The sequence below is a fragment of the Dreissena polymorpha genome, chromosome 9 (assembly GCF_020536995.1).
Source record: "Dreissena polymorpha isolate Duluth1 chromosome 9, UMN_Dpol_1.0, whole genome shotgun sequence".
In the NCBI taxonomy this organism is placed as follows: domain Eukaryota; kingdom Metazoa; phylum Mollusca; class Bivalvia; order Myida; family Dreissenidae; genus Dreissena; species Dreissena polymorpha.
Genome location: NC_068363.1, coordinates 9,055,171 through 9,199,349, shown reverse-complemented (window position 1 = coordinate 9,199,349; position 144,179 = coordinate 9,055,171). Strand labels below are relative to the sequence as shown.

The 144,179-nt window shown below is 35.0% G+C and overlaps 6 protein-coding genes and 1 long non-coding RNA gene across 12 annotated transcripts in view; 2 read left to right on the top strand and 5 right to left on the bottom strand.

The window, feature by feature from the left end:
* The window catches only part of LOC127846554 (putative ATP-dependent RNA helicase TDRD12), a 165,669-nt gene extending 152,454 nt beyond the window's left edge, over positions 1-13,215 (top strand). For 3 of the 4 annotated variants that reach the window (XM_052377915.1, XM_052377914.1, XM_052377912.1), the window contains 5 exons: positions 4-129; positions 5,145-5,304; positions 5,997-6,084; positions 6,594-10,647; positions 11,779-13,215. In XM_052377915.1, coding sequence (XP_052233875.1) covers positions 4-129; positions 5,145-5,304; positions 5,997-6,084; positions 6,594-6,757 — 538 coding nt within the window. In that variant the 3' untranslated portion in view covers positions 6,758-10,647; positions 11,779-13,215. The remainder of the gene's footprint in view (positions 1-3; positions 130-5,144; positions 5,305-5,996; positions 6,085-6,593; positions 10,648-11,778) is intronic. The other variant, XM_052377913.1, reaches the window with a different exon arrangement.
* Positions 13,216-20,958: 7,743 nt separating this feature from the next.
* LOC127846583 (glutathione S-transferase theta-3-like) lies at positions 20,959-41,962 on the bottom strand. 3 transcript variants are annotated; one of them, XM_052378013.1, is made up of 4 exons: positions 40,894-41,962; positions 35,609-35,739; positions 22,411-22,530; positions 20,959-21,714 (listed from the first exon to the last, which is right to left on the bottom strand). In XM_052378013.1, the coding sequence occupies exons 1-4, from the start codon at positions 41,131-41,133 to the stop codon at positions 21,357-21,359; spliced, it is 849 nt and encodes a 282-aa protein (XP_052233973.1). In that variant the 5' UTR covers positions 41,134-41,962; the 3' UTR covers positions 20,959-21,356. The 3 variants fall into 3 exon arrangements, with proteins under 3 accessions (XP_052233973.1, XP_052233972.1, XP_052233971.1); XM_052378012.1 differs by lacking the exon at positions 22,411-22,530 and adding an exon at positions 33,210-33,329 and having other exon boundaries at positions 40,894-41,945; XM_052378011.1 differs by lacking the exons at positions 20,959-21,714; positions 22,411-22,530 and adding exons at positions 31,751-32,506; positions 33,210-33,329 and having other exon boundaries at positions 40,894-41,953.
* Positions 41,963-88,931: 46,969 nt separating this feature from the next.
* Positions 88,932-90,917, bottom strand: LOC127844752 (ladderlectin-like). Its single transcript, XM_052375211.1, has 3 exons — positions 90,764-90,917; positions 90,023-90,194; positions 88,932-89,206 (listed from the first exon to the last, which is right to left on the bottom strand). The coding sequence occupies exons 1-3, from the start codon at positions 90,827-90,829 to the stop codon at positions 88,932-88,934; spliced, it is 513 nt and encodes a 170-aa protein (XP_052231171.1). The 5' UTR covers positions 90,830-90,917.
* A 5,687-nt stretch (positions 90,918-96,604) lies between these two features.
* On the bottom strand, positions 96,605-104,538 carry LOC127846596 (uncharacterized). The gene is made up of 4 exons (XR_008033551.1): positions 104,468-104,538; positions 101,182-101,300; positions 98,551-98,650; positions 96,605-96,846 (listed from the first exon to the last, which is right to left on the bottom strand). It is a non-coding gene; the product is annotated as an uncharacterized LOC127846596 (long non-coding RNA).
* A 13,121-nt stretch (positions 104,539-117,659) lies between these two features.
* Positions 117,660-122,547, bottom strand: LOC127846585 (uncharacterized). The gene is made up of 4 exons (XM_052378020.1): positions 122,250-122,547; positions 120,150-120,328; positions 119,058-119,193; positions 117,660-117,973 (listed from the first exon to the last, which is right to left on the bottom strand). The coding sequence occupies exons 1-4, from the start codon at positions 122,390-122,392 to the stop codon at positions 117,733-117,735; spliced, it is 699 nt and encodes a 232-aa protein (XP_052233980.1). The 5' UTR covers positions 122,393-122,547; the 3' UTR covers positions 117,660-117,732.
* Positions 122,548-127,145: 4,598 nt separating this feature from the next.
* Positions 127,146-130,134, bottom strand: LOC127846586 (uncharacterized). Its single transcript, XM_052378021.1, has 4 exons — positions 129,908-130,134; positions 128,701-128,879; positions 128,302-128,437; positions 127,146-127,602 (listed from the first exon to the last, which is right to left on the bottom strand). Exons 1-4 carry the CDS (start codon positions 130,033-130,035, stop codon positions 127,365-127,367), a joined length of 681 nt encoding a protein of 226 aa, XP_052233981.1. The 5' UTR covers positions 130,036-130,134; the 3' UTR covers positions 127,146-127,364.
* Positions 130,135-131,317: 1,183 nt separating this feature from the next.
* Positions 131,318-143,510, top strand: LOC127846571 (protein dcd1A-like). Its single transcript, XM_052377982.1, has 13 exons — positions 131,318-131,485; positions 131,669-131,801; positions 132,237-132,334; positions 133,249-133,313; positions 135,289-135,397; positions 135,901-135,935; positions 136,617-136,711; positions 137,612-137,716; positions 138,050-138,144; positions 141,197-141,307; positions 141,691-141,805; positions 142,199-142,415; positions 143,355-143,510. Exons 1-13 carry the CDS (start codon positions 131,399-131,401, stop codon positions 143,416-143,418), a joined length of 1,329 nt encoding a protein of 442 aa, XP_052233942.1. The 5' UTR covers positions 131,318-131,398; the 3' UTR covers positions 143,419-143,510.
* The last annotated feature ends 669 nt before the right edge of the window (positions 143,511-144,179 follow it).

Sequence of the window (144,179 nt, the reverse complement as noted above, 5' to 3'; positions counted from 1 at the left end):
CAGTGTGATTACACCAGAAGTCAGATGGTCCCAGAATTCCTTTGTAGTTAGACTGGTTATCAAAGTGAGTGATGCTGATGATGGATCCAGCGATGTTGTTCAGTTCTCAGATGACACAGTCACGCTCAGGTGATTTCACTTTCTATAACTTTTTGAACAATATTTGTCTAAGGATGTAAATGTATTTTGAAATCTACTTTACTGCCATTAGAAGTATGAGCATCTAATACATGGTTTCCATATATTTCGTCTGCTATTTAAACTGTTTATATTGGACAATCAAATAATATAATATTAGATCTGTGACATTATCTATGTGCTTTTAATAGTATATTTGCCATAAAACATTGACTAACATAATTTGTATGCCCCCGGATCGAAAGATCGGGGGTATATTGTTTTTGGCCTGTCTGTCTGTCTGTCTGTCTGTCTGTCTGTCTGTCTGTCTGTCTGTCTGTCTGTCTGTCTGTCTGTCTGTCTGTCTGTCTGTCTGTCTGTCTGTTATTCATTCATTCATTCATTCATTGTGTGTGCCCCAAAACTTAAACCTTGGTTAAAGTTTGATTACTTTTGCAATATTGAAGATAGCAACTTCATATTTGGCATGCATGTGTATCTCTGACATGGAGCTGCACATTTTGAGTGGTGAAAAGTCAAAGTCATCCTTCAAGGTCAATGGTCAAATATCATTGTATTTTTAGCTTGACTATTATGTATTAAATATATATAGTGGAGCAATCCTACTCACGTCGGCGTCTGCGTTAGCATGCAAATGTTAAAGTTTTCGTACTACCCCAAATATTTTCTTTGTCCCTTGACATATTGCTTTCATATTTTGCATACTTGTTAACCAACATGACCCCAACCTATAAACAAGAGCAGACAACTGTATCATGCATTTTGTCGTAATTATGGCCCCTTTTCTACTTAGAATATTCAGCAAATGTTAAAGTTTGCGTACTACCCCAACTATGTTCAATGTCCCTTGACATATTGCTTTCATATTTTGCATACTTGTTAACCATCATGACCCCAACCTACAAACAAGAGCAGACAACTGTATCAAGCATTTTGACAGAATTATTTACCCTTTTATACTTAGAATATGCATATTATTGATAAATCTATGTTAAAGTTTGCGTACTACCCCAAATTATATTTCCTATATCCTTTGACATATTGCTTTTATATTTTGCATACTTGTTTACCAACATGACCCCAACTTATAAACATTAGCATACCACTGTATCAAGCATTTTGACATACTTATGGCCCCTTTTACACTCATATAATTGAACATTTTGCTTAAATTGCCATAATTTCTTTATTTGTGATCACATTTTATTATGACTTTCACAAAACAACACTTACCTGAATACCACAATGGATTCTAACCAAACAATACCCCACGCCCCTACCCAGAATCCCTCCCCCCCCCCCCCCCCCCCTTCTTTATTTGTGATCACATTTTATTATGACTTTCACAAAACAACACCTGAATACCACAATGGATTCTAACCGAACAATACCCCACGCCCCTACCCAGAATCCCTAACCCCCCCCCACCCGAATATTTTTTTTTTAAACATCTAATAAATTACCACACCCCACATTATACCCCCCTCTCACCCCCCCCCCCCCCCCACCCGAACACCCCCCCCCCCCCATTTTTTTTATTTTTTTTTATACATCATCTTATAAATTACCACACCCCACATTATACCCCCCTCTCCCTCATGTAATAAATTACCCCACCTCACATTATACCCCCCCTCTCAACCTCCCCTCCTACCCCCCTCCCAACATTTTTTTTATTATTTTTTAGCTCATCTATTTTTTGAAAAAAAAATATGAGCTATTGTCATCACCTTGGCGTCGGCTTTGGCGTCCGGTTAAGTTTTGCGTTTAGGTCCACTTTTCTCAGAAAGTATCAATGCTATTGCATTCAAACTTGGTACACTTACTTACTATCATGAGGGGACTGGGCAGGCAAAGTTAGATAACTCTGGCATGCATTTTGACAGAATTATGTGCCCTTTTTATACTTAGAAAATTGAAAATTTTGGTTAAGTTTTGCGTTTAGGTCCACTTTTCTCAGAAAGTATCAATGCTATTGCATTCAAACTTGGTACACTTACTTACTATCATGAGGGGACTGGGCAGGCAAAGTTAGATAACTCTGGCGTGCATTTTGACAGAATTATGCGCCCTTTTTATACTTAGAAAATTGAAAATTTTGGTTAGGTTTTGTGTTTACGTCCATTTATTCCTTAAGTATCAAAGCTATTGCTTTCATACTTGCAACACTTACTAACTATCATAAGGGGACTGTGCAGGCAAAGTAATGTAACTCTGACTGGCATTTTGACAGAATTATGTGCCCTTTTTATACTTAGAAAATTGAAAATTTGGTTAAGTTTTGTGGTTAGGTCCACTTTATTCCAACAGTATCAAAGCTATTGCTTTCATACTTGCAACACTTATTTACTATCATAAGGGAACTGTGCAGGCAAAGTTATGTAACTCTGACTGGCATTTGGATGGAATTATGGACCCTTTATACTTAGAAAATTGAAAATTTGGTTAAGTTTTGTGTTTTGGTTCACTTTACCCCTAAAGTATCATAGATATTGCTTTCATACTTTGAACACTCGCAAACTCTCATAAGGGAACAGTAAAAGGACAAGTTGCATAACTCTGGTTGTCATTTTTACGGAATTATGGCCCTTTTTTGACTTAGTAACTTTGAATATATGGTTAAATTTTGTGTTTCGATCCACTTTACTTCTTAAGTATCAAGGCTATTGCTTCCAAACTTCAAATACTTTCATGCTATCATGAGGTTACTGAACCTGGCAAGTTGAATTTTACCTTGACCTTTGAATGACCTTGACTCTCGAGGTCAAATTATTAAATTTTGCTAAAATTGCCATAACTTCTTTATTTATGATTAGATTTGATTGATACTTTGACAAAACTACTCTTACCTGACATACCACAATAGACTCCACCCAAACCATCCTCCGTGCCCTCCGCCCCTCTCCACCCCCCCCCCCCTATTTTTTTTTTTTTTTTTTAAGATAATCTCACAAATGACCACCACACCCTCACACTATACCCCCATCCCACCCCACCCCCCCCCCAATTATTTTTTTTGAAACGGTTAAAAAACACAAATATTTATTTTTATTATTAACCAGGTTTTCCGAAGGAAAAAACTGGTTATTAGATTGGCGAATGCGGGCGGGCTTGCTGGCTGGCTGGCTGGCTGGCGGGCTGGCTGGCGGAACAAGCTTGTCCGAGCCATAACTATGTCGTTCATTGTCAGATTTTAAAATCATTTGGCACATTTGTTCACCATCATTGGACGGTGTGTCGTGCGAAATAATTACGTCGATATCTCCAAGGTCAAGGTCACACTTTGAGTTCAAAGGTCAAAAATGGCCATAAATGAGCTTGTCCTGGCCATAACTATGTCATTCATTTTGAGATTTTAAAATCATTTGGCACATTTGTTCACCATCATGGGACGTTGTGTCGCACGAAAGAATCACGTCAATATCTCCAGTGTTAAGGTCGCCACGACTAAAAATAGATTTTTTTTTTAAACAAACTTACAAAGGGGGTTAATTTTGTTTGTTCATTTCAAAAGTTCAGTTTGAGTTTTCTCCCTTTATCAGATTTTTTTTTCACAATGAAAACCTGGTTTTGTGACAATTTTGTCCCTTGTTTTATGTTTGAAATACCGTCCAACCATCGCACCCAAGAATCCCCCCCCCTTCCCCCACCCGAATCTCCCCCCCCCCCCCCCCCCCAATTTTGTTTTTTTCCTTAAGATCATCTCACAAATTACCACCACACCCTCATACTATATCCCCCACCCCACCCCACCCCACCCCTCCCAATTATTATTATTTTTTTTTAAACGGTTAAAAAACACAAATATTTCTTTTTAATATTTTATGTTTGAAATACCGTCCAACCATCGCACCCAAGAATCCCCCCCCCACCCCAACCCCCCCCCCCCCCCCCCCCCCCGAATTTTTTTGTTTTTTTTCGCATTTTTGGAAGATAATGTAATAAATGTCCACACCCGCACACTATACTATACACCCCTCTTCACTCCAACCCTCCCTCCTTTGTGATTGAAAATGAGAGTCCCTTCACCTTTAAAAAGAAAATAGATGAGTGGTCTGCACCCGCAAGGCGGTGCTCTTGTTTCCTTTTCTTATGATGGCTTACCTTATACTGTCAAGCAATCGAATAGTCGAGCATGCTGTTCTCTGACAGCTCTTGTTATGCCCCAGGTAGGGTGGCATATATCAGTTGAACTGTCCTTCAGTCAGTATGTCAGTCTGTCCGTTTGTCCGGAAAAAATTAACATTAGCCATAACTTGATCACTATTGAAGATAGCATCTTGATATTTGGCATGCATCTGTATCTCGTAGAGCTAAACATTTTGAGTGGTGAAAGATGAAGGTCAAGGTCATCCTTCAAGATCAAATGTCAAATATATGGCGTCTGTCCGTCTTAAAACTTTAACATTGGCCATAACTTTTTCAATATTGAAGATAGCAACTTGATATTAGCATGCATGTGTATCTCATGAAGCTGCACATTTTGAGTGGTGGAAGTTCAAGGTCAAGGTCATCCTTCAAGGTCAAAGGTCAAAAAAAATATTTCAAAGCGGCGCAATAGGGGGCATTGTGTTTCTGACGAACACATCTCTTGTTCTTTCCTAAAACTTTAACTTTATTAAAGTTTGGTCATAACTTTTTAATATTGAAGATAGCAACTTGATATTTGGCATGCATGTGTATCTCATGGAGCTGCACATTTTGCGTGGTGAAAGGTCAAGGTCATCTTTCAAGGTCAAAGTTCAAATGTATGGCCTAAAAGTGGTGCAATAGGGGGCATTAACACATCTCTTGTTCATTGAAGTTTCCATTGACAAAAAGTTGTTGCATGGATCTAATTCTCCATAATTTTGTAATGGTCCATTGCAGGCATGCACATATGACAAACACAGCTATATGTGAACAAACTAATTGATATGTGTAAAGATTGAATAAAGAAAATATCATTGATGCAAAAAAAAAATGCATTTCATCCAAAAGATTCATTTGTTGTTACTCTATTACAGGGTAGCAACCAACACTGGAAACTTTGGGTTTTCATACAAGCTGTATGACAAGATTTGCATTTCGAAGTGCAAGGTGGCCGTGCGCTCACAGGATCTACTGGTTTCCATGACAAAAGAGAAAAAGGGCATGTGGAGTCGACTAATACATGATAAGGTTAAGGTAAGTGTTTTAAGGTCTGGGCGATGAAAGAATAACAAGCGTCTGCTTATATTCTCTCTAATAAAGTAAGATTTGCTTTCTCTACCCAGCAGAGAACAGTTGGATTGATTTATTTAAATATTGGAACATAATTCTTTTAAAAGACGTAGAGGTGTATCACAACAAATGAACAAATAAATGTTATTAACTCCTTTGTTAAGGTATGTGTATGTGGTAAAACTTCTGGTTCAACAAAACATGGATAGGTGTGTAAATTAAACAACAAGTTTTGATGGTTTGTATTCACTGAATCAAATGATAGAAAGGAGCTTATTTCTTTATGATTATTTATCTTCTTGTTGAAGACATCTTCAAGAGAAATGTTGCTGATGAAAGATTTCAGTCAACAAATTGTTGACATAGTTTTAAGCCCCGCCTGTGGGGAAAGGGGCTTTATGAATGATCATGAAGTGTCGTCCCAGATTAGCCTGTGCAGTCTGAACAGGCTAATCAGGGAAACACATTCTCTGGACAAAGAAGAGACTTTCTTTCAACAAAAATACCATAAAAATGGAGAGTGTTGTCCCTGATTAGCCTGTGTGGACACCAGAGACTTATATAGGACAACACATTACGCTCATACATAAAGACCCATTTTCCCTGAGCTAGACTCAAAATAGTCCAGTTATGAGATTGTTAAATTGTGTTTGTAGATGCCCAACGTGCTCCTGGACTGCGACAATATCGTTGACAGTTCTGACTCAGAGGAATGCAATGAGGATGAACCTTTCAAGCTAACAAGTAAAAAGAGGATATGTGTGTTTTTGTTACATGTGTGGTACATGTGTATCATGATTTATATCTTTTAGAACAAGGAACAATTTGAAATTAATTATTTCTGAAAATATGACATTTTTCCCCATTTCAGTTAGAGATTCTTCACCACATTTTAGTTTGTGAATTTATTGATATATTTTAAAATTAAAAAGCATCCAGCGCATTGATTGATATAATATTTATTTCACTGACAGTTGTGTTTATTTGATATTTTGTCTTTATTTTAATTAATACAAACTTGCACTTTGAAATTGTCAGAGAGAAAACATAAAGTCTTAAATACATGTATTTAGAGGTTACTGTTGAAAATTTAAAATGACATAGATTGAAAATGGAAGTGACAACATAAAAATATTATTTTTTGCCATATCCTTTTCTCATTTACTTTTGATGAAATGTAAATTAAAAGAATGAGTCGTGTGTATATTTTACTTTAAAAAAATATTGCACCTGTGTTTTTTGTCCGTTTGCAGAGGGCAAGAAACAGAAGAGTTTTTCATGTGGTCTGGCAAGGAAGACATTGTCTATACCAGACCCCCAGGACTCTGAGACGGACACAACTGACAGCCTAGAGATACTGGAAGATCACGACAGGACGGAATATGACTTTGATGACATCGCATATCAAAACTTGTAGATTATATATGTAGGGCTCAAAACATATCAATAGGGCCTTATTTAGTTTTTTTCCAGAAAGTAAATACTAACTAAAACATGTATATAACTGTTCAAGTGTTTCCTTTTTTCACTCAGGGATAGTTTATAAACTCACTAGTTAATTATGAGACCTAGAGTGCTACATGTAATAAGTCCAATATTGCTTAGCACTGCTTGATAAATGATGCAGGATTTGGACATAAAGGTTTTTATGTCCCCCACTATAGTAGTGGGGGACATATTGTTTTTGCCCTGTCTGTCTGTCTGTTGGTCTGTCTGTTGGTCTGTTGGTCTGTTTGCGCCAGGACATATTGTTTTTGCCCCCTCTGTTGGTTTGTTTGTTGGTTTGCGTCAAACTTTAACATTTTGATATAACTTTTGCAATATTGAAGATAGCAACTTCATATTTGGCATGCATATGTGTATCTCATGGAGCTGCACATGTTGAGTGGTGAAAGGTCAAGGCCATCCTTCAAGGTCAAATATATGGGTCAAAACCGCTCATTTAATGTACACTTTTGCAGTATTGAAAATAGCAACATGATATTTGGCATGAATGTTTATCTCATTGAGCTGCACATTTTGAGTGGTGAAAGGTCAAGGTCTTCCTTCAAGGTCAAAGGTCAAATATATAAGGGGACATAGTGTTTCACAAACACATCTTGTTTTAAATATAAATGTTAGCAGCCAATTATTTTAACGCAGTTATCTATAATTATTAACCATGTGTTCCTCCAAGCATGGCCAGTTTGGATCCGTAGGAAATAAATTTAACAAATTTTGTAGATAACCACTATTTCATGTTACATATTAATATCATAGCTACAGACTTAGAGGTTCAAGTGATGATTTTGAAAATAAGGAAGTTTTGACCAATTGGCAAAATTTGAACTAACTTTTTTGAGGACCACTAGATGATATTATATACCAAATAAGAAAAATATTTTTTGAAATTTAGCTTTTGGCTGGTTTTTCTAAGCCTTTGGGTTTTCCCTTTGGTTTAAGACAATAAGATTTTTTCATGGAATGTTGAACCTCAGGGCAATGACTGTTTTAATCACATGGGCACAAGGCAAACATACTTTATTTAGGATCTATGTGGACGATTCTTTATTTCAAATATTAAAGTATTGGGCTCTGCATTTAACGAGAAAAAGGTTTTGAAAGGCCTTCCATATATCATTCTATGCAAATCTTGCGAGCAACATTCTTGGAAGGCTAAGCCAGTTTTTATGTCCCCCACTATAGTAGTGGGGGACATATTGTTTTTGCCCTGTCTGTTGGTTGGTTGGTTGGTTTGCGCCAACTTTAACATTTTGCAATAACTTTTGCTATATTGAAGAAAGCAACTTTATATTTGGCATGCATGTGTATCTCATGAAGCTGCACATTTTGAGTGGTGAAAGGTCAAGGTCATCCTTCAAGGTCAGAGGTCAAATATATGTGGCCAAAATCGCTCATTTTATGAATACTTTTGCAATATTGAAGATAGCAACTTGATATTTGGCATGCATGTGTATCTCATGGAGCTGCACATTTTGAGTGGTGAAAGGTCAAGGTCATCCTTCAAGGTCAGAGGTCAAATATATGTGGCCCAAATCGCTTATTTTATGAATACTTTTGCAATATTGAAGATAGCAACTTGATATTTGGCATGCATGTGTATCTCATGGAGCTGCACATTTTTAGTGGTGAAAGGTCAAGGTCATCCTTCAAGGTCAGAGGTCAAATATATGTGGCCCAAATCGCTTATTTTATGAATACTTTTGCAATATTGAAGATAGCAACTTGATATTTGGCATGCATGTGTATCTCATGGAGCTGCACATTTTGAGTGGTGAAAGGTCAAGGTCATCCTTCAAGGTCAAATATATGGGTCAAAATTGCGCATGTAATCTCAGTTCTGCAATATTAAAGCTAGCAATTTTATATTTGAAATGTGTGTGTATCTCAAGGAGCTGCACATTTTGAGTGGTGAAGGGTCAAGGTCAAGGTCATCCTACAAGGTCAAACATCATATAAGGGGACATTGTGTTTCACAAACACATCTTGTTCTCTAGGGGCATAGTTTGATAGTTTTGTTGCAATCTTAAGCGGATACAACAGTACCACACTTTACTCTCTAATCAGTAGTGTGTATATTATGAGGTCCCTCCGTGCCATAAAGCAGCATAATGTGTTGACCCGGAATGTGTGCCAGCACTTCTTCTTAATGAACTTACTTGACTCGCCCAAGAAGGGACAAATTTTGAATTATACCATAATTACTCTTAGTTTTCGACCACCCTGTTTTTCAGCAAAAATAATTTTTATGCCCCCCGTAGGGTGGCATATAGATTTGAACTGTCAGTCTGTGCGTCTGTATGAAAAATTTAACAGTGGCCAAAACTTTTGCAAGATAGCAACTTAATATTTGGCATGCATGTGTATCTCATGGAGCTGCACATTTTGAGTAGTGAGAGGTCAAGGTCATCCTTCAAGGTCAAAAAACATAATACAAGGGAAGTAACAAGCTTTAAGGGGAGAAAATTTCTATTTTATATCATTTGGCAGGTACAGATCATTTTCACAAAGGAAGTAACTTTTTTTTATGGGATATAATCCACACACAAAAATAATTCAAAGCGGCGCAGTAGGGGGCATTGTGTTTCTGAAAAACACATCTCTTGTGATATATGTTTTTTTTATTTTGTGCATATTGTCCATGTGTTTATTCTAAAATAACTTGAGAGAAATAAACAGACAGACAATTAATTGGAAAATACAACCAGAACATAGCTATAAACATTTGACCATCTTTTATTTAGAATTGTCTCCATCAGAACTTCGTGATCTTGTAAATAAACTTTCTGCATGGACTTGATCAGTTGAGTGTGTATTGGAATTCTATTGTGTAAATACATGTATCATTATTAAGTCTTTTTTCTGGATCAAGAAGATTCAACCAAATTAGAATATTCCCATCCAGCAGGAACTGGATGCAGTGAAGCATGTTGAAGTGAAAAGATATTGAATATATGATTTTGCAAACAGGACTTTTACCTGGTAGGATTTTTTCAATCAGCACTTCCACTTGGTTTTTATGTGACAGTGTTGTCGTTGATGCTGATCATGCTGATGAGAGCATTGATCAAGGGTGGTTGTCAGACTATCATGGTAGATATATGCATTGCTATCCCTGGAAAATATGCGGCATCAATAGCCTTAATTCCATATTAATACCACTACAGATTAACTGTGCTCTAGGTCGAAAAGAAAGTTCATGGGGACAAAGGTCAAGACAGATAGATGACCCTTAGTGATTTTAAGGACTCTGGGAAAAGAGTCGAGACGTCCTTAACAGTTGTGGATTTTTTATTTGTGAAATGTGGAATATGCCTATGAAAGATTTTATTTCCTCAAGATTCGGAGTTGTATAAGTTGAAAACAGAGACATGGATAAATTGCATGTGTGTCGGTGTTTATTTGGTATGCCAGACCACAACAAACTGAAGGCTGAGCTACAGGCCCAGTTGAAACAGACAAACACCGTCTTATAAAATAAATGGAATTATGGCGACGATTTACATCAAGTCATGGAAGGTCGTTATCAGTTGAGTGAAGTACCGGCGACCAAATATGTGCTGGAATTTTACCGAAAAGGATATCGCAAGACGAAGTTCAGGTCTCAGCTGGATATTGAGCCGAAATCAAGAATTGCTTTGAACTTTGACAATGACTTTATGTGCCGATTAAAGTTACTAATTAATTGCAGAATACAAGTGATTACATCACCGTCTGCATCAGAAGAAAAAGCCGAGTCTATGGACCTTCAACATGAAAATGAAACGACACCAGAAGCCCTTGTCGTTCTTCAAACAAAAATTGACGGTAAGCCGATGCAAGTTTTCAAACGTTATTTGCGATCGCAAATTCTTCTTGATGAAATATTAACATAGCAATAGGTAATTCCTGGATAACAAAGTCTTACATAATAAACCATGTGAGTACACATAGTATGATCTGATGTATTATTATTTATAACAATATACAAAAGTTTGAATAAACATGTACTTATATTAATTGATAATTGCTCAATGTCTCATTTTATGCAATTAACAGCATATACAAAAGTACAAATGTGCATTGTAAATGTAATGGCAAACTTCAATATACGCCATAATCTATGAAAATGCCCCTTTTAAACAACAGCAACAACAATTTAACAATTTATTTCAATTTAATTATTTGAAAAATATCATTTTTCTACCTTTTATGATTTACATCATGATTGGTGTTGAATATTCTTTTTAAGTCTACGGTAGGGTGGCATATAGCAGTTGAACTGTCCGTCTGTCCGTCCGAAAACTTTAACATTGGCCATAACTTTTGCAATATTGAAGATAGCAACTTGATATTTGGCATGCAAATGTATCTCATGGAGCTGCACATTTTTAGTGGTGAAAGGTCACGGTCATCCTTCAGGGTCAAAGGTCAAATTTATGGCTTCAAAGCGGCACAGTAGGGGGCATTGTGTTTCTGACAAACACATCTCTTGTTTCATTTCTTTTTATATTGATCTTTCTTCGAAATGATTTAGTTTTGTATTTAATTGAAATGCGTGCTGTTATTGCATATGTATGTTTATGACGATGAGCTGTATATATGCTCGAGTCAAAATGATCTGGTCTGTTTTGATAAAAAAAATCGACTTTCCACAGGGATGACATTGTAAATTATAGACTTTAAAAGCAAATTAACAATTTAAATCTTTTCTTCGTAAAATGGATTTTATATTTGATATATTACAACATCTAAATGTCCTCAGCAAAAACTATACATTATGTCTTTGGCTTGATAACTATCCTATTTTAGGTCGAAAAGTCGAATTATGATTGAAGATCTCAGATAACCATCGTTATTTATGATGTCAGGTCCTCTTGTTTAACATTATACAGTATTTCAGATATTATTAAAGTTTAACACATTTGTAATTCATTCTTGTGCATGGTTTTCTTGCAGAGGTACTCTGTTCCACAAACATGTCCTGGTAACAATTGGACATGTGACTGGCAATGTGAAGCTGACAGAATGCATTGTAGTAGGAGAGAAGAATATCACTGAGCTCAAGTGACAGGCACTGATGCTTTTGGCAGGATTTGTGGAAAGCCGATTTTTTTAAATGTTAATTAGTTTCATATAAATTGCTTTCTTATGCCCCATGATCAAATGATCGGGGGTATATGGTGTTTGGCCTGTCTGTCTGTCTGTGTGTCATTGTATGTGTGTGTCTGTCCCAAAACTTTAACCTTGCTCATAAAATGACAACTCTTTGGTCTATATTCTTTAAACTTCACATGTGCATGCATCTAATTGAGATCTGCAATCAAACATGGTTTGAGGTCACTAGGTCAAAGGTCAAGGTCACTGTGAACTTTATTTCTCTAAAATAGTTGCTGTGGGATTTCAAAGCACAGTAGGGGGCATTGTGTTTCACAAACACAGCTCTTGTAAAAACATGTTTCTTGTTTTTAAATATATCTAATATGGATTTGAGGTCATAAGAAGCATTTCATTAAAAAAATAATGTTATTCATTGAATTTATCTCATGAGCCATGATTTAATCCTAGCATGCTACTAATCAATACAGATAAACATTTAGGTTTATACACCTCATTTGTATATATGTTGTGGATTCAGTTATATTTGTTTTATGTTCCTCTTTGCCTTTTTGGTTTAAATTTGTCCTCTGAACAATATTCAGATGAGAGCACAATGGGGTTGCTTTGGTTGCTATGAGAATGGTCAAACAAGTTGTCTTATCATTACTAGCTCAGTAATGACCTCAAAACGACAAAACAAAATTCCATGTCCATCAGTTACTTTTCTTTGTTAAGGAAAGGTTGTAGTGTGAGTTTTGGCTAGTGGCAAAAACTGGTTTTAACCAAATGCTTTGCATTGACTGTTTCAATGTGGGTATCCCATTTTTGTTTATTTTATGTTCATAGTTACTGTTCTGTATACAAGAAGTTAGTAAGAGTGCAACATTTTCTTTATACAGTTTCCGGAGTTTCATTGTTTGCCCTTTTGAATTTTTTTAAATACAAAGTGGCATATAACGGTTAGACTGTCCGTCAGTCTGTCCGTCCATCCGAAAACTTTAACCTTGCCCATAACTTTTGCAATATTGAAGATAGCAACTTGATATTTGGCATGCATGTTTATCTCATGGAGCTGCATATTTTGAGTGGAGAAAGGTCAAGGTCGTCCTACAAGGTCAAAAGTCAAATATAGGCTTCGAAGCGGCCCAGTAGGGGGGGGGGCATTGTGTTTCTGACAAACGAATCTCTTGTTGTATAATTGTATTAACCACTGTATACAGTACCTGTTGCGTTTATTAATTGACATAAAGATATATGTGTATCTATAATTATGGTTTAATAAAATGTTCCTGCACACATCTTTGTATGCGTAAGACTAGATGAAGAAACGCTGGTGTTGTGTACACTAAACAGTAACAGACAATTTCAGGGGATTTGTTCAGATTTCTTCTTAGACAAACGAAATATTTACAAAGTCTAACCTAAGAGCACTTTGTTTTTAGCACTTGATATATTTTGCTCAGATGGTTTTAAAGACAAAGACAATTTAACAATTTTTTTCAATTTAAATATTAAGTGATGTAAATGTTCAACCTTTTGTTTCACATCCGGATATACGTTGAATATCTTTTTTAGCTCATGGTGACCTTTTGTGATCACCTTTTGTGCGTCGTACGGCGTCAACATTTGCAATGTTAACTCTCCAGAGGCCACATTTATTGTCCTTCGTGAAATTTGGTCAGAAGATTGGTCTCAATCATAGGGATCCGGCACACCAAAAAATCGTATATGATATATAATAGTTAGACAAGGGATTGAACATGCCAAATAGGCAGAAAAAAAAGTTCAAATTACAAAGTCATTATCGTTTAAAATTTATAAACCTATATGTAAAACTGAAGCTAAATATCATCTGCAAACGTTGGCCATAAAAAGTTTTGCCTCATTTCAACCGTTTAAGGATAACAAAGTGAAAAATCGGACAAAATCGACAGTTTTCGCTAGGTAAGACAAAAACCTACACTCCGAATTCCGATTTAACCATAACCCTTCGTGCAAATGCGTGCGTACGAACAATATCTCAATTTATTAGTTTACATTGATGAAAAAGAGTTTAATAAACAACTTGTTCCTAAAAACTAATTCCAATACAATCGGAATGAGTATTTTTCATTTAGTTACATCCATTCTGTGAAAGTAATCAGCGGTCACCATTTGCCAAAGCGTCGTTGTTGTTGTTGATTGTGCCTGGCTCTGTCAGTGTAATTCACTGCAAAGCCGGGTTCAAGAGCATGATTGGCGATATTCGTTTTCAAGTAAATAAAATAGGGTTAAACAGTTTTTGCAAAGAAAATATAAACTTTTGGAATAAGTTTTTAGGGGTAAGTTGTTTATTTAACTCTTTTTCATCAATGTTAAGCGATAAATTGTGATAGTATTGTTTGTAAGCACGCATTTACACAGATGGTTATGGTTAGATTGGTGTGCGGGTTTTTGTCCTACCTAGCAAAAACTGTCGATTTTGTCCGAATTGTCAGTTTGTTATTATTAAACGTTTGAAATGAGGCCAATTTTTGTATGGCCAACGTTTGCAGATAATATTAAGCTACAATTGTACATATAGGTTAATAAATTTTAAACGATAATGACTTTGTAATTTGAACTTTTGTTGAATGTATGACATTCTGCCTATTTGGCATGTTCAACGCCTGGCCTATGGTCTCAATGATATCTTGGATGAGTTCAAAAATGGTTGCGTTTGCTTGAAAAACATGGCTGCCAAGGGACGGGGCATTTTTTCCTTATATGACTATAGTAAAATCTTGTTAACACTATAGGGGCCACATTTATTGTCCGATCTTCATTTAACTTGGTCAGATGATTCATCCCAAAAATATCTTGGACGAGTTCAAAAATGATACCGGTTGGTTGAAAAATATGGCCACGAGGGGGGCGGGGCATTTTTCCTTATATGGCTATAGTAAAACCTTGTTAAAACTCTAGAGGCCACATTTATTTTCCGATCTTTGTGAAACTACGTTAGAAGATTTGTCCCAATGATATCTTGGATGAGTTCCAAAATGGTTATGGTTGCTTTAAAAAACATGGCCACCAGGGGGCGGGGAATCAGGGCCGGATTAAGCACTAGGCTTACATAGCTGCAGCCTTAGGCCCCCGATTGTCAAGGGGCCCCCAACGGAAGGCCAGTTTCCCCAATGTATGATCTTTCTTTACTACGCAATTGACTATCTGGAAAGCACTAGTAATTGTCTATGATTTTACCAGTTTCCCGATGTGTGTCGAATTGTAACCGTTTAGTTCGCTTTGATTTACTACGCTATCAATTGTCTTTCTGTGTTGTACATGTATATCCATTAAGAACCATTAGTTTCTCGTATATTAAACGACTTTCCTGTATGGTCATGACAACATCTGGTCATGTTTGACGACATTGGAGAGAAGGCCAAAGCGTCTCTTGCAATCAACGAATATAATTATGCGATTACGCGTAAGAAACGGCGGAAACTATTTCGTGACGAGAGTACGACACCAGATGCGAATTTGAAGCGAAGTGCACGCGACAATTTTCGAGTTAACACATTCTACAGCATAGTGGATTGTCTCACTGTTGAACTTTGAGCGCATATTCTGGTATTCACAAACTATTTGGTTTCATGCCAGAGTTTGAGTCTCTCACCTTGGATGATCTACGGAAAAGTGCAACGCATCTAATAGAGTCTTATCCAGATGACATTGGTGCGTCTTCTGTTAATGAACTATTTTAGTTCAAAGCCATTTTAGAATCAGACCAAGATAGAACCATCACCCACATAAGTGAACTGCTGAAGTTTGATGGAGGTCAACTACAGACAACTTTTCCAAACGTTTCCATCGCTTTACGAATACATGTAACTTCAGTTAATAATTGTACAGGTAGGATGTCATTTCTAATATAATCACGCATGAAAAACTATCAATGGAACACTGTGATTCAGGAAAGGTTGACAGAATTGGGCTACTGTCTACTGAATGTCAAGTCCTCCGAGAATTAGACATCACACATGATCGATCACTTTTGCCACCTGAAGTGTCGTAAAACAGAGTTAGGCTGGAATCTGTTACATGTAAAATGTATGTTAAGTTCAGTTCAATCAAATAGTTATACATTGTGTAACTTGTTTTGCATAAATATATATATATATCTGATCTTTTAGTTGTAGTATTAAGTATGATTTTCAATATACAGAAGGGGGCCAGAGGGAAGGGGCTCCCGTAACATATGTAGCCTTGGGCTCCAAAACAGCTTAATCAGGCCCTGCGGGGAATTTTTCCTAATATGGCTATATATTGCTTGAGTAAAACCTACCAACACTCTAGAGGCAACATTCATTGTCCGATCATCATGAAACTGTCAGACGATTTGTCCCAATGATATCTTGGATGAGTTCGAAAATGGTTCCGGTTGGTGGAAAAACATGGCCGCAAAGGGGGCGTGGCATTTTTCCATATATTGCTATAGTAAAACACTCTAGAAGCCATAATTATTGTCCGATCACCATGAAACATTGTCAGAAGGTTTGTCCCAATGATATCTTGGACAAGTTCGAAAATGGTTCCAGTTGCTCGAAAAATTTGGCCACCAGGGGGGGTGGGGGCTGGGCATTTTTCCTTATGTTGCTGCATGAATCTTCATGAAACTTTGTCAGAGTATTTGTTTAAATGATATCTTGGATGTGTATGAAAATTGTTTGGGTGTGAACATATCAGTCCTTAGAATTTCAAGTGAGCGAATTTGGGCCTTTCAGGTCCTCTCGTTATAAGGTATTTCTTTTAGCTCACCTGATTGCTCAGGTGAGCTTTTGTGGCCGGTCTTTGTCCATCGTCTGTCCGTCCGTCCACATTTGTTCGTAAACACTATAGAAGCCACATTTCATGCCCAATCTTCATGTAACTTTGTCAAAATGTTTGTCTTAATGATACGTTGGTTGAGCTCAAAAGTGGTTCCGGCCCGTCGAAAAACATTGCCGCCAGTGGGCGGGGCAGTTTTCCTTTTTGGCTAAAGAGAAACCATGTAAACACTCTAGAAGTCACAATTTTTGCCCAATCATCATGAAAGTTGGTCAAAATATTGGTTTTAATTGATTTCTCGGACGAGTTCGAAAATGGTCCATATCGGTGAAAAAACATGGCCGCCAGTGGGCGGGGCGTTTTTCTCTTTATGTATATAGTGAAAACATGTGAACACTTTAGAAGTCACATTTTTGGCCCAATTTTTATAAAATTTAGTCAGAACATTTGTTTCCTTGATATGAGCGTTGAGTTCGAAAATGGTTCCGGTTCGTTGAAAAACATGATTGCCAGGGGGACGGGCAGTTTGCCATATATTTATATAGTAAAAAGGCATGTAAACAATCATGCATTAAGGTAATGTAACATGCGAGGCAACTCTTCTAAATATGGCATTTAAGTTTACAGTAGTTACTCCCCTTTGACTATTAATGTTGTCATAATAATACAGTGTATTTTCTAGAGGGCACATTTCTTTTCCGATCTTCGTGAAACTTGGTAAGAAGCTTTGTCCCAATTATATCTCGGTCGAGTTCGAAACTGGGCCATGCCGGGTCAAAAACTAGGTCAAAAAAAAGAAAACCGTGTAAACACTGTAGAAGTCACATTTCATGCCCAATTTTCATGTAACTTTGTCAAAACGTTTGCCTTAATGATATGTTGGTTGAGTTCAAAAGTGGTTATGGTCCGTTGAAAAACATGGCCGCCAGTGGGCGGGGCAGGTTTCCTTATTTGGCTATAGAGAAACCTTGGAAACTTACTAGAAATCACAATTTTTGCCCAATCATCATGAAAGTTGGACAAAACATTGGTTTTATTGATATCTCGGACGAGTTCGAAAATGGTCCAGATCGGTGAAAAACATAGCCGCCAGTTGGCGGGGGCATTTTTCTCAATATGTATATTGTGAAAACATGTGAACACTCTAGAAGTCAAATTTTTGGCCCAATTTTCATGAAATTTGGTAATAACATTTGTTTTCTTGATACGAGAGTTGAGTAATAAAATGGTTCCGGTCAGTTGAATAACATGGCTGCCGGGGGCAGTTTTCTTATATTTATATAGTAAAACAGCTTGTGAACACTATAGAAGTCACATTTTTTTGCCCAATCATCATGAAACTTGGTGAAATGATTGGTTTTATATATCTCTCAGATGAGTTCGCAAATGGTCACGATCGGTAAAAAAACATGGCCGCCAGGGGGGGGGGGGGAAGTTTTCCGTATGTGACTAGAGAGAAACCTTGTGATCGAAAACTATAGAAGTCTCATTTTTGCCTAATCATCGTGAAACTTAGTCAATACATTGGTTTTATTGATTTCTCGGACAAGTTGGAAAATGGCTCAGATCGGTGAAACACACTTTAGCTCACCTGATTACTCAGGTGAGGTTTTAGAATTGGTCTTTGTCCGCTGTCTGTTCTTCCACATTGGTTTGTAAACACTCTAGCATTCACACTTCTCAAGTATTCTTCATGAAAGTTGCTGAAAGATCTCAGTCAAGTTTGATAATGAGCAAAATCACATAATTAATTCCATAATTATTGCCCTTAGATTGTCCAAATTTTCATTATATTATACAAAATCCTTGTAAACACTCTAGAGGTCACAATTTTACTTCAGATTTTATGAATCTTGGTCAAAATATTTATTTTTGTAAGCAAAGTTTGACGTTTGGTAAGGGGGGTCAACTCAAAATATAGGTCACCAGTTAAAATCTAACAAAAACAAAAACACTCCATACGCCAGAGTTTTGGATCAATAATGATGAAACTTGTCCAGGATGTTTGTCTGGACAATATCTAGGTCAAGTTTGACGTTTGGAAAAGATTAATTGAACCAAATCCTCTCGGGTGAGCGAACTATATAGGGCCCTCTTGTTAGTATATATAACTAATCTGGACCTAAAGTCTTTATCAGCCTGCCATTTAAAAAATCGTTTTGTTTATTTGATTCATCTCATAAGCCTTGTGTTTCAATCACAATCATAATGCTAAGCAATGCAGATAAACATAAGAATTAAAATACGCATCTCCTTTGAATAAAATGTGTTTGGGGTGATATTTTTATCTTGTAGATATTTAGAGAGAGATAGAGAGAGAGAGAGAGAGAGAGAGAGGAGAGAGAGAGGAGAGAGGAGAAGAGAGAGAGAGAGAGAGAGAGAGAGAGAGAGAGAGAGAGAGAGAGAGAGAGAGAGAGGAGGGACGGACAGGGACGGGACGGAGGGAGGGAGGGAGGGATGGATGGGTGGGTGGGTGGGTGGGTGGGTGGTTGGGTGGGTGGGTGGTGGTTGGGTGGATGGATGGATGGATGGATGGATTTCCAACATAAAACGCATAGATTTACATGGCAGCATTTTATATACACAACAATAAAAAAAGGATAATAATAATATTGTAATATTCTATGTTCCACTTTGCCTTTATTGGTTTTAAGATTGGCCCTCTGAACAATATTTGCGTTGCTTTGGTTGCTATTCGGTCGGTCAATCAAGTTTTCTTGTATGTGTTTTTCTCAGAAATGACTAAAAACGACAAAACCATACTCAAATGCCATTTTTAATGACTGTCCTGGTAATGTAACTTGACGCTTGTGTTTCGGCTAGCCTTAAAATCGGTTTATACCCCAATTGACAATTCCAATGTGGTAATCCCATTTTTTATCATTTAATGTTTATAGTTACTTTTTTATTGTTAAAACAAATAAAACTGATAATAGTTTCTAAAGTTTCATTGTTAACCTTATTGATTTTTAGCGATGCTGTTTTCGGAGAAAATCCGAGCTATTGTCATAGCCAGCTCGTCGTCCGCCGTCGTTCTAAAACCTTAACTTTGGCCATAACTTTTTAAATATTGAAGAAAGCACCTTGATATTTTGGCATGCATGTGTATCTCATGGAGCTGCATATTTTGAGTGGTAAAATTTCAAGGTGAACATCATCCTTCAAGGTCTAGGGTCGAAAAAACAAAGTCAAGGGAAGTAATAAGCTTTAAATGGACATAGTTATCTGACCTGCCCACAGATATATTTTGTTAAATAAATCAAAGCGGCGCAGTAGGCGTCATTGTGTTTCTGACAAAGACATTGTGGTAAAAGGTCAAGGTCATCCTTTACGGTCTATGGTAAAAAATACAGATTTAAGGGAAGTAATAAGCTTTAAAAAGGGAGAAAATTATTCAATATTGAACATAGCCACTTTACATATTTGGCATGCATGTGTATCTCATGGAGCTGCACATTTTGAGTGGCGAATCTACAGTCACGGTAGTGGCTTTTAATTATTTGCTACCAAAAATAGAGATGTGTTACAGAAAATTATTTTCAATTATAAATCTCATTATATATTTCCTACTCAAGAATTGAAGTTCTTTTCACAGTTACTGTACAGATTTACTATTTTGATTATTCATAACCCAAATGATTGATTTGTCAAAGTTTTTTTTTAATGATACAACTATAATTTCTTTGATATTCATTACATACCTGTGGACTTATGTCCATAGATACATGATCAACTCTGGCTATGATCTCTTTTAAACCACAGGCCTTGGTTGTCATTGATGTCTGACATGGCCAAAATTGACTTTGAGACCCTCCCAATCCCCCCCCCCCCCCACCCCCGTTTGGATTGGACAAAATTCAAGGGGGAGTAATAACCTTGAAAGGGAGATGATTTCTATACCTGCCAAATGATAAATAGAAATGTTATTTCAATGCGGCGCAGTAGGGGGCATTTTGTTTCTGACAAACACATCTCTTGTTGGGTCACTAGGTCAAAGGTCAAGGTCACTGTGACCTCTAAAAAAATAATCTGACAAGCATTCGCAGCCGAGCGTGGCACCCGTTATGCGGTGCTCTTGTTTAAATTTTATTATGCCAACCCTTATTTTTGTACAATTTTTTATAAAGGCTGGATAACGTGCGTATGCGTATCTCTTAAAACTTTTTTAAGAGAATACATTCTCAACTCTATATACTTCAACAGATTTACACATGTATACAATATGGACAGAATTCACAAGCAAACCAAATGTATTCGTGAATAAAGTGTGTATACATGAATGCGGTAACGTGTAATATGCGAATAATACACAATAATTAATGGAGTAGAAATTACATGGAATAACATAAGTACATGCTTGATATGACATAAAAATTGTACTTGCAGTATGGATCCCATTTCACAGATAATGTAAAAATATGTATGAATTTGAACATAGATAATCCGCCAAGCGGAAGTTAGTATTCACGTTCACATTGTGGCATGCGAAATAGTCAAACACTTTTGCATGAATGCTCAAGCCGATCGAGAGCTTTCAGTCTGAAAGTAAAAAAATAATTTGCTCTAACCATGGATTCGCTGGTCATAAAGTCTATTGAAATCAAAGTTCTAAATTTTCTTATAAATATATCAACAAAACGTTAAATGTATTAATCGAACAATGCGCGACTCTCCAGCTCTCGTAGGAACACGGTATGGGACGAATGCACTACATCCCAAAACACTTGGTTTTTCACTCGTGACAGCCATTTTTCCACGTGGGGCCACATGCTAAGTTTTGTCCCCAGCCATTCAGTTTGTAACAGAATCGTCGCAACGTAAGTGTCTGCTATTGTGATTCTATTTCCCGTTAGAAAAGTCGATTTTTCCAAATATTTCTTTTCCAGCAGTTCTAAATGATGACTCAGCTGTTTCAGTCCATGTTCAATTAAAGCCTCATTTGCGCGCTCATCCGGAAGTGTGTATTTATCGAGGAACTGTGGGTAAATGTAGTTAAAGCCAACTGCCCTGAAAAGATTTGCTTAAATTATTACGAAACTTTTATATAAAGTACAACATCATTTAATAATATTTCTAGCACGCGACGATGTAACATAAGGCTAAGACAGTGGTGTGTTTCCACTAACAGACAGACCCTTAGTTTTGGTTCCGCCCTTAACTTTTTTTCGGGGGGGGGGTCCAGGTAAAGTTTCGATAATTTTTGATACAGTCGATCAATTTCGTAAAATAACTTTTATTTTAAATTAAATATATGTTACGAGTAGATATGAAAGATTTCTGCCATTTGAAATCCTTGGAAATGAGATTTGCATATTAAATATAAATTATAGAAACCCCCTTTTTCTCCGACTTGCCTACCATATTTAAGGTTATGTTTGTGGAAACCATGTCTTTGAAATTTTTAACAAAATGGATGTAATTACGATATTTTGAATGATCAGACAGTTGATTAACCCATTTATGCCTAACTTCTAGAAAAACGGCCTTGGCAAACAGCGTAGACCCAGATGAGACGCCGCATGATGCGGCGTCTCTTCATGGTCTGCGCTGTTTGCTTAAAGGAATTTCTGTAATAAATATTCTATATTCAGAAATAAATATACTAGACATCCCAAGTTTTGGAAATAAATTGATCCAATTTAGAAGGATTGGAGAGTCCACTAGTCCATAAATGGGTTAAGTAAGGTTCGGTGGTCTACTGACCTGTGCAGTTCGGAGTTGGCCCAGCTGACGATGGACTCGCTCAACATTCTCGTCTGCATGGTGATCCCATATCCGGCGTGGTGAGTGTACGTCGTGGCAAGGTACGTCAGAATGGCCGGTCTAACAAACAAAAACTACATTCCTTAAAGCTTTTTACTTCTGTGGTACTAGTAAATAAACGAAAATCGAAATATACTTGAATAAACTGTACTTGTGAAACGACAACAAAACACATGCAAAGCACGTGCATGCGTAAGTAAGGTGCGTATACGGTAACGTGATGCGAAATGTACATAATGAAATGAAATTACACTGATCTTCACGAACTATACAAATTAAGAATGGATGCTTGTATGTTTGAGATATGATCCTATAAAAAAAACGGATAGAAACCCGACTTGCGTCAGAGAGAGAGTACAAGTTATTCGGTATGTGATTTCTCTAAAATAGTTGCTGTGGGATTTCAAAGCACAGTAGGGGGCATTGTGTTTCACAAACACAGCTCTTGTAAAAACATGTTTCTTGTTTTAAATATATCTAATATGGATTTGAGGTCATAAGAAGCATTTCATTAAAAAAATAATGTTATTCATTGAATTTATCTCATGAGCCATGATTTAATCCTAGCATGCTACTAATCAATACAGATAAACATTTAGGTTTATACACCTCATTTGTATATATGTTGTGGATTCAGTTATATTTGTTTTATGTTCCTCTTTGCCTTTTTGGTTTAAATTTGTCCCTCTGAACAATATTCAGATGAGAGCACAATGGGGTTGCTTTGGTTGCTATGAGAATGGTCAAACAAGTTGTCTTATCATTACTAGCTCAGTAATGACCTCAAAACGACAAAACAAAATTCCATGTCCATCAGTTACTTTTCTTTGTTAAGGAAAGGTTGTAGTGTGAGTTTTGGCTAGTGGCAAAAACTGGTTTTAACCAAATGCTTTGCATTGACTGTTTCAATGTGGGTATCCCATTTTTGTTTATTTTATGTTCATAGTTACTGTTCTGTATACAAGAAGTTAGTAAGAGTGCAACATTTTCTTTATACAGTTTCCGGAGTTTCATTGTTTGCCCTTTTGAATTTTTTAAATACAAAGTGGCATATAACGGTTAGACTGTCCGTCAGTCTGTCCGTCCATCCGAAAACTTTAACCTTGCCCATAACTTTTGCAATATTGAAGATAGCAACTTGATATTTGGCATGCATGTTTATCTCATGGAGCTGCATATTTTGAGTGGAGAAAGGTCAAGGTCGTCCTACAAGGTCAAAAGTCAAATATAGGCTTCGAAGCGGCCCAGTAGGGGGGGGGGGGCATTGTGTTTCTGAAAAACGAATCTCTTGTTGTATAATTGTATTAACCACTGTATACAGTACCTGTTGCGTTTATTAATTGACATAAAGATATATGTGTATCTATAATTATGGTTTAATAAAATGTTCCTGCACACATCTTTGTATGCGTAAGACTAGATGAAGAAACGCTGGTGTTGTGTACACTAAACAGTAACAGACAATTTCAGGGGATTTGTTCAGATTTCTTCTTAGACAAACGAAATATTTACAAAGTCTAACCTAAGAGCACTTTGTTTTAGCACTTGATATATTTGCTCAGATGGTTTTAAAGACAAAGACAATTTAACAATTTTTTTCAATTTAAATATTAAGTGATGTAAATGTTCAACCTTTTGTTTCACATCCGGATATACGTTGAATATCTTTTTTAGCTCATGGTGACCTTTTGTGATCACCTTTTGTGCGTCGTACGGCGTCAACATTTGCAATGTTAACTCTCCAGAGGCCACATTTATTGTCCTTCGTGAAATTTGGTCAGAAGATTGGTCTCAATCATAGGGATCCGGCACACCAAAAAATCGTATATGATATATAATAGTTAGACAAGGGATTGAACATGCCAAATAGGCAGAAAAAAAAGTTCAAATTACAAAGTCATTATCGTTTAAAATTTATAAACCTATATGTAAAACTGAAGCTAAATATCATCTGCAAACGTTGGCCATAAAAAGTTTTGCCTCATTTCAACCGTTTAAGGATAACAAAGTGAAAAATCGGACAAAATCGACAGTTTTCGCTAGGTAAGACAAAAACCTACACTCCGAATTCCGATTTAACCATAACCCTTCGTGCAAATGCGTGCGTACGAACAATATCTCAATTTATTAGTTTACATTGATGAAAAAGAGTTTAATAAACAACTTGTTCCTAAAAACTAATTCCAATACAATCGGAATGAGTATTTTTCATTTAGTTACATCCATTCTGTGAAAGTAATCAGCGGTCACCATTTGCCAAAGCGTCGTTGTTGTTGTTGATTGTGCCTGGCTCTGTCAGTGTAATTCACTGCAAAGCCGGGTTCAAGAGCATGATTGGCGATATTCGTTTTCAAGTAAATAAAATAGGGTTAAACAGTTTTTGCAAAGAAAATATAAACTTTTGGAATAAGTTTTTAGGGGTAAGTTGTTTATTTAACTCTTTTTCATCAATGTTAAGCGATAAATTGTGATAGTATTGTTTGTAAGCACGCATTTACACAGATGGTTATGGTTAGATTGGTGTGCGGGTTTTTGTCCTACCTAGCAAAAACTGTCGATTTTGTCCGAATTGTCAGTTTGTTATTATTAAACGTTTGAAATGAGGCCAATTTTTGTATGGCCAACGTTTGCAGATGATATTAAGCTACAATTGTACATATAGGTTAATAAATTTTAAACGATAATGACTTTGTAATTTGAACTTTTGTTGAATGTATGACATTCTGCCTATTTGGCATGTTCAACGCCTGGCCTATGGTCTCAATGATATCTTGGATGAGTTCAAAAATGGTTGCGTTTGCTTGAAAAACATGGCTGCCAAGGGACGGGGCATTTTTTCCTTATATGACTATAGTAAAATCTTGTTAACACTATAGGGGCCACATTTATTGTCCGATCTTCATTTAACTTGGTCAGATGATTCATCCCAAAAATATCTTGGACGAGTTCAAAAATGATACCGGTTGGTTGAAAAATATGGCCACGAGGGGGCGGGGCATTTTTCCTTATATGGCTATAGTAAAACCTTGTTAAAACTCTAGAGGCCACATTTATTTTCCGATCTTTGTGAAACTACGTTAGAAGATTTGTCCCAATGATATCTTGGATGAGTTCCAAAATGGTTATGGTTGCTTTAAAAACATGGCCACCAGGGGGCGGGGAATCAGGGCCGGATTAAGCACTAGGCTTACATAGCTGCAGCCTTAGGCCCCCGATTGTCAAGGGGCCCCCAACGGAAGGCCAGTTTCTCCAATGTATGATCTTTCTTTACTACGCAATTGACTATCTGGAAAGCACTAGTAATTGTCTATGATTTTACCAGTTTCCCGATGTGTGTCGAATTGTAACCGTTTAGTTCGCTTTGATTTACTACGCTATCAATTGTCTTTCTGTGTTGTACATGTATATCCATTAAGAACCATTAGTTTCTCGTATATTAAACGACTTTCCTGTATGGTCATGACAACATCTGGTCATGTTTGACGACATTGGAGAGAAGGCCAAAGCGTCTCTTGCAATCAACGAATATAATTATGCGATTACGCGTAAGAAACGGCGGAAACTATTTCGTGACGAGAGTACGACACCAGATGCGAATTTGAAGCGAAGTGCACGCGACAATTTTCGAGTTAACACATTCTACAGCATAGTGGATTGTCTCACTGTTGAACTTTGAGCGCATATTCTGGTATTCACAAACTATTTGGTTTCATGCCAGAGTTTGAGTCTCTCACCTTGGATGATCTACGGAAAAGTGCAACGCATCTAATAGAGTCTTATCCAGATGACATTGGTGCGTCTTCTGTTAATGAACTATTTTAGTTCAAAGCCATTTTAGAATCAGACCAAGATAGAACCATCACCCACATAAGTGAACTGCTGAAGTTTGATGGAGGTCAACTACAGACAACTTTTCCAAACGTTTCCATCGCTTTACGAATACATGTAACTTCAGTTAATAATTGTACAGGTAGGATGTCATTTCTAATATAATCACGCATGAAAAACTATCAATGGAACACTGTGATTCAGGAAAGGTTGACAGAATTGGGCTACTGTCTACTGAATGTCAAGTCCTCCGAGAATTAGACATCACACATGATCGATCACTTTTGCCACCTGAAGTGTCGTAAAACAGAGTTAGGCTGGAATCTGTTACATGTAAAATGTATGTTAAGTTCAGTTCATCAAATAGTTATACATTGTGTAACTTGTTTTGCATAAATATATATATATATCTGATCTTTTAGTTGTAGTATTAAGTATGATTTTCAATATACAGAAGGGGGCCAGAGGGAAGGGGCTCCCGTAACATATGTAGCCTTGGGCTCCAAAACAGCTTAATCAGGCCCTGCGGGGAATTTTTCCTAATATGGCTATATATTGCTTGAGTAAAACCTACCAACACTCTAGAGGCAACATTCATTGTCCGATCATCATGAAACTGTCAGACGATTTGTCCCAATGATATCTTGGATGAGTTCGAAAATGGTTCCGGTTGGTGGAAAAACATGGCCGCAAAGGGGGCGTGGCATTTTTCCATATATTGCTATAGTAAAACACTCTAGAAGCCATAATTATTGTCCGATCACCATGAAACATTGTCAGAAGGTTTGTCCCAATGATATCTTGGACAAGTTCGAAAATGGTTCCAGTTGCTCGAAAAATTTGGCCACCAGGGGGGGTGGGGGCTGGGCATTTTTCCTTATGTTGCTGCATGAATCTTCATGAAACTTTGTCAGAGTATTTGTTTAAATGATATCTTGGATGTGTATGAAAATTGTTTGGGTGTGAACATATCAGTCCTTAGAATTTCAAGTGAGCGAATTTGGGCCTTTCAGGTCCTCTCGTTATAAGGTATTTCTTTTTAGCTCACCTGATTGCTCAGGTGAGCTTTTGTGGCCGGTCTTTGTCCATCGTCTGTCCGTCCGTCCACATTTGTTCGTAAACACTATAGAAGCCACATTTCATGCCCAATCTTCATGTAACTTTGTCAAAATGTTTGTCTTAATGATACGTTGGTTGAGCTCAAAAGTGGTTCCGGCCCGTCGAAAAACATTGCCGCCAGTGGGCGGGGCAGTTTTCCTTTTTGGCTAAAGAGAAACCATGTAAACACTCTAGAAGTCACAATTTTTGCCCAATCATCATGAAAGTTGGTCAAAATATTGGTTTTATTGATTTCTCGGACGAGTTCGAAAATGGTCCATATCGGTGAAAAAACATGGCCGCCAGTGGGCGGGGCGTTTTTCTCCTTATGTATATAGTGAAAACATGTGAACACTTTAGAAGTCACATTTTTGGCCCAATTTTTATAAAATTTAGTCAGAACATTTGTTTCCTTGATATGAGCGTTGAGTTCGAAAATGGTTCCGGTTCGTTGAAAAACATGATTGCCAGGGGGACGGGCAGTTTGCCATATATTTATATAGTAAAAAGGCATGTAAACAATCATGCATTAAGGTAATGTAACATGCGAGGCAACTCTTCTAAATATGGCATTTAAGTTTACAGTAGTTACTCCCCTTTGACTATTAATGTTGTCATAATAATACAGTGTATTTTCTAGAGGGCACATTTCTTTTCCGATCTTCGTGAAACTTGGTAAGAAGCTTTGTCCCAATTATATCTCGGTCGAGTTCGAAACTGGGCCATGCCGGGTCAAAAACTAGGTCAAAAAAAAGAAAACCGTGTAAACACTGTAGAAGTCACATTTCATGCCCAATTTTCATGTAACTTTGTCAAAACGTTTGCCTTAATGATATGTTGGTTGAGTTCAAAAGTGGTTATGGTCCGTTGAAAAACATGGCCGCCAGTGGGCGGGGCAGGTTTCCTTATTTGGCTATAGAGAAACCTTGGAAACTTACTAGAAATCACAATTTTTGCCCAATCATCATGAAAGTTGGACAAAACATTGGTTTTATTGATATCTCGGACGAGTTCGAAAATGGTCCAGATCGGTGAAAAACATAGCCGCCAGTTGGCGGGGCATTTTTCTCAATATGTATATTGTGAAAACATGTGAACACTCTAGAAGTCAAATTTTTGGCCCAATTTTCATGAAATTTGGTAATAACATTTGTTTTCTTGATACGAGAGTTGAGTAATAAAATGGTTCCGGTCAGTTGAATAACATGGCTGCCGGGGGCAGTTTTCTTATATTTATATAGTAAAACAGCTTGTGAACACTATAGAAGTCACATTTTTTTGCCCAATCATCATGAAACTTGGTGAAATGATTGGTTTTATATATCTCTCAGATGAGTTCGCAAATGGTCACGATCGGTAAAAAAACATGGCCGCCAGGGGGGGGGGGGAGTTTTCCGTATGTGACTAGAGAGAAACCTTGTGATCGAACACTATAGAAGTCTCATTTTTTGCCTAATCATCGTGAAACTTAGTCAATACATTGGTTTTATTGATTTCTCGGACAAGTTGGAAAATGGCTCAGATCGGTGAAACACACTTTAGCTCACCTGATTACTCAGGTGAGGTTTTAGAATTGGTCTTTGTCCGCTGTCTGTTCTTCCACATTGGTTTGTAAACACTCTAGCATTCACACTTCTCAAGTATTCTTCATGAAAGTTGCTGAAAGATCTCAGTCAAGTTTGATAATGAGCAAAATCACATAATTAATTCCATAATTATTGCCCTTAGATTGTCCAAATTTTCATTATATTATACAAAATCCTTGTAAACACTCTAGAGGTCACAATTTTACTTCAGATTTTATGAATCTTGGTCAAAATATTTATTTTTGTAAGCAAAGTTTGACGTTTGGTAAGGGGGGTCAACTCAAAATATAGGTCACCAGTTAAAATCTAACAAAAACAAAAACACTCCATACGCCAGAGTTTTGGATCAATAATGATGAAACTTGTCCAGGATGTTTGTCTGGACAATATCTAGGTCAAGTTTGACGTTTGGAAAAGATTAATTGAACCAAATCCTCTCGGGTGAGCGAACTATATAGGGCCCTCTTGTTAGTATATATAACTAATCTGGACCTAAAGTCTTTATCAGCCTGCCATTTAAAAAATCGTTTTGTTTATTTGATTCATCTCATAAGCCTTGTGTTTCATCACATCATAATGCTAAGCAATGCAGATAAACATAAGAGTAAAATACGCATCTCCTTTGATAAAAATGTGTTTGGGGTGATATTTTTTATCTTGTAGATATTTAGAGAGGAGAGAGAGAGAGAGAGAGAGAGAGAGAGAGAGAGAGAGAGAGAGAGAGAGAGAGAGAGAGAGAGACAGAGAGAGACAGAGGAGAGAGAGAGAGAGACAGAGAGAGAGAGAGGATAGAGAGAGAGAGAGAGAGAGAGAGAGCGAGATCTCTGCTCTCTCTTCTCTCTCTCTCTCTCTCTCTTCTCTCTCTCTCATCTCGCTTCTATCTCTCGATAGATATCGCTAGCGCGATTAGTGACTGCCAGGGCCTCGCGCCCGTCCTATAACTTCCGTCTTGATTGAGGGTCGTGCTTTCTTCTTTCTTTTGTTTTGTTTGTTGGGTGGTGGTTGGGTGGTTGGGTGGATGGATGGATGGATGGATGGATTTCAACATAAAACGCATAGATTTACATGGCAGCATTTTATATACACAACAAATAAAAAAAGGAATAATAATAATATTGTAATATTCTATGTTCCACTTTGCCTTTATGGTTTTAAGATTGGCCCTCTGAACAATATTTGCGTTGCTTTGGTTGCTATTCGGTCGGTCAATCAAGTTTTCTTGTATGTGTTTTTCTCAGAAATGACTAAAAACGACAAAACCATACTCAAATGCCATTTTTAATGACTGTCCTGGTAATGTAACTTGACGCTTGTGTTTCGGCTAGCCTTAAAATCGGTTTATACCCCAATTGACAATTCCAATGTGGTAATCCCATTTTTTATCATTTAATGTTTATAGTTACTTTTTTATTGTTAAAACAAATAAAACTGATAATAGTTTCTAAAGTTTCATTGTTAACCTTATTGATTTTTAGCGATGCTGTTTTCGGAGAAAATCCGAGCTATTGTCATAGCCAGCTCGTCGTCCGCCGTCGTTCTAAAACCTTAACTTTGGCCATAACTTTTTAAATATTGAAGAAAGCACCTTGATATTTTGGCATGCATGTGTATCTCATGGAGCTGCATATTTTGAGTGGTAAAATTTCAAGGTGAACATCATCCTTCAAGGTCTAGGGTCGAAAAAACAAAGTCAAGGGAAGTAATAAGCTTTAAATGGACATAGTTATCTGACCTGCCCACAGATATATTTTGTTAAATAAATCAAAGCGGCGCAGTAGGCGTCATTGTGTTTCTGACAAAGACATTGTGGTAAAAGGTCAAGGTCATCCTTTACGGTCTATGGTAAAAAATACAGATTTAAGGGAAGTAATAAGCTTTAAAAAGGGAGAAAATTATTCAATATTGAACATAGCCACTTTACATATTTGGCATGCATGTGTATCTCATGGAGCTGCACATTTTGAGTGGCGAATCTACAGTCACGGTAGTGGCTTTTAATTATTTGCTACCAAAAATAGAGATGTGTTACAGAAAATTATTTTCAATGGAAGAAAGTTATATAATTTTAAATCTCATTATATATTTCCTACTCAAGAATTGAAGTTCTTTTCACAGTTACTGTACAGATTTACTATTTTGATTATTCATAACCCAAATGATTGATTTGTCAAAGTTTTTTTTTAATGATACAACTATAATTTCTTTGATATTCATTACATACCTGTGGACTTATGTCCATAGATACATGATCAACTCTGGCTATGATCTCTTTTAAACCACAGGCCTTGGTTGTCATTGATGTCTTACATGGCCAAAATTGACTTTGAGACCCTCCCAATCCCCCCCCCCCACCCCCGTTTGGATTGGACAAAATTCAAGGGGGAGTAATAACCTTGAAAGGGAGATGATTTCTATACCTGCCAAATGATAAATAGAAATGTTATTTCAATGCGGCGCAGTAGGGGGCATTTTGTTTCTGACAAACACATCTCTTGTTGGGTCACTAGGTCAAAGGTCAAGGTCACTGTGACCTCTAAAAAAATAATCTGACAAGCATTCGCAGCCGAGCGTGGCACCCGTTATGCGGTGCTCTTGTTTAAATTTTATTATGCCAACCCTTATTTTTGTACAATTTTTTATAAAGGCTGGATAACGTGCGTATGCGTATCTCTTAAAACTTTTTTAAGAGAATACATTCTCAACTCTATATACTTCAACAGATTTACACGTGTATACAATATGGACAGAATTCACAAGCAAACCAAATGTATTCGTGAATAAAGTGTGTATACATGAATGCGGTAACGTGTAATATGCGAATAATACACAATAATTAATGGAGTAGAAATTACATGGAATAACATAAGTACATGCTTGATATGACATAAAAATTGTACTTGCAGTATGGATCCCATTTCACAGATAATGTAAAAATATGTATGAATTTGAACATAGATAATCCGCCAAGCGGAAGTTAGTATTCACGTTCACATTGTGGCATGCGAAATAGTCAAACACTTTTGCATGAATGCTCAAGCCGATCGAGAGCTTTCAGTCTGAAAGTAAAAAAATAATTTGCTCTAACCATGGATTCGCTGGTCATAAAGTCTATTGAAATCAAAGTTCTAAATTTTCTTATAAATATATCAACAAAACGTTAAATGTATTAATCGAACAATGCGCGACTCTCCAGCTCTCGTAGGAACACGGTATGGGACGAATGCACTACATCCCAAAACACTTGGTTTTTCACTCGTGACAGCCATTTTTCCACGTGGGGCCACATGCTAAGTTTTGTCCCCAGCCATTCAGTTTGTAACAGAATCGTCGCAACGTAAGTGTCTGCTATTGTGATTCTATTTCCCGTTAGAAAAGTCGATTTTTCCAAATATTTCATTTCCAGCAGTTCTAAATGATGACTCAGCTGTTTCAGTCCATGTTCAATTAAAGCCTCATTTGCGCGCTCATCCGGAAGTGTGTATTTATCGAGGAACTGTGGGTAAATGTAGTTAAAGCCAACTGCCCTGAAAAGATTTGCTTAAATTATTACGAAACTTTTTATATAAAGTACAACATCATTTAATAATATTTCTAGCACGCGACGATGTAACATAAGGCTAAGACAGTGGTGTGTTTCCACTAACAGACAGACCCTTAGTTTTGGTTCCGCCCTTAACTTTTTTTCGGGGGGGGGGGGGGGGTCCAGGTAAAGTTTCGATAATTTTTGATACAGTCGATCAATTTCGTAAAATAACTTTTATTTTAAATTAAATATATGTTACGAGTAGATATGAAAGATTTCTGCCATTTGAAATCCTTGGAAATGAGATTTGCATATTAAATATAAATTATAGAAACCCCCTTTTTCTCCGACTTGCCTACCATATTTAAGGTTATGTTTGTGGAAACCATGTCTTTGAAATTTTTAACAAAATGGATGTAATTACGATATTTTGAATGATCAGACAGTTGATTAACCCATTTATGCCTAACTTCTAGAAAAACGGCCTTGGCAAACAGCGTAGACCCAGATGAGACGCCGCATGATGCGGCGTCTCTTCATGGTCTGCGCTGTTTGCTTAAAGGAATTTCTGTAATAAATATTCTATATTCAGAAATAAATATACTAGACATCCCAAGTTTTGGAAATAAATTGATCCAATTTAGAAGGATTGGAGAGTCCACTAGTCCATAAATGGGTTAAGTAAGGTTCGGTGGTCTACTGACCTGTGCAGTTCGGAGTTGGCCCAGCTGACGATGGACTCGCTCAACATTCTCGTCTGCATGGTGATTCCATATCCGGCGTGGTGAGTGTACGTCGTGGCAAGGTACGTCAGAATGGCCGGTCTAACAAACAAAAACTACATTCCTTAAAGCTTTTTACTTCTGTGGTACTAGTAAATAAACGAAAATCGAAATATACTTGAATAAACTGTACTTGTGAAACGACAACAAAACACATGCAAAGCACGTGCATGCGTAAGTAAGGTGCGTATACGGTAACGTGATGCGAAATGTACATAATGAAATGAAATTACACTGATCTTCACGAACTATACAAATTAAGAATGGATGCTTGTATGTTTGAGATATGATCCTATAAAAAAAACGGATAGAAACCCGACTTGCGTCAGAGAGAGAGTACAAGTTATTCGGTATGTGATGTATTAATGAAATGAAGAAAGTATCACACGAGCATAAAGTGTGCACATCTAAGCTGTGGACGTGAGTTGATAGAAATACTTTCAAAGTATATCAAACGTCGTACATTGTTTTTGTAATAGTATCAAATGTGTATACTCAGTTGGTATGATAAAGCACTCAGAAATGGAAAACTTTAATTTCTAGGCATGCTCATTTCTTTAGAATAGGATAACTACATGTAAATGCTCACTCGAAAGCATTAAACCTGATAATTCTGCTTGAGCAGGTCTGTCTTTAACTTTTTTTCATATAAAAATTATAATTTGTTTGTTATTATTTAAAGAATACACTTCAAGTGCCTCTATTGGACCCCCAATATGTCTTTCTCTGTCAGTTATTCAAGATAATTGTTCGAGATTGAAATTGAAAACATCGACCGGATAATTACCTTATTTTTTAATAATAACCCACCATTTCAAGACATAGTGAGACCGCTAATATATATATTTTAAACTTCGCTAATATATTTTTTTAATTTTGCATGACTTACTAGTACCCGTACTGATTTATACTATAATCACTAATAAATGAACTTACACACGCATTGTACAATATGCAGTAACGTGGCTAGCACTGCACTCTGATGACAACAGCGATATAGCTTATATGCTCGAAATTATTATCAAAACGTAATGGCTGCAGCGGCATTTGTTTCTTGTGTCAAATTTTGGGAGGAATGTGGCGCTATAGTATGTGCCTGGAACATGTTTATAGGGCTGAAAGGAGGAGGGGCGACTAGACCCACGCTAATGTTTTTTATGGATATGTACGATTAAGCTTACTCAAAGCAAACATAAAACGCAGTACGTCTTCCTCGGGACCTATGGTTCGATTTGAGTTGTGGTAATATATGTACTGTAAATGACGATAGCTATACAAATGTGTGCTTTTATTATACGCCCGTTTAAAACAAAACTAGACGTATTATAGTTTCACCTTGGCGGCGGGCGGGCAGGCGGCGTCCACAGCAGTGTCCGCTCTCTAATTCAACTAGTTTTCATCCGATCTTCACCAAACTTGGTCAGAAGTTTTATGTAGACAATATCCAGGTCAAGTTCGAAAATGGGTTATGCCGGGTCAAAAACTAGGTTACAGGGTTACTTAGTGCATTTCAAGCATTTAGCATCCGATCTTCACCAAACTTGGTCAGAAGTTTTATCTAGACAATATCTAGATCAAGTTCGAAAATGGGTTATGCCGGGTCAAAAACTAGGTCACCGGGTCACTTTGTTCATTTCAAGCATTTAGCATGGTGTCCGCTCTCTAATTGAAGTAGTTTTTATCCGATCTTCACCAAACTTGGTCAGAAGTTGTATCTGGACAATATCTAGGTCAAGTTCGAAAATGGGTCATACCGGGTCAAAAACTAGGTCACGGGGCCACTAAGTGCATTTCAAGCATTTAGCATGGTTTCCGCTCTGTAATAGAAGTAGTTTTCATCCGATAATCACCATACTTGGTCAGAAGTTGTATCTTGACAATATCTAGGTCAAGTTCGAATATGGGTCATGCAGGGTCAAAAACTAGGTCACAGGGCCACTTAGTGCATTTTAAGCATTTAGCATGGTGTCCGCTCTCTAATTAAAGTAGTTTTCATCCGATCTTCACCAAATTTGGTCAGAAGTTGTGTCTAGACAAAATCTAGATCAAGTTCAAATATGGGTCATGCCGGGTCAAAAACTAGATCACGAGGTCACTTAGTGCATTTTAAGCAATAAGCATGGTGTAAGCTCCCTAATTGAAATAGTTTTCATCTGATCTTCACCAACTTTATTCAGAAGTTGTGTCTAGATGATATGTAGGTCAAGTTCAAAAATGGGTCATGGTAAAGTTATCAAGTTGTCCAAAACCTTGAAACGGGCGTATCTTGTGACAGTTTGTCACTCTTGTTTTTTACTTTGTAATCTAAACAGTCGACTTACCCGTCAAAGACGACAAAGTCGCCGTCCACGATGATTGGAACCTCCCTGTGGGGCTGCTTTCGTACCACATCCGGTAGCTGTGACTCCCCCTGCGAGAAATCAATGTCCACCAGGATATGGGGGATGTTGTGCTGAAATGCATTTAGGTTCAATATGCACATCATAAAAAAATGTTGACAGAGGGAAATTGTATTTGAATTATTTAAATATTGCAGATATTATCATTCCATTCCGACAATGACCGCAGTGCATTGATATAATTATTACAGGACACCAACCAAACACATTTACATGAAAATACCTTCACGGTAACTAGGTTTGAGGCCGCACTGGAATCTTATCGATTGAACCATACCTCACGTACCGTAATTACTCTAAGTTTTCAGACACTCTAAGTTTTCGGACACCCTCTTTTTTAGCCAAAATAATTATTTTTCGTGACTATATTTTCGGACATACGGATTTTTCTCCATAATTAATGACTCCAATTTTTCGGACAGTATATTTAACAGCGCTAGTTTGCTAGATTTCTGCCCTGTTTTCGCTTATCTGGGACCCTTCGATCATGGAGTTTTACAACCGGATTAACGTAATAAAACCTGGCATAGAATGCCCTGAGGGCAATGGACCATTACAATTGCATTATTGGGTAGATTACAATGTATACCTGTAAAATAAACAATGGTTTCACCCAACAGCGTTTGAAGTTTTATAGTATTCAGGAAGCTGTATGGTTGTTTTTATGACGTTTTTTACAAACCATTTCAGGTAAGCGATTGCAAATAAGTGAAGTTGTACTTGATTTGAAGCAGGGAAAGGAGAGTGCAACACAATAAAATTATTGCACATTTATAATTGGTTTTATTTCATTACAATAATTGACAAACTACCATAAAATGTATGTCTCTAAATTTTCGGACACTCGTAATTTTTGAATATTTTTCGTATCTAAATTTTCGGACACGAAAAAAAAATAAAATTTAAGTGTCCGAAAAATAATTACGGTATATTGTAAATTGACTCGTTCATCAAGTGCAAGAGCAAAAATGATACATACCCGTAATTTCTCTATGTTTTCGAACACATAAAAAAAATTATTTTTTTCGTGTCCGAATACTTAGATACGAAAAATATTAACAAAGTACAGGTGTCCGAAACTTAGAGTCGAAAATGGAAGTGTTCGCAAATACCGTCAATTGTTTCAACGACTACCGGTAATAGCACGCGCTTGTAAAATACCATGCCGTATAGTATAAATTACAGTTATACATGTTTGCATTGCATTTAAAATAATTGTAAATGCTTAATTTATTTGACAGATAGTTACTTCAAGGTTGTACTTTGACCAACGAGTTCAAAATTGAGCATGTGATGTACCGATACACGCTTGTATGAACCTGTAATTAACGCAATAAAAAAGCAAACTATGAATTCTGTGTTTGTTCATTTCCGATAGTTGTTGTGTAACACCTTCCATTGTTCGTAAAACATGTAATAGGGTGCATCACAATTTGAAACATTTAGTATTTGTCACAGTAATTTTCCTGAGAAGGGGTAGTACCATTGCGGTAGATAATTGAACTGTTAATTGGCACTACCCCTGATAATTGTCATAACGCTTATGTTATCGGTCGAGACCATTGTTTAATACCGGTTTACAAGATTATTTACCCAATAACGCAAATGTAATGGTCCATCATTGCCCTCAGGCATGCACCCGCAATGTTTTATGATGTTAATCTGGTTGTAAAACCCCATGATCGAAGTGTCATTAGATATCGAAAACAGGTTTGAAATTAGGTAAAATAGCGCTGTAGAATATACTGTCCGAAAACTAAGAGACATAAATAACAGACGAAAACTCGTGTGTCCGAAAATAAAGAGTCACGAAAAATAATTATTTTTGCTAAAAAAGGGGGTGTCCGAAAACTTAGAGTGTCCGAACACATAGAGTAATTACGGTATATGGGAAACAACTCATGCGTATTAGGTCTTTTCGTAATTAAGAAGGTGTCTCCCATTCGGGTAGGTATCACGAGTATCCCATGTAAAACGCGGTCCGTCTATGACCCATATCCGCGGATTGACCGAAAAGTGCGGATATGGACAAATACAGGCAATATCGACTTTTTGTCTACGATGTTTAATTTAAAAAAAACACACAATATTGTTTATATTTGTTAGTACTGTCTCAAAATATAACAATTAAAAAGGCATTATAATTTTTCAAACTCTTAATTCATATCCGCGAACATGACGAAGTGCCAGAAGATTGTTTTAGGGCTACACACCACAAACAATATAACCATGCCGACACCACATATGTTTTGTTGTATAAGTTAACATAATGTTTAATAAATATACTGAATGTATTATTATTCTTGATGTCGTCTCAAAACTTTAGTATTTAGATATACAATATGCTTTAGAAAATATTTTTGGACCGATTATCACCAGACCACAATTAATTAATGATGTAACTTTTCCCTGGTTATATTTTTATTTGAAATAAAAATGTTTATTTAAATATACTGAATGTTTTGAATGCAGTAAATATTGTCTGAAATGTCACCGTTTCAAGTGGCATTTTTCAAAAATCGACGAATGTGGTTTATCCAATAATGGATCTTTATTTGTAGTGCTATAATAACCTTATGCAAGGTAAAAATATCGTATATTTGATTGTTACTATTTATTTTATGCTTTTCGCTGGTTTATTGAGAAATATAAGTGAATAAAAACTGATAATTTCAATGTTTCAAACAGTGAAAATTAACAGTGAAAAATATCTATATTTTTTACTGTGAAATGACGACATTTTTTTGACACAATGACGTCATTATCCCACCGAAAATCTTTAGTTAAACTCTTAAACAATATGTCCCGATTTTCGTTATTCCGTCTTGACAGAGTTGTCGTTCGTGCGGGTAGGTATACCTACTTCCGGTGTTAAGGAAAACAATGGGGAAATACTACTGTTCCATCGTCAAATGCCTTAATTGTAGCGGTATAATAGGTACATTTTCAACAAAAGTAACATTACATAAATTGCCTAAAGACTCATTACAAGAAAAGCTTGGATGACAGCAATTAGCCGGAAAAAATGATTTCCAACGGCGTATACTCAAGTCTGTTCCGACCACTTTGGAGACGGAATCGGTCCAAACTCTGTTGACCGAAACAAAATTCCTACTGACAATTAACCTCAGCGCAAACTAGTAACAAAACATGAAAGAAAGCAGTGTATATTAAGACAGCCACATCCAGGAAATCTCCCTGTCACCTCTGCCCTACATTTCCATTCGTAAGTACCAGACAGGTAGCATGTTTTGTAGTAATAATCCAAATTGTCCACATCATGTTCATATAACCATTATAGTTGCACTGTTATTGAAAAGCAAGGCATGTCCCGATTAAATATTATATTTTCCGTTAATATTATGTTTAATAAGTGAATGTAACAGCTGTAATATTAATTTTAAACATAAAGGCTTCTTATTTTAACTTTTCGGGATATTGGATATGAACTGTTGAAATATTAACGAAAAAAAAAATGCAGGACATGCATTGCTTTTCAATAACGCTAATATAATGGTTATAATCATTCTTGAAACATTTATATGTAGCACTACAATATCCTTTGTTCATTTGAATAAATACAATAACGTGCATATGTTTACGTACCAATAAACTATAATATATAGTAACAAACACATATAAGATATTTTACCTTGAATATTTAATACATATTGTGTATTATTCAATGAACATTGCAGAAAAAGTGTCGATATTGCTTATATTCGTCCATATCCGCACTTTTCGGTCATATCCGCGGATTTGAGTCATAAACGCATTTTAGACGGTTCGCTTTTTACTCGGGATACTCGTGATACCTACCCGAATGGGAGACAACTTCTTAATTACGAAAATCCCGAATAGTTTATGCTCGTAGAGATTGAGGGTATCAGGTCAATGCAACGCTGTACAAAAAAATGCTTAAATAGTAATAATCGAACGTTACTATTTCAGAAGAGTGCACAAAAGATATTGCGTATCCGTGGATCAACGAAAAGTATTATTTTCTGTTTCAATGGTGTTTTTTTTTCCTTCTTTGTGACCTGACGAAAATCGGCTAAGCTGGTAAATTTTCCCCTCCAAAAAAATTATTTATTTTAAACCTTTAAATATATAAGTTAACCTGATCCAGTGTAGAAAATATAAAAAAATATTGCATAATTAAATTTTCTGTTTCCTTGAATTTGTTTTAAAAAACAGTAAAATATGCGCAATTGATTATTTAAGACTTTCCTTATTTTCCCCAAAAATCCAGCGTTTCGTGTGATTTTTTCCCCCAAAATCCGGCGTTTCGCGCGATTTTTCCCCTCAAAAAAGGCCAGGCTCTTTCCCCAAAATCAGATAAAAAAACACCTGGTTTCGTATTGGCATGCATAAAGAACGCGTTGTCACCTTCCAAATTAAAGTGGTTTATACGTCCGAGTCGGACATGCTAAATATTGTGTCAATATTTGTGTAAAGCATAGAAACTACCTCTACAGCTTAATAGAAACGAATACATTGTGTATCATCTGTAATAAATACATAGATTACTCGTCATTTGCCTACAGACATACCTTTTCATTAAATAAATATTAAACATGAAGTAAGTTAACGTTCTAGAGGGTCATTTTTAATGCATATAAATATGGTCATCGGAAAGCTAATTATGGACCGTATGAGGTTAATTAAGGTTATCTATTTAAACGATATTGTCGCCTACACCACAACTGTTTGACATTATAAGTGTAATTTTCGTTAAACACGTGACACGTTTCTTTCCCAATACTGCCAAAATAATTAAAGCAACTAAATAACCACAGAAACAATAACAGCTACTAAGCAACAAAAACAGCTTAACAACAAAAGCAAAACAACAACTTTAACAACTACAAATATAATCAAGACAATGCTAACTAAACAGCAGCAGCAATACAATCTTAACAAACAACTTATGATCAGAAAACTATCGATAACATTCAAACACCATCCATAACAATAACTAAACAACAAAAATAAGTTTATGAACAACACAACCAACTAAAAGCTACGCAAATACACTGCAACCACAGCAAATCAAATTAGAGCAACAATAACCCAACCAACAACTGAACAATAGCTTATCAACAACCCAAAACAACAGCAAATAAACCTCAGCTTCACTTAAAAAAAACACAATCACACAAGTAATAAAAACAGGCAAAACAAAAGTACCTCAATCGTCACCCTACCTGCAGCATGTAAAACCAGACGGCGCGGCACGCCGGATATATGCGAACGAGGTAGAGTTCCACAGGCCGCCGGTGGAAGCCGTTGTGACCCGCTTTCATACTTGAGGAGAACACCATGGCGGAGTGGCGGCGGCTGGCGAACTTGCTGGCGAAGTGGGCCGCCTCTCGGTCGATGGGCTCTTCGTCATCGGTATCGGAATGGGGCGTTTCGCCGTTTTCTTTTGAATTTTCCTCGTCCATGCTTGGTGACGGTTTTTATGATTTGTTTACACAAATAGCACTGTTTTTATAAATATATATTTTTTACCGATATTTACTGGATTAAGAAACGATATCCAGATGGTGTCTATGTACACGTATTATTTTTTTCACAAATTTAAGTTACATTTCACATTTAAGTCTTGACCTGAGATGTTGCTGAATATTAATTATCTCTCAAGAATACACGTTGTGTTTTTTTTTTCAATATTTTGCTCTCAACGTTAACACTTGGTACAATTCAACCATGCGCCAATTTTACAAACGTCCCTTGTTGCGACCACAACCTATATTGCAGAAATCGAAAATGAAACATATATGATCAATCTAAAATCATTCAATAACTATGCACATGTTTTAAATGGCAATTACTACTTACCGTATCTTCGCTTAAAATTTCATTTAACGCATCTTTTTGTCATAAGATTCAGTTTTGTATTTTATGCACTTATTTATAACCTATGATTTAACTCGTGTACAGCGAAAGACGCTGTCTTTATATGAAACTTTGAGTCCAAATCCTGGGTTTAACTAGTACCTCCAATCTTAAATCGATCTCAAATCCTATGGATCACAAGGTGGACATCAAATCTTATCGTCATGTCATCGCAATCATTACAACATAAATGTTTTAAAATCCTCGACACGTTTTATCAGTTAGATAGCCTTCCATTTTATTGATTTAATCTAATCGCCTTACCAAAATGCACAGTCTTACGTGCGTGCATGAAACGTGTCTTCTTTTTCAAAAGTCCTTGCAAATATTCAATAGATAATAGAAGTATATTGACATTCGGCAAAATACGTAGTAAAAAACTGTTATCACTCGGAATAAATTGTTCATACATGCGGTAGATCTATATTTTGGGCAATCTCGGTGTTGAGAAAACTACAAATACATTGTCCGCACAAAAATAACATACTAGTATTAACCCATTTATGCCTATAGGACTCTCTCATCCTTCTAAATTGGATCAATTTATTTCCAAACTTAGGGATGTCTAATATATTAATTTCTATATTTAGAATATTTCTTACAGAAATTCCTGTAAGCAAACAGCGAAGACCCTGATAAGACGCCGCATCATGCGGCGTCTCATCTGGGTCTACGCTGTTTGCCAAGGCCTTTTTTCTAGACGCTAGGCATAAATGGGTTAAGACAATGGTAGTTTAACGCAGTTTAATTTCTTGTTCGACTTAATGTCAACAGGGCCCATTTTCATAAAGTTCTTAAGAGAGTCTTATTTTAAGCAAGTCATTATTAAGTTAACAGATGTTAAAAAAAATATGTTAAAACCAACGTTTTGAGTATTGAACTATGTATTAATTTTGACTTGTATTTTAATGAATTTAAACATTACATTTGAACATGTACCAACTACATGCTAGCATTTTCTCTTGCTGCATACATGATTTTGCATTTTGTTAAAACGCACAGGACAGGACTTCACATGCTACCGGGTAATCCGTGACTATACTTAACGCAAATGCATAAAGGTCCGGTTTTTCTTTAAACAGACTCATATGCTTCGAGTTAGTTTTGTTTTAACATACACATTTTTAATTTTTATTAACTTGACAATCCAGTTTACACCGGTAATGTAAATCTAAGAAGTACATAGTTTAGGATAAAAAATAAAAGAAATAAAAAGGCACAAATTTAACTTACCTTATTAATTCTTAGCAATCAATGCACAACCATATTTCTGGCTAATTTTAAACTTCCATGTGTTCCCTTGTCTTGCTACTCAGCCTATGACGAGATGAAATCATAATTTTTAATCTGATAAATATTTCAAAATATATGCGTAAAATGTCGTTCCAGATAAGCATGTGCAGTCCGCACAGGCTAATCAGGGACGACATTTTCCGATTGTATGATATTCTTCGTTTCAAGTCTCTTCTCAGCAAAAATCTAGTTTAGGCGGAAAGTGTCGTCCCTGATTAGCCTGTGCGTGCCACACAGTGTAATCTGTGACGACACTTTGCGCACATACATTCAACCCAATTTTCACAGAGCTTATATACGTATTTATATATATATATATATATATATATATATATATATATATATATATATATATATATATATATATATAATATATATATATATATATATAATTTGAAACAACATCACTCAGCTCGTACCAAGTACCTCTGTAAAATACCACAGAAATATCTTAGCACAAAACTTTTCTTAACAGCGTTCGTTTCGTACACACCTCATAATGCGTTCCTTCGAGGAAGTCATTTTATTAGTCTCTTAATCCACAACGTGTTCACATTGTTTATCATAACAATCACTCGTAGAATGAACGGAATTTTAATAACCCAAGTGCTTCTACACCTCTTTCAGACTGCGTATACGGCTTTTAAATTTATGGTAGATACAAGGATAGTAAATAATTCCGAATACAAACACTGTTTATTATTGGTTAGGTATAATCGTTCGATAATGAAATATTTTCGATCGGGTAACCAAATTATCTGAAGCCTATACACCAATTAAGGTGACACCGTTCTACGACATCAAAACTGCGTTCTATTGTACCGACCCACGAAGTTAGATTAATGATAAAATGTTTATAAATATACTCATTAAAAGGACATCGCTTACAAAAGATTTGATTTTTATTCAACGATATACTGTAATTATACGTTGAATCGTTCGAAATATTATGCAAATATGATATAAATCAAACTTTCATCTATTTCGATTGTAATCAATAAAGTCGCCCATTATCATGCTATTTTGTCGACAGACCCTTGAAACATGCCTTTTGAGAATGTCTTCATTAAATCGATCAAATAAATGTACCAAATATTCAAGTTGATGGCAATATGGGCAATAAACTAACACAGTAGTGTCGTTGATTTGGGCAGTTGGTTGCCCTTATTACAGCGTTAAGATGATTTATAGAGATTAATTCGCGGTAACAATTTTTCTTTTAACAGGGAATGAAGCACGAACAATCGATACCCCAATTTGGCACCACGCCGACTTTAACAGCTTTATCCAGGTTTATCAACATTTTTTTGTTTTAAAATACAGGCGTTTTTGCAAAATAACATTATCTTTCATCCGAACTGATAAAGCAAAGTACGATCAATCATATCGGTCATTTCTGTTAGACACTCTGCTTTATTTTTTCTATCATAGTGAATACGCTATCATATTTCGATAGCAATACCATTCATTAATTATATAAATATAAATCCGTGTTGATCTGAGTGAAATACACTTTTAAATTGAAACTAATAATATGTAAATTGCTTATTTAAATTCTGTTAGGTGCCGTTTTGCTTAAACTATTGCATTTCAGTGTTTGGCAGAAACCTATTTGAGGTAAAAGTATGATAAACAGAGCGTATGTTGATAACCGTGATACAAATATCCAAACTAGTGAAGCATTACGTAGTAGAGCATTTGTTTAAATGTATAAATCTGGTTTGTTAGTTACTATATTTTGTCTATTTACCTACAAAAACTCGACCGAATATTGAACACTCTGTATGGTTTCAAATACGTAAATATTCGCTACGTCATGTTAAGGCATAATAATACACCGCCGGAGAGCTGGTCGACTTGTTCGGAATGACACCTTTCAAAGTTTTTCATTATCGTGTACAAAAGATTCATCTTATAATCCGTCTTGTACTGTTCTAGTTTAAAGCTAAAATATCAATAAACCGACAATTAAAATAGTTTTTGACAGATGTAAATATTTCCGATATTATAATAATAACCTTTTTTAAGTATTCAGTTATCAGGAAAGTTTATGGTAGTCCAATAAACACTTACTGCGTTCCACATACAAAAATAATTTACAAACCATGATAATCACCGACAGTAAGCTACCAACAGCGCCCTTATGTGGATCGTCATCAATGACGATAAATAGACACAGTTGATCCTTTATTTGAGCCGTGCTCTGTGAAAAGGTCAGTCCACACAGGCTAATCAGGGATGACACTTTCCGCCTAAAACTGATATTTGCTAAGTAGAGACTTTCTTGAAACGAAAAATATCATAAAAGCTGAAAGTGTCGACCCTGATTAGCCTGTGCGGACTGCACAGGCTTATGTGGGACGACACTGTACGCACATTCATTAAAGCCCTTTTTCACAGAGCAAGGCACAATTTTGCATTGCGTAGGAAAAGACTCGGTCGTGGCAAAGCTCTATACGAAAACACTAATCGCAGCGGGTATCTCCCATGTTAGTAAAAAGTAACCGCTTTAAAAACAAGTACAATCCTTGCATATCTTGAAGTATGTCTTCTGTGTCTCTTTTCTGATCTATTTCTTTTGTTTTTATGTCAGCCCGTTTATTTTGATTGTACGCCTGTATGTCTGTCATTCAATCGTCACGATTTAACATCTATTTCACAACGGCGACACATGATGATGCTACGTGACCTCGACTAAATGTACACATCACCTTGTTAATGGCCCTCAGGACTAAATGAAAAAAAAACGCGAATGACATCAGAATGAACTGTCAACAACAAAATCAACATTAAACAGGCATGCATAATGAATCTCAGTGAATTTGTAGTGTTTGTAAGGTGCTGACTTTAATCATAATGTTCGGTTGGAAATGTTTGGAAATAGTTTGAAGCTCTGACAATTGTCTTTTTCAGTAACAGTTACGCAATATTGAGGTTGAAAAGGCATAGACGAGTACAGTTTTATCTGATTATTGGCTTTTGTTCACAAACAACGAATCAAGAATATCCGAATTGATATCTTGTTTAATCCAATACACAGTCATAAATGTTGCAAACATTTCAAGACCGAATAAGCCAAACTGTTGAATTATTGAGCGTTAGAGTGAAACAATGTTAAGGTATTATTTAAATGTAAAATGACGGAAATAATAGCGTAATAAACCTCAGAAAATATTTACAAATGCGCTTACAGTAGGAGGAGAACACCAATAGTATGAACAACAACATTATACATTAACCATTATACATATATTGCCACGGTGTACCGTATAACACCTATAGCACTTAATGTTTTTGCAAGATTTGATGTGCATTTATGTTTTGAAGTTAATTTAGAAATGTTGCAACTAGCCCGTCAAGAGTCAAGATGGAAGCACTTGCGTTTGATTGTTAATCACTCTTTAAGCCCTATATTCTTATTAATCTGATATTTGTGTATAGAACGTTATCAGCAATTAAACTTAGAAGCACAGCACATGCAGGTTATAAATGTGCCGCGACATGCGAAACTGGGTCGTATGCCATCTAAGACCGGCGTAGCTCCAAGCCAGCCTGCACATAATACCCATTTTCGCATGATGCGGCTCCTACAACGTATTCTGATAGTAAAATACTTGACCCCTTTTCAATTACATCATCAAAGCCAAATGTGTCAAACCTATTTATCTTTAAGTATAAACATCATAGACTAAAATACAACTAATTGGAGGTAGTTGACTAGTGCAAAGTACCGGATATTATCTTTGAGCCGCGCTCTGTCAAAAGAGGTAGTTAAAAGAAAGTCTCTTCTTAGCAAAAATCCAGTTTAGCCGGAGTGTGTTGTACCTGATTAACCTGTACGGACTTCACATGCTAATCTGGGACGACACTTAACGCGCATGCATTAAACAGAGCAGGGCCAAATTATAAAGACACAGTGCTGCATAGACATTTTGTGGATATCTGAACTTGACCATCGTACTGAAAGTAGGAAATAACGCGTGTATAGTAAATAAAGTTGTAATTGTACACAGGTTGTTAGCAATGTAGTTCTAATATTAAGGTCATATTTCTATGAGTTCTATAATTGTGTCATGTTCATTATAATAGACACGCGTATGTCCTTTAAGCTAAAATATAAAATGTTATAAAAACCTTTATAGTTAAATTTACATTACGTTCCACTCACAAACTGTATTATATAAGTCGATCAAAAGTAATTAGTTTTGCAGATTAGTAAAACGTGAAAAAAATGCAAGTAAATGTTGAGTACAGATTTACTACTACCGACCAATACTTATCAACCGTATCCGTTTTAGTTTTTCTCAGCAAATTAACACCCTTACCCTTATGAATATGTATCATTATAAACTTAACATTAAACTTCCGCAGCACAGGTAGGAAATAAATCTTTTTATAGCGTGTGAGGTCATATTTATGGCAAGAAACCAATCGTCAAACAGTGAGAAACTTATCAAATGTTCTAGACATGAAACACAAGTACACTAAAGCCATCGCCATGGAAAGGTAATTGTAAAACTTTCAACAATACGACCAGATTTACATTGAGTCTGTTCAATATTGTTTCTGGTGACACAAAGCATTTTCGTTGACTTGTTCACTGCAGGTCATCTGAAAATTACTCTTTCAAATCGGTTAATTGAAATTTTGATATTCGTCTACAAACATAGCCTTTAAACTGTAAACGTTTACCCACAACTTTTCTATTGAATTTTAGTTTCAATGATACGGAAGAAACCTTGATGCAAGACTGATTAACTTCATCAATCGGATGTGTTGGTTATGGTCTTTGAAAATTGACAAGTCATAGTAAATTTTCATTCAGCATTGCCATGTCAATTGCTGCATACTGCTGCCGTTGCCAGTCAAGAATTACTTATGTTTCGATAGTGTAATTCTTACAGACCCACCGTGAGATTTATCAGATCGGTGACCTTGAAAAGTATAAGACCGACGTACGGTTACTTATGTTTTTATAATTACGAAATTCATAAAAAATTACAACATACAATGACAACGGGAAAATACAGTTCGTATTAAAATTCTTAAAAAGTTGCTCTGTATGCCATCCAATAATGGTTCAAATATACTAACCCAATATGATGAGGTCAATACCAACTGACAACAACCATCAGCAATATACTTGGAAGCGTATTTGAAAAATCAGTCTAACAACTCTCAAAATTATTTTACACAAGCCATGATAAACATAAGACATCCCCACCAACAACATCATTGTTAAGTCAATATGTCAGCCTTACACTTAAGGTACTTATTAGTTAGTCGCGTTAGCGGCCGACTAAATTTACAGAGCATATGTTGCAAATCAGTATGTGCTTAGAAGCCTTAGCTACGGAAAGAAACGCAACTCACTCTGCTAGGAACGATTACCGCTGCCTGTCTGCAGCAGACGACAAATGATTCTGCTCTAGCAGTGAGTGTTTATACCAGCTTGTAAGACGACATTGGCCAGTCTAGTGTTTATCATTGAAATCTGTACATATGGGCTGCTTTCAGGGAAAACGGGGCTTAATGCACGTCAAATACGATTAGCCTGTGCACACTGATTAGCCTGTGCAATGCGCACAAGCTAATCAAGGACGACAACAGCGAACAACTTCAGTCCCTTCAGCGCTTTGATTTTTCTCTAGCGACGAGACATATCAGAAACCACGGCCACCAGCATCATATCTTTCGATGTAAAATTGGTTTTACCCTTCTCATAGGCAATTGTTTTACACTAGCCATGAGCAATATTAGACAGCATTATCCACATATTTGTTTTAGTACACAGTTATTGTGGTGTTAAATTATAAACGGAAGACATCCCTAATTTTGGAACACATTGATCCAATTTAGATAAATGGGTTAAGCACTGGACATTTATTTGTATGAGTTGATGATTGTCGAATATAAATTATTGAAGTAAACTTGAGACTGACAAAAAGTATTGCTACCGGAATTGACAAAATGAATAATATTGCTTCAGAACGTGTATAAAACACACACAAGATAACTAGTTCAATAATGAAAAAAAGTGTCCCTTTAAATTGTTAATTTTGTGTATACATGTAATTCGAAAAACTATTTGATTACAAATACCTAATGTTTAATATATCTTGTATTATATTGATAAAGCTTACTAATAATTGTAACGTTCGAATTTACATCCATTCATGTGACATTCACTTTATACTTAAATACCAGTCAATGTTCAAAAGACGGATCTAAATCACATAACACAATCAGTTGCACTTAAAATGTCAAAAATTTCGGTATTTAATCTCGAGAACGTTATAAATATGAGAAAATTATTTTGGAAACAATCTGTTTTTGTAGATAATGTGCTATTTTTAAAATGTACATTCCAAAGAAAGCGCGAATGAGATTTAAAGGTCTCTCAAGAACACTTGAATAATTTAATTGCCGTTTAAACTATACCTCTTACAATTACAAATTTGTGGTAGAAGTATGATAAACAGAGCGTATGTTGATAACCATGATATAAATATCCAAACTAGTGAGGCATAACGTAGGAAAGCACTCATTCAAACCTCTAAATTTGGTTTGTTCGTTACTGTATTGTCTGTTTACCTAAAAGCAAATCTCAATCGAATCTTGAACACTCTGTATGGTTTCAAAAACGTAAATATTGGCTACGTCATGTTAAGGTATAATAATACACCGCTGGAGAGCTGGTCGACTTGTTAGGAATGACACCTTTCATAGTTGGTTATTATCGAGAACAAAAGCTTCAACTTAGAACCCGTCTTATACTGTTCTAGTATAAAGCTAACGATATCAATAAGCCGACAATTAAAATCGTTTTTGACAGATGTTAATATTACTGATATTACTATAATAACCCTTTTTAAGTATTCAGTTATCAGGTTGGTTTACGGTAGTCCAATAAACACTTAATGCGTTCCACGTACAAAAAATATTTACAAACCATGAGCATCACCGGCAGCAAGCTGTCAACAGCGCCCTTATGTGGATCTTTATCAGTGACGATTAACAGACACTGTTTATCTTTCATGTTAGCCGTGGTCTGTGAAAAGGTCAGTCCGCACATGTTAATCAGGGATGACACTATCCGCCTAAAACTGATTTTGCTAAGAAGAGACTTTCTTGAAACGAAAATTATGATAAAAGCGGAAAGTGTCGCCCCTGATTAGCCTGTGCGGACTTCACAGACTAATATGGGACGACACTTTACGCACATTCATTAAACCCTTTTTTCACAGAGCACGGCACAATTTTGCTTTGCGCAGGAAAAGACTCGATCGTGGCAAATCTCTAAACGGAAACAATAATCGCAGCGGATATCTTCCATGTTAGTAAAAAGTAACCGCTTTTAAAACAAGTAAAATCTTCGCAATCTTGAAAGTATGTCTTCCTTGCCTCTTTTTGATATATTTCTTTTGTTTGTATGACATCTCGTTTATTTTGATTGTATGTCTGTATGTCTGTCATTCAATCGCCGCGATTTAACATCTATTTCACAACGGCGACAAAAGATGATGCTACGTGACCTCGACTACATGTAAACATCTGACCAATGTTATTGGCCTCAGGACTAAATGAACACAAAATCGCGAATGACTACAGAATGAACAGTCAACTACAAAACCAACATTTAACAGCAATTCATGATCATTCTCATTCAAATTTTAGTGTATGTAATGAGCTGACTTTAATCAGAATGTTCGGTCGCAAATAGTTTGAAGCTCTGACTTTTTTTTCAACAACAGTTTATGCAATCTAGAGGTTGAAAAGCCATAGACTATTAAGTTTCATCTTAATATTGGCTTGTGTTCACAAAATACATACACCGAATCAAGGATATCTGAATTGATATCTTGTTTGATCCAATATACACTCATAAATGTTGCAAACATTTCAAGGCCGAATACACCAAACTGTTGAATTATTGAGCGTTAGTGTTAAACAAGGTTAAGGTATGATTTAAATGTAAGATGACGGTAATACTACTGTTATAAACCTCAGGAAATATTTTCCGATGCACATACAGTAGGAGGAAAACAACAGTAATTTGAACAACAACATAAAACATACATTAATTACTATGCATGTATTGCCAAGGTGTACCGTAAAACACATGTAATACTTAATGCTTTTGCATGATTGGATGTAAATTTATATTTAAAATTGAATATAAAAATATTTCAACGCGCCCGTCAAGATTCAAGATGGAAACACTTGCTTCTGATTGTTAATCACTCTTTCTTTAAGCCCTATATAGTAGCATGCTTGCTTATTAATCTGATATTTGTGTATAGAACGTTATCAGCAATAATACTCAGAAGCACAGCACATGCAGGTTATAAATGTGCCGCGACATGCGAAACTGGGTCGTATGCCATATAAGACCGGCGAAGCTCCAGACCAGCCTGTAAATAATACCCATTTTCGCATGACGCGGCTCATACAACGTTTTCTGAAGGTTTAAACTTTACCCCTAGTGCATTACACCATCAACGCCAAATGTGTCAAACATATTTATCTTTAGGTATAAACATCATAGACTTAAATACAACTAATTGAAGGTAGTTGAATAGTGCAAAGTACCAGATATTATCTTTGAGCCGCGCTCTGTAAAAAGAGGGTTTAATTCATGTGCGTAAAGTGTTGTCCATGATGTGCATTCCGCACAGGCTAATCAGGGTCGACCCTTTCCGCCTAAGCTTGATTTTTGCTAACAAGAGACTTCTTTGAAAAAATCATCAAAGCAAAAAGTGTCGCCCTGATTATTCTGTGCGGACTGCACATGCTAATCTGGGACGACACTTTACGCACATGCATAAAACACTTTTTCATAGAGCACTTCCTATTTATAGTGAGCAAATAAAGCCGAGTTCCAAGTATTTTGTCCCCACCAGGGGAAGCATTCACTATTCAACTTTTTAGAGAGGATTTGAATTTTAAATGTAATAATACATACACGCAGAGAAAGCGTCAAATCATGACGCGGTTGTGGCTCGTTGAAGCTGTGCTGCCTGAAGTAGAATTTTAAGCACATTGTGTTAATTTGTTACTTCGAAATAGCAGAAGATATAAGCTGTTTTGGGCGTCATTTTCACTGTCTAGTTGGAATAAAATCATGCGAGCAAAAAACAACATATAAAGTGGCTTCATATATTCAAAAGACGAATCTTAATTAAGAGAAGCAATCAGTTTAATAATTTCTTAATAAAAAAAACACAACCAGTTTAGCAATTTTAACGTCAATACGTTTTTTTTTTAATTTTAAAGATGAATAAACTATGAATATGAGGCATTGCTTTTAAAACATAATCTGCGGTCTTTTTAAAATCTTACATTTTCCGAATTTCCATTTCATAGAAAACGCCAAATGAGGACGTAATGTTGATTAACAGTAATTCGTTAGTATTTTATAACCCTTTTGAACTCAGCCCAGTTATTTAATTTGTTGTTACGAGACAGTGTATAGTTACTGGATTTATCAATTCTCGGATTGTAATATTTACAATCACTTTGTCCATTTTAAGACTCCTGCGAGCCATGCAATTATTGAAAAATGCATGATTATATATAAAGTTTTAATATGCCTTAATAAACTATTTTAATAAACCTTTAAACTACATTTTTGGTAACGATATAACACACGCATACGCTTTTAAAAATTGTCCAAAACGGCACTTAAAACAGAATTGAAATATGCAAGTTACCTCTTTCAGTCAAGTAATAAATAAAGAAACATTATTAATTCACCTATTATTCCTTATCACATTTATCCTCACTGATCATGTATGTTTGAAACATTTCTTTAATTCCTGAACTTATAATGCTTACACCTTCGAATAATAGTGATTCAATCCATATAAACATGTTAAGTCTCTACGCACATTATTCCTCAAAGATAGATACGAACATACTTAAAAATACTAACATACTTTAAAAACACAACACACTCTTAAACTAATTCTATCCTAAATCTTGATAAATCGAAAGCAAAAGCTTCGTTGGAAACTTGAGATATTATCGAATGTCAATCGGTGTAAATTGAACAATTGTGCGAATTTTCAATGAAAAGAAAATGAAAGAATGATCGGAGGGAAAGGCCACTTAAATAAAGCATGCCATGTTTTTTTGTTTCCTCTAACTCGACCGAACCTTATTTTTTTGTTCCCACCATAAACGTGTTAATACTGTATTTACGTTAAGGTTTGGAACATTTTTGCATCATTTGATCATATTCGTTAAATTTTGTTTATTTGAGTCGCGCCCCGCGACAAGGGGGTTTAATGCATGTGCGTAAAGTGTCGTCCCAGATTTGCCTGTGCATTACACACAGGCTAATCAGGGACGACACTTTCCGCTTTTTTTTATTTTTTGTTTAAAGAAAGTCTCTTTTTAGCAAAAATCCAGTTTAGGCGGAGTGTGTTGTACCTGATTAGCCTGTGCGGACTTCACAGGCTAATCTGGGACGACACTATACGCGCATGCATTCAACCCCTTGTTCACAGAGCATGGCCAAATTATAAAGACACAGTGCTGCATAGAGATTTTGTGAATATCTGAACTTGACCATCGTACTGAAAGTAGGACATAATGCTTGTATAGTAAATAAAGTTGTAATTGTACACAGGTTGTTAGCACTGTAGTTCTAATATTAAGGTCATATTTCTATGAGTTCTATAATTGTGTCGTGTTCATTATAATAGACACGCGTATGTCCTTTAAGCTAAAATATAAAATGTTATAAAACCCTTATAGTTAAATTTACATTACGTTCCACTCACAAACTGTATTATACAAGTCGATCAAAAGTAATTAGTTTTGCAGATTAGTAAAACGTGAAAAAAATGCAAGTAAATGTTGAGTACATGTTTACTACTACCGACCAATACTTATCAACCGTATCTGTTTTAGTTTTTCTCAGCAATGTAACACCCTTACTCTTATAAATAGGTATCATTATAAACTTAACATTAAACTTCCGCAGCACAGGTAGGAAATACATCTTTTTATAGCATATGAGGTTATATTTATGGCAAGAAACCAATCGTCAAACAGTGAAAAACTTATCAAATGTTCTAGACATGAAACACAAGTACACTAAAGCCATCGCCATGGAAAGGTAATTGTAAAACTTTCAACAATACGACCAGATTTACATTGAGTCTGTTCAATATTGTTTCTGGTGACACGGTGACACAAAGCATTTTCGTTGACTTGTTCACTGCAGGTCATCTGAAAATTACTCTTTCAAATCGGTTAATTGAAATTTTGATATTCGTCTACAAACATAGCCTTTAAACTGTACACGTTTACCCACAACTTTTCTATTGGATTTTAGTTTCAATGATACGGAAGAAACCTTGATGCAAGACTGATGAGCTTCATCAATCGGATGTGTTGGTTATGGTCTTTGAAATTTGACAAGTCATAGTAAATTTGCATTCAGCATTGCCATGTCAATTATTGCATACTGTTGCCGTTTCCAGTCAAGAATTACTTATGTTTCGAAAGTGTTATTCTTACAGACCCACCGTGAGATTTATCAGACCGGTGACCGTGAAAAGTATAAGACCGACGTACAGTTACTTATGTTTCTATAGTGTCACTCCAGACCCACCGTGAGATTTATCAGACCGGTGGCCGTGAAAAGAATAAGACCGACGTACAGTTACTTATGTTTCTATAGTGTAATTCTTACAGACCCACCGTGAGATTTATCAGAGCGGTGACCGTGAAAAGTATAAGACCGACGTACAGTTACTTATGGTTCTATAGTGTTATTCTTACAGACCCACCGTGAGATTTATCAGACCGGTGACCGTGAAAAGTATAAGACCGACGTACAGTTACTCATGTTTTTATAATTACGAAATTCATAAAATATTACAACATACAATGACAACGGGAAAATACAGTTCGTATTAAAATTCTTAAAAAGTTACTATGTATGCCATCCCATAATTGTTCAAATATACTAACCCGATATGATGAGGTCAATACCAACTGACAACAACCATCAGCAGTATACTTGTAAGCGTATTTGAAAATCTGTCTTACAACTCTCAAAATTATTTTACACAAGCCATGATAAACATAAGACATCCCCACCAACAAAATCATTGTTAAGTCAATATGTCGGCCTTACACTTATAAAAGGTACTTATTTTACACTTTTAAAAGGTACTTATTTCATACTTATAAAAGGTTCTTATTTTACACTAATAAAAGGTACTTATTTTACACTTATAAAAGGTACTTATTTTACACTTATAAAAGGTACTTATTTTACACTTTTAAAAGGTACTTATTTCATACTTATAAAAGGTTCTTATTTTACACTTATAAAAGGTACTTATTTTACACTTATAAAAGGTACTTATTTTACACTTTTAAAAGGTACTTATTTCATACTTATAAAAGGTTCTTATTTTACACTTATAAAAGGTGCTTATTTTACACTTATAAAAGGTTCTTATTTTACACTTATTAAAGGTACTTATTTTTCACTTATAAAAGGTACTTATTTTTCACTAGCGACGAGACATATCAGAAACCACAACCGAGAGCATCCTTTCTTTGGATTTTAAAAATGTTGTACAGTTCTCACAGGCAATTCTTTTACACTAGCCATGAGCAATATACGACATGGCATCAGCATATTTGTTTTAGTATATAGTTGTTGTGGTGTTGAATTATATACGGAATAAATATAATGCCAAACACAAATGTGCATTAAGTTTATGAATTCCATGAAGTTTAAATGAGAACGGCTGCAAAATGATATTTAATAAATCAATCCGTCTAACCGAATAATGCCCATCTATTTAAAAAATAAACCAAAGGGTTCAACTTACAACATACAAACAAGTAACAACGAGTTTATCATTAATTAAACTCGCATTAGCTTGCATTAAACTCGCACAGGACATTTATGTGTATACGTTGATGATTGTCGAATATAAATTATTGAAAGTAAACTTGAGACTGACAAAAAGTATTGCTACCGGAATTGACAAACTGAATAATATTGCTTCAAAACGTGTATAAAACACACACAAGATAACTAGTTCAATAATGAAAAAAGTGTGCCTTTAAATTGTTAATGTTGTGTAAACATGTAATTCGAAAAACTATTTGATTACAAATACCTAATGTTTAATATATCTTGTATTATATTAATAAAGCTTACTAATGATTGTAACGTTCGAATTTACATTCATTCATGTGACATTCACTTTATACTTAAATACCATTCCATGTTCAAAAGACGGATCTAAATCACATAACACAATCAGTTGCACTTAAAATGTCAAAACGTTCGATATTTAATCTCGAGAACGTTATAAATATGAGAAATTTCTTTTGGAAACAATCTGTTTTGTAGATAATGTGCTATTTTTAAAATTTACATTCCATAGAAATCGCGAATGAGATTTAAAGGTCTCTAAAGAACACTTGAATAATTTTATTGCCGTTTAAACTATACCTCTTACAATTATACACTGGTATTTACAATGTTGTGCACACTAATTTGTTTAGCATCACAAATCAAATTCATAGATTATAAATATTGTGCTAAAATTGACTGTTAGTCTCCAACGATAATAATATAGGCATGATAATATAATAAAATAATAATAATAATATGATTCATCACATGCTATACCCTGTTTCCCATGTAATACGACCATTACATTTTTTTATTACACATGTGTAATACACATTTTTTAAGCGTTTTCATTGGCTTAGCTTACGTTTATTGACCAATCGCATTTTTTTATTTTGCTGAAATAACATTCCAACGTCCAATGACGTCACGAAATGTGAACAACATTCGGGATTTATCATTATGTTTGGGTAAATATTTATTTAATTTGCTCATTAAAAGCATTTGATAAAAAGATCTGACACTCGTTGTTATATCATACCGTCTTTTATTAAACTCGTCCAGGTAATTCGTCCTGAACTCGTTTAATAAAATATGGTATGATATGACAACTCGTGCCAGATCCTAAATATAAGCGCTGATGGCATTGTAGCTGTTCGCTATTGCGTTTCAGTTGGCACAATGCACTAAAAAATGTTTATAGCAACGCAAGTTTCAAATAAACAAAACCAATCGTAAATACTTATAACACTTGATAGTTAACCTTTAATTTAAGTTTATGACATACGTACTCTTAAAAAAACTCTTGCACTGAATAAATAGCACATTTTATAATACATACAGATACGTAGATAAGATAAGATTCAGGCTCGTGTTTTTATGGTACTTAAACTTCCTATTGCCTAGGTGTCTTTTACAAGATCGTCGATTTCTAATTTTGTTTCTTTATTAGCTGTGCAAAAAAATGAACTATACATTTAATTGCTTATTGAATAAGGACGCCGTTATTAAAAATTTAATGTAACAATTAGTGAAACACATTTAAGACTCCTGAATGGATCATGGCTTTTATTTGTATAAATGACGATCGAGAGCGCTTTAGAGTCTGGAAAAGGTGAAACAAATTTACAAAAATAACCATTCCTAAAGACCTATCTTAAATGTTTTTTCTCTCCCTATATTGCCAAAAAAATTAATAAGGAAGACTTTAAAACCTTTTTTCTAAGGAGGACAAAGCCATTCTTCCTGAAATATAACTTAGACGAGTGTTTTAATAAGGGGTGCACCAAACCGGTGAGTGCTTAATAGAAAAAATATTTTGAAAACATAGTCATTCGTCATTGACAATCATTGTGTACTGAAAATAAAATAAATTTATAAACATGAGCATGCTCTTATTTTCTGGAAGAGTTGCCTTTTTTCAATGACAAAAATCCCCCACAGTATATAAAATGTGTTCAAATTGCACCTTATCTGCTTAAAAAACATATTCTTTTAGATAAATCAGAACGTTTGGGCGTGAGCTTTCCACCAACCAAGTTGGTTTGAATTTTAATTGATATTTCATGCTTCATATAGTTATTTTCCCTCTCCAAATGCGGAGGGATATAGGATTGGCGTTGTCCGTCCTTCTGTCACAAAACTTGTTATGACTATATCTCAGAAACTATATAAGATATCAACATAACCCTTCATATGTGTATTGAGATATCAACGAGGAAAAATGCCATGCACAAGAACCATTACCATATCCGTCTTCTTTAATAAGATTTATTACCCTTTGCTTTTTTATTATTAACTTTTCAGTGCTATATCTCAGATACTATGCAAGACTTCAACATGAAACTTCATGGGTGTATTGATATTAATGAGTAGAGGTGCCATGCCTAAAGGGACCTTATCACGTTTTGGTAAATTGACAAAATTAAAAAAGTTGTTTCAGATTCGCAAATTTTCGTTTTAGTTATGATATTTGTGAGGACATAGTAATACTGAACATTAACCATGCTCTAAAATATCCATTTTATGCATCTTTTGACGATTCGAAAACCTGAAAATGATTAAGCGTCGCAACGCGAAATAATTTGGAAAGTTCTGTTGCTGTCGTTATATTTAATAAAACTACGAATATTGCTTATATTAGAAATAAATACATCTCTTAATAGAATGAGAAAGGACGGTCGAGTGGCCTAAGCGGGAGAATTTTTACTCAAGGACTCCAGAGGTCAGTGGTTCGATACCACTTTTTTTCTTTTTTAAATTGTATTCTTGTTTTTGTACTGGATATTTGTAGGTGAAATGTTTAAATGAATCAATATAAAGCATTTAATGTCAAGCTTCAATACATGCCAAAATCTGTGAAAAGGCCCATTTAAGAACCATACCCCTTCACTTTCTTAAATAAGAGTTATTGCCATTGGTTGTTTTTGTATAATGGAACTTGTCAGGGCTATATTTCAGATATTCTACAACATTTCAGCATGAAACTTCGAGGGTGTGTAGGATTAAATGGGAAGAAGTGCCATGAACAAGAGCCATAACAATGACCTTTCTTTAAAAAAAGAAGTTATTGCCATTTGTTGTTTTTTGTATGATGTTAGTTTTCAAGGCTATATCTCAGATACGCCATAAGATTTCAACCTGAAACTTCATGGGTGAATTAGATATCATTAAGGATAATTCATCAAAAGATTCAACCAAACCTTAATTATGTTGTATGATTATACTGTATATCAAGGGATTTGCACCCATCCATAAACAAAATTTATTTGGCGGGGGATATCAATTCACCTAATTTGCTTATTAATTTAAGCATAGACCTGCTCCTTACGCTACTTTGGTAATAATTTATATATATTTATGGTAGCTTATTTTTATTGCCCTCCTAATTATTTTCAAGGTTTTCCGAGTTTTGCCTACCAAGTTATTTTGTTTTTTAATCTTGCTATTCTAAAAAGGTACTTTACAGAAAAAGGCATTGATGCAAAGCATGCTTTAATCACCTTTATTTAATTCCCCAAATAAATAACCAAACTGTAATATAGTGAGAGAAAATTCGGATCTAAGATTTTATACTGTACAGTTTTTACGTACAGAATGTAGCACTATTTGAACTCAAAACATTTGAATTGATGCTATATGTCAACATCCGTTCTACTGGACATGCGCTCTACACGGTTGCATAGAAATTGAAATTCAATTGACTATTCGGTTATTTTCGTTCAGTGTATTGTTTGATCCGTGCATCTTAGTGCATTTTAGTATCTGTGTAGTTACTTAACATACGAAAAATTGGCTCATTTTGTAAGATGATACTTTATGATCGTATTGTAATTACGGAATTACATGTAATATATATTATATACATTCCAACCTTTAAACATTTTGTATTGATTTTGTGAATCATGTTTATAATTATGAAGTGAACATCTATCATCATAGTAATTTACAAACATATTTTGGGATACTTTTGGCATAAGACATCGATTAGCTTTCAAAATTTCGAACATGCTACAATTTATAATGGTCCTCAAGTTTCCAAATGGGTTGTGATTGTATGTTTCTGAACGTTTGTGGATGAAAAAATCTTCACTGAATCGCACAACATTGTCCAAGTTTTGAAACAATGCAAACTTTTTTGAAAATAATAAAACATAACATACTCACTCTGCAGGATTTTCCGCGAAATTTCCAAACATCCGGTATTTAGCTCTTGCCTCGGAAGTAGTATTGGCTCAATTATTAATACATCGAAAACAGAAGCGGCGCCCATGATTAACGGCCGTAAAATATATGCTGTCTAGAGCTTGCAATTCGTTTCGTCGATAATAAAGCAAACACATGTAGTATCGACAAAGCGTTTAACTACCATAAAAATCTAATAGCTCCAAGTCGCAATAATCCAAATCCCAGCTACTGACCGGGTCGCTGTATGTATATGCTCATACAAGCTCAATGCATGCAAGAAGAACAACTAGATATCACGGTTTCTAACCAAAGATTATGCGCTCTTTTATTATATAGTTTACCTTGTTATTATAATTATATAAAACTGTTCAAAATTTAACAGTTTCGTTAGTGAATTCCTTTCAATACCCTTTTTTAAATACGAAAATCTTTTACCAAGTCTCTTTAAATGTGTTTCAAATGCTAATGTTGTTATCTTGCTTGTTAGCAGTAAACTTCAACATGGACGAGAATTTCCTTTGCATTTGTTTGCAATAGTACTAAGTAAACAAAATAAAGCAACATATAGAAGGTGGAGATCGGGAAGGTGCTGAAATTGGTGGCGCTGCTGTTAATGATATTAATTATGCTTTTTTAAAACATGTTTATAACAAGCTGAGAAAATGTATATGTTGGTTCATCGATCGTGTTTCTAGTTGATGATAGGTATTTATATGATAATATAAAGTTGGTGGTTATGCAAATTACCTAAATTATGGCTTATTCTGGCTTCAATAGTTCAATATGTAACGTTTACAATTTTCTGATTTATCGGTACATAGGTCTATACTTTTTCATAATTTTCAACCTAACAGTCTGCTTCGTATGAAATGATTGATGTCTATTTTAATTGGTAATATGATTTTGCTTTTTTAGTTTCAAACAATAAACAGTTTGAACAAAAAACAAACGCTGGGACTAACACTTTCTTGATTATTATGATAGTCGATATTATTCACTTTATCAGTACAAAACCAATAGATGATGATGATGATGATGATGGTGATGATAATGATGATGATGATGATGATGATGATGATGATGATGATGATGATGATGATGATGATGATGATGATGATGATGATGATGATGATGATGATGATGATAATGATGATAATGATGATGATGATGATGATGATGATGATGATGATGATGATGATGATGATGATGATGATGATGATGATGATGATGATGATGACGACGATTATGACGATGACGATGACGATGATGATGATGATGATGATGATGATGATGATGATGATGATGATGATGATGATGATGATGATGATGATGACGATGACGATGACGATGATGATGATGATGATGATGAGGATGATGATGATGATGATGATGATGATGACGATGACGATGACGATGACGATGATGATGATGATGACGATGACGATGACGATGATGATGATGATGATGACGATGACGATGATGATGATGATGATGTTCATTTTAACGATTGTGCGAGCTTCACACGTGGCAATACATGAACTAACAGTTTTATGAAGGTCAACGATTTGTTTGCAATATCAAGACATTTTGTCGCCAAATGCAGTCAGTTATGCATCACTTAATAGGATGAATCTAATACAAACATAAAGGGCTCTTTTGGCAAAGCCGTTTTTTATATCTAGAAATAGTCGGTATGTCGTTGGATATTAAGTATCACTACCAAGTATTTCCGACATACATGTGTAACATTTGGATAAATCTATCCACGTTTTGTGTTGTTATTTTTGTCAAGAAAATGTGTAAACTGTATCACAGTCATATGAAATAACAAAGTATAGTAACTTATGCGGATTTTTTACTTTCAAGGAAAGTTTATGTCTGAAAATGTTTATAAAACATAAGCCATGGTTATTATATTTCACGGTTGAAACAAAGGTACAAACACAGGTGTGATATTCTGTTTTTGATTAAGTTTCATTAAATAATCATGTAAGTATATTGTCGCTGTTGTCGATGTTGTTTTCTCCATAAATTAAATAAATAATGTGTTCGCTCATTAGTATTCATTGGAACTGGTGCGTTCAAGATGTAACATAACGGTATTGACTGTCGCCTTTACCAATTAAACAAACTATTCATCAGTTCAATAGTGAAACTGACCGAATACTTAATGTTTGTTAGATCAGTGGAGAATTTACCTCATTCAGATAGAATCATATTTTTATAAGAGACACATAAATAAAATGGTTCGTGCTTTTTGGAGTAGACTCGTGTTCTTGATTGTTACCCTTGTTGATGTGACGTATGCGGACGTCGGACCCTTTATGTCTGAAATGATTTTTCATACGGCTTATATTTCTATAAACTGTCAACGGCGCATAAAGGTCAGTTATATTCACAGTGCGTGCAGACGTTTTCAGAGTCGAAAAACGACGTAATGAACTTCTGGAGGCTTGCCACACTCTGTGAACTATGTTCAACTGCGGCCATCAACGATACTTCCGATCAAGGACGTGTTAACGATAAGGCGATTGGTTCATTAATGAGATACAAGTACTTCGTAGGTTGGTAATACATATATACACACGTGAAATATTACGGTTGTAATTATAATTATGTGTATTATTGTTCCCTAACTATCAATATTGTAATATGTTACTTAACAAAACACTTGATGACAATCGCAATCAGCTTTAGTATATGACATACGTTAACAATATCGACAATTAAGATACATATTAAAAATACCTTGTGTTTTGATAAAATAAAACGACAAAGAAATCAACAGAGCTCTATTCGTGAATTTATTAATGAAGGGCATCTTTTATAAATTTGCAGCAGATAAATTCGCGACCTGAAATAGTTCAGCATAAAAATAGTGTATACGAAAAAAGAAGCATTTATCATATACAACTGGTTAATTATCAATCAAAGGTTTAAATTAACTAATCATCGCACGCTTTAATTACATGTCTGATATTCAGATATGGTTGATTTTAATTAACATTTTCGCGCGTTTAAATTGCGCTTTTATTCGAAAACACCACTTGACACTTTTACCAATATTTTTATATTTTCAATCGACCGCTTCCCATTAACCTTTGAATGTGCAGTCACAGAAACTCAGCGCCAACTTTGAACTTACTTTATGTGCATATCATTACTCTCCAATGCTATGGATGCCGTTGTATGAGGTATGTTGGGACATAGTGATTAACAACTTGCAATCGGTCACAAAGCAGGAATTGAACAAATATATGTTATTAAAGGAAATAAAATCCATTAAGAAAAGTATGGAGAAAGTTTTAAGTGTTATCAGTAAACCTACACCGATTAAATAATACTAAAGCAGTTAACAAAGTGATGTCAGAGAAAAAAGCAATACCAAAATCACAAACAAAATGCGGTACTCGTTGACATTTGTTCTAACTAAACCGGTAAACACCGACGAAAGCCATTGCATTCACACGTACTTTTGTTGTTGATATTTTATATAACAAATGGACAATTGAGAAGGTTTTAGGAGGGGGTAGCAGGGGGGGGGGGAGGACTAGCGGGGGGGGGGGGGGGGGGTAGCAACTAATGCCGAATGCCTATGATTGCATTAAAAGATTTTCACAGCATTTACAACAACAATTACAAAATGTGATATCAGTGACAAGCGCAGTTTCAAACTCAGTATCAATGAGAACATTGATAACAAAAAGGTATTAAGTGAAAAAAAAATAAAAATAATAAAAGCAGAATACAGTGTCAAACGGAAAAACAAAAGAGTTACCAAATGAATTCCGAAAAACAGGATCAGTGATATAAGCATCAACAAAAGCGGAAGTCGGTATCAGTGACAAAAAGAAAACATATTGCGATACAAATGCCAAAATCAGAATAAGTGGTACCCTGAGACAAAAGCAGTAACAAAAGAAAGTGACTACATAATAATACAATTGGCAAACGTTACGATAAGAGGTACCAACGCGGTATCATTTGCTTAATGTGATAACAGGAGTAGTTTCAGTAACAAAAGCCATAACACAGCATGAATTAAAAAAATAAACAAAACAAATGCGGGTTCAGTTTTACACGTCGGATGTTTTCTATAAAGAAAGAAAGTGTCTCAAGTGTGGTTATTCTGCAATCGTTATGGGACGGATCATGTATTTTCAAAATAGTAATAAATACTACCGGGATATTGTTAAGTAAAATGCACGTGCTTAAACGCGCTCTATCAGATTTGTTTCATTCTATTGATTAGTATTTGCCATTAATGTCTCCCCATAATCTTCCAAAATATTAATGGCTGCAATATTACCTCGTGTGATTTTTTATCTGAACATTTAGTCCAAAACTGTGAACGATAAAAGCTGTTGATATATATCTATTATAAAGCGTAATTTTAACGATTTTGTTTTAAACACATGCACACAAAACATACATTGTCTTAACATAATGTGCAATATTTCTAAACCGTTCTATACCAGGACTCAGAAACGGAAGCCTTTCAACACACAAACTCGCAAAACAAAGCACAGAATTAGTACCCCATCCCGCGAGCCTGGCTGTTGATGGGAATCCCAGCATTCCAGATATGGACTGTGCCCACACCAACAATAAGCCCGATGACTGGTAGATGCTGGATTTGGGACGAGTGTTCCAGGTGACGACTGTCAACATCATAAACCGGATTGATGATTGCAATTTTGGTGCGTACATAAATAATAAAACAACTGAACTTACAAAGTAGTTGCTCATCTATCGTTTCTTAACATGTATTCGAACATAATACATGTATTACATTATATCCTCTATTAAAACGAATTTTCTAATAATATAGAGAACATACTTTATGGGAAAAAATATCTTATGGTCTTTGAATTTAAATACGATATCCACAAATCACTAGGTCATTTACACTTATTCTTAAGTAAGTGTATTTTAGAACTGATAACGTTTTGTAATAGTGTTGATGAGTTGGAATAAACGCTTTTTATTTTACCTATTTTGATAAATGATTATCCAATACGGAACGATATTTCCAATACAACTATTAGTCAGTGCTATTTCTTGCGAATTGTTCTCGTAACACTGTCCTATTATCTGAAAGTTACTTAAGAATTATCTTGTCCTTATTAGGAAAATTGTTAAGTTCATGACAGCGAAGGTTATAAGTGTGGATCTTTGGTTTTGAAAAAAAAACGTGTACGTCTATACTCATCGTAACGCACAAACAGTACAGTAGTATGTAAGAGGTATAAGTATGTAAATAATGGAATGGGTATCGGGTTAGATCAGCTGGGTCTATCAAGGAAAACAAATGAAATAGGTTTACTAACAACCAATGTATGATTTGCGTAATGTAGAATACGGATACAGTTGTAAATAAAAAGAAATGAACTAACTACTAGATTTTCATAATTTTCAGGTCGTCGCCTGGATAAGATCATTTAAGAGGTAGGGATTACATCAGACTCGTGGGAGGAATGTGGACGCTTCGATGGACCGGGTAGCAATCGATTAGAGATAAACATAACATGCCATCGGGCCATGCACGGACGCTACGTTCGTATAAGCAAGTTAAAACAAGAAGTGTTATCGTTATGTGAAGTATATGTTTATAGTTGAATCGAGTTTTGAGAGAGAACCCCCACAGCAGACAACGTATATGATGGGCATTTTTAAATCATTTGAATATGACAAGGAGTATGTGTCTGAAAAGCCCATAGGCTTAAATGCTTTTATGTTATAAGTAGTCTAGCACGTAACTTGCAATTCTATAAACATGCCTATGGGTGTTAAAGTGCTTGCAAGTATACGTACCTAAAAGTTAAATCATGTGTTGAAAGGTGTTGTAGAGTATGAGTGTAATTAGTGTAACTGGTTTAACTTTTCAATAACTTTGCGTCGAATGGAATGTTTTGTCGTCTGTTTATACCTTTGTTCATCAGCTTGGTTACAAACAGCAAACAGTCTGTTTCGATTAATTATGAATTTGCTTTTTTGTGTTATAAATTTTATGATGACGAAGATAAAAGCACGAAAACATCTAAAATAAAAGTTCATTTACAATTATTTTGTAATAACTGTACACGTGTAAATTCTCTCTCTAAGTTTTAAATAATAAAAAATGTGTAATATATGTGTATTATATTGTTGCTAGTTGCCCCGTGATTTGTAGGGAAAGTTGGCTAGTATTCCGAAGTAAAGGCACTAAAACCAAGCGATGCAAGCGTTGACTCAGAACATTGCTTACATTTGCATCTGAGGTACGACATTGGGGAGAGAGAATGGGGAGAGGCAAAAATAAGATTTTCAAAATTCTACTTTTCTATTACAATGACCGGCAGCCAGTCATTGTGAGTTTTGTCGAAGAATATATAGTGTTAAAACGATTAATCTTTTGTGCTCGTTATGTGTTTCAAGTGTTGAGAAAATCCACTATCCAACGAGTGGTATGTGACAACAAGTAATACGCAATTAATAAGAACAAAGCTAGTTTTGTGTTCTGTTAATTATGTTAATTAGTAAGGAAATAGTAACAGACAACTATCATTTCGCAATGATCATTTATCTCAAACATGTGAAAATAGGCTAACTCAAATGGAACTTCGGTTGTTTATGAATCGTCGATAAACAACTTGCATTTGTCAGATACCAACATTAAGCAAAAAGCAATAGTCAAAACGCAACATGCATGGTGCATCCGCCTGTCATATTATCTTACGACTGTGCTTATTATTAGTCCATTTTTGTTACGCACATGTCAATTCTATGTTCTGAGAAAACGTTTATTTCCCTTACTTGTATAAAAATTCAAACGTTTCTTTTTGTCCCACGTGTTATTTTTAAATGTAAAAATACCCGTGCCACATAGTTTTCTTTGTTTACTTACTGCATGTTGAACACTTTTTTACCACGAAGTCTTAACTACACGACGGATATAACTGTTAAAGCGTTTATATTTAAAGTCGATGTGACTTATCAAAATGAAAAGTGCACCATCTTATAACTGCAGTGACACATTCATAGGAATGCGTCGGAAAATATTGTCGGAAAATTAATAGGATTGTGTAACGTACTTTAAATTATTTAACAAATAAGTCAATATTATTGACCAAAATACACATGGGATGATACTTGTAATAAAAGAACAACTACAATGGATCGACTGCGTTCTCTGGTTTTAACTGAATCATACTCACTGATATAAGCATACATTTTGGATGATAGCAAATACGTTCCGTGTTGAATTTAAAACAACTTTGTAGTTGATTTGATTATTTATAAAAACTACATGCAGATCAACAGACTATAATCTAAGATCAGAAAACTATGCTTTAATAAAGACGAAACCTTTTTCAATTTATTGCAATTGTTGTTGTTGTGTTATTGTTTGTGATTAGTAAAATTAAACATTTAGGGCATACATGCCAGAATTTTTTAGGTCCAAAGCGGGACATTCCATAAAAAATTGTCGGGACATTTGACCAAAAAGCAGGACACCTAAAACGATATATCATTCCACCTTTACTGTATTCAGTATAGTACTAGTAAAAACTCTTGATACTTTTATTCAAGACATAAAACATCTGATATGAAGCATAAAATCTAAAACATAACAATAACAGTTTTATTATATAAGACAATAGCAAACAACGAAGATAATATTCATCTTTTTAGAGTACAAAATCTGGAACATTACGACAACAATACTCATTATATTACTTTCAATGGCAAACATTAAGGTCACATAACCCAAAACCGGAACTCCTGTTTACAGGGTTACATGCAGTCAATTTGATATATAGCACACATTGTTCAGTGAATGCTGCCTAGGATTTGTAAAATAGAATGCAAATGGTACGTTTTGGTATTAATTTGAAGGTATATTTGTAAGCAATAAGAAAAAGAGCCATTTTTGTGCTCTACTTTTTCTGTTGATGGTTCCCGGCTTTGAAAGTAGTTCATACTATTTGAGTAAAAATGGTCGCCTCCACATGTGTCAAAACTGGTGTGCCTATTCTAAGGTAAATATTTTGAGTTACAACACATAGAATTTGATGGCATGCATTTTTTTTCAAAAGATTATGAATTTATCTTTCCAATGATGTATGATGATATAGTGGGTCATTGCTTGGTCATGGTAAAAATTGATGTCGAACTTGAATATTTTATATGTAATATAGAAGGAAATTAATTGCGCATGCGTAACCTTAACGCAGGGGAGGCTATCCAGTACACTGAAAGTACGGGTTACAGTAAACTATCTACCGAACAGTTTGTTACTTGTCAATTGTCGCGGCATTATTGGAGTAGGGTCAAACTGTCATGCATAGCACCTCGTTGTTTTTAGCTTAATTGGAGTAGGGTCAAGCTGTCATGCATAGCACCTCGTTGTTTTTAGCTTAATTGGAGTAGGGTCAAGCTGTCATGCATAGCACCTCGTTGTTTTTATAACAATTACACCCAATTACACTAGACAGGATGGGTATCACTTATTAGACTGTTTGTTGCGATTTTGGTATATTGCACATTCGGATTATCCCGCTATTTTGGAACTAAACATTGAATGTAAAAGACTCATTAATGACGTAGAGTTAATTTTACAAAACAGTTGTTTTGTAAACCGTTTCAAACAAAGACAAAAACAAACACATTTTCAACATTTATTTCATTATAATACAACTATCGATAGCAATAAGCGACCACCATCTTGAAGACCACCATGGTGTGAATGCCTGATAAAATCAATAATTAGCCGATAAATCGGCTACACTGGTACACACGAGAAGTAGAATTGGATTGTTAATTGTGGGCAATAAAGGGATTAGCGGTGGTAAGTGTTAGCGAAACAGAGCTTGAATAGCGAATTTTATTGGGAACCTATAGACCTTACATCGATTTTTACGAATGTCGGGACAAATCGTCTCAAATCGGGACGCCGGGACAAATGGCCCAAAAGTTGGACTGTCCCGCTGAGATCGGGACGTCTCGCATGTATGATTTACTTGACTTTCATTTAGTTTTGTTTTCAATAATACTTAGTAAACAAAATTTAGCTAAATGTAGAAGATGGAGATGATGGTGGTGCTGAAGATGGTGGCGCTGCTTCTCATGAGGTTAATAATGCTTTTTAACCCTCAGACAAGCTGAGAAAATGTATAAGTTGGTTCAAAGATCATGTTTCTAGTTAATGCTGGGTATTTACTACGATAATATAAAGTTTGTTTTATGCAAATGACCTAAATTAAGGCTTGTGATGGCTTCAATAATTAAGTTTGTAACGTATTATATTTTCTGACTTCGCGACACACAGGTCTAAAAATTTTCATAATCTCTAACTTTACAGTCTGCTTCATAGGAAATAATGGATATCCATATTGATTATTGATAAAAACACGCTGGGACTAACACTTACTTGGTTATTCTGTTAATTGATATTATTCTAACACATTATCAGCACATAACCAATAAATGAACGTATCATTTTTACGATTATGCGGACTTCACACATACATGAACTATAAACAGTCCTTTCTAATGCACTCCGTCGAGATTTTTCTTTGTTTATAGATACGGAGTGCGTCCGCAAGGTCGAATTCAAGTGTGTATTTTCCTTCCATAATGTCATTCAATGGGACATCTGCAATTCTATTCAATCTATTCGACGGAGACAATTTACAGAAGAAATAATGTCGTACTTCAGATTAAGTATATTCATTATACTCTGTTTGTTCACTAAATATATCCGAAATCTCGTCTAACACATTATGTCGTTTAACACAATCAAATTTTGTTCGAAAGACTATACTCGATCAAAACCGGAAGTGAAAGTATATTCTTAAAAAATATTACCCTTTGGAAAAAAAAATATGATGCATGATAAATTGGACTGTCAAGTTTATCACAAATATTGATTATGTGTAAATAATCTGCTGAAAAAAAATGTTGGTATTACCATGTTATTATTGGTGTTATGTGGGGTTTTACACAATCTTCATTACAATGTCGTTACGTCGTACTCGTGCCAACACATAGAAGCGAGTAAATGTTTAGTATTAATAAAGCATTGTTGTTAATATTTATTTATAATTTGGATACAAAATGAGACTCTCAAAATCTAATACATGCATACCAGTCGCAACGGTTGAATTACACGTACTTTGAAAACTGTATAAAAGCTGATACGTCACAGGATGTGAGATTTTATGGAGGGAAATTATTCGTTTGCAATATCAATAAATTTTGAAACCAAATACAATCCGTTATGCATCACTTACTTGTATGAATCTAAGACAACTATACAGGGCTCTTTTGACAAGGTCGTATACATTTTCAACCTACGACTTTTCGGTATGTCTTTGCATATAAACAATTAGTACTAAGTATTTCCGACATACCGTATAACCTTTGGTTAACTCTTACCAGGTTTGTTGTTGTCATTTCTTTTTCAATAAAAGAGGTTAAAATTTCTCACAATCAAATGAAATTACAAAGTATAATAAATTATGCGGATATTTTACTTTCAAGGAAAGTTCATGTCTATTTTTTTTTATATAACATAAACCATAGTTATTATACTATACGGTTAAAAGCAATATACAAACACAACTGGGATATTTTGTGATTAAGTTTCACTTAATAATCATTTAAGTCAGTGTCCGACAAATTTCTTATTTTTCAGGTAGCCCACTGGGCTACCAATAAAAATATTTGGTAGCCCATAAAATTTTCCTACAAAATGATAAAAGGCAGGTTTTCATCTTTATTTTATTTCTTCATTTACATATACATAATATGTATACATACATATACATAATACAGCAAGTAGTCTGATGTACACAGTCAATATCGTAAATCAATGTTACAGTACAGGCACCGTGTACTTAAATGTAAATGTACCAAAGAAAATCATATACTGCATGTAGATATAACATGTATGTGCACATGTATGTGTACCTAAATTCGGACAGCACGTTAAATCGGAAACGTAAATATAGCGTTTAGATGATCAATACGATTGACTGAAATTGCCCTTTTTAACAACAAATACCGAGTTTCAAGAAATCAAGAGTATTAAATCATTTATTTACCTGTGTCCGACTTTAAGTACTGTCCGAATTTACGTATTGCATCCGTATGTTACGACACTTGTGCGCAGTCAGTATACAATACAATAATTGTTTCAATAATGAAGGAACTGATACAGCGTAACGGTAACGATACAGCGTGTTTACACTATATTTTATTAAGAGGAAATGTCAATGCCAAATAATTCGCGAGATAACCCGGTACTTTAGTTGAAATTCACAACGATACTTTTAATGGAAATTAAATGATCTCCATGTTGTACCCGCTACGAAATTTTTATTCACAAATAAATACACTAACGCCAATCTTCGCGCGCTTTTTATCTGGACAAAGAAATTCATTTATTAAATGTAGAATTTTGTAACCTAAAATAGCTGTACACAACGCGTGCAAACCGTGGCAGGTGATTTACGCATGTTGCAATACAACGGTCCTGATTTGGAGCTTATTTCATCATATCTTTAAATAGATCCATATGCCGAAATTCATTTGACACTTTAGAAAATTTCAAACATTTTTGTTTATGACTCTTATCGTCTATATTACCCACCCATAATTTGGTTTTAAAAATATAAATCGGGCATATATGGTATTATTGATTTACAGTCGATTAATCCAATTATTAATTGACAATGCAAACTAATTAGCAGGTGTTAACCGCGTTCACACCGTTGTTATTAATTTTCATTTTCGGTTTCGTTACCGTTTTGAAGAATCCGCTATTGTTTTGATTTATTTAATGTTTTGCGTCCTTGGATATTTAACGACATCAAAAACGTTGTCGGTATTACTCATTGTTGCGGTTAACAAAGAATTCCATACTGCGAAATGAAGTCGCATCATGTGCGCCAACTATACAACCGGCTCCCATTATATTATTAACAGACGACAAATGTTGATTCTGATTGGATGATTAAAATACACTGTTACTGTTTACGACATTACCGCAAGTGATCGATGACTGATTAGATAATTGATTGCACTTTGTTATCGGATTATAAGCAATACACAGTGTACAAACACATGGTCAGCGAGTTTATTCTACATATGTCCGTCAATAAACCGGGCTACCGCTCTTATGGATTTATAGTAGCCCGGCGGGCGTCAGCTGGAAAATTTCAGTAGCCCGATGAAAAATTTCGGTAGCCCCCGGGCTCCGGGCAATGGATTTGTCGGACATTTTAAGCATGTTGTCGATGTGTAATCCATTAATTAAACAAATAATTTGTTCGTTGATTAGTATTCACTGAATCTGATGCGTTCACGATGTAACCTGACGATTATTACTCTACCAAATATACAAATTATATATCAATTCAATAGTGAAACTGCACGAATACTAAACGGACAATTTTACTCATTTAGATAAAATCATATTTTTATAAGAGACAAAAAATAAAATGGTTTGTGCCTTTTGCCAGTTTTGGAGTCGTGCAAAGATGGTAAGCATGTGGCTATGATATTAATTAGTGAAAACATCATTTTGAATGAAAAAAAGGGTGCATCGCTTAGAACAGCCGTAACTTCATCAGTTGTGCAGCGATTTTCACGAACCTGGCCTTATTCAACGCAAAAATGAATTTCCTTTCTGGAAATGTTCATAACTTGCACTATTTTTACAAATGCTGAGTTTAAAAAACAACACGATACACAACTCGCGTGACCTACTTGTCAGCGAGCACACCCGATTAATGAATTAAATCTTAAGGAGTCCAATGAAATCACACGTGCGTTTTACATGTCGGCCAGTTGAAATGTATGTAAACAGAGGTTTCAAACGGCTCTGGACAGTTAGCTTTAATGCATACTGTAACGGCAAGAACGTTAAGAATGTTTTTTTTCCATACGTTTCATTAAATTACGGTGTCGAGGTACGTGAACTTTTCAGGGAAAATGCCCTTTACTCCGTGAAGATTTCAGTCTTACCGGTAAATCGGGTCTGGTCGTCGCAATTTAAAATTTTATCAGCAAGAATTTAAGCGGTAAAAATGTCCTTATTACAAAAAGTTTTTATTCGGTGTCTGTTCTTATATTTTTGGCTTCCACTAGTCGGTGTAAAATTGAATAATAATGTAACACATAATACGTTCTGTTTGAAGAACGATATTTGGGCATTCATCATCAATGCTCTTAAAAGCAGTATCTGAGAGACAGCATATGGAATTTTAAAGTCTAAGTTTATGACGTTATATATTAAAAAAATCTTCTTAAACAGAATACGAACAGATTGACGACGAATATTACCATTTAACGCTTACCATGTGTGGGATATTTTTCTTGAAATAAGGAAAATGCCATTGTAGAATTATCATTAGACAAATTTCCAGATTTGAAAAAGGTCATTTAATCCTAGCGGATGTGACTTCTAGATTTGTATCAATCTAGCTTCGCCTTTATATAAACCATTTGTTGTATTGTCAAACATCCATTGTTCGACCGATTTCTTTGAAATATTTAATCTGAATAGCAAGTAGATGTAAAATCTTGGCACATCGAGAAGATATTTTCATGATGGTAAAAATTATTTGAAAGTACCGATTTTGCAGTTAGATTTATTTAAAATATTTAAAATCAACTGAAACATATTAAGGCAATTAATATTTCTGGTTGTTACGGCAGTTTAAAGTGTTAGCGATCTCTAGACTGATCCCAGTTATGTCTAGTGGACTCCCTCATCCTTCTAAATTGGATCACTTTATTTCCAAAATTAGTGATGTCTAGTATATTTATTTTTATATTTAGAATATTTCTTACAGAAATTCCTTTAAGCAAACAGCGCAGACCCCGATGAGACGCTAGGCATAAATGGGTTTATGTCAGTCTATTGAAGGAATCACACCTGTTAATTACAACTTCTAATATACAACACTGGCTATAGGCATCTGCAGGAGCCGCTCATACCCTGTATAAAAATGCTATATTCATATGCGATTAACGGATTAAAAACAAATGATGAATGTACACACCCGTTACAATGATAGACATTATTAATATCAAAATCTTTAATGCAAATTAGTGGTTAATTTACAATGTCGCTTATCGATGATTAAAGAAAAGAAATCATGTTCACATGTTTGTAATGTAAGCATAATATAGAAACAATTCAAACAAATACACGAAGGTAAGAATATAATATATTTATATTTATCTTTAGGTTAAAGACGTGATTTACGGATTTGCCATACAAAATATAAGACAAACACAACTTAATTTACGCGTTATGCAAAATTACTATGGAGTCTGTTATTTATTTAGTATAGTTGTTCAATTATACGCACATACAATTTGTAATTGCAATCAAAATGAAGGTGTTTATCTGATGAAACTGTTTTAGCTTATTGTCCCCTACCGGTGAAACCGGAGGGGACTTATGGTTTGCACTCCGTCTGTCAGTCTGTCTGTCAGACTGTCAGTCAGTCCGTCACACTTTTCTGGATCCTGCGATAACTTAAAAAGTTCTTAATATTTTTTTCATGAAACTTGAAACATGGATAGATGCAATATGGAGATTATGCACGTCATTTCATATTGTTCCTACGTCAAACACTCTGGTTGCTATGGCAACAAATATAAAAATATATATATTCTTTTACTGACAATGGTGGTGTTTCACCGGTAGGGGACTTTATTGCTTTACAATCTCTTGTTAAAATTATATTATATTTCAACAAGTTCAAAAACACTTGGTACGAACGCAATACAGGCTGTGTTGAATAGATGCATATGTTGATAGAAACCATCATCCGATGTTGCATTATGTTGGGAAATGGCTAGTACTTAACCGGTCATTTTCTTATGGAATAAAGTCATTGAATCGCTTATAATTTGTTATAACTAAATCAGAGCTAATTTTAGTTTATATAATTTATTCAACTTTGCTTAAAGAATATACTAACAGGACTTCATATTAAGACCAATATTTGCGATCTATACGGTCATCTGGATAGTTTAGTGTAGTAAATTATGTGGATTTTTTACTTTCAAGGAATGTCCATGTCTGAATTTTTTTATAAAACATAAACCGAGGTTATTATATTTCTCGGTTGAAACAAATGTACAAATACAGCTGTTTGTGATTAAGTTTCATTAAATAATCATGAAAGCATATTGTCGCTCTTGTCGATGTTGTGTGTTTCATCAATTAAAAAAATACTTTGTTTGTTCATTAGTATTCATTGATTCTGATGCGTTCACGATGTAACCTGGCGATGTTGACTCTCTCCTCTACCAATTAAACAAATTATACATCAGTTCAATAGTGAAACGGACCGAATACTAAAAGTTCGTGTTACATCAGTGGAGAATTTTCCTCATTTAGATAGAGTCATATTTTTATCAGATACACCTAAATAAAATGGTTCGTGCTTTTTGGAGTAGACTCGTGTTCTTGATTGTTACCCTTGTTGATGTGACGTATGCGGACGTCGGACCCTTTATGTCTGAAATGATTTTTCATACGGCTTATATTTCTATAAACTGTCAACGGCGCATAAAGGTCAGTTATATTCACAGTGCGTGCAGACGTTTTCTGAGTCGAAAAACGACGTAATGAACTTCTGGAGGCTTGCCACACTCTGTGAACTATGTTCAACTGCGGCCATCAACGATACTTCCGATCAAGGACGTGTTAACGATAAGGCGATTGGTTCATTAATGAGATACAAGTACTTCATAGGTTAGTAACACACATATACAAACGTGAGGTATTACCATTTTACTAGAAAACGTGTTCATGTTCGTTCCCTCACTATCAACATTGTCTATAGGTACTGACTGAACTTTTTATTAAAAGAAGACTAAGCTTTGATTTATTACATACTAGGTTAACAACATTGACAGCAAGTTGAACGTCTAATTATGTTATCGCAAATAATTTAAAGGATGAGAAGCATATTATTAACAGGTTAATAATACTTTGTGTTCAAACAAAACCCAACGACAAAGACATCAAACGAGCTCTATTATTTTTCGAAAACGTATCAAACATGGACATCTTAAATCAATTTTCAGCGGACTAATTCACGACCTGTAATAGATCTGCATTAAACTATTGTAACAGATAAAGACATAAACAGATACACATGACACAACAATAACACAATGTGGTGTAAGTGACAAAGGCAGTTGCAAAATGCGCTATCAATAAGACAATCAATAACACAACTGGTCTTCAGTCGCAAAAAAATAACAACATTCCGTTCTCAGTGGTAAACACAAAAACTTGAGCAATATCCAGTGAAACAAGCAATATTAGTTTTATAAGCATGAACATAAGCAGCATGCGGTATCAGGGACAAGAGCAAAAAAATGCGATACCATGTGGCTAAAATAAGAAACAAAATGCGGTACCCAGAGGCAAAAGCAGTTACAAAAGCGGTATCAATGATAAATAGCAATATTTAAAGTGTCACACGTGACGATAAGAGGAACCAAAGCGATGTATGTGACAAGAAAAAAGCAGTTTCAATAACAAAAGCTAGAACACATTTTTAAATGTATAAAACAAAAACAAAGAAAAATTAAGGAAGGCATTAGTATTCTTTCATTTCGCGCTGTCACGTAGCCATTGAAACTCAATAAACCTACATAAAGTCCATTTCTGTTTTCATAGCGATTTATTTCTGTTGATTTAATTGTAACGCAACGTTTTCCAGTGTCCGTACAATATTCTGAACTACATGATATATATATATATATATATATATATATATACATGTATATATATGCGGTGGCCTATCGGCCCATGACAACAAAAAATTGCGTGACCGCAATGTCCGGCTGTGTGCGTGGTACTGTCCAGTTACTCAAGTTAAATACAAGTATATACACAATAAACCAATCGACTGTTACGTGTGCACATTTTGACGGGAACGTGTGCAAAATCCCGTATCCAAAGGTAACGACGTTATATGATGTATGCAACGGACGTATATGGACGTCAGTCCGCCGCGTGCTTACCCAAGACATGACTAATCAGTGAAACGAGCAATATTTGACGTTAACATATGGTGTATGTTTGTATATGTTGTATATGAATCGCGCCATGAGAAAACCAGCCTTATTGACAAATTTTCGATTTTTACTGTTTTTGCATATTCGGTATGTACGTTCTTTTCCGGTTCGAAATATGTATAAAACGTCGTACATTTCTTCCTATAGCCTATAATTATGTCCATTTTTGTGTACCTATGTTACGCTGAGACGAGCGTCATTACGACGTAATTTTGACATCAAGTCGTGCGGATTTTTTTCTTATTCACTACGGATATCTTTCATTTTTGTAATGTCCGTAATTATTGATTGATAATTTCAATGTTTTTTGTAACATAATATACGTATACCGAAGAATGTAGTCCGTTACTGCATTTAACCACTTTGCATCCTGATTCTGCATTCGCAAACAAAATAGCTCAGATGAGCTCGTTCCATCCATGGCAACGTCTTTTCACTGTGGCATTAGCACCCGAGTAACATGCGGTCCTCATGAAAGGTGTATGCAGAGACGAAATATCGGTTCAGTACTGAACTATCTACACTTAACCGATACAGCACATTTATATTCTTTCGTTTTAAGAATTCAACTGCGTTCGCGATATGGACGACAAAAATTAATTTCCACGCGCTACATTTTTACTGTCAAAGAAAACATCTCAATGTTCTCTGCGCTACAAATTTTTATATGACAATTCGCACGTGCTTTTCATGCCAGTTTTGAACTTTTTCCTTGCACACGAAATACATGTTGTGGTTGTCACTTTCACAGCAGCTAATTAATTTGCGTTAATGTTTTCCAAGTTATCAATACAATGTCGTATATGTCCTTTCTAACAGTAGAACATTTTCAACATTTATTTTTTGTTCCCATAAAGTTGCTATATGACCTACACTGTGTCGGTGTGACTTAAAATCCAGCAAAAAAAATAATTGAATATATATATATGAATAATAATTGAATCTACATGATGGATAGAAACCTTATGACAATGTTTGTCTTCACGAAATCTCAGATACATATAACACTAAGTCAGAGTAAAAAACTCGGTCACTAGTTCAAATGATAATAATCAAAATTGCATTCACAAACGTTTCTCAGTTATGAATTGGCACGTACGACAATGGCTTGTTTTTCAAAAGCAGCATTGCTTTTAACCCCAATAGCTAAATCATATATTATGTTGACTGCCTGTCACTCTTCCTTAAGTCCATCTGTTTTATTCAACAAAGGTGATTCGTTGGCATCACGGTGTATAGTGTTTTTACAAACACAAAATTTGAGCAAAATCGCCCCCACCCCAGTACTTTCATTACTTTGATTATTTTGATACCGATGACGTTAATGTGTTACTGTTTGGTTATGCCATATATTGTGTTAATATTAATTTATGATTTTCTTCACAAAACTGAATACCGTTAACCATTTTGTTTTTCAATTCAAACACTAGCAACAATACAAATGCCACATGCTGTCTAACACGGAAAGCCTTCGCGACCCCGAGCTGACAATATAGAGCGCACGTTGTCACGCAGGTAGCCGCGCCGTACTGCAGATAATCCAGCGGCAAGTATCGGCACAGGGCGGTCGGTGTTCGTGAAGCGAAAACATTCGTTCTTCAGCAAACAAAAGGAAGTTTCTTCACCGTCGCTACATGCATTCACCATCCATGACTACGCCGGGGGTTGCAGAAGTACAGATATTTCCTGTAGCGGAAGTACACATTCTATTTGTGGTAGTTTGTCCAAATGAAATAAGTGTAAATAAATATTTGCGTACAATTTTCTTTTTTATTATTATTTAATAGCTGTTACATACCGCATACCAGGTAGCGCATTGAATTGTTTGTCTATGAACGAAATCCATTTACGCCAGCAGCTCCACGCAGTCTAAGTAAACATTTCTTTCTATAAAAATATGAACATGAATTAATTATCAATTCCAATTACCGCTTTGATTTTCAGGTTTTCACTGGCATTTTAACTAAACAAGCAAAATATGGGAATATTACATTACATTTTTACTTAAATTTATCGGCTTACAATCAATTAAGTTGTAATTTAAAAACCTTGATAAACTGAACAACCAGATTTACATCATCAAGGCATCGTGCGTGCTTAGGTCTTCGACCTCTGTTTCCGTGCGTTCTGGGCATACGACCACATTGAGTTACTGTCTGTATGAATGCACACAGAACAGCTCGTTTTACGTCAAAAACAGTTGAAACGTCGCCTTACGCACTAAACACCATTAATTGTAACGTGTGTATGTACGCGGGAGCGTTTATTTCCTCTCTTCGTGCTAGAAGACGTATCTGTACAATTGCTTAAAAGTCTCATAAGAAACATTTCCTTTTCATCATTGGTCTTCTCGCGCATTTCTAATTTGGACTGATATACCGAAGCTGGTGTGAAGTTTTTTTCACAATGTCTTGCACGTGACATCAACATCCATTCATAGAAGAAACTACAGCTAACATATCAGGGTCACTCACCAAGCTCATGGCAGCCAGCGCTGTTAACGTCGTGTGAATGGCTTTCATTTGGTAGAAGTGATGGACGATCTTTATTATCGTCTTCGTCGTCACTATTGCTGTCATCACTGCCACCAATATCTTCATTCATCATCGACCGCACACGACCCTGACAGATGTCGTCGTAGCTGCTGGTATCTGCGTCGCTATCATCACTCGCCTCCAAAGTCTGTGAACGCGCTGGTGTAGTCGCGTGTGTATGACCAAAGTTTTCTGATATTACACTTTTCAAATCCTGAAGTTCTATATAAATACATGCTTATTAATTATCAACGTTTAATTTAAATCAACAATTAATTGGAAATTTAATAATAATTTTTCTTTAAAATGCACATGCCAACAAAAAAATATTGGATCTGCGAAGATTCGACCCATTGCCTAGATCAATAAAATTCAGATGGGACCTCCGCTCAACCCACTGAGCTATCATGTCTAACGATATAGAATTACGTTTATTGTACTATTTTAATACGGTGTTTTGAAATAATTTCGTTAAAATATCAACACACAAACAAAATTATCACAAGCAAAATAGTTGTTAGATCTATTACTATATCCATTATTGCTACTTTAAATTGTGTAGTTTTTACAATTCTGACTTATAAAGACTTTGCACAGGCTTGTTTAATACACTTGTAAACACACATTTGATAATGAACTAAAAATTCATACAATTTAGATACAACACCACATATGGCGCGATTCATATCTACTTTTAGGTAGAGACTGTATTGAACTTGGTGCAAAACAAACATGAATTAATATTATCCAAAGTCATATATCTTAGACACTGTGTGACAGTGCGGCCTATTTGCTATAAACAATGGAGAAAATAAAGTATGCTTTTTCAGCAATCTTTTTGGGTGGATCTTAAACTTTGAAAATAGTAACAAACATCACCGGGATATGTTAAAAAAAACTGCACGTGCTTGTACACGCCCTACCAGAGTCGTTACATTCAATCATTAGTATTTATCATTTATTGTCTCCGTGAAAGCTTTACGCATCGTGAATGATTAATACATAACCTTTGCAGATATGAAATGAGGCAATATAAAACAAATCATGTGATTTTTATATAAAGATTTGGTACAAAACTTTTGAAGATGTAAGCTGTCAATATCTAATTATTCTAAACGTACAATTGTAACGTCTTTTTAAACACACGCACACAAAAACATACATTTTCTGAACATGATGATGATGTGCAAAATGTTGTATATAACCAGGATCCAGCAACGAAAGCCTTTCAACACACAAACGCGCAGAACAAAGCACGGAATTCGTACCCCATCCCGCGAGCCTGGCTGTTGATGGGAATCCAAACAGTTTGGATCTGAGCTGTACCCACACCACAGGTCAGCCCGATGACTGGTGGATGGTGGATTTGGGACGAGTGTTCCAGGTGACGACTGTCAACATCATCAACCGGATTGATTGTAGCAAATGTGGTACGTCTTTTATTAATGAACAAATTGAACATGAAGAGTTCTGGTCCAAGCATTGTTTGTTTACGTATTCTTTGTCTTTTTTTGGCGGCGGAGTTTAGTAGTTTCCGTGAGAAATTGGGTTATATGTGTATCCTTCGTATGCATGAATTGTATAGTTTGTATTGTTCTAGGATCGATAAAAGACGTGTCATCGGGTGCTTTATCCATGTGTCTCATGAGGCTCTTGAACAATTGTCAAATGCCATACCTGCCTCTTGCAGTATTTAATAATTGATCCTTTTTTCGTCAAATGAGACATTTTCCTGCTTTGCTTGTATATCCGCCATTATCACTTTTATAGCTCCAATCGTTAAACTTTTGCGTTTGAGATTAGTCTCTGTTTAACATGTGATCACTTACCACGTCACAATATGTTTCTGCCGAAGTAACATTCCTAGAAAGTTGTATCTCTGTACACAATGTATCGAAATTAAACACTTCCTAGATTTCAATGTCCACTTCCTTTTTAGTTTCTTACTTTCAATTACTTATCTAGTTGCTGTAATAAAGCTCATATTAAATTCCCATTACAAGCAAAAAAGCCAAGCCATTCCGAGAGAGAAAACGCGCGACCGACCAAGAAGCCCGCCCTCTGTAACCGATAGGTCATGACCTCGTCATGTGATGTTTGCCGCGCTTCATGTGTGTATGTTCAAGTGGTATTAAGAAACGCAATGCCGCGTTCTTTGTGCTTATTACGAAGTGAGTTCACTTCCTAACAGGGCACATTATGTGCGTGGGTATTTGGTTTTGAAAAAACGTTTACGTCTATTTTCTCCCTAACGCTCAAAGAGAGCAGTAGTTCGTTATTGACCTAAGTATGTAAATAATTGAATGGTTATCTGGTTAGATTAGATAATTCCGTCAAGGAAAACAAATGAAATACTAGTAGGTTAATTAACAACCAATATATGAGTTGCGTACTGTTAATACGAATCAAGGTATATCACAAAATCAAATAAACTAGCTACTGGATTTTCATAATTTTCAGGTGATCGCTTGGATGGGATCATTTACGAGGTTGGGATTACATCAGACTCGTTGGCGGAATGTGGACGCTTCGATGGACCCGGCAGTAATCGATTAGAGATAAACATAAGATGCCATCGGGCCATACACGGACGCTATGTTCGTATACGCAAATACAAGAAAAATGCAGTATCGTTATGTGAAGTATATGTTTATAGTTGAATCGAGTTTTGAAAGAAAACCCCCACAGCAGACGACGTATTCGATGTGCATGTTTAAATTATTTGACTATGACAATAATTATGTGTGCGAAAAGCCCACATACGTAAATGCTTTTATGTTATAAGTAGTCGAGCACGCCACTTGCAGTTCTCTTCACACCTATGGGTGTTAAAGTGCTTGCAAGTCTACGTACCTTCAAGTTAAATCATGTGTTGAAATATGTTGTAGAGTGTAATTAGTGTAACTGGTTTAACTTCTCAATAAGTTTGCGTCGAATGAAACGTATTGTTTAAACCTATGTTCATAAGCTTTGTTACAAACAGCAAACAGTTTGTTTTGCTTAATAATACATTTGCTTTTTGTGTTATATTTTTTATTGCTGACTTATGAACGCTAAGACATCGAAAACAAAAGTTCATTTACATTTATTTTGTAATAACTGTACACGTGTAAATCCTCTCTCTAAGTTTTATATAATAAAATATTATGTTGCACATGTGTAATGTGTTGTTGCTAGTTGTCCCGTGATTTGTAGGGAAATTCGGATTGTATTCCGAAGTAAAGGCAGTAAAAAGAAGCTATGCAAGCGTTGACTTAGAACATTGCTAACATTCGCATCTGAGTGACAACATTGGGGAGAAAGGGGGAGGGGGAGATAGGCAAAGAGAAGATTTTCAAAATTCTACTTTTCTATTAAAATGGTCGACTGCCAGTCATTGTGAGTATTGTCGAAGAATATATAATGTTGAAACGGTGAGTCGATTATGCTCCTTGTGTGTTTTAAGTGTTGAGAAAATCCACTATGCAACGAATGGTATGTGATAACAAGTTACAAGCAATTTAAAAGACCAAACTAGTTTTGTGTTTGACTAATTATCTTAATTAGGAAAGAAAAGGTAACAGTCAACTATCATTTCGCAATGAGCATTAAGCATGTGAAAAAAGGCTAACTAAATGATGGAACTTCGGCTTTGTACGAGTCGTCGATAAACAACTTGCATTTGCCAGATACCAACATTTAGCAAAAAGCAATAGTCAAAACGCAACATGCATGGTGCATCAGCCTGTCATATTATCTTACGACTTTGCTTATTATTAGTACATTGATACGCACATGTTAGATTTATGTATACGTGAAAGAATTTAAGAGAACTGAGAAAACGTATATTTCCCCTACTTGTATAAAAACGCGAACGTTTCTTTTTGTCCCACGTGTTATTTGTAAATGTAAAAATACACATGCCTCACATTTAAATTGAACACGTGATTATGTTTTACCACGAAGTCTAAACTACAAGACAATGAGATATTACTGGTACAGCGTTTATATTTAAAGCTTTTATATATGACTTCTCAAAATGAAAATTGCAACTTCTTATAACTGCAGTAACGCGTTCATATGGATTTGTCGGAAAATAAAATAGGATTTTGCAACGTACTTTAAATAATTAAAAAAATGAGTACTATTGACCAAAATACACATAGATGATACTTGTAATAAACGAACAACTACAATGGATCAACTGCGTAAACTGGTTTTAACTGAAATATTCACACTGATATAAGCATATATTTTGGATGATAGCAAATAAGGTCCGCGTTGAATTTAAAACAACTTAAGTTTGTAGTTGATTTGATTATTTACAAAAACTACATGTAGATCAACAAAATTTAAATTTAGATCAGAAAACTATGCTTTTATTAAGACGAGATCTGTGTTGCTCCAAAGCAATTGACAGAAAAACGTCACTAGACATTTCGAAGTAAACACGCCGAAATATATAACTCCCAAAGGTTCACCTAATATTTATGAATGATTTTCTTAATGCTTTATTACAAAATTTTTTTTTTGTAAATAGTCAATCGAGTTTCAAGCACTGATGTGTTATATTTTATTTGCTTTTATTATCTACAAACATCTGGCACACACAGTTTGCAGCATTGAAATGAAATGTTTCTTATTTTTTCTAAGAGTATTAAAACTGCAAACACGGAAAAAACTAAACTGTTTATGATACACTTGAGTTGTGTTTTATATTAAGTAGCTTCTGTTACGATGATGAGGTAAAACACTGACTGAAATGTTAAGATACTCGACCGAACTCAACAAAGCGATGTAAATATTGCTGAATAAAATGCGGAATAGTTACTGGAGACTGGTGGGCAATTCCTGAACAGGTAATTCATAGGGTATTTGTTCTGTTGATTCGACCAAGTACGCATAATTCATTCATTTGGAATTTTCAAACATAATTAACAACCATATGACGGCATACGACACTTTATTTATTAGTTCTGAAAATCCATTTCCGCCTGCTGCATTTATACAATCAACTAAAAAGCTCGATCGAATGAGGAGAAATATAATGCCAGAACGAATTTTATCTTGTTGCCATTAACTTTATATAACATAGACTTTTTAATTAGTTTACAACCATAGAGGACGCATTTGATTGTTACTTTGACAGTCGATTTTTTTTACAATGTTTTCAGTTTCAAAACGCAAAGACTTATACAAGCTTTATTATGGTATAAATATGCAACATGACAGTTACAGTAAAAACGTGTAACAGAAAACAAATAATATGCTAAATTTGACGAAGCATTATGTTTTATTTAGACTCAATAAACCCACACGAACCGAACTTAAATGAAAAACGATTTTCGCTTTGGGATATGAACGCTTACATCAATATGATTAATGAAATATGAATGTCCCCATTGGATATAAACGACATAATTTAAACAGAAATGTCTGACTATAGCTCAATAAACTTTAATTCGAACCGTTATCCTTGCCCTACGTAAAGAGTGATTGCAACACTTTTTATTATTTGAACAAAATGTAGCGCCGTGCTCAACACATTCATTTACTAAAACGAAAGAATGAAAACCATGCGGCCAATACGACAGATCGAGCATGTGTGGGCTAAAGAACCAAACTATTTGCACGTATTGGCCACTTAACATTTCCTTGTGAAATCGCCAAGATATAACACTATGTTTTTGTCAAAAGGTGTACTATTAAATTATTAATTAGTTTCGAAATTGCAATTTACCTAACATAATTTTTATAACATATGTTGTTAAAACTGCATTAGTGTAAGCTATATTATGTCGCACATAGTGCGTAGCATTTATATTTGTTTAACCTTTAAATGGACTTAATCGCAGTGTAGTCAAATGACATTTTAACAATAATTGTCATATATTCAAAAGTACGTATTACTTGTGTTTAAAGAAGAGAATAACGCTCTTGACTATGAACAATATTTTAAAATATTGGTTCATTAACAGATAATCATCATCCGAAAGCAATACACTAATAAAGTGTTTGTACCGCTTTTCCTCCATAATTTGGAAAATACCTCATATGTATAACGGGTATGTGCCAGTGATTTTAAAAGGCTGCGCGTTACAGTGATCGCGCACTGCCTCTTGTTTACAGAGGTCCCGAGTTCAAATCTCGAGGACGGCAATATTGTTTATTCATTTTTTTTTCTAAATGTTATAATTTGATAAGACTATTAAAACAGTATATATTGGTTAGTTAACATATGCAGTGGCATTTGAAAAAAACGACAATCTGTACACCGTCCCTAAAACTTAAATGAAAACATCCAAGAAATGTATTGAATGAATATTAATAATTAACGGTATTGTAATTTAATGTTCTTAACTGTTTTATAAGTTCATACAATACGGAAACTTCAGAAACAGAAAATATATATGATCAATACTTTATATAGGTTAGTTCATTTACTGTGTTCTCTAGTAGTTTTTTTTGGCAATGCATATACATTTTATAACCTGGAAAGGAAGTCGACACGACAATATTAAAATTGGTCTAACCAAATTCGCAATTGGTGCTACGGACTAAATGGTACTGCCGAATCATGTTATTAAAAAGAACATAATTTGTTTTTTTGGGGTCGTATTCCAGAAGCCTCTTAAGTTAAATTTTATTCTTATCCTTAAATTGGGAATTTTTCGTGTGTTTCATTTCATATTGCAGTAGATTTGCATCAAGATATACATTTAAATAACATCATTATACCAATGTTATTTTACGAATACCGAAAAAAACAACATGTGTTTCCTTATTTAGTAAACAATAAAAACATTGTAATTTTGAACTTAAGTGAAATTATTTAAGAAATGACATAAATTGTTCCTGGAATACCACCCCAGAAGAAAACAGTCGATGACGTGTGAATTTTTATTGACTTTTAAAATATTAAATACATATTGAGCTCATCAAAACACGCTTTTCTGAATTTCGCAATTTCGTTTTTTTACTTTGATATGCCCATCGTGAATTATTTGTCAGTGATGACATACAATACTTCATATATTTGTTTTTGAAAACAATGCAAGGTGACGCTCCTTTTGTAGATAAAATGAATTTATATAATTTTCGTATAGGAGAGTTCGAATTTCGCAGTATCATCAGTCATTCAATGCGTAAGATTTATTTTGCGTTCACTAATTACGGCTGCAGAAAATTTAACAATGAAGGACACTTCTAAAATATAATGTTACGATCAACAAAATTCATTATTTAAAAGATGAGAATCCAAACATAGAAATAAATATCCCATAAAACGGTCGATACAATGACGATACAAACATCGGTCGATTTTTCGGTACTTGAAAAAGAACGCTTGATCAGTCAAATATTAACTATAGCCTTTATTTTCATCAGCCATGTAGCCAATTAAACAGCACTAAAAATAAATATGAAGTACGCTAGCATTTGTATGCTTTCTAAACAAGTTACTAGTCATAAGTTACATATCTGCCACCAAATAGAATTAATGAATAAATGAAATGCCTGCTGTTTGCTTTGGCATGTCGGTTTCATGGACACGCTATCGTCGATTCGAACCAGTACTTATCGTGTTGTCTGCCTTTAAAGGAATATCCACATAGGGTAGTCTTTCCTAAAACTGCGACCGTGGTATCAGACGCCTATGATAAACAGCCGAGCCATGATATAGGAAATTGATTTTAAGAAAACTGTCTCAATGGAGACGGTATAAGACGGTTTTTATAAACATAGATGTGATATCCGTCGTTGTAATAAGAAAAATATAACTTGACCAGCAATAAACAACACTTTAAAAAAATACGGAGTAGTTTCTTTTTGTTCTGGTGTCAAATGCTTGTTGTTGTTTTTTTATCAGTTTTTGTTGGTTTTCGAACATTTAGACGTTTGCTTGATAACATGTATCGCTATTTTTTAAAATAAAACAATAGTAAGCTAGTCGATAATAATTCTTTGTCCTGCAAAAGTACGTGTTTGAAATAGCCAAAACCCAAGATTTCGAGAAATATTTTAACTGTAACAATAATTTAATTTTTGGCTGAAATACTTTACGATGGGTGTATCACAGGACACACGCAAAATGCAGAAAAGTTTGGTCCAATGAGCTAAATATGTCTTTTTACTTATTTTGTTGTATCAGGACTTCATTTAATTGCCGACAAAATACAGTCATGCAGACAGAGTTTGTATGATGTAATCTGGTTGTGGGAATGAAATTTCTAACTAAAAGCTTAATTAAACATAACTATTCAATTTAGGCACATACTTTGGAGAGTCTTTGCATAGAGTAAACCCTTTCTAACACAGAACCATTTTTATGTACATAAGTATTTAACTTGACAAAAAATATGGATAGCATTTGGTGTAGCTACCTTATTGTTAGCCAGTGAAATTGACTCCCTAGAAAGACAAGAAAAGTTCAATAGGTCTATTGTAAATGATTAGGTTAAATATAATGAAAAGATTGCCTATAGTTCATGATATAAAATGGGTTAAGAATGAAACGTCAAATGAGTTTCAACTGAAACAGGTCTTGTTGTTAATATGTTTGTTTTTATTTGTTGTTAATAATTAAGACACATCACAAAATATAGTTATCGCTTCATTGTACTCATTTTAAGAAAAAAGCAACCACACTATGTTTTCCTCTCAGGATTTACTGAAAAGTAAGATATTTAAAACGTTCGGACACGTTGAAAATGTTCTTTTTGCAACATTTTCCGATTTATTTTGGTAATATTGTGAGTGCTAATGAACACTTCTAGCTCATAGTGGCTGTACAGCAGTAACATGTTTTACGCCAATACTTACATGATATCATATAGACCCGTTAGAACCCCTAAAAGTAATTGCATAGATATTCTTCGTTGATTTGTGTCATGATTATGCTGGTATTCGCCGTAGTTCCAGTGATCATATTCAGATAATATAAGGTAGCAAGTGACACAAATGAACTATAAAAATAGTAAACCATGTGTTTCGTTGTAATAATGATAAACTTCTGTACCCAATATTTATATGTTGTCTTGTTTGAAAGCCTATTATTATGTCCTGATGGAACGGCTTGAACATATCCCCAACACATGCCAAACAATATCATCGGTTTCTCAATTTAACCATGTTTGTATTTGATTTTATTTGCTGTGTTGTTTGTGTTTTGGTTGATTTCACTGCGTTTGTATTGTGTAGGATGTAAAACTGAACACACAAAGTATAGAAAAATACTAAAACAATTAACGTTTGCGCAATCTAACAAAAGCGACATTTTACTTACGATTGTTACCGGATTGATTTAGCTGAAGTAATGGGAGAAAAGACTATCAAATCGAAATTTAATCTTGTATTTTGCTCTTTATTCAGCAACAGTTTCACAAATGTACCCCAGCTTCTCATAGGCATTCATAGAGTAAAGCTTGAGGTCACGGCGCTTCAGCATCAGCCAGTGTTCGGGGTCGTCCCTCTTATTGACCACATTTGAATGCTCGCCATATCCCCACCAGCTTACGTCAGTATTATCTGGCGTCAGTTTGGTCACCGTGTTACGCCCTTCAGCATCTGTCTTCTCCCAAAACCACGCCTGAAGGGTCCGACTCCAAAATCCACCGATCCAAAATCCTGGATAATTCCCTATAATATATATATATTTGCTTAAGTTTCAACATGCTGGCGCAACAAACACGAATATATATTGTAATCAGTCCAACGTTTAATCCACATAAACATTTATTACACACAGTCTCTACTCCATTCCGAGCAAATTTGACTTTTATATATGTTAGTTTAATATATACTTCTTAAATATGAAACCGTTTTCATTCAAATGAACATTGTTTCCGCCCGTTACAATTCGCCCATATTTTAGTATTTTAACATTCAATTTGTAGCGCCATTCGTATAAGTGTAATTCATCGTTCGTCATATAACCATAACCAGCTAATGTCTTGTTTTGAACCGCTAGTCATTAACGGTGAGAGAATACAATTCAGGTTCAGTATTTATCAACCCATTTTAAGACGTAAGAATAAGACAAGATTGACAGCAAACAAATACGTCTATTTGAATATATGCATGCTGCCATTGGTGATTGTGTCATTAACACACTTTTCTAAATAAAGAGCATAGAGGTGGTAAATCCAATTTTGAATCAAAAGTAAAGCAGTTGTTAAATATTTCACTTCACAGAATATTCTTCATTCTAAGACTAAAGTCTAAGACATGTTTGGTGAATACGTGCCCAGGGCAATAAATAAAATTAAAACAAACGAACGGGTTGAAAATATATCGAAGAGCATAACAATGCATTTTAAAAACAAAAACATATAAACACCATTTGAAAACAATTTAATTACTCAATGGCTTAATATTCCCAAGAAAGACAGAATTACAACTTGATAAGGCATGGTGCAACAAAAGCAAATTTAGTTAAGATGAGTAAACACTCACGTCCTCCAAGACGTTCGACAAGCCCTTTAACAAAGTTCAGCTCCGGGGTGGCATCCACGTTCAGAAGGTAGCTCTTCATAGCCCTGCAATCGCGGTAAGCACTGAAGAAGTCCACTTTAGTTTCGACCACCAAGTAGCAGGCCATGTTATATTCCTCGAATCCTTGGGGACACTGCAAAAGGAATGTATGAAATAATAGTGGTTGATATCCCTGTAGCATCATGGTCAAACATTGTTTTACTTAAACAAAATCATCGTCGCCAAACCTAACAACTGCAGATAAATATATTTTCAGCATCATTCATAAATAAAATTAAGGAATAATGGAATGAAAATTGAAAAAAAAATCACCAAAAAATCAAAAACACGCTCTCTGATCTTTCTAAAGTATTTCTAAAAGAAACAATCCGTTAGGCGCTGTTATGTTTCATGAATACATCAGTGAAAATAGTTTGTTATGGCTTTCAGTGGCGGATTAATGCAATTTGATGCATCCCAAACACATAGCATTGATTGGTTTTTAAGTTTGATCTTACCATAAATGTTATTTACATGGAAACATAATTTCAAAATCCATATAATGAACTGCAGAAACATATCGTAATGCAAGCTGAAACAATACTCCTACAGAAGATAGTATTGAGCATATCAACACAAATGAAATATCATCAAACACTTGACATTTTTTTAAACAAAAAGAATGGAAAAACAGAAAGCAACATCTGGAATACCCGTCAGTACCTTGAGACCAAATGCAAAGGAACAAAGATAGGCCAGTCCGATGAAAAGTATTTTCAAGCAGGGCATCTTGATGGTTGTTGCCTGTAGTGGTACTTTAATTCACTGAAACTTAAGAAACACTCTCATATGTAAGGTATCCTTTTTCTAAACATGTGTATATATGATTGTCCTGTCCACATATGATCACCTCATATATTTAATAATACACGAATACGAACGAGGAAAGTAAAAGAATCAAATGCAAATACAAATTGTATTTTGTCCCGTAATTCAAATCATCTATTGTTGAATGAAATTTACTCGTATTATTTTGGACAAACAAATACAACCATGTTTAGTGTGGTTACAAAGAATAACATTATTTACATAACTAAGTTTTCGACTTCAATTGCAACACTCATTTTTAATTTTATAAAAACTAAATTTCAATAATTTGTAATATAAATTATTCTCAACTTGAATCCACCGCTATGGGAAAATGGGGTAAAATCAGGGACGACACTAGTCTGCGCGGACTGCCTTTGCTAATCTGGGACGACAATTTACCCATATTACCAATAATGCCCCGTTTTTTCAGAGCACTGCTCATTTAGTTAATCACCAATTATTGATTTTATAAAGCATCCAATTAAACAATGGCCAGTAAAAAATGATTTGTTGAAAATATTGTATCGTTTTTATACGATTCCGATTGCTGTACTGCTTAATTGTCCTGTCAGTGTATTTTTAGGATTAAACGAAGCGTTTGTATTTTCATGTATAATAGCTTGGCTAATCAACTTTTCAAAATGTACAGCTAAAATCAACAAATATGTATATCCATGTGTTATCATATATTGTTACCAGTGTATCAGATTTTTTATTGTATTCGTTATGTTACAATATTTTATTTGCACTAGTTAACAAAAACTTCTTTACTTCTTGCGCAGATATTATATAATTTGTTTTTAACATCTTACCTTGATAAATGTGTAATCGCAATTTTTAAACTAACTACGTGGGAATGGTTTTTATATGTTTTTCTTCCAAATAACATCTGTTATAATGCCTTTAGCCTGGAATCCACACGGCGCCTTTATATCCTTTTAGCAATATTTTCGCTATATTTTACGCCAACGTGTCGTGTTAGTTGACACTTGTATTCTTTTAGCAATATATTTCGTTTTATTTACGCCCCAGTGTCGTCTTAGTTGACACTTATTAATTGTCAGACCAGCAGCTGTTTCAATATTTAATTTTTCAGTGTATTTTATATTTTATGTTTTATAACAATCGAAATATCGTTCATTTACTAATGTTCAGTTATAAAAAAGTATAAAATAAGCATGCATCACCATATTTAGTACTTTAAGTGCACATAATAAAACCGCAGATTAAAAAACAAACCATTGCAATCATGAATATGTATTTTTAAACGTTGTTCATAATAACATTCACATACACATAAGTTAACAAAATTTATAGAAATACAATAGTGTAACTAATAAATCTTATAACACAAGAATAGTTGTTAATAATACACTAACTTCTTCCTGTAGTGTCTAAAACACTCCCAACAGGCCAATTTTGTCAGAGGTATTTGCTTGTTTGGTTTTGAAAATGATTTAAGATGATTTAGCTGGGAACATATGTGGAGCATATATTTTATCTGTCAGAGCGAGTCCTGCTAAATCATTTTAGTATGAAATCAACGATTTGCTATACCCAGCATTAATTGAATAATTGAGAAGACAATAACTTAAATGAATCTGCTAAATAAAATAAAAAAAATGTCATACACAATTTATAATTAACTATTAATAAAAGTGTAAAACTATGTTTCCCAAAAAAATCGCTCGGTATATTGCAAAGCGACTGTTCAAATATCCAATAAAACCGCGATGGTAGGTATAACGATTGCTATAAAAAAGAAAATTATATATCTTACCTTAAGAATGTGATTGGTCGGCTAAGATTATTGACAATATGCCAACAGTTATGAAAACTAATAGGATGAAAAGATTTGTTCAAAAACGTTTCGTCTCTCGGGCACGAGTCAGAATTTGTGAAAATCACTAATAAAGGCCTAATACTTGGTAAAATGATGGTATGAAGAGTTCATTATTTTCAAAAATTGAATTTTTGATCGTGTTCAATTAATATTGACAAAATATGCTTTTTATTCTTCGCTTTTCGTTCGCCTCAGATGTTATCGTGTATGGTTGCTCCGGGCACTCTTGCCCATTAACACATAATTTGGCAACCAAAATAACTAACCAAAAATATGTATACACACAAAAGCAAGGTCTAGTAATTATAATCAAAATTTTCGCAATCGGTTACCTTTTCCAGCTCGTTTTAAAAGCCATATTTAACCCAAAACGACACGACAGGCCCTGAACTCAAACCTCATAGGACCCCAGATATCCTCCTTATTATGCCAATCCAATCGCAAGTAATGCTAGAAAAAAAACTTAAATTGAAACTCGCGAATAAACTCCGTTGTTCATTAAAGAGAATGCTAAAAGGCTATGGAATATATTGGTGGTGTTGTTGTTATTTTTCATTACATAACCACGGGGAGCAAGCAAATGAATATTCCAAAACATCAACGTGTTTACTTTTCTGAATTGCGAGGACAGTGGGTTTAAGACAACTTGCTATCCTTTTTTATTTGTTTAATATTAGGAGAAACATTTTGACTTAAATTGTGTCCTAACTATAATGTAATTGTAAGACCAAAGCAGGGCGACAACATCCCTAAAAGGTGCACGTGAGCAGCAGCAATGTTATATATTTCATAATGCATACAAGTTGGGACGATATCTTAAACAATAAAAAGAGAATAACTTGTTTCTGCATGATCTTTTGTAATATCAGGCGAGACTTAGAAAAAATATCGCGAGGCTTGCCGAGTCAGGTACCAGTTGTTCTGTTTATCTTACCTCGACGTCAACATTTTTAAAGGAATATTTAAAAGAAGGTACTTCTAAATTGAGCGTTTTAATTGAACAATTGTGTATTAAAACTCTTTTAAATGCCTTGGTGCCTTTACAAAAATGGCACGAAAGTTAGTCAGCGACAATCAAATCATAAGGTTAAATCGGCAAAATCGTATTGCTATTTACTATATATAAAATACCATATGGCGTGAGGGATTCTTTTTGCTCTGCTGAAATTAAAATTCGATTTGTTTAGCATATACTTCTTGTTTTTTTTATAAGTCGACATTGATATTTTGCTTGTTTTTTATGCATAAATCACGACAATAATGTATTATAAGAACGCCGACTACGGAATCTCGTAAGCGCTTTCGTCTATGTAAGGATTAATTATAAAGTTGATTATCGACAGTAGGACATGACGATAACGCGACAGTACGATGACGGAAACGCGATACTACAGTGGTTTTTATAATGCTATACAATGTCATGTTATCACATTGGCACTGTCGCGTTATCGTAGTCGAATTGTCGTGTTAACGCGTTATCGTCATCGTGTTGTTTTTTTTGTCATCATATCGTTGGGTTATTGTGGCCCTTGAGTCGCATCCTAGTGATTTTTCGCATGCTTACAATAAACAAAACGGCGAAGTGGTGTATGAATTCTACCAAATTAAAACAAACAAAGACCCATGGTCTCTTCTTGGTCACACGAATTTGAAAACGGAGACCGATTTTGTTGTTTGTATTATTAACTTGTTAACTTGTGCGTGAACCAAATCAATATCTCCATATCTACTAGAGATATTGAAATAAACTTTTAACATTTGTGTTCATGGTTTTTTCTGTAACTGACCAAAACCTATCACCGTCCTCAGCATTTGATCAGGATTATGACCACTTTTATACAAATGTATGAGTGTTAACAGGATAAAACATAGGTTATGATTTGCTTATAAGCAGGCGCATTTCTGAAACTCCAACAATGTGCAATCGGAATTTAAAAAATAACTTCGGGGTCAATATGGGATATAACTGACCAAGGTTTATAACTACATGTATAACCTTCAATTTAGCAGAAGTATGTCCACTTCAAATTTAAAACTTGAGGTTACTTCATATACTAAATCAAATTTCAAACATGTGTTTAAGTCTTTAAAACGGCCACTTACCATGGCCCATCACCCATCACATTTACCAAACTTTTGGCATGAGTATGCCTTCATTTATTCTTACCAAGTCATTAAAAGGTTTATTCGCATTGTGACATTCGTGATAAGGTATTCTTCCTATGGTATACATCTCGGAAACTACCATAGTTATTCAACTGATATGTATAACATGTCTTTGAGATCCGCATGAGAAGTAACAGAACGAAGCTTACAATTTTGACCTACAATACATCTGAGTAATGTCCATTTTAAACTTAGAAGATGTAGGGTTAAATATGCAATCAGCAACTACATTTCTATATCACGACAACAGAAATTCATAAAAATATCATTGCAGTATAAATGGTTATTATGTATGGGGACTGACAAAGGCCCTTATACTGACATTTAATTTATCACACTCATTCCCCTTTTATAGATTTTTTAATTAAGGTCAAAGTTTGAGTGTGTCGATCAATAACTTTAGTTTGAATTATGAATCTTGATGAAACTTTGAAACAATGATATATGCGCCAAATTCTATGCCTCTTATGCTTTTTTAAAGCAAAGACAAGATGAAGTTAAGGCTCGATTTGGTTTAATTTAATATTGTATCAGAAAGTTTAAATCCGGTGCTCTGGTTTGTATCCGACCCATTCAGTAGTCAGACGGCAATTTCATAAAAATATGTACGGTTGCATTGCTCTTTAACTCCGGTTTAAGCACCCGATGTGTGTTTGCATTTACCGTTCTAAGGCGTTGACTCAATATTTAGTCATTTTTGTTGTTTATAGTTGTTTCATGTTTCTTGTACTGTCTATTGTGTGAATTTGCTATTTTTGGTGAATAGATCTGTGCTTAGTCTGACTTTTAAACTCGAAAAAACGCTTTAAAGCTGTAAATTAAATGCTTTCCACTTACCGTATGTAATTTCTTCTACTTTTGTTTCATGTCTCACTTTTTAACAATCGGCACGTTGCAATAGAAATTGCCAAATACTATAATAAGATAAATCTTCTGCCGGTCAAACTGAAATGTCATTTTGTGACAATTTATAATCATAACAATAACTAATGTGGAGCAAAGACAACGAGTGTCTGTTCAACAACTGTAGTAAGGATGGAGATATTTTGATGACATTGACTTTACTTAGGTAGCTAACATATTGACCTTGCGTACGAATTAGGCAAGTTCTGTTAAGGTCTCTTGAACTAAAAATAGTAAAAGAAATCCTACTTTGATGCATTTTGCTGTAAAAGTTTGTGTAAGGTAAGGTTCAAGCAGGTATTGCCTAGGTTTGCATTTGTGCCAGTCATGTGATAGTATATAACGGTCAATGTATAGACTTTGGGATTTATGCCGGCTTAAAAGTCACCCCAAACCTCACTTTTATCCGGAAAAAAACATGTCACTAATCATAAGATAACGATTCAAAGTAGACAGCGATTATACAGAATAAATGTCAATGTATTTTAGATTTAATTGCTGACCGCTGTTATATTACGCAGACCTAGTTTGTCTCCACCGAGACCACAATCATTACGCTAATACGTTGTGATCTTTAGTATGTCGTACCAGTTTGTTGCACACCAAGTGTAATATGTGGCATTGTTGTGACTTAAACGTTTAAAACCACAAATATATAATTATGATATATTTATTACATGAAACCTCTTGGTAACTAAATAGTTGCTGTTTACATCATCAGATGTTATTAATTTAAATTCCATTTTTAAATACAAGAACTATATTCTAACAAATATTCTGAACAATGTTCACACTTTTGTATTGATCATTAAGTTCATTTAAAAGCGATTGTAAATCAGTTCCATATTCACCCAATATTTCAAAACACTTCCGACAAACATGTTGACATCCACCTTATGCTTTTATAGCATATACTGTATTTGGTTCATGCTGTCCTGTGCGAACAAGTTGTCGCAACTCATCCATGTCTTCTAAAAGCCTGATCGGGGTATTTTCGGTTGATGTGCCGAACCGCGTTTTCAGCCTGTAAAAATTCAATTTTTTGAAAATTGTATTTCCCTGTTATTCAGCTTATTATGTACAGCTGATATCGACCAAGCAAACTATGTACTGATAACTAAGCACATAAACGCCTTCCTGGGTCAGCTCGTTACCAGTACTAATTGCGCATATGTATACGTATTTGACAAATACTGAAAATTGCTCTTCTTAAATATGTGGACATGGCCGTAATTACATTACCAATCACGACGCAATTTATTCTGCCGGGCTGTAGTTCAGAGATCTAACAACTCGGCTAACCGACCCAATATTGTTATGTTGTTCTGGGGGCATATTAAAATCGCACCGTCCGTTAGTTAGTCAGTCAGTTAGTTAGTCTTTCCGTCCGGATACGTTTCCGCTCAATCAGTCAAGCAATTGTCATCAGATCTTCACCAAACTTCATGAAAATGTGTAAGGCAATAACATCTAGGTCAAGTTCGATAATCGGCCAAATTGACCAAGACACTCTTGAGTTATGGCCCTTGAATCATCGTAAAATTGGTGTTTTTCTCGTTTCCGCTCAATAACTCCAGCAATTGTCATCTTGTCATCAGATCTTCACCAAACTTCCTGAAAATGTGTAAGGCAATAACATCTAGGTCAAGTTCGATAATCGTCCAAATTTACCAAGACACTGCTGAGTTACGACCCTTGAATCATCGTAAAATTGGTTTTTTTCTCGTTTCCGCTCAATAACTCGAGCAAATTGCATAAGATCTTTACTAAACTTCATGAAAATGTGTAAGGCAATAACATCTAAGTGAAATTAGATAATCGGCAAAATTGACCCAGACACTTTAGAGTTACGGCCCTTGAATCATCGATAAATTGCGTTTTTTCTCGTTTCCGCTCAATAACTTGAGCAATTGTCATAGGATCTTCGCCACACTTCATGAAAAAATGTGTAAGGTCATGAGATCTATGTCAAGTTTGATAATCAGCTTAATTGACCAAGACACTTCTGAGTTACGGGCTTACGGCCATTGAATCATCGAAAAAATGAGTTTTTTTCTCGTTTCCGCTCAATAACTCAAGCAATTGTCGTCGGATCTTCACCAAACTTCATAAAAATTTGTAAGGCAATAAAATTTAGGTAAAGTTCGATAATCCGCAAATTTTACCCAGGCACTTCTGAGTTACGGCCCTTGAATCATCAAAAAATTGCGTTCCCGCTCGAAAAATGCTCATAACTTCTTAGTCGCTTCAGATGTAACCTTCATATTTGGTATGCATGTGTATATATGTATATTTCCACACGCACACACATTGTGACCCCTTTGACCTTAAACTTAGGGTCCGCGTTTAGGTTTCGAAATCTGCGTTTAGGTTTCGAAAAAGCATTTTTTGGGGGCATATGTCTTCCGATGGAGACAGCTCTTGTTTTTTATCTCAATTATAAAATGTAATCGTCAAAATCTAATTCGAATAATTTGATGAATTATAATCTGTGAACGTGGCGTTTTACCTACTTTAAGTTTCATTCAATGTTCCTTTCACAATCTGATTTGATGAACTTGACTCATTCAACTTCTGATTTTGGGAGGTAAACTCACACATAAATATGATTAGTTTGTTTTAATCCCAATCAAACTCGTATCAGAAGTTGAACACACTTGGATTAGTTGAACTAACTGGAAATGGCATCATATTCAACACAAATGCAAACCGAACGAAAATAACCTACCAAACAAACAGATCATACGAGCAGATGATCACCGTAGTACCGCCGACGGTCACAGTCGCCACTTTAACTGTTATGTTGGCATATTTTAGAAAGGTTGTACCTGAAAGAATGTTAGGTTTCACATGATTTATGACAGTAATGACATGTTAAGCATAAGAAATGGATCACCAAAGTGACTATGTGTAGAGGGGGAGGGAAAGGGACTGAGAGCGAGAGGGGGAGAGAGGGAGGGCAGGGGGAGAGTGGGAGAGGGAAATGGTAAGGAGAAGGAGAGGGGGAGAGGAAAAAGGGAGAGGTAGAGGGATGAGAGAAAGCGTCGAGATGATTAGATTTTAGAGGTATGAGAATACTTTTCATGAGAGTGAAGGGATTGGTTGTAGAAACTGTTTTCCGGAAGTGGTTTTTTGCGGGAACGAGTTATGTCTCGCTGAAGCAAGCGCTCTCTCTTTCGCGCTCTCTCTCTGCTTCGTTTCTCTGTCTCTCTCTCTCTCTCTCTCTCTCTCTCTCTCTCTCTCTCGCTCTCTCTCTCTCTCTCTCTCTCTCTCTCTCTCTCTCTCTCTCTCTCTCTCTCTCTCTCTTCTCTCTCTCGCGCTCTTCTCTCTCTCTTCTCTCTCTCTCTCTCTCTCTCTCTCTCTCTCTCCTCTCTCTCTCTCTCTCGCTCTCTCTCCCTCTCTCTCTCTCTCCTCCTCTCGCTCTCTCTCTCTCTCTCTCTCTCTCTCTCTCTCTCTCTCTCTCTCTCTCTCTCTCTCTCTCTCTCTCTCTCCTCTCTCTCTCTCCTCTCTCTCTCTCTCTCTCTCTCTCTCTCTCTCTCTCTTCTCTCTTCTCTCTCTCGATCTCCTCTCTCTCGCGAGACTCTCGAGGGAGGAGGGAGGTTTGGGAGGCAGTCTTCGGCAGGCAGGCAGGGCAGGCAGGCAGGCAGGCAGGCAGGCAGGCAGCAGGGAGAATGTACATGTATCAATATAGTGCTCATTTTATGAAGACCAACATAGTTAAACAAAGTTAAACAAATAAATACAATGGAAAAATTATTTCCACAATAAATATATGCTGTTTTAAACGCGTATGTACAAACACGAATCAAACATAAAAACTGCACTTTCCAACAGCCACTTACACTAAAAGCGAATTAAGGATACACATACAAGTTAGCTATAATATGAATCCCATAAATTGATTATTTCTTACGCTCATTAAATATATAACTAATAACTAAGATTTATTCACAACTATATTATGAGTGGTAAATAGAGAAATAAATTAGATCATAGTTACCTTACACAGAAAAAAGTACGTATGTAAATCATTACAAAATAATGATATAGTTCGCATTCAAGTGTAAAAAAGTATATCTGAATTACAAAGATGACATTTCCTTTACATAAAAAGGCAACTTTGTTGGTATGAGCAAATAACGATTCAAATTTTGAATATATTATAAAAGACTGTTTGTCTGGAAAAGCTTAATATATTTATATATGATAATTGAAATCTTATTTTAATAGCTTAAGTTCTACTGGGCTCATTTAATTTAGAATTCTATTTGTGTGACAGCTCATTAAAGTGATATTATGGGCGTTTTTCACTGTTGAATTGAGCGGAAAAGAATTAACAGGTAAAAATAATTAGTTAAAATGTGGTAACTGACCAATTATCTACAACATCTTTCTACCAGTTGTTTATAAAAACAATATATTATATTCGATATTTTACATGACTCACCCAGTCCTCTAAGCCGAAATGATCCGCAAAACAAAATTGTGTCTTTGTGTCGTGTGAACGAATCTGCATGAAAACTACATTTAGACTCACATCGTACATCGAATCATTTATGTCGTCAGTTGTCAAAACGAAAGTACGGTTGATATTCAAATGCATTATTTTTATTTTTCCGGGATATTGTTTTAGTATGTTGATGCTGCATTAACAAATATAAGTATATGTGAAGTGAAAACACCAAAAATAAACAAGGGTTGCGATAGACACCTATAAACATAGCATATACTGTAAGATGCCCATAATATCACTTTAACATCGGTTGAATAAATTCCGGAAAAATATATGAACATTTCAAACTCTTTGATTTAACCATCATTCTAACCACAATTTTCTCTGCAATAAAAGGATGACCGAAGTATTGTGTGCCTTCTTTTATTTTATACCGCACATTTCAACAGTTGATAATGAGCATGATAAAATATCTAAAACAAAAATAAACATATACAAGAAATGTTACAGAGACAATCCTTTTGTTTTTAATCAATTTTCAGATCCCACATTGTCTCACAAAAAATAAAAAGTGCATTTCGTATCGTGTTAAATCTATGTTACCAGACCACATCTAGCGATGAAGTGTTGGCTATTGCTATAATAGACATTTGTTGTTTGTGTGTTAACTTTATTTTTCGAAATATTGTGCGAATTAGTTTTTTAATTTGAGTGTGTATGGGCCTTTAAATAAACAGTAGCTAAACTGTCCCTTATTGAAATCAAACCTTATTAATAATAACACACAACTAGATGAATATTGATAATGTAAATTACGATTAAAGAAAACGGTAACTGAACAAACATCACTAGAGCGGAGTCTGCACCCATATAGTAATCATTATCAAAATATACACAATTTTGTACCTCCTCCAGTTTTTTGTAGAAGCCATCCTAAACCCGAAATGACAAAATTGGCTGTGAATTCAAACCTTGCAGCGAAACCAGCAAATCTCCTTAGTGTGTCTTTCCAATCGGACGGCATGCTTGAAACATATTAATGTCAATAAATGCAATCATGCTATAGAACATGGTGTTTTGTAGTGTTTTTTTTGCATTACATAACAAAGGTGAACAAGCAAACACATATTCTAAAACATCAACGTGTTTACTTGACTGAATTACGAGGACAGTGGGTTAAAGACAATCGAACATAGCACGTCATCTTTTTTAATGTCTATATATCAGGGCAAATATATCAGGCTTGAAAGGACCTTTTCACGTTTAAGTAACTTCACAAAACTAAAAAGAATTGTTTCAGATTTGAAAATTCTCATTGTAGTTATGCTAGATGCGAGGAAACAGTATTACTGAACGTTAACTATGCTCTAAAATATCCATCATATGCATCTTTTGACGATTTAAAAACCTGATATTATAAAGCGTAACAACCGCGAAACGATTGAATAATTTTCAAGTTCTGTTAGTATCGTTATATTTTGTGACATTACGAAGACTGCTAATATAAAGTATAACGTACACCTCTCTGGTTTAAGTGCCATTATTTTACTCCAAGGGTCAGTGGTTCGAGCACAGTTGAGGATTTTTTTCTTTCTTAAATGGTATTCTTGTTTTTTACTGGAGCATATTCGTTCTTATGTTTACATTGATCAATTTAAAGCATATAATGACCAACTTCAATGCATGTCAAAATCTTTGAAAAGGTCTCTTTAAATGGTATCCTGACAATTATCTTGTACATTGTAAATGATAGAGGATCGCAAATCGGCTTTCAAAATTTTCGGATAAATAAATATCGCTTTGATCTTTAGAATAGCTAGTCGCAATAACTGCAAAAATACACTGATCGGAAAAGTTCAGGCGTCCCGTGGACTCTGATTTCTTAATTCAAGGGCACCGGTGATGGACCAACTAATCTCGAACAATACCCCCAGATACTTCTTTTATGGCGTGCGACTAAACGCCGACTACGGAATATCGTTATGCCTATGTATGGATTGAGTTATGAAGTCACGACACATAACGATGACGGAAACGCGATACTACGAGAGTAAAATGCTGATATACTATACAATGTCGTGTTATCACCTTAGCCCCGTCGTCTTATTGTAATCGTATTGTCGTGTTTACGCGGTGTCTTCATTAATAAAAGTAACATAAATACTCAAAATCAACGAATATTTCGCAAAATATTTCGTAAATAAAGTAAACCCATAAAAAGCAGCAATGTTCCTTATAGCAATAGCAACAATTCAACGCTAGATGTGTTATGGAAACATAAATTAAACGAGATACAAACTGCTCTTTTTTATTATTTTTGGCACAATATATTTCATTTCAATTTCCTGCAACGATTTCTATTCATACGACACACGAACACTTGGTACATTAACATGTGTTGAATATATTTTCCCACAAAAACAAAAAATAGCATTTTGATTCTTGTTAAATCTGTAACCAGACCCTAGGCTATTGCTTTAAGGAACAATGATTTTTTTATGTGTTAATTTTATTTTTTTGTAATATTATTCGAAATATTCGTTGATATTGAGGGTTTATTGGCTTTTAAAGGGGACTTTTCACGTTTTGGTAAATTGACAAAATTGAAATAAGTTGTTTCAGATTCTCAAATTTTCGTTTTAGTTATGATATTTGTGACGAAACGGTAATACTGAACAATTACCATGCTCTAATATAGCCATTGTTTGCATTTTCCCGACGATTTAAAAACCTGAAAATTATAACGCGCTGCAACGCGAAACGATTGAATCATTTTGAGAGGTCTGTTGTTGTCGTTATATTTTGTGATACTACGAAGATTGCTTATATAAAGTATAAAATACGTCTGTTATACATACTTGTCAGGATGGTCAAGCGGCCTAATTGGTAGAGTTTTTACTCCACGACTCCAGGGGTCAGTGTTTCGAGCCTCGCTGAGGGTGCCTTTTTTATTTTTTTTATTCTTGATTTTTTACTGGAGCCTTTTAGATCAAATGTAAACATTTATCAATAAAGCATTTAATGACAAACTTCAAAACATGCCAAAATCTGTGAAAAGGCCCCTTTAAGCTTCAATATAATTTGAGAAAGTTGCATAGAGATTTAGAGTTATTTAACGCACTCATTTAGAAGTCGAATAGCTCGTGTATTATTTAAATCAAGTTTCGCCGATCTATCCATTTGTTGAATATGTTAGTTCAAACATCTGTTTTATGCTCTCTGGTGACAAACATTTACAAACATACACGATCGCAATTAATAACGCACGTTAATACACTCATGTCCGCATGAGTGTTCAAAATCGAGAGTTCACATGTAAAGCCGCTCTATGACAAATATGATTTTCACCGTTTGATTTTACGAATTAGAAAAAATAAATATTTTCTCAATAATGCAATGAAATGGACACTTGGGCGCACTGAAAGTGTGCACAAGGAAATCATTGTGTTTGGCGGTTTTCCGTCATTCGGCTTTGGATGGTCGAACTGTAAAGACGTAGTTACAGTTTGTGTTTGTTGTCTTTTTTTGTATTGTAATTTCTATTGAAGTGTGAATAGATGTTCGAACTTAATTGATAATTTAGGTATGGGTAAACTTATAGATGAAAAACACAATAGGCGGATATTGTATATGTGTATGAATTAAATCTGTTTCATTTAGATAACATTAATTTTGTTAATATGTATTTGTTGAATTATTTAAATGTGCCATTTTTGATGCAGACACCAGTCTGTTCAGATACTTTATCAAATACTAAAAATGTTTCTGTTTCGTTTACGTGTTTTCTGAAAATGACATTGATTCCGGTGTTTATAAAATGCGCGAGTAACGCTCTAATGACAGACAATCAATCAATATATACACCACAGAAAACCATTAAGCGAATGAAGCATTTTCATCTTCATAATAGATCTTATGTTTCATGTGTGATGATAAAATATGACAAATATCCAGATATACGGTAATAAGCGTTAAAATTGATAATATTGTATGGATAAAGTATATAACAGTAATAACAGTTCTTTTGATTCAAGTTTAAACATGCATTAAATTGGATACTTATTAATATTTCATTTCTTTATTAATATACAACTCTATATAAACAGCATTTATCAGAACAACATACATAATTCGCTTTATATTTAAAATTGAACTTAATTTCTACCTGTTTAAATTTGTAAATACGTCTTACCTGAATTTTAAGAGCGATATATATAACGGCAAAATGGAAACGAAAACTGGACTGTTTGGCGAGTAATCAAGTTATTTGCTGGTTTTATTTATAGAATTATATTCAAAGCTGTTCCACGTTTACTTTTCTCTTAATCATCAGGATATTTCTTTGTAAAAGAAACTCGGAATTGCAGTTAATACAAAAGCGTTATTTTACATTAGTAAAAAAAGAATGAAATTATTTATATAATAATTTAAATGAACAAAGACCCGTTAATATTGTTTGTCTCAAACTCGCAATTTCGAACTTTTGCGAGTATCTATTGTATACTGTCAGCTTTCGGTGTTTAAATAGGTTGCACAAAAACGTAGAATACGGAATCCGGATAGTGCATTCTAAAATCTCGCACTTCTTTTATCAAGGGCGACACTAGATACACGAAGCGATACTTGATATTTTTCTTGACAGTCGCGGCGACGCACGATATTTTTCTTGACAGTCGCGGCGACGCACGATATTTTTCTTGACAGTCGCGGCGACGCACGATATTTTTCTTTACAGTCGCGGCGACGCACGATATATTTCACACGATATATCGCCCTTGTGTAGGTAGCCCAAAAGGCGATATATCGTGTTAAATATATCGTGCGTCGGCGCGACTGTCAAGAAAACTATCGTGCGTCGCCGTGACTATCAAGAAAAATATTGTGCGTCTATCTAGGGCTGTTCAAACGATGCACCCTGTTTTCGGGTGATTTCGAGTTGAATACCTTGTTATATATATATATTTGATAGTGATTTTTTTTCTTCAGAAAAGTTGATTTACCGTTATAATGTTATTATTTATCATTCTTAATGATGTTTTCACTAATTAATATCATAGCCATACGCTAACCACCTGTGATCTCGCTCTGCGCGGTTCTGGTACATCAAATTAAACTTCACAATGCCTTTAAAGAGCTTAATGTAATGATGTTTAGGTACGAGCCTTTTACAACATACATGTATTCGTAAAATATTTAATAAAGGTGGACGCGTGTTCATGTTCATGTCCAAATTCTTCGATTTGACCAATACATACATGCAAGGTGATTGACACAAACCGAATAAATTATTTCTGAAAGCTTTTGTACTAAGATTTCTTGTCGTTTAATAAGTATATGGTTTCAATCATCTAACGTTTGTTTTAAATTAATAAAATATTTTATAAAAGGCGACCAAGAAGTTCGTATGTAAAGTGTGATGAAAGTATAACTTATAAAAAATTTGGACTTTCATATGTGGATAAGCAATATGAACCCTTATTTCATGTTAACTACTAATATACATGTAATCTCTTTACTGGAACATATTCACTTAACCAAATCAAAATCGATAATCACCGTTGGAACACACATAGTAAGGAAGTGGTTTAATTATATTTCATGACATCAAAACTTATTTCTAAATTATACTATCACATTCCCCCAATTGTATAACAAAATGACATGTATTTAATATATCAGTCATGTTACTGTTTTGTACATCGGACCTCTAGGAATCAACATCTATATATTTTATTAGTTAATTAACTCCTTTTTGAGATAATTGAATAAGGAGGACATTTGTATTCAGCAATACGTCATTGCGTTGTATAATCAAACTGTTCTGTAATAATTCAGAGATTTGCTAAAATGTTTAAGGATAAAGAAATATGAAATTTGTTTGAACACATGTTCACATAGTGATCACACATCTCAGGTCATTCATTCAAGAGAAAACCCATTCATTTTTTAAGCTAACATTTTTTATTGAATCGAATTGTGACGCAAGTAATAACATAAAAATTCTGAATAAACTCAAAACCTCTTACACTGATCAACAGCATTTATAAACAGCGTTCACAAATCCAATATATTTCGAAAATAAAAGCCCATCCATTTCATTTTGGTAGTTCATTATTAAACAATGCTTTTACAGTTAATTTACCAAAGTTATTCATATGTAACTACTAGACATACTTGATTTACATAGAAATTAACTTGCTACCGAAACCGTGCGATAAAAAAATGAATGAAAATTTACATTACTGTACTTGTACTATGAAAAATCAACTTTCGTCATTTGTGAAAAATTGAAATTAAATGATACGAACTTGGGTTTCATTTGTATATACATAATTGTTCAAATTAGAATATAACTTTTATATGTAAGCATATCTACAATACATTTTTACGTGTAATAAAACAAATTACCCATATATGCAACACATAAATCTGCCATCAATAAAACGAAATTGTCTGCATTTGTTACGAGTTCCTCAACAAAACTCCATCGACCTTTTTCTCTGTTCATTTTTTGTGTCATTTACTAAACGTGCCGATTAAGTTTTGTAACGCCATCAGAAGTCATGTAGTAGTGTTTGTGGTGACATCACTTTCATAACCTCTCGTCGTTTCCGAAGACTTTGGTGACCCGCATGGTAAAATGTTCCTGCTGAAGAACAGAAATATGACTGGATTGCACGCGCTGTTGAGGGGATATAAGCGCTGCAGAACGATGTAGTAACGGACATCAAGCACGTCGATTTGGTATACGTCCAGGATGTGAAACGCTGTTGCTGGCAGCCAGCAGATTAAGAACGCTGAAATTGTTTTAGAAATTAGTATACTATAAAGTGCGCAGTATTTATGTGCATTTTGAAGATAGTTACAGTAAATGTCTTACCAAGTACCGTACTTGAACACATAATAGATGTGTGTATGATAAAGAATGAAATGCCAAATTTAGCTAGGTTCATGCGTATAAAGCTTTTTTAGATAACAACAAAAATACATAACTTAAAGTTAACGTCCTTCTGATTAGTTTGCCTAAATAATTGCAATTAATAATCAATCAAAAAAGTAAAACTTACAGCAATTTGTAGATTTACCATAACACAATCGCTTAATTTACCATTCTTTACACGCTTCCGTTTTCAATACCCATCAATACACCTATGACATGTGTACAGATTGCAGATATTTATACATGTTGAATAAAAAGCTATCTCTGTTAAGACAGGGTAATTCATTTAACGAAAGTTAACGTATAATTCTTATACGATATATGTTTAATTTGGTAAACTTTTGATATGGAATAAAATACATTGAAACTGTTTGAATACTAATACAAATTAATTTAAGTAATATCTTGTTTCACTATTTTGTTAACATACATGATGCTAAAAATATTGTTTATATGCATTGGTTTTATAATTATCCTTTTCAAATAGGCAATGAATCATTCTTATGAAAAATAATTTTATAACAGAGTTATTCGATGTGTGTTGTATATTATCAACGTATTAAATATGTTTTCCTGCTAAGGGTATACTTTTATTTAAGTATCGGAAAAGATGCAACATTGCGGTGACGTATACGAAATTTGTGTTAATCAAATATACATGCATGGTAAAAGAAATGGTAGTATATTGTAAACACACATGTCAAGACATATACATGTATATTCCTTTTTATGTTGCAGTGAAGCAACTCTCTCTCTGTCAACGTTACCTTTGTTATATATTATGTATCTCATATTTTATTATGTGATATGTTAAACAATTACATAATTATTACAATAACATTCACCGATATATGGTGAATTTCATTATAATATTTAAATCATTTGCATAATTTAGTGGTACTATTTGCAACATAGTATCTACTTTTATAATGAAAATACATGGCAATATATTTTTAAACAACGACAAACTAACTTACTTACCAAAGCACATTATCAATGTCATCTGTATTGATTTGATTCGGGCTTTTGGTAGTAAACCACTGTTTTTTGTTTCGTGACATGGCTTTAAAGTTAAATCTGAAATAGTACTCAACGACAGGTCATTCTGTAACTTGAACGCTTTCGTAAAATTTTATATATTTTATGTCAAGCGAATGCGATACTCATGTATCAATTCAATGCAAATCGAGCATATCAAATTTACCATAACATTGCAATCAAATTAAACAATAAATACAATTAATCTACATGTACTAGTCGTGAGCTATTTTTGATTCTTTACAAGTGTCACTTTATCTTAAATCTTAATTAAAACAAAGTAAAATGTTCTGGTATAAATGTTTTTAATTAAATATATTTATTTATTGCATGTATTAGGATCCGAAAATATTGTCGAGTGATATCGAGAGATAAGAAATAATGATACACGTTTGGCACATTAGAACAATGCAAAACTATAGAAATAATGATTGTTCGATTCAACAATCGTACGTGTACCTTCGAATATATAGTTCATTTCTGAGAGCTGTCTGCTTTCCCGCCAATGCTTCCAGATGACAACCGTGATGCCAATGTAGCAGTAAAATACAGCGAGGAATGGAATGAAGAACACGACTAGCAGGGTAAACCCGACATACAGCTAAAATTGCGTAATAACCAATGTTGACATATAATTTTCTAAGAAACAATAATAGTTAAAATAACTAACAAATTAAAACTATTGTAGAACAACATGTAGCCTCGTGTTAATTGTTTGAAAAGTAATGTTCACTGTTTTAATTGTTTCCGTTTAAACAATAGCATTGTAATAAACAGACAGTATTAGAAATGCATTTTATTAATACAAAACGCAAAGAAATGTATTGGATTATTCTAATTGACACATTATTCTTATTGCTGTTTCCAATAAATGTAAATTTTATTTGCTAAATAAGTGAACACAAAGATAAACACCTTCAACAATATATCTTTATTGAAATGAATTTCGCAGTATTATGCAACATGACTGAGTCTTACGAATTGTAATGTGTGTGTATGGTTTTCTGTTTTACAATTGGGTTTCCTACCGATTTGTTACACAAAATATGTTACACACCTTCCATCCAAGTTCTGTCGTGATAGTTATGTCACAGTAGTATATAGTTTCATAAAGAACAGTGCCCGTGTACGAAAACGTCCACACAGGAATCAAAAGGGCCATTACCCATGAGCCGATAAATATGGCTTTGTAGGGACGGTACTCTGCAAGGTTGAAAAGTTGAAGATTATGTTACATGTTTTTTCCTTATTGATCAATTTATATCATAAACTACATTGGCAAAATAGAAAATGGTACCATCAGACATTTATATCACAGGATCATAACTCCTCTGACATAAATGTTGCATGCTTTTATTAGAATGTACAGTTACAAAACATTTTTATCATTACAAACACTTGATATTTTCGCATACGCAACTATAGGGATTTATGTACATTCCACATAATCTACCTCAAGTAATTGCTCTCAGCGGGTACCGTACTGCCAGGTAGCGGTCCACGCTCATTCCGATCAAAAGATTGTTGGACACAATTAGGACCACAAACGAAGAATAGCGCCAGGTGCGACACATAACGTCACCAAGGAACCATTCCCCTCGTAAAATACCGTTGAATACCCCGTCACCAAGTACGCTTACTAAGCCGACAAAAGGTCTGAAATATTATCATTCGAAGATCGTTAAGTAAAATATTTGATTTTAAATGTCCTCCGGCAATGCTAGTAAAAGGCATTTGAGTGATTTCTCCAACTAAGCACACCTTACTTACGTGCTGATGTATTTTAGCTTAAAGCCTTACATAGAGAGTACATGTTTTACAAATATAAATATGAACCATGTGCATGTTTAGTAGCTTGCAACTGTCCTGCATTGACAATTATTATTGTTTACGTTAACATTGCATACTTATATCTATCTTGATATAAATGCGCAAAAACTATTCAATGCAATAGAAACAATCACTGCACTATAATTCTTATGCATAAACATTTTTCGAATATTATGTTAATTTGGTGCATATGATGTTGCTGCAGTAATAAAAAGATAGGTTTGATCAATGGTTATTGAATACCTATACTGATTATAGGCATGCATTTCAAATATAATTACCAGCAATAGAAAGATGGAATATGAAGAAATGAAGCCTGTTGTTGTCTTTCTGTCGACCTAAGATGAAAATGACCAGACCGTTTAGGGGGATGATGACTGTCGCCATCAGCAGACATAACACAGAGATGGCCACATACGATCCCTGCAACAGAAAAACGTTAAAACACGTAAGGACCTATGTACCACATTTATTATATAATGCGTATTTAATGTTAGATCCGATTCTTTATAATTCTCATAACTCATTGCGAAAAGTAATTCACAGCACAACAAAACGAAGTACATGGAATTGTCATGATTAATATTTACAGCTGCTTCTGATCATGCATTAAAATGAGCAGAGTTGAAAAGTCTCGTTTAACAATAAGCAATGCATGTTGCCTATATGTTACATTGTGTTATGAAACCATTCTCGAGTAAACATTTTGTTTCAGTACTCACTTAGAACGTAAACCGACGTCAAGTATTTTGTATTTGTTATTTTGCCAGGTTAAGTATGCGAGGAGAGTTAGCAATCACTGCACATAAATATGCACACAACTGTCGCATCCATACGTCTAAGTCAGTAGTCTTTACTTCACTTTACAGAGTTGTGACGTAATTTTCTTATACCACCATTTACATTGGTTAATAAAGTGTTATGAAATTTATGTAGAGTTTATGGTAATTTAATATGTTGCAATAAATCAGTTAAATATTTTGCTGGGCCAATACTAAAACCAGGTGTAACACATTATATTTCTATAGCACATTATAACAATATAAGAATAAGGTTGAACTATAATCATACGATAATGTATACTTGATGAAGACATATATTTGTTAGTTTGTAGTTTCCATTTTTAATTATTGTTTTATTGTGGTTTTAATTAATGGAAATGTACTTAATATAATGCAAGATGCATTGAGAAGACACTGTTCATGCATATAATTTCAAGCATTACGTCTCAGTCAGAGGTTTTGATCATTATGGTCTTTACGTAACATAGTAATATTTATAAAATAATATATATATGAGTCGTGTTCTGAGAAAACTGAGCATAATGCATGTGCGTAAAGTGTCGTCCCATAGTAGCCTGTGCAGTCCGCACAGGCTATTCAGGGACGACACTTTCCGCCTTAACTGGATTTATGCAAAGAAGAGACTTTCTGTAAACGAAAAATATCATAAAAACGGAAAGTATCGTCCCTGATTAGCATGTGCAGACCGCACAGGCTAATCTGGGACGATACTTTACGCACATTCATTTAACGCCCTTTTGACAGAATAGGACCCATATTTATGGTAAAATGATGCGGTAAGCATTGTTCGCAACCGATGTGGGACAATGTGTTTCTAGACAGCCATCTCTCTGAAGCAATTCCACCGTCCCACACAAACTCACTCCCTGAGTCATGGAATGGTTTCTAAATTACTTCATGGAAACAGTTTCCCACGAACGCATTGGCCTTTATTCGTATTAAACGACCGCCTGTTGGTGGTTAATTTGCAACAGCATTACCGCATATCATGGTCTATAACTATAACATTGATATCCATCTCTATACTACGACAGCATTATAAAAATCTTAATTAGTTCTGCCATATAAATATAAAAAATAGTATTTTTTTGTCAGAAAGCCGATAACAACGGCTCAAATTTGAAATGCTGAACAAATGCACGTGTAACAATGGAAATGATGGCTATGCATTTACTTGATACTTTTATTTAATAAAAAAAATATTTAATAAATACAACTTTCGATTAAACATCACACTTACGGACAAATCATGCTGGATGATCCCACTTTGATTCACATTGGAACTGTTAATCTCCATAGCTTTCACTTGTTTAAACACAATTAAAAATCCGATATGTTATTAAATTGCACGTACTTTCTAACGTTTCATGTTAAATACTTCCTGTTGAAAAAGATGGGTGCAAATATTTCTTCGAGAATAACTCTCTATTGAAATAAACGTGTTAAATACGTTTCGTTTACACTTTAAATACAATCACATAATTAAAACAAGAGGCCCATGAGGGCCTGAATCGCTCTACTGCTTTAAACACTGTCACTGTGACATTGACCTTTGACCTAGCGACCTGAAAATCAATAGGGATCATCAGCCAGTCATGATCAATGTACCTATGAAGTTTCATGATCCAAGGCCTAAGCATTCTTGAGTTAACATCTGGAAACCATTTTACTATTTCGAGCCACTGTGACCTTGGCCTTTAACCCAGTGACCTGAAAATTAATAGGGTTTGAATCCTCATTAGTATAAAAAAAACTGAACAAGTTTAAAAAGAATCGGATGAAAACTGTGGACTTCATCGGATAAACAAGTTTTTACTATTTCGAGTCACTGTGACCTTGACCTTTGACCCAGTGACCTAAAAAGCAATAGGGTTCGAGTCCTCATTAATATGAAGACACTGAGCAAGTTTAATAAGAATCGGATGAAAACTGTGGACTTTATCGGATAAACAAGTTTTTAATGTTTCGAGTCACTGTGACCTTGACCTTTGAACCAGTAACCTGAAAATCAATAGAGTTCGAGTCCTCATTAATATAAAGACACTGAGTAAGTTTGAAAAGAATCGGATGAAAACTGTGGACTTTATCGGATAAACAAGTTTTTACTATTTCGAGTCACTGTGACCTTGACCTTTGACCCAGTGACCTAAAAATCAATTGGGTTCGAGTCCTCATTAATATAAAGACACTGAGTAAGTTTGAAAAGAATCGGATGAAAACTGTGGAATTTTATCGGATAAACAAGACAACGTCTAACACACACACACACACACACAGACACCATGCCATCCCATAAGCTCTTCTGCCTTTGGCAGTAGAGCTAAAAAACAGTCTTGTCTCTGCATCTTTTTGAAGTTCAAATAATTCAAAATGTTGCAACCACTCAAATAGTCATATCACATTGACGCCTCGCCAATAAGTATTTAAAATACCCGATTCTCTCACAGACTGCGAAATTCAAGTGTATCTAAGAACTGCACGCTGTGCGTGTTAAGCAATCATCAAGTTGTACATAGTCTGCTTTGTGTCCGCGATTCCTGTCATTCAGTACGATCGCTTTTGCGCGTTCGGTCGTTTTACGCCAGACTTTCTTTTCGAGTCGTAGCTTTAAAGCGAGTTACCCCACTCACATTGTATTATTGTTAATTTAAACGTTGAATCTGTCTTTTAATGACAGTTAATTTAATAATATCATCGTATTATGACGACAAGTGTAGTGAAAAAATAGTTTCTCATCGGTGTAAAGAACCGTTGTATGTACCATTAATGCAATATGTACCTTTCCTAAATAAGTTTGCAATTGTCCTCTTTTTTAAAAATCATATATAGGCAGGTAGTTTCCTACTTTGTATCGGTTTCTCCAGAATATGATTCACGTAGTATATGTAAACGAGAGCGCCGATGGCGCTGAAAGCATAGTTGCAAGATACAGGGAAGATGCTGCTGAAGTAAATGTTTAGGTCAAAATATACTAAATAGTTTCCTTATATGTTTCGATGTAAAAGCGACAACTTTGAGCGAAAATAAATACAACATTTTGCACAAAGAGACCCCCATAACCATACCTTTTCTTGACGGGCATTCTTAGCTGAATCGATTTAAGCAATAAAAAAGATTTGTCATGTTCAAACCAAAAACAAATTCGACTCAAATCAAAATCGACTGTTTTTGCGCCTTTTTCGGCCGTTTTCTAGTGGATTGTAACCTTTTGCAGTGCCATTTTTTACTTTAATCTCCAACTTTATCCTATTTCAGGGATTAAGTAGTGAACACCTATGCTTCCCCTATCAATATCTCCAAACGATAAAACCAGAACAAAGTGTACAACATGCCTTCGAGGAAAATATGATGATTTGTTTAGAAAGTACAGCCCTTCATGACTCGATTATTTAGTATATTGTAGCCTTAACGATTGCTGACATCACGAGTCGCCCCCCTTGTTAACAAAATGCTCTATTTTTAGAAACGGGAATTCCAAATAGTGACGAATGTGAATGGTTACAAAATGACATAACTATGAAAATAAATACGTAGAATTACATTATTTCACGCGTACCATTATGCAACCATCCGTTTTCTTTTCCGACTTGATACATTTACAGCTTTCCATTTAATATTTTACAGACACAGCACTCGTCCAGAATTCACGCGAATCCATTAAATCCGATGCCACATTTAAACCGTTAACTCTACTCGTAACGTAAATTTCTGGCTCAAAGTAAAACATTTTAACTTCAATTAACACATCTCTTACTTTTAAACTCTACTTCATCAAATCCATAGAAAGGCACGTCAGAATCCATGTCATAAATCAGAAAACATTCATCGTACTCCGCCATTTTTTACACATTTTCAAAGAATAAAAGTGCTTTATGCCCCACTTCCTGCTGAGAATATGTTTTAATTTCTATTTATAATTAACCGATGAAATGTTCCATATACTTTAACCAGGGCCTTATTAATTCAGTTATGTAAACATTTGACCTCTCACAGAACAGTAAACGAAGGAAATAGAAATTGGGATCCCATATAGATCTAAATTAGGTGTGAGGTCACTATCAACAAGAACAGAATTGTTTTACGAACGAAATTTGTTCTAGGTTATAAGAAGATTTTTTGACATAAAACGGTCTTAGAAAAATTCACTAAAAACGGTGTCAGTAATATTCTTGGAAGAAAACGTTAGAAAAACGTTTCCCCCCAAAAAATTGTAAGAATTACCATATGCTAAATTAAATAGATATTTCGTCTGATTTTTAATCAGGTAAGGCTTCAGAAAGGTTAACCGACCGATGTGGATTTTCAAAATGTGGTATATACCTTAAGCATAGGTGCAAGCACCTATGCTAAAAAGCATAAGGTTAGCTGCAGCAAACATGAAGGCCCAAAATGTTGATAGTAAATTCTGTTTTATTTGTTGAATCAATTATTGCACCAAGTTGCAAAACATTTTAAATAGTCCACTATCTGCTTCGTCTTAATCACGTGTTATGTTTGTTCAGCACATGCTATTCATAATCTGAGGCTATTAATAGATGCGGGAAAATAAAACTACTTCTGATCAACAAGTATAATGGTATATCGAAAGTCCAATACACTATCACGCGTCTGTTGCGAAACCTCGTTGATAGTGCTTAACTACAGCGGGGTTAAATTTGATATGTCTGGGAAACTTTCTTTTGTTCTCAACTGGTAGAGGCGATATCGCATGTATTCTCAATTGCATGGGTGATAACAACGCAATATTATAAGGTTAAGCTTGTTTATATTAACAGTTCTCAATTCATAAAACGTTGAAAATGAGTTCACCAATAACTACAGGTATACTATAGACAAAAACAAAAAATGCTTTATAATCGCTAAAACCGAAGATAAAAAACAACTAAATATGATAAGAAATATGTTTTTAGTCGGCGTAAATGCTGACTTTGAAATCAAGTTTGAAATTTGCGTTTCAAAATAATTAAATTGAATACAAAAGTTTAATTATTGTGTTTGTTTTTTTCACTTGTTAGTCGCATATTCAACGCATGAAATGTGTTTTATTATAGTCAAACCACACATTAGTGTAAGTAGATAAAAATTATACTACGGGAGTGCACATAATACGTGTCCTCACATGGTCTATTACGAGTTTCTTTTTTCACCATCGAAATATATCGTATGTTTTTCTTTCGACGCAGTTTTCTTTCGACAAATTTTAATCACACTTTCATCGCCGCGTCATGCAAACATGGTTCTTATGGCGTTTCGGCCCAAGCCTAACCTGTGCATTTGCGCAATCTGGTCAGAGGCGATGCTGTTCGCCATAAATTACTCAAGGTATTATGGTCTCATTATGTATTTCCTGAACGGACTGAGAGATGCGCAGGCTGATTGGGCAATATATATGATGGGCGCATATGGCATAAGACCCATTTTCGCATGATGATGGTCCTAGCACAGACACAGTGATGTAGCCAAAATTCAGGGGATTTATATCGAATCAGTCTATGAAATATTCGAATATATTCATTCGTGTCTGCTGGCGTTATGTAAAGGTCATTTAATGCGAAAAGCTGGGTAAAACAGCTACGCCGAAACAGCGCATTGGTGTTTTATACCTATGTTAAGGTCAGAGACTGGTTGACGCCGTGTGAACTGATAGGGTAACAAGTATTGCATAAACAACAAAGTACTAGTCAAAAGGGCTGTCTTTATGACTACCTAATTCGTGAGTAAAAAGTAATGCTCGCTGATTTATTTTTCATTTATTTTCATCAATTATCTTATTGTATATTTTCAATTTGTATATGGTGTCAAAAATCAAAAGTTTTGTAAAGGGAATTTCCATTATGAAATTATATTCTTTGTGTGATAGGTTTTCGAAATTCCAACAATATTCATTTAAAATGATGAAAATGATGGTGATTGCAAATTTTACTTCTATTTGGTTCTTATTATACCATTTGCATCAGATAGTCTATGCTTTCAGAGCAAACATAGGACAATGTTGTTGTTATTTTGTCTAAGTAATCTCTATAACATTACACGGATGATAAACAGTGCACGCACATCTCGACCCGACGGGTGCGTTAAGACACACTCTCTATAAATTTAAATGGCATGTGTTCATTTTAAACTTGCGATTAATTTTGGAAAATGAGTTGCATCTAAGATTATGCAATAGCGAACAACGTCAGTGCCTTCAGCGCTTTGATTAGACGAATGTGGTCTTTATTCGAACGTCGAATACATTTCATTACAAAACTGCAAACAAAAACATTCAAAATTCGAAAAATAACACAATAATGTAATGCAATCAGTGATGAAAAGGATAATTTCAGTAACATTTATGTTGCATTAATGTTTCATAAAAGAGATCAGACATACATCATAACATTTAGTAAAGTGTAAATGTCCCCATCTTTAATTTACATGTTCTTCTGTGTTCAGTCTGGCAAACCAGGTTTAGAAGTAGACAAACAAATAAGTCGATTTTGGTTGTGTACTTTTTCCATGACGGTCGTGTGAACAACTACAAAAACAGTTGTTATGAAAAAATATAAAAACAAAACATATGTGGCTTTAAATGCTTCAAAGAATACCACGATACTTTTGTTATACATGTGTATTTTTTTTTTAATTACCACCGATGACTTTTAGCTGATAAATATTTTTTTTTATTTTATAATGATTGCTTAGTATAGTTATTAATAAAATAATTATTGACACCACATGCATCTAAGTATCTTTATAATACCATATAAAAAAGGTATTTGACCCAATTAAAGTTTAATTTTCACATTTATATTCATAAAAACATAAATAAAACAGTGACTATAACAAAAAAATGAAATCCCTGTGTCATAATTTGGACGATTCGGATATTGCATAACCATGAACATCCTTCTTAGCCTGCTGCAAAGCTTGTCGATCAAGTCCAGTCTTCCCAAGAGTCTCTTTGATAAAGCTCAAAGCTTCCATCTCCAGATGGGCCGAGTCCGTTATAGCGTCAACAATTCGCAAATCGTGCGCCTCGGGTCCGGTTAAGTTTTGTCCAAAGAGTATTGCGTCTCGTGTTGCCTTTCCAAGTGGTATTTTAACTCTGAAATGATTATTAAGTGTGGAATTGATATAACATTTTGCGAGAACAATATACAAATGTTGACACAGGTTTACAAATAAAAAACGTGAATAATAAAGTTAACGTATGAAAGAGATATGTTTTCAGATTTTGGTATATTTCGTTCTATGATATTGAATGTCGTAACTAAACATATTTATTACGGTATGTATTTAATGAATATATAGTGATATATTTTCAAAAATGGCATTAAATGTCATAAAGTAACAGATTTAAGAAATTTTCAAGAAAAATAACTAAAATATATACAACAGAGTATACCTCTTTGAAACTTAAATCTTCATGAATATCAAATCATGCACGTTACAAGCGGTTAACAAAATCAATTTCAGCTGATAAACAAACATATATCATATTAGAAAAATATGTCCGTAATGTAATTTTGTTATTAAAATTCACTGTTTTCTTATTAAAATACACTTTTGTCTTAGTCCGTAATGTAATTTTGTCATTAAAATACACTGTTTTCTTATTAAAATACATTTTTGTTCCTTATTTTCGAAAAATATGTGACAACAATGTGAAAGAATATTATATCGTAAATCGAAAACAGGTCCATAAACAAGTTTAAATAAGTAAAAAGGCAATAATAAAACACAGTAAGATGCACATTTACATGTTTGAAATGATATGAACCGTGCTCTGTGAAAAAGGGGTTAAATGCATGTGCGAAAAATGTCATCCCAGATAAGCCTGTGCAGTCCGCACAGGCTAATCAGGAACAACACTTTCCGCTAAATCTGGATTTTTGCGAAGAAGATACGTTCTTTAAAGCGAAAAGTGTCGACCCTGATTAGCCTGTGCGGAGTGGACAGGCTTATCTGGGGCGACACTTTACGCACATGTTTTAAACCCTCTTTATACAGAGGACGGCCAAAATTTAAAAAAAACATCAATATTATGACAAAAAAACTAATCTGATATGTGCCGTTTTCAAAAGAGTTTAATTGTTTGGAATTGTATTAATGCGTTACACCGATTTTCAATGGATTGTTTAGCACCAATATTTTAATTGATACAACTTACGGTTTAATATAACACTAACCTTATTAGTTCGAGAGACTGGGGCATAAGCCTCATTTCCAACGTCACTTCAGGCCAGCAAATCCATCCTCGATCCGCATTCATCACGCGATAATCACACATGACGGCCAAGAACGCTCCGGCGCCAAAGGCATGTCCTGAAGGATTACAAACAGGTTTAAAAATGTATTCCAAGGCTAATCCATATAGACACTAATAACCGGTAACTGGCCTTTCATTGTGAAATATATCAGGTGAGGCGTTCAAATACAATAAATCCGCGAGGCTTTCCGAGCCGTTGTTTTATTCGTGCCGAGTCTGATATATTGCACAACTAGAGGGCATTAACTTGTTTTCCTGTTTATCATATGTATTTGGTCCCATCATTAATGAACTAATGAAATCTTTTATGAAATATGATATGACTGTGTATTTAAGGAGGGAATGAATATGTTTTGTGACGTTTGACATTGTGTCTAATGATTGTAAAATACTTTCTCGGCAATCGGTAACCCTCGCAGATTATTAATAAGTACTTATCCGATGTTTGACGGAAAGGGCCGAGAATGTGCGATTGACTTTCTCAGCTGGATGTTTGCTTGGCTTTTGCAAGTATAGATATACAATCGTCGATCACGTTTACTGACTTCGGCGGTATGCTTTATCATATTTAAGTTATCAAAATGCAATACACAATTTGTTGGCATGATTGGCAGAGCTGAGCTTGACGTTCATAATCGGCTACATGCCGATTTTTGGCCTTCAGGCCGTAATGTCGGCTGTGGGCCAATTCTAGACGAATGGCACAGCTCTCCGTATAGTATCGTTTATAAAACATGAACTCCTTCAATTCAAGGAATTACCAAACTAGCAGTTAGTGCTTTCATGCCCCTTCAAACATATACGCAATTTATTAAGTATTTTGAGTGACGTTTTTTCTGTGACGAAATTAAGCAGCTTTTAATTTGCAACCCGATATTACGAATCATTATGCTCGATTTTCAGCGTAAATATGCAACTATTTTACGTAACATGTGTTACTTTTTTATAGTAACATATGCTATATAACTTAATAAATTCAAGTGGTCTGTACATAGTGGGTTTATTAATTTACCATTTATAGCTGCAACAGTGGGGATCGGTAGAAACAGAAGCCGCTGGTACAGTTTTGCTATAGCTGTTCTCGTAGTCGTCACATATTCCGGAGACTGTGTTGCAAAGTAGGTCACGTCCAACCCGAGGCTAAAGATTTTCTCATGACCAGTTATAATGAGGCCTTTAATATCTTGATTCCTGAAATGAATTTTGAAGATCATTATTTTTATATGAATCGTCTTTTGATTTGAATATACCATGACAAACATAAATCTGGGACTACTCAATAGAATGAACGTTTACAGTATGTGGTTGTTGTGTGGTGTTATCATCGTTTTAACCCATTTATGCCTAGTGGACTCTCCCATCCTTCTAAATTGGATGCATTTATTTACAAAATTAGGGATGTCTAGTAAACTTATTTCTATATTTAGAATATTTCTTACAGAAATTCTTTTAAGCAAACAGCGCAGACCCTGATGAGACGCCGCATCATGCGGCGTCTCATCTGGGTCGACGCTGTTTGTCAAGGCATTTTTTTTCTAGACGCTAGGCATAAATGGGTTAATGGTGAGATATAATTTGTGTTTCAAGTCACATTTCTAGTTTTTCGCGTACCTTATTTGCTACTTAATTTCACTGAGACAATAGTTGAAGCATATGAATGATAAATTACATTAGATCTAAAATGGGACTTCATGCATTGATAAAATATAACATGCATTAACTATAAATTCGTCGCTAATATGTTCATACTGTATAATGTTTAGCCGACCTTAAAACATACGTTGATTAGCATTCAGATAGTAAGTATGCTCCTTAACTAAAAATGAGGACCAAAAATTATGTTGAGAACTTATATATATAATGGATGGAGATGAAGTATGAGATACATATTACTAATGTATTCCGGTTTTCGTTTATTTACAGTAATATGCGATTTCGTTTTGAGCTGATGTTCATGACACTTGTATTGTCAAAAAGATGGTTTCAATGGCAAAAGTAAAAATACAAGTAATTAGTTAACGCTTTGATGTTTTATTCCCCCCCCCCCCCCCCAAGAATGTTCGTCTATCCATTATCCAAATATTTATATATAATATATGTGAAAAACAACACAAACGTTTTAATAATTTTTAAAATTGCTTACGCATTTCCCATAATGCACTTACACTTACCTCATTTGCATAAAACTATTATCGCACTTAACTTAACAAAAAACATTCTCGTATCCAAATCCTAAAAACATATCAATTTGGCATGTCAAATTGTCAATGGAACAGTTTGACGTCTAATATTATTGTCTTTTACTTCGATTCTTATTGTGTAATAAAACTGTTGAAAAAGTTGGAGCGCTATCAGGTCAGTGTTGTGTTTTCGCTACCATGCAACAGCATGCCTATTTAGTTTTAAAATTTCCGTCTAGAGTGACTGGTTTTTCATACCACATTGTGGTACCGATTCTTTTCTCACTTTGCATCCAACTATGTATTCATGTGCAATTCAAGATCGCAAATATAGGTTCATTTTTTTTATATTGTTCTTTTTGTTGAGGCTGCATACTGAAGTTTTGTGTTTGCATACTAAAGTTAAATGTTAACACGTTTATACAAATGTTATGTATTCACCGGTATAAGTTAACAGCCTTAACAAATACGTCGGCCTAGACACGCTAAATGCCTAGGTCAATTAAAATTAAAAAAAAATGTTTAATTACCAATAATTGAAAACAACACATTTATTATCGCAAATATGGTAAATGCTAAGGGAATTCAACATCACACAAAAACATTACATATAGCATTGAAATTGCCATTTTCTACTCACCATTGGTGATAAACCATACGAATACATACGTATGGAATTGTATTAAAAGCAGACAATCTTAACCTGTTAAAACTGACCCGCGTTATGCGAAAATGTGCCTTATGTCATACGCGGCCAGCATAGCTCCAGAGAAGCCTACGAAATCTTTCGTGACTTAACTGTGAACAGCGTAGCTCGGTATCAGATTGTGCGAGTTAAATGGCATGAGACCCATTTTTGCATGATGCGGCTCAGATATGCTTACAATGTTTTAAGTATTGACTATTGTGCAAAACATCAATAAACGTCCTACTTTTCGACTTCATCCAATATTCGACTCCATGCTTTTACAAACGACATCCGGAAACGGTTTTCTCCGTTAATCATATATACTGTGGCGATCCCTTCATCGGAAATCACCATCCGGAGTCCTTCCGCAAGCATCACTTTAAACATTCCAAAATATGTGGTCGTCTGTTATCTGTGTCAAACCACAAAATCATAATGTCCGAACATCTTAATGAATCGAGCTATGGTACAGTCTAAACACAATGGTTTATGAACCAAATTCTAGATATTGACCTGTACTTTATCAAGGTTGTGTTTATATGGTACACTACTTTATAACTGGTTCGTTCAAGATACCACAAGTTATATCTCTTCCATGCGTTATTCAATGCGAATCGGGTTGCCTTTTATTTTAAAATGATACACATGTATTAATTATTTAATAAGTAAATGTAGAGACACTTTTGAAAAGTGAATGTCAAATTAAAATACTTCTTTGTCTGAAATGGGCATATAAACAGTCAAACGGTAACATATTGCAATCAAAGCGATGAAGGCACTCCAGTTGTTTGCTCTTTGAATGTATTTAATATTACTTACAGTCAGGACATAACGTTCGACTTTTCAACGAATGCCAATCGAACGGCCGCGAAAATGCAAACACCAATGTAATTTACTTATCATTGTGTACAGTGATGAGAATTTGCAAAAAAAAATAAGGAGGAAAATGACATTGATTTACAATCTCTCATTTTATACAGGATTGACACAAACTCCACTTATGTTTACAAAGACGAAAAAACTCAACTTATATCTAAGTGTTGGCGCTAAGGAAAAGTCGGTGAGTTTAACAAAGAATGAACCAAAACATAATTATTATAATACGTATATGTATTGGTATCAACGAGCATTGTATTAAATTCTAAATCAAACAGCCTTAAAAAAAATATATTCTTTGCCTGACATAATATTATTCTTTCGCTTTATTTCCATTTTATTTGTATTCATTTTCATGTACTGACATTAACGTGTTACTCCGCTACCCCCCCCCCCCCCCCCCCTCCCCTCTCCGTCACCAATATTATTTACGTACATGCCATCTTTTGCAATGTATAAATTGTAAATTTACGTATTTTTCTCTACTTCTATTGAGTCTATACATTCGCGATTTATTCCGATTTTAATTTTTCATAATAAAATACTACTGAGTTGCACGTCTAAATTTAGTTACATCACCTGGTCAGCACGCACGCTTTTCATGCGTGGAACTTGACAGACGACAGCATCGATTTTGTGCTTTTATTAAACACGGGTTTTACATGGCTTACATGTATAAGTAATGGTAGTTGCGTGCCAAGGGACTTTAAGCAGCAAATATTAACACGTGGCCATAGAAATACGAATGTACATGCACTGAAATTATATTGCTACAGCGTTAATTGTTTACAGGTTATTGCTTTCAGTGCTAAAATGCGTTAGGATGATGCCCGACATTGTCTTTCATGTACTGTAATAATTACCGTTTAATATTGCGTAAATGGTAAAGTAAAACTGTAATTATTTGCTGATCTATCTGCGGTAAACGCTTACTTCATTGACCGACGTCAATTAAAAATAATAGTCGCAAGTTGACCCCGCGCTCATAAGCATTCTCGGAACCGATTTTATAATCAAAGTTTGTCGACTAGAACGTAACCTGAGAATTTCTCGTGACGCGTCTGTGTCAGCAAGCATGAATCTTTAACGTGGCTTGAATATTCGATAATTTCGTCATGCTATATCTTATGAGTGGATTCTTTATTACCCCATGGGGGCGTTTATTGCGATTAAGCGTAGACTTAGGTACATAGTGCTCCTTTAAAGCGTGTGTGTTATTCAGAAGTTAATTTACATGTCATCAATGAGTCTTCACGACTATAGTATGTGCATACTTGCCCCTATGAAATTTCAGAGGAAAATATGTAATTGTGAGCCAAAGTAGGTCAAATTTACCTCGGCTATCAGGGTATTTGCCAAAGAAATAATTTTGATAAAAAAACACGAATGCACGGTGGCCAATGAGACCTTAATGTGCACTTATAGACAATTTTTATACAATGTATGTCTCGTTGCCCTTAAAAGAACAAGGTTACTCAACACAAAGGAAGCGCTGACAATAAATAAAGACCTTCTTCCCGCTCCTCGCGGGTTTCGCCGCCTTTATGGCCTCTATAGACATCACTAGAGAACCGAACCGAACCCCAGAACGGCTTCCCAAGCACGTTGAGCGTACTGAGTACCGCCGTCCTGGGGCACTTCCATTATCTTCATAGGGCCACCCCATCGAAATCCTGGTCTAAATCTCTGCCCAAGGTCTTTCCCGTCTGTCCTTTACGCTTCCACCTCCGCTGCTCCCTTCCCTCTTCCGGCGATGTAGTGAAAGCACTATCTTCCTACGGACAATCGACCTTTTCATTTTCTTTCAACTTTAATCACCCGCTGAAAGATTCAATCGCCATTGTCGTGTTTAGCGATCGGAAACGCTAAAATATATTATCCTGACTTTGAAATAAAGTTAGAAAATACGTTTAATTATATTTAAAAAAAGTTTAAATCGTTGTAGTCTTTGTCACTTGTTTTTCGCATATTCACCGCATGAAATGTGTTTTATAAATTGCGCGTATATTCAAACCAGACGTAAATGTTAGTAGATAAAAATAATACTACGGAAGATCACATTATATGTGTCCTCACATGGCTTATTATGTGTTTACTTTTTTTACCATAAAAAATATAGCATTTTAATACTTGATTAGCACGCAGTATTCTTTCGACACTTTCAACTCATTCTTTCGGAGCCGCGTCATGCGAAAATGGTCTAACGGCGCTTTGGCTAGCTTAGCTTAAGGCCAGTCTGCACAGTTGCGCAGTCTGGTCATGATCTGCGCTCTCCGTTATAAATCACGCAAGGTTTCGTAATCTTTCCTGAACAGACTGCGAGATACGTAGGCTGGTCCATAGCTACTCTGGCCGCATATGGCATAATACCCATTTTCGCATGACGCGGGTCTTTAAAAATATCTTTGTTTATTATAAATGGAACATCTTAGCACAATACTTTTCGATAAAAAGTTAAGTCAAACTGTGTTATTCATAGCAAACTGGCATATTTCGGTAGCCTATTAAGTCTTTCAATAACGATTTCTATTTGATAAGAAACAAAAACAGTTCGTGAAACACAAGGACACACAGTACTACATTTACAAGCTGGTCCCATTGTTTCGTAATATAGTTGAACACATGCTTGTATCGCATCGGCAAGACATGTATAATACACACATCACATCAGAGAAAACGCACGTTTGCTCTGTTATATAAATCATTTTACGAAAATATCTTCTGTTTTTTTGGGGTGACAAGTTGAACTACGAAAGACACGCCTCGCAACCACGTGTAGCACACTTGAGCTTGATAAAGCACGTATTCGGGCAAAAGGAAAGCCAGCTTTCAAAGAACATTTTTTTTTATTTTGGAACTTTAAATTTTTTCATTTCATTAATTAAATATTTGTTTAAATTTCCCTAAAGTAAAACGTATCACTTGTTGATGTTTCATTTTCTGAAATCAAATGTTAATCATACAGTAGGTATAAACGTATATTTGTAAGGCTATCCGAAACGTCGTGTTGTTTAAGGCCCCCCCCCCCCCCCCCAAAAAAAAAAAAGAAAGAAAGAAATAACAACACTGGAGACAATGCATTTTTGATTATTAAATGGCTATAGTTAACTGTCAAAAATGATCAAATTATATATGTAACAACAATCTCTCATTTTATACAGGATTGACACAAACTCCACTTATGTTTACAAAGACGAAAAAACTCAACTTATATCTAAGTGTTGGCGCTAAGGAAAAGTCGGTGAGTTTAACAAAGAATGAACCATAACACAATTATTATACTACGTATATGTATTGGTATCAACGAGCATTGTATTAAATTCTAAATCAAACAGCCTTAAAAAAATAATGTTTAATATTCTTCGCCTGACATAATATTATTCTTTCGCTTTATTTCCATTTTATTTGTATTCATTTTCATGTACTGACATTAACGTGTTACTCCGCTACCCCCCCCCCCTCCCCTCTCCGTCACCAATATTGTTTACGTACATGCCATCTTTTGCAATGTATAAATTGTAAATTTACGAATTTTTCTCTACTTCTATTGAGTCTATACATTCGCGATTTATTCCGATTTTAATTTTTCATAATAAAATACTACATGTACTGAGTTGCACGTCTAAAGTTAGTTACATCACCTGGTCAGCACGCACGCTTTTCATGCGTGGAACTTGACAGACGACAGCATCAATTTTGTAACAACAAAAAAAATGCCGCATGCGTCCTGAATAAATGAATGTGTTTTTGGGAGAAATCCCACCGATTTCCCTCTTGAAGCGAGTTCATATGATTTCAATGTAAACATTTAAACCTCGAAATCTTTGACTTGCATATAAATATGAAAGAGGAATATATACATATTACTTCAATGAGATTTTTTAACAACACCAGTGTACGCAGATACCGACATGTTAACTTGTTTCTGATGCAGAACCACAATTGTGTAGATATGCCGTATGAACAAATGTGTACATACTAATGGGGATTTCAAAACTGTACACATACCTTGTGTGTATCAAGGAGTATTACAGCAGAACATCATTTGCAATTGAATACAACTATTTTCGTGGACTTTTTCTGAACTATTATTCTATTTCGTGTGTATCAATGCTTAATCTCTTTTGAAAAAACAACGCATCGGATCGAATAGACTCGCATTAAAGGGACGGCAATTGGTGTGATGACGAATCTATTAAATTTTACGTTCAAAAAGGGCAAATGGTTTATTGACTGGATACCGTGGAAGTAGGAACACAATGAATATCTTAGCGTATTGTTAATACAAATAAAAGTATGACTTTGTTAGACATATAGCCCATATATGAAGAGTGACACAGTCGATGAATATCATTAGTCAACGGTCCACGAACTGCTTTTTAATTCAGTTTTACCAGTTTACATTAGACACAACGTAGTGTCGGAGTATTTTTCACAAGTGAAACAGCAATATTTTTATTGTTTATCATCATTACACACACATCTACAATTTTGACAAGTCAAGTTCTTTTCCATAAATGTCCTTTTTCATTACACGAACAATATCCCGACCAAGACCGTTCTTTCCTAGACACTTATTAATCATCTCCTTAGCAACGTCCGCCATCTTGGAATCCTCTACCACGTGATCAACAAGGTCAAGGTCCTTAGCCTCAGGTCCAGACAAACGTTTAGCAAATAACAACGCTTCTCTCTGGACCTTACCTGCAGGTATTTTTGTTCTGTAATATAAAAAATCAGTCTGGTGGTTATAACAATTATAACAGCAGATTTATTATACCACATGCAAGCAAGGATCCGTTCGTGCGATCCATTAATGTTCGTTGCAAACTGCAAATGAACGCATTGCATTTCTTATTAATTTATTACTATTTTTTTTTAAACTGTGATTGCTTTAATATTATATATAATCATTTTATGAAGACTTTCTTTTGTATTCACACTCGGGTGTTCCTGCACGCGTTTCATGGGTTTCATAAAGTGCTTCAGCGTGATATTTTATTTGAATCACGCTCTGAAAAAAACGGGGCTTAATTCATTTGCGCTTTCATGATTTTTTTAAGGAAGTCTCTTCTTAGCAAAAATCAAAGGAAATAATTGTCGTCCCTGATTAGCCAGTGCGGACTGCATTAAACCCGTTTTATCAGAGCGGGGCTTACTAATTTTACTCAAGTACGAAGACATATATATTAAAGGTTACGGTGAAATAAATATTAATCCATAAAGGTTAGTGTCAGGTTACTGTTTGGAAAGCTACACATGTAATAATCATGATTTTTCTATCGTAATTCTTTATATTTTAGCTCCCTTATTTCACACACATCATTAATCATCACATATGGCTTGCAACTTTAAATAATGACCAATTGCAATATTGCAGTGTATTTCAAGTGCAGGAGGCAGGAACCCGTACGGCATACCTAGCCAGCTGCAATAGGGGCTCCCCGAAGCGCAATCCAATCGCCGTTTCGGGCCAGTTCAGCCATCCCCTGTCAGGCCGCATAATCCGGAAGTCGCAAGCCAGAGCCAAGAAAGCTCCGCCTCCAAACGCATGTCCTGCAAACAAGAACAAATATTTTACAGATATGTACTAATATATGAGCAAGACGACAAATACATTTTTAAAGATCTTTCTATAGACAAGACGAGAAATAACATATAAATTACAATAAACCAAAAATTGATGATAACGTTTTCTGTTGCAGGAAAAATTATAAATCACAATATAAAAATGTGATATAAATATAAACAGTCATGTTTACACATATTATTGTTAAGAGCGACGGGTGAACAATCTCGTGTTTAATAAGCCATCATACCATTGATGAGAGCGGCGGTGGGCACAGGAAACACGAGGATACGTCTCATTAGATCCTGCAATTTTGACATGAACTGGCCAGTGGCCTCCGCTTGCTGTTGTCCGAGCCACTGCAGGTCGATACCGTTCGAGAAGAACTTACCCGAGCCCGTGATTAGAAGACCTCGCACGGATTGGTTCCTGTTTAGAAAAGATGCAAAAATTTGATAACATAGACGTGAGCCAATAATTAAAATGTTCGTCGAAATGTACACCCATGTGTTTAAGTTTTTACTTATACGTATGCCTGCTAAGGCTGGTCCCATAGAACCGGCTAGCTAAGTCAGACAACAAATCCGAGGATCAAGGGTTCGTTCCCCGGCCCGGTCACGCAATTTGTGTGAGGATTGGTAATGAAATCTTGTATACGACCATTCACCCCCAGCCTCTGATTCAATGGATTTATTTGTCAACTACGGGAACAAGTATATGAACTAATCACTGATAAACCAGTTATCGCAGGAACATTGTGAGCTGGTTAATTGACCTTGATGATATGACTGAAATATTGTTGTAAAACGGGCGAAAACCCCACCTAAACAAAAACAAAGAGTGTGATTGTATTTCGGCAAATGTTGGAAAGGTTTTGCACGAATTTGGAAGTGTATTATAGAAACACTGCGTATACCAAGGTTTTTATAACGTCGTTTTATTTGGTGATTTTAAGCCCACATGGTCCATGTCTAAGTACTGGTTGATTTTTAGGGCCTGAATCGTGTAGCTTATACTTCGCTTAACTTTTTACTTTGCATTTTACGAGGTAAAAGCAAGTGTCTATAAACTGATTGGAATACAAATAATACCACTATTATAACAATAGCAGAGCTAAACATATTTTGCAAGTAAATATTAACGATTAATACACGTGCAGAAGAACGAAACCAGTTTTTTAAATGAAGATCTAAACATTGAAAACGACAAAGGCGACAAAGCGATTACTTTTACGACACTTAAAAGTTAAATGATCATTCAACATACTGTTCACTATATATTCGTAAATCATACTAAAACAATACTTGCGAGTATCATGTTAAATGCTAAATATCCCATGATGTCTCCGTTAATATAAATTTTACACCAATTAAACTGTATGTATTTCGTTACTACATTAGACTAGTATGCACAGTCGAAGTATGAAAGACTTAAGTAAAGAGTGTATCAATACCCACTGAAGCACTGAGTCCAGAGTTCTATTCCATTCATCTATCACCGGTGTCTGGAATCTATTTTCCCCATTTACCATCTGAATCGTTGCAAACCCGTCATCAGAAAAGTTAAGTGTTAGTGTCCCAGCCATTTTTGAAAGTTTTTATTTACATTGTCAAAATTGAGATCGTGCTAAATTTTAACCTCGATCGCTTGAGTGAGTTAACTGCCCTAACACAGAGGTTGCAAATCACTAAATTATTCTATACCGCATTACTTTATTTTACACATCGTTAGGCTCGGCTCAATCGTACAGACAATGATTGCACTACTTCAAATATTATGTTGATTGTCAGTCGCTTTTTATAAATGCATCATTGCGTGGTGAATCACCGATCGTGATGTATCTATTCAGCTTACATATTCAAACGACTGTACGAGTCTGGCTGATAAAAAATACCGTTATTACGTTTGTTCTCGTACCATCTTAATTTTGTAACGAGTACAAAAAAACAAGCATATCGTTCAAGTGTAAATATTCACAAATGTTTCATGCTTTGGTTTCATTATAAAGATTCGTCGAATTTCTTATCGGTTACCTTTGGACGCTAAATAGTATTGAGTGAATTTGCATGAAGTACTTTGAATAAAAAATATCGCGTGTATTCCAACTGGTTGGGAACGGTTCCTTATCGCATCGTGACCATGACAGTTTATTATGAGTTATGTGAGGCTATCTGTGTATGTAATGAAATATACACTAATTATGATAACTTCCATCTATGAAAGGCAATTGTGGTTTCAAACCTGTCGCCCCTTCGTTGTGAATTGCTACGTTGGGAATGCGTATAATGATTAAGTTTATGTTTCATTCAATTAAAGGGGCCGTTTAACAGATTTTGGCATGTATTGAAGCTTGTCATTAAATGCTTTATATTGATAAATTTAAACATTTCAACTAAAAATCTTCAGTAAAAAAACAAGAATACAATTTATAAAAAAGGAAAAAAGTAACCCTCAACAGGGCTCGAACCACTGACCCCTAGAGTCCTGGAGTAAAAAGCCTAGACCAATCGACCATCCATACTCATGCTTTGAGCAGATGTATTGTTTACCTATATAAGCAATCCTCGTAGTTTCCCAAAATAAAAGGACAACAACAGAACTTTCCAAATTATTCAATCGTTTCGCGGCGCATGACGCTTGATAATTTTCAGGTTTTCAAATCATCACGAGATGAATATAATAGACATTTAAGAGCATGGTAAATGGTCAGTATTACAATTTCCTCAAAAATATCATAACTAAAACGAAATTTTGCGAATCATAAACAACTTTTTTGTAATTTTGTCAATTTACCCATACGTGAAATCTGTTTAACGGCCCCTTTAATTGTTCAAAACCAAAATATTCCAAATCAGAAAACCAGAACAGAATGCAACATATATAGAAGCAACATGTTCTAATTAGTCTTATCTTAAGATTTCTACAAGCACAAGTTCTTACTCGAAATCATGACATTGAAGATGGACGTGCTATTACCAGTCGTGTGTTTGTTAGCAGGCTTGAAATTTTCTATCGCAGCAGAATGCCACGGGAAGGTGATACCCAACATGTTTTTACTACCGATTTTCTATGTAATATATTCGATTGGCGTGGCGAAATTCAGTATTGTAAGCATTCCGTTGTCAAACAGACGGCACCCGTATTGATCAGGAGCTTTAGATACGATAAAGTGAGGTTTTATACACAATTAAGTGCTAAATAAACATAACGAATTTCAGCCAGACCCAAACGCGCAACAAAACTTGAATCCCATCTGGGGCGGTCAGGTGAAGTTTCTGCGAGAGGTGAAAAACGGGAAACTGTACCAGGCCGGTATCGCACAAGACGCGTTTTACGTCGTACATGTCTGGGGTAAGTGACTTAACGGTTTTTGCAAAATAATAATAAAACAATATCACACACAGCTTAATAACGATTTTATTATATAGCGTAAACAAGTACACTTCCAGTATTTTCTTAAATCTCTCATTTGCTACATTTCATTCCGTGTCCATTATTGTGTTCATTGCATGTTTGTTTTTTTCACATTCAATATATATTTAAAATTTCAAAAAAAGATTAATAAATAGAACGTTAAACATTCGTATTTCATTCCTTGTAGCACAGATTGGTGTCAGTTCCCTTTTTATGCATATAGGTTTATCTTACGGTCAAATGGTAAAACCGTCACTATTGTGCATATTAAATAATAATAATCAGTATTATTTATCGTAAGGAAAATTAGTAGATAAATCAGTCTGCGTGTTTTCTATATACTAGTAAGGCGTGTTTTATACGTTCTGTCAGGAACGCCATATGAAATGGGTTATGCTCAAGGGCAGTTGCTGAAGACGGAAGCGAACCTGTTCATGAACTCCGTGTGGAGATACTTGGAAGAACAAGTGGTAAGAACACTTATCCAAACATGTTTTCAGTGTTAACAGAAAAGAAAATTTCTAGTATATTCGCTAATCCCGATGATTTATTGTTTGCAGATAAGAAATGTAATAGTATGTAGGTGTTGTTGTAGCTTTTCATAATACTAAAGTCTGAGTAGGTCCATAATACAGTAATTACCCTAAGTTTTCATTTAGATACAAAACATATTCAAATAAATACAGGTGTGCGAAAATTTAGAGACTGGTATGTTGTGCTTGTTCATTAATCATTATGAAACGCTATAAAACAAAAACAAATGAGAAAAAAAAACGCTTCTATATCATTTATTTTGTATTACCGGTAAACATAGTACTTTAACCAATAGCGAAAATGTCATGATCAAATGCTCTCAGGCATTCCTCTGACAGATTTTATAATCTATATCCGGTTGTAAAAACCTATGATCTAAGGGTCACCAGATAAGCAAAAACAGGCAACAAATATGGTAAATAGCGCTGTAATATAAACTGTCCGAAAATGTAGAGTCATTATTTATGGATCAAACTCGTATGTCCGAAAATTAAGAGTCTTGAAAAAATAATTAATTTGCCAAAAAGGGGGTGTCCGAGTATTAAGAGTGTCCGAAAACTTAGAGTAATAACTTTTTACCACCTAGATCAAGCCAAATACGCTTGATAGACAAAACAATTAACGGTTTATGCGTCGAAAGTACAAATCTTATATACAATCGGAATATTCTAATGGGAACCAAACATTGTCTCTACTTTAATTAATCATACTGAAAGGAAATTTAATTATCTAAAAATGTAATCACACTAACGATTCATTAAATGAAATCGAGGGAATTTAACGTGAATGTATATATTTCAAGCACATATGAAAACATTCAATAGCTCAATTCTTCTTATCTTCTTACCAGATTCAAGCTATCAACGCCACGCTTCACTTCCAACCATGGTTTCTGAAAGATGTCGCGGATTTTGGGTATGTTGTAATTGTTTATACCCCTATCACACCTGACTTGCGTTTCCGCAAACGACTGCTTCCAAACGTTAAGAACGACAAAGGTTGCGACTTTACGGCGACTTCTTTAGACATGGTAAATCAAAACGGCGAGGTTCGGCGATCTTATGACGTCCTTTCCTATTGCCTTAGCATCACTCACTCTGTGGGAATATCTAAACGTAGCAGCAACGCTTTAACAACGCAAAGAACGTCTTAGGGACGAAGCGCAGTCGGAATGCAAACGCTATTGTCGCTGTAGAGTTGTAGATAATACTCAAAAACATTAGTGCTGACGTCATGACGTTCTCGAATATTGATACACCCCAGGTGGAACAGTTGCACTAACCTGTTCAATTGACTGCCTCTTAAGTTGTTCATTCTATTCTGGTGACATTATGTGACTATATAAAACAATTGACAAATGTACACAACTGAGTCTATATAATCTAAACATCACCAGAACTTTTATCCAGCGGTGAGCTATCCATTTGAATACTTTGTATTTTTCATTGTTTTTCTAAATAAGGCGCCATTTTGTCTCATTGTTATGACATTTGGTAAATGACGTCATGTATCGTTCTAATTTCTTGGTCATTATTTTTGGTCAGTCACGTCACTGACCAATTTTGGTCACTGGTGCCCAGAATTCTGGTCATTAATGACCAGAATCTTGGTCACTGCCCAGAATCTTGGTCACTGACCAATTTGGCCATCAGTATTGAACAATAAGTCAAAATAGTGGACAGTTGAGCAAAAGTAAAGATCTAGAATAGACGTAATTCTTGTCGAGAGACAGTCATTCATTTTTCTAAGTAAATACCTTTAAGTCTAGTTCTTCTTGAATGCCATGAGCTTTTATGAGTACATACGTACAGCTCCCAGACCCGGAGGGTCAATAGCTGGGAGTTGGATTATTGCAACTACCTTTAAGTCGTAATCACATACGTTTTATAGTAATAATCCATTGATATGAAGATTGTTTACATGAAGTAACACTGCTTTTGGAAGCGTTTTTAGCACTTTTATTGTATTTTTACATAAATTCTGAATGAACGCAGAGCTGTCTGATTGTGCGGGGTAACCGATTGTGCGTCACATGTGTAAATCCGTGTAAACACTACCCTAGTATAGTTACCGGGAAGCTGGCGGTTAGGAATAACTTACATTGTGTTGCTCTCTAACGGGTTGTTTATTGCGAATATTTATCTTCGCACGAATAAATTATTGTTTGAACATTTATTTTCGACTTGTGTCATATTGCAAAACGGATGGAACAAGCGTAACACTATATTAACAGCTACTAGTATTTGAAAGCTATAAGTAATCACGTATTTAAAACGGCATACCTCAAAGCAGAGGTACGTAACAATATCACCGCGTAAATATCAAGAGATTTGAATAAAAAACGAAACGAAAACTGATACGACGTGTTGAGTTCACGAAAATAAAACATATAGCAGGACCTCGCCGCGACGTTTGATGCTATCGTGGATTTGTTTTAGAGAAAATATTGTTCGCGCTCTTTGTATGGCTATCGGCGTTTTCTGAAAAACTAAATGTTTTGACATAGTAATGGGTAGCGAAAGCATAAGTGACGTGGTACGTTACATATTTGAAGTGTAGTTTAAGTTTATTTCCATAACTAAAGAATACTTTTTGAAAAGCTCAAATGCGCGTGCCACTAAACCGCGTGTGAGGTGTGGGGATGTTGATGTAACAATTTAAATTACGATTGAGTTATGGCCTTTCCGCTCTTACCTATGAATCAAGAAGGGTTGCTGTCAGTCTCTAACATAACTACCGTATGTATACAAAACAGTATTGAACCAGCTAACACAGGTAAAGTGGATGCTGTTAACTGACATCGGTGCTTTTTACCTTAATACTGCTGAAAACAGCCGACACTCCAAAGAAAATAACAACAACAAAAACTGTTTTGTATGTCTTTTTGCAGACTGGACGCCGCCCTGGACCTTGAACTGACGATCACCCGACCTTACACCGGAAGGTACTTCGCCGAAGAGGCACAAGGTCTTGCAGACGCCACTGGGGTCGATTTTAAGGTACTGCAACGTTCATTCACTGAAATGAATAGCATTAATAGTATTTTTATAGACCAAGTTCGATCATGAACAAGGTGTATAGCCCTATCAGTGTCCTTTCTCTTAACTCAACAAAAAAACAACAAAAAGTTTTGCGGTTGCAAATTGAAAGATGATGATAAGGAATTCAATGTTATTTTTAGGGGATTGACATTGCTTTTTTTACAAGCTTTTTTTAACAATCGTCACAGTAATCATATATAAGATGCATATAATGATAATTATTAGGGAAATACCTCATATTTGTGAAATTGTGTTATTTTTTTTTAATAAAATCTTCACCAATCAAATGTTATTTTTAAAAGCATTTTATAATACAACTTTTTTTACATTACAATACTTCGCTTCTTTGAATATTATATGTATGTAACATGCAGCCCTCTTTAACAAATAAACGCGATATTCGACTTTTCGTTACTTTTGCTCCGACTTAACGTGAATATTTTCTACATGTGTATTTCCAGATGATTGAACGGATCCACATGATTGGCGAACTCACGTCAGTATTTTATATTATATTATATTTTAAAACATGTTTCATGATAATAAATAACATTGTATCATCATCATTAGCAGCTGTATCCTCAGTATTTTATTTTACTTTTTTTTAATGTAACATGATAATAAATTTCATTGTTTCATCATCATCATCATTAGCAGTAGCTGCATCAGCAGTAACAACAACAACTCCAACAGCGTTTCAATCATAACCATCACCAACATCGATTACCTCCTCATGATCATCATAATAATCATCAACATCATCATAACCCATGTCATTGTCAAAGTTACTATTAACAACAAAATCCTCATCACCACCATTTTAACCCATTTATGCCTAGCGTCTAGAAAAAAGGCCTTGGATAACAGCGTAGACCCAGATGAGACGCCGCATGATGCGGCGTCTCATCAGGGTCTGCGCTGTTTGCTTTAAGGAATTTCTGTAAAAAATATTCTAAATATAGAAATAAATATACTAGACATCCCTAATTTTGGAAATAAATTGATCCAATTCAGAAGGATGGGAGAGTCCACTAGGCATAAATGGGTTAAATATCATCGTCAACACGATCAATGTCATCTATCTGGCTGACATCATCAACAATAGGAACATTTGTAAGTTGCATTCCTCCTTGATTCTTATATACATGTAATGTTAACATTGACACCCTTTCCTCAGGAAAGGGGACTGCTCAATGATGGGGGCCTGGGGCACAGCGGTAAAGGACCCGAACTCCCTACTGCAGCTTCGAGCGCTTGATTGGAACACAGATGGTAAGAGATATGTGCAGAGGTAAGCACTTATATGAAAGTACGCATGCGCCTTGTTCTGAGAAAACTGGGCATAATGCATGTGCGTAAAGTGCCGTCCCAGATAAGCCAGTGCAATCCGCACAGGCTAATCAGGGACGACACTTTCCGCTTTGATGACATTTGTTTGTAAAAACGAAGTCTCCTCTTAGCAAAAATCCAATTTTGGCGGAAAGTGTCGTCCCTGATTAGCCTGTGCGGACTGCACAGGCTAATCTGGGACGACACTTTACGCACATGCATTTTGCCCAGTTTTCTCAGAACACGACACACATGTATGACATAACGCTGTATATATCACATATCTTGAAAATTCTTGTATCTTAGACTATAACTACTTGACTGCAACTACTTGACCATGCGCCGTATCTGAGACATATCGGGAGCTTTCTGGTATCTTTGACAATACAGTATCGATTGAATCTTTTTAAAACTGCATATACATCTTTCTTTATGTAAGAAAAATATTGATAAATCAGTTTGTATTACCATTTTGTAATATTTGTTTTCGGTTTAAAGCGAGACAACTATTGCAATACAGTGATAGTAATCCTAGGAATTATTGCGCCTTTTTAAGTTTAATCGGCCATCAAAATTAACGATTTGTATCAGGAGACATTAACTAACGAAATGCGCTACTAAATAGTGATAATCCCTTCTTTAAATTTAGTATCATTATGATTCACAATAATATTAGATCATTGAAGTCGTCCGATTAATGTCAATGTCTTGTAATAGTAGACGGCATTTAGTGCAGATCTGTTTAAACATATCTTACTATTATGCCCTCTTCGTCAGCCCATTAAAAGATTTCCCGACAGAATAAAAGTTAAATATTGTCAACCTATCTCGTCAACACTGCAGGCCCGTTCAAAGACTTCCCCCAGGTGACAGTGTACCACCCAAATCCTGGCCACGGACACGCATTTGCGAACATCGGCTGGACGGCCTGGCTCGGATCTATCACCGGTAAACTCAATATGCTTTTTTATGTTTAATTTGATGCTCTGTTCAAGTAATCTAAACACTTATGTGTGCCTTGATGCTACTTATCGACAGTATTTCAATTATTGGAGTTGTGAATTGAACGGTATACTAGCATGGTAAAGGTTGGGATTAAATGCATAAATCTTATAATAACAAAGAGGTACAAAACCTTCATGACAAGAAGGCATGGAGCAGAAAGTTTGCTTTAAAAACATTATGGAAAAAAAAATATTCATGAAATTTTCACTATTCTGAAGTTTCAAAAATCATATGTAACCCTTGCATGTGTTTCTTCTTTTCGTCTGTATGTACAAGGTTTCAACAAAGAGCAGTTGGCCATCAGCGAGATAGGCGTGGCATTTCCAGATAAAACCTTCGGGCACGAGTCAAGATTCGGAATCCCTTTCACAGTAAGGACAATCTCATTTATATAATCGCTTAAAACTATTTCTGAAAGGACCTCTTGACGTCGTTTAAACATATAAAACATTTGACCTTACACATCACAGTTTCCGCAAATTTCAGAAACTGACAAGATCTTGAGTTATCAATGAATTTCATTGAATGTGGATAAATGCAATATACACATGTACATGTTAAGTACATACACATACTTTATTAAAATGTCTCATATGCTTGATTACAAACTGACTGCTGACATAATAACCTATTTTTAAAATTCAAGATGTCCTATCATCAGATGATATTGCTCATACAATATTAAAAACTAATCTTTTTTTCCTTTCTTTCATCATGCAATAATTCTGATTCCACATCGGTTCATGGAAGGTGGAGCATAACGTGCATGTTTACCGTTCCATTGGTAACGTTAAATCCGACCACTCTAAAAGTTGCAATGTACGCACATGCAAATTATTATCACGCGTCACGTGAAATCTATGAACTCTCCGTTGGGATCGGAATTATAGAAAATTGTGATCGGTGAACGTCTTATAAAATGCACGTCTAACTTTTGGACCTAAACATGTCCAACCTACACGGCTACAAATACTTCTAGATTTAATAAGAAATTGAAATTAATGTATAGTTCATGTATGAATGCACGAGTAATAATTGCTTTTATGCTTAAATGCTCATTATTACATGACCATCAGCAATTCCTTGACAAAGGAATTTCACCCGTTACCTTGCGAATTTCAAGTGCGAAACATAATCCTTTCTTTGAGTTATAACATCGTGGTCTAGTGGCATTTAACATTTCTTTGAAGTTCTGTTTATTGGTGCAGTCGGCTCGATACGAAATTATGAATAAAAACATCGCACTGGAAATAACAAGGCAGGGAGTTTAAGGGTTAGAACGTGTACTTCCGGGAATTAAAAATGTTCGTCGGAAAAATGTATTTTCCCATGATTTATTCTCAGAAGTGATGTTTGAACAAAAGTTTGATCATCTCTCAAAGCACAGGTGAGAAAAGAAAGGAAACACACAAATAAAGAAATCAAAACCAGTTGAACTTTTATATGATCAACCTTAGTTTTAGATATTATTTCGTGTTTTATCTTTAATGCAGATGGTGAGCTTTTGGAATAATCTTTTGTTCGTTGTGCGTCGCCGGTCGGCCACCGATGTTATTCGTCCGTCAACTTTTCATTCAAACGACAACTTCTTCTAATTTGTACAGATTTTAATAAAACTTAAACTTAATTTTCCTTGGGTGACCCACATATGAAGATGTTCAAACCTTTTCAGTCCGTCTCGCAGTTTAGTCACCAAAGCTAAAAAAAATAAACTTAAAAAAAAGAAAATTAAAAACAAAAATCTTAAAAACTACGTTTGTTCAAATCATGCCCCGTTGGTCCAAACTGGTCAAGCCATAGGGGTTTCTTTATTTATAGAAAATTGTATAGTAGATTAATTTTCAAAATCTTCCCGGAATACGCAATGGTCTTCTCCCATTTTTGAATCATGTTAGAATTGGGACCTCTCGGGGGTTGGCTTATCTTATATGCATGTAGTAAAACCCTTAAATTTTGCTTTGCCGAATAGCGCAGAAGTTTGGTATTTGACCTGTAACATCTTATGGATGTCCTCTCCCAAGTTTGTTCAAATTATGCCCATTGGTTTTTATGGATCCCGTCCTATGGGTTATTTGCTTTGCTTAATGATATTATTGAAAGATAAAAAAATACCTACAACCACAGTCCTAGAAGTTTGGTATTTGCATGCATCATCTTATGGTGGTCCTCTGCAAAGTTGTATTCAATCATGCTGCTGGGGTTGAAATTTGCCCGGTCTTTGGGGTATCTTGTATTTCGTATGTGCATAAAGTAAACAAATTATATAACACCCAATGGTGAAGAGCTTTAATGTGTGACATGTAGCCTTTAATGGGGTCCTTTACAATCTTGGTCCAAATCACTTTCCTGTTATCTCAACTGACCACGTCCCGTGAAATTTATGATTTACATAGAGTATTAAGCAAAATCAGTTAAAAAGTATCGTGGCCCCGCCTTGGTTTTTTATATGAGCCTTGCTCTGTGAAAATGGGGTTTAATAAATGTGCGTAGTGTCGTCCCAGATGAGCCTGTGCAGTCCGCATAGATGACAGTTTTCGTTTCAAGAAAGTCTCTTCTAAGCAAAAATCAAGTTTAGGCGGAAAATGTTGTCCCTGATATTTTACACACAAGCATTTAACCCCCTTTCACAGAGCGAGGCTCATATGTATGCATCGACAACCTTTTCTCTGAAAAGCACGGCCCAGTGGTTTAGCATAAGTCAGTAACATCTTATTGTAGTCCTCCACCATTTTTTCAATTGCAAAATAACGAAACAATGTTCGTCTCTGACACAATTGCTGCACCTTTAATATGCTATATATAAGACAGCAGATGGTGTTCTCTTCTATTGTTTTTAAAATCATGCTCATGAGGTGTTTTATTGGATGTGTTATACTTGTCCAAGTTCTAATGATGATATAGTTGTCAACGTTTACAATCTTGTCCTCTGAAACAACTCAATGCTTCGAGGTGTTAAATGATACTGGTGTCAAAATTGCCCCTAACTGTGGTATAGATTGTGTTTGTTTTTTATATCTCTATAGAAAACATATTCCAAATAACTTCTTTGAAATCACAAAGCACAGAGCTTTGATAGTGGGTATAGTGTGGCTCTGAACCAAGGTTGTTGCAATCATGCCCCTGTGATCAAAACTGGCAGGTGCGCGATCTAGGGCCATCATATACCTCTTGTTTATGTAGCAGTTTCAATTAGCAATATGGATGTTCGTTTTACACCGGGCATGAGTTCTTAGGAAATTAGAAACTTTTTTTTTAAATAACTTCTTTAACTAAACACATGCGTAATAGCAATTCATCGTGTCTTGGTTTGCCATATTGTTATGCGATGAAACAAAAGCGTGAAAAAATGAAGATAGAACCAAATATCACAAATTGCAAGCAAAGCATCAATGATGCTATCGATTTTTGTTGTTGTTATTCCAGTACATATTGCGTGACGTTCTACAGTTCGACAAAAGCCTGGGTGAGGCAACCGAGCGCATGCGCAATGCTCGCCGCACTTGCGACCTCATTCTTGGGGTCGGAGACGCCAAGGTTGTGCTTTACATATTTACTATAATATGCATTCTCTATTTTTATGATTGTAGTATGTAAAATTTCCAAATCTCGCTAAATATTTTCAAATATTATACAATATATAATTAAGAGATGGTTGTTTTTATTTTACATTGTCTTGTTCATCTAGAAATAATGCTCTGTTATCATTATTAAAATAAAAATCATTCATTGACCAAAAAATGAGATTTTCCGAATAACGACCAAAAGGTCTCGATTTCGCCCCACCCCACCCCGCCATGGACACCATGCTTAAGATGGAATGGAGTTACAAAAAAGTTTTGAACTAAGTTAGAATTTCATCCTAAATATAACTTGTGATGTCGGATGTATCTATCAATGCCCATTATCCAACTATCTAGATCCGCGAGTTCCGCGGGATCCAGTACTCCGCCGCAGTGGCCAACTTCTACTCGGACATCGATATGGAGCCGACGGCAGACTGGCATCCCAGAATCCCCAACGTCGTCTACTACGGTAAAATTTACAACGAGACGCACTGGAACACTGTTTCCATGGCTACCGTCATTGCACCAATGATTGCCGTTACTTTACATTCGTGACACAGAAAATGTGAAATACAATAGAGAGTCTCAGATATATTATACGACATAAGGGTATAAGCCATCAACGGTAAGAACACAAATCAGCATGATATAAACAATACGATCACACATATATAAGCTTCATTTCAGGTAGACGTCATACAATTGCCAATGTTGGTTTTAAACTTAAATTGATATATAATGTTAACTTACATGTTTACCTTATTTTCATTTGGTTTTGTTACACGGGTCATGTTTTTGTATCATGTACACAATCAACGATTGTAAAGTCTCAGTGTACATGTATAAGTGTTTTGTTCGTTAGGCATGGACTGGTTGTGTCCAGGCTTCAATCAGGTGCTCGCGCGCCAAATTCAGGCGAACCACGGAGCCCTGACACCTGACGTCATCATTCGTGACGTAGTTTCCATCGAGCAGTCCGGAAGTCTTCACATCGCTGTCTACGACCTGGCCAATGGCTTTGTGTACATCGCCAATGCTCGCTCCAGTCAAGAGTCTGGTCCGCTGAATGCATATGACAGGCAAGAATGAGAGACAGAAAACGATCCTTGTAACACACAACTTTCACAAATGAGCCGCGCTCTTGGAAAGCAGGGCTTAACTGTAACATGAGTCGTGTTCTGAGAAAACTGGGCATAATGCATGAGCGTAAAGTGTCACTTTCCGCCTTAATTGGATTGTTGCTAAGAAGAGACTTCATGTAAACAAAAAATGTCAGAAAGCGGAAAGTGTCGTCCCTGATTAGCCTGTGCGGACTGCACAGGCTAATCTGGGGCGACACTTTACGCACATGCATTATGTCCAGTTTTTTTTAGAACACGATTCATATATGTGCGTAGTAAAGCGTCGTTCCAGAATAGCTTGTGCTATTATGCTCAGGCCAATCTGGGACGACACTTCCTGTTCAGACTGGATTTTCTTTTATACGAGACTACCTTTAAACGAATATCCATAGAGCGAAGGCACACACTAATCTGGGACGATACTGGACGCGCATGCATTAAGCTTGGGTTTCACAGGGTGCGCTCTTATCAAAAAATAGTTTCGTAAATGGATAACCTTTCATCGAAAAAGACCAATAATAATATTTGTGTTATCCTTAACATCGATTATTGGGAAAACGTGTATAACTAATGATAGTTAAAATCGCTGTTATATAAAGCTACATGTGGTAAGCGTTTGCTCCCAATGTAACCGATATTTGTATTTTCTATTATACTTCTCGAAGAGACTGCAATATAATACAGTTTATTAGTCAATACCTTAAGTGGCATTAAAAACACGAAAATATTTGCACGTGTCTATTCTAAGATTTAAATTAGTCGTGTTTGATATGATTCATAGACGTACGCGCAGAATTCTTTATTTGAACCATATGATGATTTATATGTACTATGTGCTTTTGTTTTTAAATCCATAATTTTGCATTGAAAACTTGAAGGCTTGTTGTATATTTGCAGAACGTTCATTCGTCTCAATACAACTGAGCTGTTTGCCGTTTCGCCACCAACGGGAGTCTACTAGACCACTTGGAAATAACACCTGCATCGAGTGAAATAGAGTACTCAATAATTCCGTATAAATATGCATATATTTCAATTAAATTATAAAGTTGCTATCTCAACAATGCAAAATACGCTAAGGGCCTCTAAAGCACATATATACTCGGTATATGTAGATGATAATCGGCGAAAACTCTTACTTTGTAGCCTGTCCTCTATAAGTAATGATTCTAATGATAAATGTTGGTCAAATGCGTGTTATAAATACGGTACCGACAACAGTTTCTGTGCCACAACTGGCATTACCTCTCTTTACATGGTCTAAAAAAAATACCAAAAAATGAAACGTATGCAGTACAAAATCAATAGAATTTTGATCATTTGGGAAAAAAACACGAGAGTATTATTAACACAGTTAATAAACAAATATTTTGAAGTTTTAACGTTTGCCTTTCAAACGAAATACCCACAACGCCCTTCTATATTGTATATTGCCCCCAGGCACGTACAAACAAATCATTTTTAAAGGATATATTCTGTATGGTTGAGAAAGCTGGTATGTCCAATATAAATTGTAATATAAATCGTTGTTTTATAAATGCATAGATTGTATGTATTTTACTAACTCTGGGTAAAAACTGGAACAGATGCGTTTACTGCACCGATTGAACGCGTCGTTTTGAATGAGACACATCTTGGATACGAAACAAAATTGGGTAATTTAAAGAATGTTCTGTAACAGAACATAGCCACATTTTTAGATTTCCTAGCGAAACAGGAATC

Bases quoted from the DNA above. Each gene is read 5' to 3' on its own strand.
- LOC127846583 (XM_052378013.1), bottom strand. From the start codon at position 41,133: ATGGACGAGGAAAATTCAAAAGAAAACGGCGAAACGCCCCATTCCGAT. The intron at 35,740-40,893 runs GTAGGGTGACGA...AATGCATTTCAG, and splicing joins TCTGGTTTTACATGCTGCAG to CACAACATCCCCCATATCCT. The intron at 21,715-22,410 runs GTCAGTAGACCA...AAATCTTTTCAG, and splicing joins GCCAACTCCGAACTGCACAG to GGCAGTTGGCTTTAACTACA.
- LOC127846585 (XM_052378020.1), bottom strand. From the start codon at position 122,392: ATGTTTAAAGTGATGCTTGCGGAAGGACTCCGGATGGTGATTTCCGAT. The intron at 120,329-122,249 runs GTAGGACGTTTA...AATTCATTTCAG, and splicing joins ATATTGGATGAAGTCGAAAA to GAATCAAGATATTAAAGGCC. The intron at 119,194-120,149 runs GTAAATTAATAA...GTAATCCTTCAG, and splicing joins CACTGTTGCAGCTATAAATG to GACATGCCTTTGGCGCCGGA.
- LOC127846571 (XM_052377982.1), top strand. From the start codon at position 131,399: ATGACATTGAAGATGGACGTGCTATTACCAGTCGTGTGTTTGTTAGCA. The intron at 135,398-135,900 runs GTACTGCAACGT...GTGTATTTCCAG, and splicing joins CCACTGGGGTCGATTTTAAG to ATGATTGAACGGATCCACAT. The intron at 141,806-142,198 runs GTAAAATTTACA...TTTGTTCGTTAG, and splicing joins CCCCAACGTCGTCTACTACG to GCATGGACTGGTTGTGTCCA.
- LOC127844752 (XM_052375211.1), bottom strand. From the start codon at position 90,829: ATGCCCTGCTTGAAAATACTTTTCATCGGACTGGCCTATCTTTGTTCC. The intron at 90,195-90,763 runs GTACTGACGGGT...TTCCTTTTGCAG, and splicing joins CCTTTGCATTTGGTCTCAAG to TGTCCCCAAGGATTCGAGGA. The intron at 89,207-90,022 runs GTGAGTGTTTAC...TATATATTATAG, and splicing joins TGTCGAACGTCTTGGAGGAC to GGAATTATCCAGGATTTTGG.
- LOC127846586 (XM_052378021.1), bottom strand. From the start codon at position 130,035: ATGGCTGGGACACTAACACTTAACTTTTCTGATGACGGGTTTGCAACG. The intron at 128,438-128,700 runs GTATGATGGCTT...TCTTGTTTGCAG, and splicing joins CACCGCCGCTCTCATCAATG to GACATGCGTTTGGAGGCGGA. The intron at 127,603-128,301 runs GTATGCCGTACG...TTTATATTACAG, and splicing joins CCCCTATTGCAGCTGGCTAG to AACAAAAATACCTGCAGGTA.